The 106,782-nt window shown below is 44.9% G+C and overlaps 1 protein-coding gene across 1 annotated transcript; it reads left to right on the plus strand.

Annotated features, from left to right (window-relative positions):
• The first annotated feature begins 37,734 nt into the window (after positions 1 to 37,734).
• On the plus strand, positions 37,735 to 92,350 carry LOC147099983 (aggrecan core protein-like). Its single transcript, XM_085968536.1, has 19 exons — positions 37,735 to 37,804; positions 38,754 to 39,140; positions 40,522 to 40,696; positions 42,159 to 42,286; positions 43,613 to 43,906; positions 45,664 to 46,362; positions 47,932 to 48,106; positions 50,944 to 51,071; positions 53,414 to 53,707; positions 54,349 to 54,720; positions 56,150 to 57,380; positions 57,483 to 58,333; positions 65,594 to 65,707; positions 73,732 to 73,845; positions 78,132 to 78,290; positions 80,055 to 80,137; positions 84,196 to 84,340; positions 86,288 to 86,470; positions 88,901 to 92,350. Exons 1-19 carry the CDS (start codon positions 37,735 to 37,737, stop codon positions 88,993 to 88,995), a joined length of 5,697 nt encoding a protein of 1,898 aa, XP_085824662.1. The 3' UTR covers positions 88,996 to 92,350.
• Positions 92,351 to 106,782: the final 14,432 nt, after the last annotated feature.

Genomic DNA, 106,782 nt, shown 5'->3' on the forward strand with positions numbered 1-106,782 from the left:
TACAGCGTGTGGCTGCTTGATATACCAATGTATAATTTTAGCTCAGGATGTTGAATTTGCCTGAATGAACCTTAAACAAAAATAGAAAATTAAGTAAAGAAACATTGATTTTCTTTTAAGTACCACCAGAAAATAAATTTACATTATAAAATGTACTTACCTTTGACATCTAGTTATTATTAATAATTTATTATACTTTTTTAAAAAAAATAGTGTTTCACTATTTTATGATTAATTTGTCATTTTAATGGCATCATAGAAAGGGGGGTAAGGTGTGAATCGCTCAGTGCTTCAGCTGAATCAGGATCTCCTGGCTCTCCCTAAGACTATTACCCGTTTCCCCCCCCCCCCCCACCTCCGCAGCAGTTAGTGTGGAACAGTTCAGCCACCAGATGACGCCAGGCTTCCCTCTATAAACAGACTGGCTTCTATGTAGCTTCAACAAGTCTCAGAGCAAGTAACAAAAGCAGTTTTCATGTGAGCTTTGGAACCGCATACAGTGAAAGTCCTCTCCGCAAGGACTGAGTGCAGAAGCCAGGAAAACGAACGTCAAGAAAAAGAGGACTGTTTTAAAAAAAAAAATAGCCAACCCTGCGTCCAATGCAGAAACGGAAACCTTAAGTTTACTTTTTTTTTTAAATCAGCCGTTCCTTTTTTTACACACCCCCTTGCTACACAGTCTGTGTCTCTTTGCAAGCTAACATCGACGCACCTAAAGGAATGTTTTGTTGGGTGGATGAATAGTCAGATAGAATAGTCGTGAATTCAGCTCACACTAGAGCAATGGGCAGTCACAGTTACTGCATTTTTACATCAACTGTTGAGTGTAATGGAAGGAAAGCAAAGCATGTAAAGGATGTAGGGGTTAATCAGCCATTTTAAAAGAAGCACTTTACTGTAACAGGGCAAGTATGTTAAATGTTTTATTTCCCCCCCTTCCACTTTGTGTCCCTCTCCTTTTCAACCATTTTCTTGCTTCTCTTCCTCCCCTCGGGGTATGGGTTCCACCAGTGCCTTTTCTCCTCCAGTAGCCCACTCAAGCAGCCATCCTTCACCCGTGATCCAGGAGAGAGTGTCAGCAAGCTTTTCGAATGCATCAGAGCTGAGCTTGACCATGTCCCTCTCCCAGCATGCACTTTCAGCGAGGGTCACTGGATAGTGAGCAAGGGCACCCCTCGGCCAATTTTACCCTCAATAGCTCAGGGGTGCTGAGGATAATTTATCACCTCTACGGTACCCTGGCTGAGATCAATGGACTCAACACAGACCAAGGCTGGCTCCTGTGACCTGCTGGTCAGTATGGCTCAGGAACACAGGAACAGGAGTAGACCATTTAGCCCCTGGAGCCTGTTCCGACATTCAATGAAATCGTGGCTGATCTGTGATCTAACTCCATATACACCCGCCTTTGCCTCATATCCCTTAATACCTTATGTTAACAAAAATTAACAATTGACCTAGTATCAATTGCTGTTTGCCAAAGAGAGTTCCAAACGTCTAACACCCTTTACGTGTAGAAGTGTTTCCTAATTTCACTGCTGAAAGGTTTGGCTCTAATTTTTAGACTATGCCCCCTAGTCCTAGACGCGCCAACCAGCGGAATTAGTTTCTCAATATCTACCCTATCAGTTCCCCTTAATATCTTGAAGACTTCGATCAAGTCAACCCTCAACTTTCTAAATTCCAGTGAATACAACCCTAGTTTGTGTAATCTCGCCTCATAATTTAACCCTTGGAGTCCAGGTATCATTCTGGTAAACCTGCGCTGCACTCCCTCCAAGGCCAATATATCCTTCCTAAGGTGCGGTGCCCAGAACTGCTCACAGTGCTCCAGGTGTGGTCTAACCAGGGTTTTGTACAGCTGCAGCATAACTTCTGCCCCCTTGTATTCTAGTCCTCTTGATATAAAGGCCAGCATTCCATTAGCCTTTTTGATTATTTTCTGGACCTGTTCATGACATTTTAATGGTCTATGTGCATGGACCCCAGCTGTATCATTGAGCGAGCTGTAAGGTGATGTTTCAATTCAAAGGTGATCACGGTCTCCGAAGGAATTGTTCAGGCATAATGTGCAATGATTCGTTCAATAGTTAAACTGATGAGAACTATATTGCTTACGTTTTCCTTTCTAAGGTGCCTTTATTTCCTACCTAGCTTGGATCCTGATCGGCACCAGGTTTTAGAAGGAATCTTATAGGGCAAATTGTTTTCAAGTTACATTATTATATGATGGCAGTGATACATTTATAGATCTAGGGTTTCATTCCCTCTGGTGACCCACTGCCTAGTATATTTGCTTAAACAGGATTTAAAAAACCGACATGAAAACAGGGCCAATAAAAATGTTACTTTTACATGTTAACCAATGTGCTACCTGAGGACATTTGTGCTATCGTTTTAATTGTATTTGATTGGTGTCATTGCCAGAACTCTTTATTTGCATCAGTACATCCTTGGTGCAGCATTGGTTTAATTGTTCATAAGCTGTTCAGTGTTGATCCTATTTATTTAACCGTCTTTGCAATTAAAAAGTCAAGTTTCCCCCCAATTACTTTATTTCTTGCCAACCTTGGGGACACTGCACATGACGTCACGACACATGTCACTCCACAACTTCCCACTGAATTAGCACGAGGGCAATACGCCCAATATGGGCCAAGAAAATAAATATAGATTTAAAGGGGGGAAAATTCGGTATCGACCATTTTGGGCCGCTAACGTCGCCTGGGCGCTAACTTTAGCGGCCGGTGCTAATTAGCGCCGGCGACCACGAAATTCAGTTTCAGCGTCCCAAGAGGGAGGTGGAGCTAATTCAAGCGCTCCACTTCCTTCTTAGAGCGCTAACCCCGAATACCGGGGCGGTGCGTTCTGCAGCGCTACACACTGGGCCACGTAACGCTGCCGCACGGAAGGGCTCCTCCCCTCATTAAAGGGGAGGGCCCAAGCCCACAACTCTGCGGGGCCCTACCTGGACCACCGGGGAGCGGGGTGCCATGCCAGCAGCCCGGTACTTGAGGAGTGCCGAGCTGCCAGATCGTGGCACGGACCCCCACGTTCAAAGACGCAACAGGCCGCGACAAGTAAGTCGGCCGATTTTTTTTTTTTCCCCCTGCCTGCCACTTCCCTTTTACTTACCATCCCGTGAGAATCCTGCTGCCCTGTTCCCACCCCCTGAATCGGTCGCTGTCATCGCCCGGCGCAGATTCAGGGGGCGCGGGCCAATTTTGCAGGTGGGGCAAAAACGGGACGCTGTGCTCGGTGATGACATCATCATCGCCTGCACAGCGGAGGGGGGCGCTACTGGTTACCGCTGCCGCTAAACTCCCGCTGAATTTAGCAGGAGTCGTTAGTGGCGCAACACCCGGGCGAAAAGTCATTTGCACCACGTTAGCGCCCCCCGGAGGTGCTAAGATACCCAATTTCTAGCCCTTAAAGTCTTTTTAACCAGGTGCGTTGTGTAAATATAGTGTACATCGGGGGCTGGTGGTTTAGGCAAGATAAACCGCCATGTCACACAGCCACACAGGTAGTCTACATAAACCACCAGTGCAGAGTCAGGAAGCTGTTCTCATTGACAGATGAGAATTAGTTTGATTATTGATAAATTATAATCAATAGAAATTTACGTAATCACCTGAAGTCCAAGCCAACTGGTCTTGGAATGGTACATAACTGGTTTGGCGGTTCAGATTTTACTTCACGGATGGCTGCTGCTAGCACTGCTTTCATAACCGCACCAACGCTGACGCACATTTCTGCTCTTTGAGTCATCTGTTGGATCATTTGCGTCCACTTTGGCTGATGACTTTGATGTGAAAAATGGAGCTGGATTGTAATTAAAATTGTGCAAACACATTACCGTGGTGCAAGGTTGCCAGTCCTCCAGGATTGTTCCTCCAGGAGTCTCTGGGAATGAAAGATTAATCTCCTGGACACTTCTGTGGGCAACCCAGAGCATTAAAATAAATTGTAGGTTCTTTTCGTCATTTTTTTTTGGAGCACTTTTATTTATTAGGTATAAAAATATTGGAGGCGTGCTAAAAAGGCCACTTAACTTGACTGGTTGGGGTGGTTGCAGGCGGGAGGTCCTGTGATGAAATCTCCAAGAATACATCAAACCAGAGTTACCAACCCTACTGTGGTGGGCACTGACCTCGCACTTTAAACAAAATATCTTTACAAGAGTTTAATGTGGAGAAGATGCACCATGAGAAAGGAGCGATGCAGTATCGAAAATAGACCATCGAGTGATGCTAGGCCACAACAACAACTTGCATTTATTTGGCGCCTTTAATGTAGTAAAACGTCCCAAGGCGCTTCACAGGAGCGAAATCGAACAAAATTTGACACCGAGCCACATAAGTAGATATTAGGACAGGTGACCAAAAGCTTGGTCAAAGGGGTAGGTTTTAAGGAACGTCTTAAAGGAGGAGAGAGAACTGGAGAGGTGGAGAGGATTAGGGAGGGAATTCCAGAGCTTAGAGCCTAGGCAACTGAAGGCACGGCCGCCAATGTAATTGTGTTGCCCGCATCATTGTGGATTACTTTTTCGTGGAAATTTTGCATTCCTGCTGCTGTCCACTCCAAGGTGTCAATCCACAATTTCTTCAATGTTTGCATAATTTACTATTTTCTCTCCTCTCCTTCCCTGAAGGGTCTGACTCTTGCTGGGTTATAATTCCACAGGTATCGACCGCACTCACCCAAGTGATCATTCTTCGCGTCTGAGCCTAGCCAGAGAGAGTAGCCAGGGAAATAAACCATGGAGAGCATTACAGCTGAGCTCGCTCCTGTCCTCGTCCAACGTCCACTTCCAGCAGGGGGTCCCTAGATAGCGATCAGGTGCAGGCGTCCTGCATGATTTGTTTTCCCTCCCCATCACCCCCAGCTCATGGCACGATAGCCAACTGCAACAACAACAACAACTTGCATTTATATAGCCTTTAACGTAGTAAGATGTCTCGAGGCACTCCACAGCTCTACTGTCACCCCAGCTAAGATCAGTTCACTCAACACAAACTGTGAATCAGAACTGGGACAATCAAGTCCTTTACCGTTCAGTAGCACACCAGACAATGCAGTAACTGTCAGGGCTAATGGATTTTATGGGATTGGGTGAATAACCTAAAAATCCTATATGGTTTTTCTGAAAAACTGAAGACTTTCATAGGATTCAAATCAAATGATTTCTTTTTGCATTGCATTCTAAGAATTTAAATGGTCCTGTGAATCCAGAAATTACTGTCAAAGAACGCAAGCTCTTTCACACAAAGCCAGGGCGAATCTGGGGCCAGGGTTTAATAGTGGAGCTTCAGGGAGTGAAATGCGACTTGGGCAGGGATGCACAAACTGGCGGATTTGTATCTGCCGTCAGTTGAAGTGCCCTGCCTGATATTCAGGAATGGCCGGGGGCATATAAACCGGCAGCAGATGCGATGCACCCCCGGCCAAGTTGAATTTCACCCCTTTAGCTTTTTACAGCAGAGTAGCAGAACAAACTGGCCACAGAAATGCATTGGATGAGGCAAGAAACATAGCCCACCACCCTACCAATGGTCAACAATGGAATGGTACAGTTGATTTCTCTAGAATGTAATAGTGTAGTGTCAAGGAAGCTTGGTCAAGGATTTTGGCTATCTATTTTTTTTCCACGCAGTAGATTTTCTCTTATATTCCTAAAACTAAGAGGGAAGACCATAATTCACTGTAATTCCATAACCAATAAACTTTGGTTAGACCACACTTGGAGAACTGCGTACAATTCTGGTCGCCAAATTATTAAAAGGATATAGAGGCACTGGAGAGGGTGCAAAAAAGATTTACAAGGATGATACCAGAAATGCAAGGGTATACTTATCAGAAAAGGATGAACAGGCTGGGTCTCTTTTCTCTTGAAAAAAGGTTGAGGGGTGACCTAATAGAGGTCTATAAAATTATGAAAGGTTTTGATAAGAGTAGACACAGAGAGAGTGTTTCCATTTGTGGGGAACAGCAAAACTAGAGGCCATCAATATAAGATAGTCACCAAGAAATCAAATAGGGAATTCAGAAGAAACGTCTTTACCCAGAGAGTGGTGAGAATGTGGAACTCGCTACCACAGGGAGTGGTTGAAGCGAATAGTATAAATGCATTTAAGGAGAGGCTAGATAAGCATATGAGGGAGAAGGGAATAGAGGGTTATGCTGATAGAGGTAGATGAGGAAAGACGGGAGGAAGCTCGAGTGAAGCATAATGCCGGCATGGACTGGTTGGGCTTTTTTCTGTGCCGTATATCCTATGTAATCCTATGTAAAGACTCCCTAGACGTTTGCCATATCATCCTTCAAATCATTCCTTAGCTGTACTTCAAAACTGTGGAATTTCTTACCTCTCCCAGTCTTCCCTTCCACCTACAAACTTTTAAAACCCAATCTTGATGTTGTGGCGGAGGCCACAAAGGGACAATAACACAATGTGTACCCAATGTTGTTATATGTACCTAACACAATTCACTTTGTATAGCAATGCTGTGGTATGTACATGCTGGGTTGGGTTATTGGTGCAGGGCCCCTTTAAGAGTGTCGGGTTACGTGATGACTCATCAGCCCCTGCTTGTAACCCTGCACGGGGCTGAGGTTTTTGAGTCCATGTGGAGATGTGATAAAAGCAGGACACGTTTTGTCCTTTACCAAAAGAAAGTCTCAGCCTGTTGATTTCTGTCGATCCCAACAATGTCACCTAATCAACACTCTTTGATTTACTTTGCTTTCTCTCTTACTCTTTTCAACCTCTGTGGTGTCCTGCACTGGAGCCATTGGTTCTTCACCCAAATATGTTAATTAGATCAAAGAATTAATCCTGTGACCATTCAATGTTGTGTAAGATCAGTTATAAAATCAAGTCAATTCAATAAAAGTCACCAATGCATCAGGAAGAGGGCTGCAGAGATATCCACTGTTCCTCCTTGCCAGTGTTTGTACGTGACATTAAAAGGCTATTTTTACAGTTAATGTGTGGCATCAGGAGTGGAATATTTAGCACATTGCATTTCTGACATAAAACCAGGCAGACAACAGAGCTTTTTTTTTGTAAAATATAGGGAGGCAGAGCACTATATATAGTTTTAAATATATATAAAAAATGGTTTATCAGTGCACGCAGACATCATACTCCAAATGCCACACTAACAGATGCAAAACAATCTTCCAGTGCTCGGGCTCCTGAACTGCAGCCTGATATTACCAACACATTCCAATCTGCAAAGCTCCTTGATCAAACAACAATTGAACTCTTGAGTGACCTCAGGTTGTTTACCGATAGAAAGACTTTATGCCCTCAAAGGGACAGGTCATTTAAACGCTACTTCACCTTAGCAACAAAATAATACATTGTCGATTATAAAACAATGGATTATCCAACTTACTGTGAGTAACGTCGCAGGTCAGTTAATGTGTATATAAGTTTTGTATCACATTTCAGATGCTATACTTCAAGATGTCATAATTGTTACAGATTCAAAGCAATTTTAACTAAAGAAAGTCAGTCAATGAATGAGCTCATCTGACCTGGAGCCAAAAATGTACAATCATCTGGATTTGACCTCTTCCCCACAGAGAGCGCTGGAGCAGTGACCTTAAAGGGAAAGAGCGGGTAAAACACCAATCCATTTTAACAGTTAATCATCACATATGTGCTCCAGGCTATATAAGAAGTAATTAATGTCATGGGCAATCAGCTAATAATGTATGAATTAATGTTTAAATATATCGATACGGTCCCGCATAAGAGATTAGCGTGTAAAATTAAGACACATGGGACTGGGGGCAAGGTATTAACTTGGATAGAGAACTGGTTGGCAGACAGAAAGCAAAGAGTTGGAATAAACGGCTCTTTTTCCAAGTGGCAGGCAGTGACTAGTGGGGTACCGCAGGGATCGGTCCTTGGACCCCAGCTATTCACAATATATATTAATGATCCGGACGAGGGAATTAGATGTAATATCTCCAAGTTTGCAGACGACACAAAGCTGGGTGGGCGTGTGTGCTGTGAGGAGGATGCCGAGAAACTCCAGTACGATTTGGACAGGTTGGGTGATTGGGCAGAAGCATGGCAGATGCAATATAACGTGGATAAATGCGAGGTTATCCACTTTGGTGTCAAAAACAGGAAGGCAGATTATTATCTGAATGGCAATAGATTGGGAGAAGGGGAAGTGCAACGAGACCTGGGCGTCCTTGTGCACCAGTCACTGAAAGTAAGCATGCAGGTGCAGCAGGTGGTTAAGAAAGCAAATGGTATGTTGGCCTTCATAACGAGAGGGTTTGAGTACAGGAACAAGGATGTCTTGCTGCAGTTGTACAGGGCCTTGGTGAGACCACATCTTGAGTATTGTGTGCAGTTTTGGTCGCCTTATCTGAGGAAGGATGTTCTTGCCATGGAAGGAGTGCAGCGAAGATTCACCAGGCTGATACCTGGGATGGCAGGAATGACATATGAGGAGAGATTGGGTCAATTGGGCTTGTACTCGCTGGAGTTTAGAAGAATGAGAGGGGATCTCATTGAAACTTATAAAATTCTAACAGGACTAGACAGACTAGATGCTGGAAGGATGTTCCCGATGGTCGGGGAGTCCAGAACCAGGGGTCACAGTCTAAGGATAAGGGGTAAGCCATTTAAGACAGAGATGAGGAGGAATTTCTTCACCCAGAGAGTGGTGAACCTGTGCAATTCTCTACCACAGAAGGCAGTAGAGGCCAATTCATTAAATATATTCAAGAAGGAGTTGGATATGTTTCTTAAGGCTAAAGGGATCAAGGGATATGGAGAGAAGGCAGGAACAGGGTACTGAATTTGGATGATCAGCCATGATCTCATTGAATGGCGGAGCAGGCTCGAGGGGCCGAATGGCCTACTCCTGCTCCTATCTTCTATGTTTCTTTGTTTCTATAACACCCAGGAAGGGAAGGGTAAGATTTCCTCTAGTCAAAGTGTCTAATGACATCAGAATTCAGGTTGGGAAGATTTCTTCAGTTCAGTAAGTCTAGCAAAATGGTTACACTTTGAGGACTTGACATGATGTCATAATCCCCAAGGGAAAAGGTGAAACCCAGAGACATTTCTTGTATTAGAACACATTATAGATTGTCCTTTCCTCTTTGTAATATGTACAAGTCTAAGCATTAATCCCCAATCCTGTTTTTAATGTTAATGGGACTTTTATAGTAGACACAGTGGATGGCTGGCTCCTGTGATTGCAGGACAGTGATTTGAACGGCAGTGATTTCAGGACTCATGTAATATTAGGACGCAGGTTGATATGCCCGCAATTGCCCTGCCCAATGTGGTACTGAGCCATAGAGTGTACGGAGCCCCCAATTCAATCCTTTGTCAGTGCTGAGTTAACTGATCTTGGCTGGGGCAGCATTAAGGACAGTAGAAGTGATCTAAGCAATTCCGGGCTAGAGAGTGGAAGCACCAGCCAGAGTTCCTGCTCCTAATCTGTGCCCTGCAGGAAAGTGCCCACATGTGGATAACAGGTGAGAACAGGTTCAGTCTTGGTTGTGTGATGTGCTCCCTGTCAAAGGGGCACTTAGACAAGATACTGTACGTCAACCAATGTTCCCTCTAAAGGGGCCACACACCCCAAAAAAATTACAGGGAACATTGATCTCAAGTGGCACCTTTAAATCCAAAAAATTAGAAAAAGGTCAGATTTTTAAATATACATAGGATATACGGCACAGAAACAGGCCATTCAGCCCAACCAGTCCATGCCGGCATTTATGCTCCACTCGAGCCTCCTCCCGTCTTTCCTCATCTAACTCTATCAGCATAACCCTCTATTCCCTTCTCCCTCATGAGCTTGTCGAGCCTCCCCTTAAATGCATCTATACTATTCACTTCAAACACTCCCTGTGGTAGCGAGTTCCACATTCTCACCACTCTTTGGGTAAAAAAGTTTCTTCTGAATTCCCTATTGGATTTCTTGGTGACTATATTATATTGATGGCCTCTAGTTATGCTCTTCCCCACAAGTGGAAACATTCTCTCTGTATCCACTCTATCAAAACCTTTCATAATTTTCAAGACCTCTATTAGGTCACCCCTCAGCCTTCCTTTTTCAAGAGAAAAGCGACTCAGCCTGTTCATCCTTTCCTGATATGTTTACCCACGCATTTCTGGTATCATCCTTGTAAATCTTCTCTGCACCCTCTCATGCCTTTATATCCTTTTTTATAATACAGCGACCAGAAATGCATGCAGTATTCCAAGTGTGGTCTAACCAAAGTTCGATACAGGTTTAGCATAACTTCCCTACTTTTCAATTCTATCCCTCCAGAAATAAACCCGAGTGCCTGGTTTGCATCTTTTAATGGCCTTGCTAACCTGCATCGCAACTTTTAGTGATTTGTGTATTTTGTGCTCTGAGATCCCTTTGTTCCTCTACCCCACCCAGACTCACACCCTCCAAGTGATAAGTGACCTCCCTATTGTAATAAAAACAGAAAATGCTGGAGAAACTCAGCAGGTCAGGCAGCATCTGTGAAGAGAGAAACAGAGTTAACGTTTCAGGTCGATGACCTTTCGTCAGAACGGTAACGTGGTTGTAACGTGGTTGTGCTAAGCTGCAGTTATTGCCCTCCGAGTTGCATCATCTTGCTGAAGAATTTACAGGAAACACTTTTATTTGCATAGAAACACATGTAAAATGTATCACGGTGACACTTAACTCAATCAAGGTGATGAAAATGACACACGATAAACAGAATGAGTTTTTTTTATCAAATACTTTTTTCAGGAAGGCAGCATCCCTTTAAGAGGCAACTCCAGTGTCACCTTGGCTCCGTGCGGTAGCACTGTTGCCTTTGAAGCAAAACATACACTGATACTTCAGTGCAGTACTGCAGGAACGCTGCAGTGTCTTCTGCTCGGACTATGGAAATGTCTAGGGGGCCCAACTGGGGTATCACATGCTGGGACAGAGTCACTGATGGGGTGTGGAAGGAACAGGCTTGATGTGCCAAATGGCCTTCCTCAGTCCATGTGCTTACCACTGGCTTGCTCAAGCATCACACTTAGTCCTCAAAAGTTTTTATCCCTTAATCAACATCACTAAAACAGATTATCCGGTCATTATCACATTGCCGTTTGTGGGAGCTTGCTGCGCACAAATTGGCTGCCGCGTTTCCCACATTACAACAGTGACTCCGCTCCAAAAGTACTTTATTGGCTGTGAAGCACTTTGAGACGTCCGGTGGTCGTGAAAGGCGCTATATAAATGCAAGTCTTTCTTTCTTTGGATGAGAAGCTAAACTAAGGGCCTGTCTGCCTGTTTTTGGTGCTTCCAGTTGATGTTAAAGATTCATAGAAACATAGAAGATAGGAGCAGGAGTAGGCCATTCGGCCCTTCGAGCCTGCTCCGCCATTCAATGAGATCATGGCTGATCATCCAAATTCAGTACCCGGTCCCTGCCTTCTCCCCATATCCCTTGATCCCTTTAGCCTCAAGAAATATATCCAACTCTTTCTTGAATATATTTAATGAACTGGCCTCCACCGCCCTCTGTGGTAGAGAATTCCACAGGTTCACCACTCTCTGGGTGAAGAAATTCCTCCTCATTTCAGTCCTAAATGGCTTACCCCTTATCCTTAGACTATGACCCCTGGTTCTGGACTCCCCGGCCATCAGAAACATCCTTTCTGCATCTAGTCTGTCCAGACCTGACAGAATTTTATTGGTTTCGATGAGATCCCCTCTCAATCTTCTAAACTCCAGTGAGTATAAGCCCAATTGACACAATCTCTCCTCGTACGTCATTCCTGCCATCCCAGGTATCAGCCTGGTGAATCTTCGCTGCACTCCCTCCATGGCAAGAATGTCCTTCCTCAGGTAAGGTGACCAAAACTGCACACAATACTCAAGGTGCGGTCTCACCAAGGCCCTGTACAACTGCAGCAAGACATCCTTGTTCTTGTACTCGAACCCTCTTGCTACGAAGGCCAACATACCATTTGCCTTCTTAACCGCCTGCTGCACCTGCATGCTTACCTTCAGTGACTGGTGCACAAGAACACCCAGGTCTCTTTGCACTTCCCCTTCTCCCAATCTATTGCCATTCAAATAATAATCTGCCTTCCTGTTTTTGCCACCAAAGTGGATAACCTCGCATTTATCCACATTATAGTGCATTTGCCATGTTTCTGCCCAATCACCCAACCTGTCCAAATCGTACTGGAGTTTCATGACATCCTCCTCACAGCATACCCTCCCACCCAGCTTTGTGTCGTCTGCAAATTTGGAGATATTACATCCAATTCCCTCGTCTAGATCATTAATATATATTGTGAACAGCTGGAATCCAAGCACCGATCCTTGTGGTACCCCACTCGTCACTGCCTGCCACTCGGAAAACGACCCGTTTATTCCAACTCTCTGCTTTCTATCCGCCAACCAGTTCTCTATCCAAGTCAATACCTTGCCCCCAATCCCATGTGCCTTAATTTTGCATGCTAATCCCTTATGCGGGACCTTATCGAAAGCCTTCTGAAAGCCCAAATACACCACATCCACTGGTTCTCCCTTATCTATTTTACCAGTTACATCCTCAAAAAATTCCAGTAGATTAGTCAAGCACGATTTACCTTTTGTAAATCCATGTTGACTTTGTCCGATCCTGTCACTGCTTTCCAAGTGCTCTGCTATTACATCTTTTATAATGGCAGTCTTTAAAGAAAAGCAGGGCTTTGTGCTGGCCAGCATTCCTACCTCAACTAAAAACAGATTCACTGATCATTCATTTCTGTTTGTGGGATCGTGCTGTGTGCAAAATTGCTATCACATTTGCTTCCATAGCAAATCGTGATTGTGTGAAGTGCTGAGAGATGTGATTAAATGTGATATAAATGCTACTCTCTTTACTTTTTTCATTTAATTTGGTCAGAGTAATAACATTAGGCTTAAGTTTCATTTTGGTTTTATGTGCATGTTTCTGACAAGGTGAGAATTGTCTGGGAATAAAGGAATACTTTTTCATTTTAAAGTCAGTAATTTTATTGACTAGTCCCATTAACCTCCATAATCTTGAGGTCATCCAAAGCTCGGCTGCCCGTGTCCTAACTCGCATCACCCCCGTGCTCGCTGACCTACATTGGCTCCTGGTTAAGCAACACCTTGATGTTAAAATTCTCATCCTTGTTTTCAAATCACTCCATTGCCTCACCCCTCCCTATCTCTTTAATCTCCTCCAGCCCTACAACCCTCCAAGGTACCTGCACTCCTCTAATTCTGGCCTTTTGCGCATCCCGATTTTAATCACTCTACCATTGGTGGCCATGCATTCTGCTGCAAAGTCCCTAAGCTCTGGAATTCCCTCCCTAAACCTCTCCGCCTCTCTACCTCTCTTTCCTCCTTTAAGACGCTCCTTAAAATCTACCTCTTTGACCAAGCATCTGCCCTAATATCTCCTTATGTGGCTCAGCATCAAGTTTAGTTTGATAATCGCTCCTGTGAAGCGGTTTGGGATGTTTTACTACGTTAAAGGCGCTATATAAATACAAGTTGTTGTTGTTTTGCTGGTGTTGTTGTTGTCATCGTCGTCCCAAAAGCAACTTAACCCTAACGTAGGAACAGCGCCACCTACTGCACCAGGTGAATGTTTCCTTTTCCTGTTCTCAATCCTTTTTCTGGTCCCATTCAGACAGGCTGTCAATAGTCGATCAGCTTTCCTCGGGCTTTATTCTATGGACTGACCTATTGGCAGTTCAGTGAAGACCAACTGAACTGTTGTTATTTAAAACTCATTTTGGACAAACATTTATTTACATATTATTAGCATTTATATTTATTACATAGAATCTACAGCACAGAAACAGGCCATTTGGTCCGACTGGTTTATGCTGGTGTTTATGCTCCACTCGAGCCTCCTCCCACCCTAGTGTATCCTGCTATTCCTTTTTCCCTCACGCACTTATCTAGCTTCCCCTGAAATGCGTCTATGCTAGTCGCCTCAACTACTCCATGTGACAGCAAGTTCCATTCTCTGGGTTTCTCCTGAATTCCTTGTTAGATTTATTAGTGACTAGCTTATATTTATGAGTCCTAGTTTTGAATTCTCCCACAAGTGGAAACATTTTCTCTACGTCAAAAGTCTTAAGTTTAGTCTGAAGTCTTCTATCTTAACCTGGGTCAGATGTTTCCTTAAGTTGGAAACTCACTCATATTGGAAGAATCCTGAGAACATTCACCAATGTCCGTCTGTTAGAACAGCTCCCCTGATGGCCCAGTACACTGCCCAGTGTGGAACTGAGAAATACAGGCCAGGAACGTCCCAGGTTCAAGCCCCCTGTTTCTCCTGATCTCAACATGGATGGTGGTTAAGGATCCTACATATCATCTACTTGTACCCAGGCACTACCCCTACCCAGGGAGGGGAATTATCAGCTGGGGTTCCTGCTCCTGATCACTATCTAAAAAGGATTGTTTGTGTGGACAGTGAGTAGGGAGAGGGTTGGGCTTGTCTGTGATGGAGCTCATGGTTAAATAGCCTGCCGACGCTCACTGTTTTGGATCTTGTGTAAAGAATGGGTGAGGTACCAGAGGTTTCCAGCAAAACTGTACCCCAACATGAGTCAGCACTGTTAATAGAGGAGAGGAGTTAGTTGGCATTATCTTGACAGTTTCAGCAGCTTTTACGCTGTTAGATGATTTATTTGTTAAAAGGGGTTTTGTTGTACAAATCTTTTTGATTCAATGATGTAATTCTTGTCTCATTTGATGAGCCATTTTGAGTTGAATTTTAGCTGAATGTGAATCCACTATAGTTTCGAACTATAGCAGTATGACACGGAAGGTGACTAACACTGTGTGTGGGAAAAGGCAAGCGTGAGGTGCTGTGAGGACGAGAGACAGTTTGGTTACAAGTGTCTGTCAGTGTAATTTGGCAGTTAGTGCATATAGGTGTAATCCAGTCAGGGTAGATGGAATTACGCCAACGGGTGTATTCACATTTAGGGGATAAACTCAACTTTGTAAACATGTTGAGTAATGAATACCTAGCAGGCTGTCAAAAGCCTACCTTGAGTTATCTGAGCAGTTTAAAAGGAGAGCAGTACTCGGATGGTACTGGGTTAGAAACAAAATGTCAGCTCTTACTATGGAATAGAGGATGCTGGCACCTAAGGTGTTAACGCAAGATGTCGATAACTGAGTTCATGTCTGTCAACGGGACATTAAAATTGGGTTGCGTTTAAGAAGAAGTGTAGTGGCACCGCCAGTAAATGGGAGGACAATTCATTCCATTAAAACTGCTGACCAACCTACACTGTCCACACCTCGGAGGTGGAGCATGTTCCTCGTACGTTATAGGCCCAGATATTCGTCAGAGCTACTCCCACTCCCTAACTTCGCTGGAAGTAAATGGCGTTTCCGACGCAGCTACAGTGGCAGAGTGGGAGTATCTCTGAGGAAATTCCGGGCCAGAGTTTCCTTGGAGGTTTTTTTTAAAGAAAACCTTCATTGAGAGTTTAATATTTCACCTGAAGGATGGCACCTCTGACTATGCAGTAATCCCTCAATACTGCACTGGAGTGTCAGCCGAGGCTATGTACTCAAGTCTTGTGTTGTACTCAAATCTTTGAACTCAGAAGCAAGATTGCAACCAATTTCCTTGGGAAAATACTCCCCTTCGCAAAGTACAGCTTCCCTTTTAATACTATTCTATCCGTCTTTCGGATGAGACCTTAAACCGAGGCCTCGTCTGCCCTCTTAGGTGGATGTTCAAGATCCCATGGCACTATTTCGAAGAAGAGCAAAGGAACTCTCCAATATTTATCCCTCAACCAACATCACTAAAACAGATTATCTGCTCATTATCTCATTGCTGTTTATGGGACCTTGCTGTGCACAAATTGGCCGATGCGTTGCCTACATTACAACAGAGACCACACTACTTCAAAAGTACTTAATTGGTTGTGAAGCACTGTGGGATGTCCTGCGGTCATGAAAGGCGCTATAGAAATGCAAGTTCTTTCTCTTATTTTAGCAGCATGATTAACATGTAATATGTTAAATGCAACAATTGTAATCTTTTGTTTTTCATTTCCATTCCTTTCTTCAGTTTTCCAACCCTGTAATTGTTCGCTGTGATTTGTCTTCTAAGGCCTCTTGGTTCTAATCATTTCCAGCAGTTACCGAGACTTGCTATTCACTGCTTAAACTGCTGTTCACCTCTGGGTCTCTGGGTCTGTGCTGCAATTAATCTGTGCCGCACATGATTTGTGCTCATAAAGGAACTTAATAATGCCAAAGTTAGGTGGCTTAAAATCTTGGGATTCTCACATACTCTTATCACTGGCATCATAGAATCATACAGCATTGAAGAAAGCCATTCGGCCCATCGTGCCTGTGCGGGCTCTTTGAAAGAGCGATCCAATTAGTCCCACACCCTGCTCTTTTCCCATAGCCCTACATTTTTTTTCCTTTTCAAGTACATATCCAATTCCCTGCTGAAAGTTACTGTGTAATCTGCACTATAATGTAAACTAAAGATATAACTGTGTCACCAATGGTCTCGTGGGCAAAGGCCAGTGTTATACTGAGCTGTACAAACCAGAAAATCCCAGGTGGGAACTTTGGTCTGTTGGCAGATCTCAGCCAGAAGAGCAGTCAGGGGCAAATGATTGCTCCAGTCTGGGAGGGAAAACAAACTATCTGCCATCTGTTCCCACCTCTGGTTGCCATCCAGTGAACAGTGTGCATACGTGGTCATCAAGCGAGGGCAGCATCGGGCTTGGCTGTGATGCCCTCCGATGGGGAAAATAGCCAACTGACGCTCCGTCTAGACTCACCCCGGCAGAATGGCAACTTGGGCAAGGTGCTGGAAGGCTGTCGGTGCCAATGGACCTGCGCAGCATGAATCAGTGCCTTCAGAAGAAGATGAAGGAAAAAGGGGAGAAAAGAATATCGATAGCTGAGAAGCAGCCTTGAGAATGTGGCATTGTTTCCAGGACAGTCTGCTCCTGGTAATTGATCTTTGGATGAATTATCCAATCTTTGGATTAAGCAACGTAAATAACAAAGTGGGAATATATAAAACATAAAGTAAATTCAAATGATCAGATCATTTTAATTAAGCAACTTTTGAATTAGGAGCAGCCGACTGTACATAAAATGCACACTAGTGGATCTCCCATGATTTTCCCATGGAAAGTCAGGACAAAGCAAATTTCCCACGGAGCGCATCAGTGACACTGTAGTATCGGTGTGGGAGATCTTCAGCTTTGGACCTTCTGAAGCTCCATCTAGTGGTGGTGGTCTGCAGCTGCATATGTGATGTGTCACAGATTGGAGATGCCCAATAAGGAGTGTGCAGCATACATTGCAAATTTAATATATTATAGAGACATTTTTATGGCGATTGATAAATACTTTTATAAATGCTATTGTATGTGTGAGGAGGCGTTACTGAGGAATGTGAACTCATGTGTGAAATTTGTCTGTCTTCTAGTCTATCATAGAATCATAGATTTACGAGGATGTTGCCAGGACTGAAGAATTTTAGCTCTGAGGAAAGATTGGATAGGCTGGGGTTGTTTTCTTTGGAACAGAGGAGAGACTTAATTGAGGTGTATAACATGAGGGGTCTAGATAGAGGGGCCTAGATAGAGTGGATAGAAAGGACCTACTTCCCTTAGCAGAGAGGTCAGTAACCAGGGGGCAGAGGTTTACAGTAAATGGTAGAAGGATTAGAGAGGAGTTGAGGAGAACTTTGTTCACCCAGAGGGTGGTGGGGGTCTGGAACTCACTGCCTGAAAGGGTGGTAGAGGCAGAAACCCTCATTGCATTTAAAAAGTACTTGGATAGGCACTTGAAGTGCCGTAACCCACAGGGCTACGGACCAAGAGCTGGAAAGTGGGATTAGGCTGAATAGCTCTTTTTTGGCCAGCACAGACACGATGGGCCAAATGGCCTCTTTCTGTGCCATAAATTCCACGATTCTATCAATGACATTAAAACCATTTAAAATAAATAGGTTAATACCATCATTAAAATCATTTATAATACTATCATTAAAATAGCAGGCTGTGGAACCCTTCTACAATTGTTTATTAGTATTATATCGCACAGCCCGCTATCAAGGCAGCTGGTGATCAGTGAGCATATTGTTCTCTAATGTGCACATTATGAATAGTGATATCATTAAATGAGTATTACCACCTTTTCAGATGCCAGAAAATGTAGAATTACTCCATCGAGTGACTGTCAGAAGGTGGTTAATATTACAGTATGTGGGATTTTGTTATGTCAAGACATTTATTGCTTGTATAGAAGTGAACTCAAAATATAGGCTTCACATAGCACTAGATCGTCAAAGAGCCAGCACCATCGAAATCAAATAGGGAATTCAGAAGAAACTTCTTTACCCAGAGAGTGGTGAGAATGTGGAACTTGCTCCCACAGGGAGTGGTTGAAGCGAATAGTATAGATGCATTTAAAGGGTGGTTAGATAAGCATCTGAGGGAGAAGGGAATGGAGGGTTATGCTGATAGAGTTAGATGAGGAAAGACGGGAGGAGGCTCGAGTGGAGCATAAACACCGGCATGGACTGGTTGGACCGAATGGCCTGTTTCTGTGCTGTATATCCGATGTAATCCAATTGCAGAGGCCAGAAATGGAGTGTGGTTTTTATGAGGGATCTGTTAGAGAGAGTGTGCACCAGGTGCCATCTTTGTTAGTTTACAGTGTTATAATCAAGGAGCTGTGACTGTGCGATTCAGAGCTGCTCACCAATTCCTTTCGGCTCATTGCGGATCTAAGTTAGGAAGCAAATATATGGAAGAAAAGAGGAGGCTTCAAGGTGATTATAATAGAAATTTGAGAAGTTTTCAAGATTTCCAAGGAGATTTCCAAAGTTGAGCAGGAAAATAGTCCATGTTGGTAAAGGGTTCAGTCGCCAGGGGACCCAGGGTAGAAATGAAGAAGTCAGAAGGGAATTCTTAACCCAAAGGATAATCGCAAGATAAATTACAAGGGAAGAACATTGAAGCAGACAGTATGGGTTCAGGAGGCAATTCGGTGTGTTTCTGGAGAGAGAAAGAATTGAGGGATATAGTGAGAAGCTGGGTAGGGTGGGGTTGAGAGCTGTGTTGAGAAGCTGGGTAGGGTGGGGTTGAGAGCTGTGTTGAGAAGCTGGGTAGGGTGGGGTTGAGAGCTGTGTTGAGAAGCTGGGTAGGGTGGGGTTGAGAGCTGTGTTGAGAAGATGGGTAGGGTGGGGTTGAGAGCTGTGTTGAGAAGATGGGTAGGGTGGGGTTGAGAGCTGTGTTGAGAAGATGGGTAGGGTGGGGTTGAGAGCTGTGTTGAGAAGCTGGGTAGGGTGGGGTTGAGAGCTGTGTTGAGAAGCTGGGTAGGGTGGGGTTGAGAGCTGTGTTGAGAAGATGGATAGGCAGAGTTGATCTAATAAAAAGGAGCACGCTTGTTTGGTGTTATTGAATTTTCCCTGTTTCTAAAAATAGCATTTATTAATAATATTGTTGAAACTTGTCCTTAATGCAAAAGCAAAGTCATTATAGGCCACTGATGGCAAGCACTGGCTGGATGGTGCCATTGTGACTTTAAAAAAAAGAATATGGGATAGGATTTCTGCAACGTTTCTCCTGATGTCCCATTGGCGGAAGATTGACGGAAACTCTCCGGGGTTTCCATCGGTTATGTCAGGAAATCGGGAGAACCCTGCTGAAATTCCAGGCGAACAAGTCTTTCTTGACTTGTTTAATACACCGAGAGTGAAAGGTCAAGTATCAGATATCACAAAGTGATCCTTCTTAAGTGTTAACGCCTAGGATGAATCAGGTATGTTCTGATAAGGTTATTTACTGGTATGTAGTTTTAAAAATTGGTGTCTCAGATCATCAAATGAACAAGAGCCTTTTTGCATTGAAGCAAAGTAAACTCGTATTCCTTGCCAGCTTCCCTGACTGCAACCCTTTGTGTTTAGTTGAGAACCACCACCACGTCTGTAACCCATGGCTTCACGTCACTGCAGTCAACATAAGAACATTAGGAACAGGAGTAGGCCACACGATCCATCGAACCTGCTCCGCCATTCTCTAAGATCTTGGCTGAACTCCTACATCAACTCCACTTCCCCTCACTACCCCCAAATCACTTGATTCACTTAGTGCCCCAAAATCTATTGATCTCAGTCTTAAGGATACTCATCAACTGAGCATCCACAGCCCTGTGGGGTAGAGAATTCCAAAGATTCACAATCCCCTGAGTGAAGAAACTTCTCCTCATCTCAGTCCTAAAAGGCCGACCCCTTATCCTGAGACTGTGCCCCCTAGTTCTAGACTCTCCAGCCAGAGGAAACAATCTCTCAACATCTACCCTGTCAAGCCCTCGAAGAATTTTATATGTGTCAATGAGATCACCTCTCATTCTTCTAAACTCCATAGGCCCATTCTACTCAATCTCTCATCATAAGATAGCCCTCTCATCCCAGGAATCAATCTAGTTACACGGAGTTGTGCTACCACGGTAGAGGGTCATCTGAGATACTTTTTTAAAATTCATTCTCGGGATGTGGGCACCATTGGCAAGGACGGCACTTATTGTCCACCCCTGGTTGCCCTGGGAGGGTAGTGGTGGTGGGCCGCCGCCGCCTTTGTAGCAGCTTGGTACAACTGAATGGCTTACTGGGCCACTTCAGAGGGCAGTTATGAGTCGACCATGTTGGTGTGGGACTGGAGTCACTTACTGCTGGGTAAGGACGGCAGGTTTCCTTCTCCAAAGGACATTATTGAGCCAGTTGGATTTTTCCAAAAATTGACAGCTTTGTGCTCACTTTTACTGATACCAGCTTTTTATTTGAATTGAGTTCAAATTTTCAAACAGCCCTGGTGGGATTTAGAACTTGTATTCTCTGGATTATTAGTCCAGTAACATAACCACTACACTACCGTACCCCGCATCTGTGTAGTTCTAATGCAGAATGAGCCCAGGAGTCCAAAGGCCATTTTTTCTCCTTGTGGTTGTCTCATTCAGCACGTCAAGCCACAGCTGAGGTTTTTGGTGAATTATTATATACATCAAAGTAAGGAATGTGGCCATTATTCATGTGTGACAATGTTGGCAGGCTGTTCAACCATGGAGCACCTCAGTCAAGCACGATCATGTCTTAAACACACACGTTTTCCAGGGGGAGCCATGAGTTAATGTTCAGGATTGTAATCGGTACTGATTATTTTCCCCACCCTCCCAAACTCAGGGGTCACTGAGCACAATGGTAGCGTTTCAACTGCAGCTGCGTCCGAAATCAACTAACTCAGCACGGAGCAGATTCAATGAATCTGGAATGAGTCTCGGAACCGTCCCACGCACCATACACCAGGCAAGCAGTGTGCAGCAGTAACTGGAAAGAAGAGGCGCTGCAGACTTAACGAGGATGGTTAGGAGCAGATGGTAACTAGAGTGAATCCCGCTTAGACGCGTAGGAAAGGAGTTCTGATGGACCGATGAATAATCCTGTGTTACAAAGGTTTGCATTTATGTAGCACTTTATCTCAGAAATGTCCCAAAGCACTTAACAGACAATGAATAACTCTGAAGTACAACAGTTATTTGTTGTTTTGTAGCCAAATGGGGCGGCTGTTTGTACTTGTGAAGGGTCCAAGCAGGAGACAAAGTAAAACTGCCGATCAGCACAGACACGATGGGCCAAATGGCCTCCTTCTGTGCCGTAAATGTCTATCATTGTAAATGTCTATGAACACCTAGGGATAGAACTCCCATGAAGGATCCCCAATCTCCCACCACAACTTTGGCAGGAGATTAATGGAAATCTGAAGAAAACTCCAAGATGACAATCAGAATGACAGTTCCTTATCCACCTCGCCAGATTTCCCTAAACAAAAGCTTTATAACATAATAAACACACAAAAAATTGAATAATTTAAGGGGGAAAAAAACCACATTCACTAATAAATTTGAACATCCCACCTCTAATCACTCCAACAACTTCCAGCTATCTGCTCAAGGCCAAACACGTCCCTCCAGGCCTATTGAACATCATTGATCGCAGATCTATTTCTGGGCAGCTTACTCAGCTGTAGCTTGATGTGTTGAATCAACAACCACATTACAATTCTCACAAGCTGCAGTCCAGTGTCCATCACATCACCTAAGCAAACAGTACAACCATACTGTGAAGCGGGTGTGGCCACACCAAGAATACCAGAGTACAACCCGCAAAAGCCATTCCCATTGTCTTCCATCTGCAGCACACTCTGCACTTCACCTCTCCTCCATCTTAGCCCCTTAAACCCGACTTGCCCCCCTCCCCCTATGAAGCCCTCTCTCCCATGCTACCCTTACTTCCAACAACAACAACTACAACTTGAATTTCTATAGCGCCTTTAACATAGTAAATCATCCCAAGGCGCTTCACAGGAGTGTTATCAAACAAAATTTGACACCAAGCCACAGAAGGAGATATTAAGACAGATGACCAAAAGCTTGGTCAAGGAGGTAGGTTTTAAGGAGCAACTTGAAGGACTGCTTTCCATCTCAGTATGAGCCACTTTCCACCATTCTCCTTCATGATTCTTTTCCATATTCCACTCGGAGCCTCCCACTATCCCTTCCTCAATGCCACTCCCCATTCCTGTTCCAGACATGGATCTCGCTGGTCATTCTTTTTCCTCCACCATGGTCCCATACTTGCCACACACTTTGCTACTTCTCTTCCACCCCACTTACGATAAAATAAAAAAACGCCATGGTCTTATTGATTGCTGTAATGACAAGTTACAGAAGAATTGTAATTTTGTCCAAGTAAGCATATATATTAAAGCAAGAGAAGGAACTGAGAAAGGAGAACATCATTGAATGAAAAAGGAAACTGAGGATTGCAAGCCAAATATTGGAGCAAGAAGATTTTTTTTAAACAAATTTGTGTGGACAACAAACAAAGTAGGTTCATCGGGATGTACCGGCTGGATGAGATCATTGCAGTGGAGGCTGTCCAGACCCAAAGTTGGAAAATAACACGCACTACTGTATCTCCTCATACCCCTCGCTGCCAAATATTAAGTTTGCAGATGACACAAAGCTGGGTGGGCATGTGTGCTGTGAGGAGGATGCAGGGAAACTCCAGTATGATTTGGACAGTTGGGCAGATGCATGGCAGCTGCAGTATAATGTGGATAAATGCGAGGTTATCCACTTTGGTGGCAAAAACAGGAAGGTAGATTATTATCTGAACGGCAATAGATTGGGAGAAGGGGAAGTGCAACGAGACCTGGGTGTCCTTGTGCACCAGTCGCTGAAAGTAAGCATGCAGGTGCAGCAGGCGGCTAAGAAGGCAAATGGTATGTTGGCCTTCATAGCGAGAGGATTCGAGTACAGGAGCAAGGATGTCTTGCTGCAGTTGTACAGGGCCTTGGTGAGACCACACCTTGAGTATTGTGTGCGGTTTTGGTCACCTTATCTGAGGAAGGATGTTCTTGCCATGGAGGGAGTGCAGCAAAGATTCACCAGATTGATACCTGGGATGGCAGGAATGACGTATGAAGAGAGATTGAGTCGATTAGACTTATATTGGCAAGAGTTTAGAAGAATGAGAGGGGATCTCATTGAAACTTATAAAATTCTAACAGGACTAGACAGACTAGATGCAGGAAGGATGTTCCCGATGGCAGGGGAGTCCAGAACCAGGGGTCACAGTCTAAAGATAAGGGGTAAGCCATTTAGGACTGAGATGAGGAGGAATTTCTTCACCCAGAGAGTGGTGAACCTGTGGAATTCTCTACCACAGAAGGCAGTTGAGACCAACTTATTAAATATATTCAAGAAGGAGTTAGATGTATTTCTTAAGGCTAAAGGGATCAAGGGATATGGGGAGAAAGCAGGGACAGGTTACTGAATTTGGATGATCAGCCATGATCTCATTAAATGGTGGAACAGGCTCGAGGGGCCGAATGGCCTACTCCTGCTCCTATCTTCTATGTTTCTATCTATCTAGTTCCCTCTTGAATTTGCCAATGCTATCTACCTTCACTACATCCCCAGCAGTCTGTTTCACACATTTACCACCCTCTGTGTGAAGTAATTCAATCTAGACTGTCTGTTCGTGTCCCCGAGTTACATAGTTGTGATTGTCAAACATTTTATGAGGGTTCAGTTTATCTGTACCCCTTTGAATCTTGAATCCCTCCATAAAATCTCCCTTGAACTGCATTTTTACCTGCGTAAACACTCCCAGTTTCCTCCCCTAAGCTTCTTCTTATAATGCAAATAAAATAGTTGACGATTAATAATCTGGTTAAGATTTTTAAATTCTATTTAATATACTTGGCCTTGAACAATCCCAAGGGAGGTCAACTCGTCTTTATGTGTGTGTAATGGATAGAAACAAGGTGCTGGAGGCTGCAGGCAACATCCAGTGATGGAACCCTGTACCATGGTAAAGGACTGACAGGGCACGAAATATCCACTAGATGGCAAACTCGCAGGAGGATGTGTCACTCAGTATTGAGTGTCCTCTTGTAGCTTTTGTAAGTCTAATGGTTAAAATGGCTTACTATATGATACTGAGTTCTTTGTGTTCAGGCCTACACCAGCTTCAACTCCTCTCACTATATGCTGGGTGGCTTGTTTCCAAGGCTCGGGCTCTACTCTGAACCTCACCATAGTGACGTGGCTGAGGCAGTGGTATCCTGCATGTGGGCAGGTTGTGAATTCCATTAGAGAATAATAAAACTTGGCAGCAAACGACATTCTTAGATTTGCAGGAGGCTTTGAATAAACTGGAATATAGCAATCAGATTCATACTTTTAGGAGCAAACGCCATTCAACCTTTGAACTCTAGTTGTTTACAGTTCTAGATGACCACGCCATTACACTGCCTGAGGGAAAAAATCTAGCCCCCAGCTTGCTTTAAAATCTATTCCCTGACGAAGGGTCATCGACCTGAAAAGTTAACTCTGTTTCTCTCTCCACGGATGCTGCCAGTTTTTCCAGTGTTTTCTGTTGTTATTTCGGATTTCCCACATCCGTAGTATTTTGCTATCGTATTAATTCTTATAGAACCTGGCTTCTTGTGTGCCCCCAGTGGTTGCAGTGAGTAATTGCGCCACTGGTTGATCTTGAGCCACACAGGGGTCAGGTTCAATTCCTGGTTAATTTAAATACAAATTTTACTCATCATTCAAAGCCAATATTGTCCCCTGGGATTTAAGTGCGTGGGACAGGGGGAAGAGGAAGAGGCAAGGTTGCTTACGCCATAGCAGTGGTGCTAAATGCATCTATTTTTTAATGAAAAACGTAACTAAAATATTGTCTCGTGATGTATTGTTTTACAATACTTGTGCTCAGTTTATAATAGACTTGTGTTCTCAATAAAAATAAAACAAAACTTGTTTTTCCTTTCTTTTCTTCCTCAGTGGTGATTCTGTGATTTAGAGTTGGGGGGAGAGGATGGGAATAGAGGGCATAACCCATGCCAAAAGTTTTCAAGTGGGACGCGTGCCACCGATCTCCTCAGTGTGGTTATTTCTGTATGCCCCTCATATCTTCTTTTGTATTTGTATCTCTGTGATTGTCTACAGCTCTTGTTCTCACTCTGTTTCATTCTGCCTCTCCTTGTCTCTGTCTCATATCTGTCTCATGTCTCTTGTGGTCTCTATCCGGGTGCTCAGACATTTTGACATAGACATCGCCGCCCTAAGCGAGACCCAGCGGGCAGGGGGAGGCCAGCTCAAGGCGCAAAGGCGGTGGTACACCTTCTTCCAGAAAGGCAAACCTGAAGAAGAACGCTGCCTCCATGGGGTAGGCTTCGTCATAAAAAATTAGCTAGTTGAACGTCTCAGAGACTCCCCTTGTGGAAGCCAAGTGCAAACAGCGGAAGGAGCGCACGTCAACCCAAGCACTCCACCCGCCCGCCCCTTCAGCCACCGTCTGCCCCACCTGTGACAGAGACTGTAGGTCCCGCATTGGACTCATCAGTCACCTGAGAACTCATTTTTAGTGTGGAAGCAAGTCACCCTCAGTTCCGAGGGACTGCCTAAGATGAAGAAGAAGGTATCCCATACCCTTTCCTCTCTTTATCTATGTCAACATTTTGGAAGCCCAACCCTTGCTTGACCAGTAGGGAGAAGAGTTCACAGTCTTGCAGTGGTGACCCATGTATCAAATGCCTCAATATCTGGTGTGGAGGAGAGTAGCCAATCCTGCAGTGAGGTGTCTGTTAGATCCTTGATAATCTAGTAGGGTAGGTGACCTTGCGATATGACTGATCATGATATGCCAATCAAAATACAAGTAGTTATTAATTCTGCCCCACAGTTTGATTCTATGCTTCAGAACTATACATTAAGGAGCATTAACCTGAGCATTTTAGGACCATAAAATTTACAGGACCATTAAAGATCTTTGCGGTCTCTCTGGATAGTCCCAAAATGTAAAATAAAATACCCTGCTGTACTCCCTCGCCTAGACCTGTCGTTCACTTGCTTCACTAAAAGAACTAGCAAGGTGTAAAGCGTTTCCCCAGAGAGGGCTTTTGTCCACTAGAAATATTGCAGCTTCTTTAGTCTCTTGTATCTCAAGTGCCTAACCCCCAGCACCAGTTTGGTTGTGCTCCTCGGTACCCTTTCCAAGGTTCTTTACTTCCAAATTCTGGTCATTTTTGAAGCTGAATCTTCACAGAAAGGGTGGTAGAAATTTGGAATTCTCTCCCCCAAAAGGCTCTGGATGCCGCTGGGTCAATTGAAGCTTTCAAGACTGAGAATGATAGGTTTTTGTTAGGTAAGGGTATCAAGGGATCTGAAGCAAAGACGGGTAAATGGGGTTGAGGTGCAGACCAGCCATAATCTAATTGAATGGTGGAACAGGCTCGAGGGGCTGAACGGCCTCCCCCTGTTCCTAATGTTCCGAAGCCAAAGGTCTATATCCTTCTATTGCTTGAACCTGACCACTGCCAATGGCAGTCAGACCCTATCAGTGTAACTGTAGCCATGGTTACATTATTTCAATGATATCATATAACCCTCTCAGGAAGAATGGTAGCTAGTTGTTCCAGTACAACCAATTGGAAGGCTTCATACTGCAAAGTTTGGTCCAATGGGAAGTTACTCTGTTTGGTGCTTTTAAAGGGGTTATGTCTTCAAGAAAAAAGTGTTTGGCAAACATTTTGGGATGGACAAAGATCTTGAGCAAGTGAAGTGATGATGACTTTCATTGTGATTTACTTCATTTTATTTGCAAACAAATAAAAAAAAGCTAGATACTTTTCCTTTAATAAAAACAGTCTCCCTTTAAAAGGATTTTTTCTCTTTTACACACACACAATTAAGACTGACCCTACAGGACATGGCAAGATTGGAATCATGAACTGTCATGCAATTTACCTTTAAATAGTTTGATTTATGATGTGATTTTGGGGTTGTGGTTATCATGTGGTATGTGGGTGAAAAGTAGAGATGTTATAAATTCAGTGTCAATTTAAAGGGGTACTATCTTCAAAAGAAAGTGCTCATTAAACCTCCTTTTTGTTTAGGGAGGAACTAAGGGACCCAGAAGAGTTGCGTGTTATTTCTGCCAGCCAAGTGTAGTTGTGTGTTTAGAAGTTAATAAAGATGCCCCTTTAAGTAAGGTTCTTGCAAAATTAGGAACAGCATCTCATTAACAGAAAGGAATCCTGATACCGTCAAATTAATTTTGCTTTAAGTGTTATTGCATGGGAGGAAATACTGATTCTATCAGCGTTGATCTTAAAACCTGTATTTTTCAGCTGCACTCGGACTGTTCCATGTTTCCAGTTTACAAACATACGAACAATGACAGACAAACAAAGGCCCTCTGGTCCATCCAGACTGTCCCACACAATTGTAACACCTCGCGTATCACTGTATATACCCTCTCCACCCCACCCAAAACCATGTGATCTCCCGGGAGAGGTGAAAAAACAGGCTGATTTGGGGAAAACAATCTGGGAAATTCCTCTCCAACCCATCTCGGCGATCAAAACTAGTCCAGGAGATCACTCTGGTCCAGTAGCTACCATCTGGATGTCCGCCCCAGCCAGAAACAGGTCCAGCTCTCGCTTGAAGGAATTCAGCGAATCGCCATCCACCGCACGACTCGGCAGCCTGTTCCAGAGGTCCACTATTCTCTGGGAAAAGATCCACCTCCTGACATCATAAAGCCATCACCCAGTGTATTCCTGCGCCATACAGAGCAAAAGGACCCAGATTCAATTCCTGGTTTGCGCTGAGTTCGCTGATCCAGGCCTCAGTGCCATTCAGGCCGGGGAGGAGGGGAGAGAGAAGGGGGGGATGAAATGCTGCCAACAATCCTGCTCATGACCACTATCCAGAGACCCCACTGGAAAGTGCGGATGAGGATAGGGTTTGACGACAAAGACTGGCCTTCCTGGCTGAATAGCCTGCAGATGCTCACCCATGAAGACCAGTCCCTTAGGCAAGTTATCAATGGAACCATGCCTCAGCACGTTCCAGAGAGGTGGGGGAGGGTGGAATTTTCCAAAAGAAAAAGATAAAGGCGGCTTCACATGCAGTGTATTAGTAAGATGAGGCATCAGTGAGTCACTGTTAGATTTTACAAGGTTGAATGAACTACACTGTTTCCTCATTCCCTGTTAAATGCAAGCCATTTACCATTAAATCCTTATTTTATGCTTCTGGCAGGAGCCTTGAACAATAAACAAATTGCATAAAGGGCCAGTATTTAAAATGAGGCCAAAACTGAATAAGGAGTCAGTGGAATTTTTCACCTAAAACAGCTGGAAAAACACGAAGTACACAGAAGTATTTATTTAGATTCCTGCGATGCCAAGCCTTTGCTCCGCCAACCTGAGACTCCTGTCTTGCCTCGCTGCAGTGAGTCTCTAATTCAGGGCACAGAGGAGAGGAAACTGTGCTGACAGTAGCTCCATCAAATATTTATTTTACAATCGGGGCTGCCATGCTCGTACTGGTCGGGCTCCGTGCATAAGGCCTTCTTATGTGGATGTAAGATTCTAAAGGGAGGTGCAAGTTCACTTTCGGCACATTTTCCCCCTCAGCAGTCATAGTGCTTCTCTGATTTATTTTCCAAACCTTTAGCTACCTATTAAGACTGTAACGAACCTTACCTGTGGGCCTAGGAGAGGCTCCTCCTTTTGTGTGTCCTTGGGTGCCTCTATTCTGCAGGCAGGCATCATTCTGCTAGCGCATTTCACACTTCATCTAGAGCCATCTTTTGTTTCTTAATCTGTCCTATTACCATCTCGTCTCGCCTTGAATATCTCTTAATGTCTTGTAGGAATGTCTAGTTCCTATCAAGAGACTGAGGTCAACTCAGGCGATCAAACAAACAATGTTTAATGTGAAACTAATTGAGTTTAACAAACAGATGCAAGAAAACTACGAATACAGGTCTAGTCAGTTCGGAAGCTCCACGAGGACTGCTTGGACGGTCCCATGGCTGGCGTCATGACGTCATCACGTTTTTCCCACCGATGGGGGATCACGTGATGAACGGCGTGACGTCATCGCGTTTGTCCGCGCTCTTAAAGGGACCGCGCTCTGTACATGCAAACAGTATATACAAAGATACAGACTCAGGCTGTAGTTAACATATTGTTAAAGGGAATTATATACATTTGATCGGAGTCCCTTAGTGGCTCCGCCACAGTCTCTTTATTTCTCACACGCCTTCCCTTTTGTTCTTTCATCCCCTCCCCCATTTCCCAGCCCCCAACTTGCTTTTGCATCTGTTTCATTTCCTGCTTTTTTCTCAGTTCTGAAGAAGGGTTTCGACCTGAAACGTTAACCCTGTTTCTCTCTCCACGGATGTTGCCTGGCCTGCTGAGATTTTTCCTACTTTTTCTGTTGTTATTTCATAGTGTGAATATTTTTTCTTGAAAACTATGTTTCCAATGGCTTAGCTGGTGGATCCACTGCCCACTTCATCTTCTTCTTTTCGTGTCTTCTCACTGTTCCCTTTGAGGTAGGAATGCTACCACTGCCTCAAAGGCTCACTCCCACTGCCTACTGATATGGTATTAGCCATGGCTCAGTGGCAGCACCCTCGCCCCTGAGTCAGAAGGTTGTCCCACTCCAAAGACTTGAGCACTAAATCTAGGCCGACAAGCCAGTGCAGTACTGAGGGAGCGCTGCACTGTTGGAGGTGCTGTCCTTCAGGTGAGATGTTAATCCGAGGCTCCGTCTGCCCTGTAAGATCCCATGGCACTATTTCAAAGAAGGGCAGGGGAGTTCTCCCCAGTCGCCTGGCCAATATTTATCTCTCAACCAACACCACTAAAAAACAGATTACCTGATCATTGTCTCATTGCTGTTTGTGGGAGCTTGCTGTGCGCAAATTGGCTGCCGCCTTTCCTACAATACAACAGGGACTATACTTCAAAAGTATTTCATTGGCTGTAAAGCGCTTTGGGACGTCCGGGGGTCGTGAAAGGCGATATATAAATGCAAGTCTTTTCTTTTCAGGTGTGGAACCGAATCGCACAGAACAGCATAGTCCAAGGGTCAATCCCCACTCAGTGTTGAGTTGGCTGATCTCGGCCAAATTGGCGATGGGAATGCTACAATTGGCCCTGATGCCCCAGGGTTAGGAAACAGAAAATCAGCTTGGGATCAGCTCCTGATCACAGGCCAGTGATTCCCGGTGGGAGTATGCATGGTAGGTGAAGACGGGATTGGGCTCAGCTGTAATGCCACAAGTGGTTAAATAGCCTGCTGAGCCGCATCAGCGGGTGCTGGCAAGTTATTTTTGGAGGGCGTCATAGCTGAACCCAATCCTCCAATCAACAGCCATACATGTGGCAGTGCCAACAGGAATCACTAGACAGTGATTGCCAATGAGAACGCTGGTTGACTCTCCCTAGTCCGTGAGTGCCAGGGCAATTCTAACACCCCAACTGTCGCCCAGGCTGGAGATTCATTAATTCACGCACGCTTTCCAGCAGGAATCACTGAACAATGACCAGGAGTAAGAATGCTGGCTGGTTTTTCTTTCCCTTCCAGTGACCCTGCCAGCTGAAATCAGCTAGCCCAGCACAGACTGGGAGTTGAACCATGGAGCTTCTATGTTGCTCAGTACCAAACCAAGTGGTGCCGTCACCCATTGAATGCCAATGGTAGTTCTATGACCAGTACTTTCAGTTCCAACTGTTACAGTAGACTGAGGCGACGGCCAAAATAAACAGCAAATTCCAGAGACCTGCAAATTTTAGTTAGTCTATGATGTATTCAGTACCAGAATATGGAATTCCATTTTTTTGTACCTGTTGTTGCATACGACAGGGATTACAGTAAGGGTGACGCTGAAGGTACTGCCCAGTTCATTTAGAAGCCAGAGCTGGTACTTGCAGACATGGTTCTCTGGCCCCCAAACACTGGGTACTGGTTCAGTCACAGACTGTATAATTGCCAGAAATGCAAACTGAAGGTGGTTTATCTCCAGCAATAAAGCTCTAAGGGGCTGGGACAGTAACATTTCAAAGCTCGCCATATTGTGATATCTAAAAACCATGAAGACTTATTCCTCGTTACTTTTCTTTTGATGGACATGGAAATCACAGTAAATTAACAACAACTTGCATTTATATAGCGCCTTTATAAAGCATCCCAAGGGACTTCACAGGAGCGTTATCAAACAAAAATTTGACACCGAACCACATAAGGACAGATGAGCAAAAGCGGAGAGATTTAGGGAGTGAACGCCGGAGCTCAGGGCCTTGGCAGCAGAAGGCACGGCCGCCAATGGTGGAGCGATTAAAATCGGGGATGCACAAGAGGTCAGAATTGGAAGAGTGCAGCGATCTCAGAGGGTTGTAGCGTTGGAGGAGGTTACAGATTTCGGGAGGGGTGAGGCCGTGGAGGGATTTGAAAACAAGGATGAGAATTTTAAAATTGAGGCGTTGCCGGACCGGGAGCCAGTGTAGATCAGTGAGCAGAGGGGGTGATGGGTGAACGGGACTTGGTGCGGGTTAGGATATGATCAACAGGAAAATGTAGTCAACACAATTTTAATCTGCAAAAAAAGTAGTAAATTTCTGCAAAATGATATGAATGAAATTCCATAGTATTCTAGTTGTCTGTCCATTATCACACTTCAATAAAAAAAAGCTTATCAGATCAGCTGAGATTCCCGTCTGAGTTTCATATGGTTTTTTACATTCATTCATGGCATGTGGGCGTCGCTGGCAAGGCCAGCATTTATTGCCCATCCCTAATTGCCCTTGAGAAGATGGTGGTGAGCCCCCTTCTTGAACCGCTGCAGTCCGTGTGGTGAAGGTCCACCCACAGTGCTGTTAGGGAGGGAGTTCCAGGATTTTGACCCAGTGACGATGAAGGAACGGCGATATATTTCCAAGTCAGGATGGTGTGTGACTTGGAGGGGAACTTGGAGGTGGTGGTGTTCCCGTGCGCCTGCTGCCCTTGTCCTTCTAGGTGGAAGAGGTCGCGGGTTTGGGAGGTGCTGTCGAAGAAGCCTTGGTGAGTAGATGCAGTGCATCTTGTAGATGGTACACACTGCAGACTCACCTGATGCCAAACACGTAGGGGATCATTTCAAATTTCAGCAATCACGTAAAATGGGCAATATCGGATTGGCGGCTCATTATACACCCTGGTCGATTTTCCTCTCTATTGAAGTCACTGGAAAGGAAAAAATGGGTGGCGTGTATAATGAGCATTCGATCCGATTGTCGCCTATTTTGCATGAGTGCTAAAGTTACCCTCGTAGACTTTCTAGCAGGGTCACCGCACATGATCAGAAGCAGGAACTGCGGCAGATTGTACTTCTCCCTCCTCTCTAGCCCGGGGGTGCTGAGCCAAACTGTAGCATTCCTACTGCTAAAGCAGCACAGAATGAACCTGGGTCCTTCCTGTATGGTCCAGTGGTGTGGCGTATGTATATACACTGAGCCCCCAGGGGAGCCATAGCATGAAACTCGATTCAGTCAGCAGCTATAGCCTCCTGTCTTCAGACAGTCTGAAAATTGAAACAAACTAGTTAGCAACTAGTTTGTGAAGATGAATACATAATGAATTTTTTAAAACCTACATATGCATTACGCATATGTGAGTAGATATTTTGAATAGATTGTTATTTGTGGGATAAAAACAGAAAATGCTGGAAATACTCAGCAGGTCAGACAGCACCTGTGGAGAAAGAAACAGAGTTAACGTTTCTGGCCAATGACCTTTTGTCAGAACTGTTATTTATGGGATGTTGAGGTAAAATGGGCCTCCTCTTGACCTCTCTCTCCTCCTTTAAAACCTACCTCTCTACCTTGTCCTAATTTCTCCTTATGTGGCTCGGTGTCAAGTTTTGTTTGCTAACGCTCCTGTGAAGTACCTTGGGACGTTTTACTACGTTAAAGGCGCTATATAAATGCAAGTTGTTTGCATTGAATCTTGGTGCTTTAGTCTGGATTAAGTGAACCCACCGAAGTGGTTTGAGTTTAACTGTCGCAATTCAACTGTAGCGGTAAAAGGAAAAACTGCAAATAATGAAAATCTGAAATAAAAACAAAAGCTAGTGAAAATACCCAGTGGATCCCATTAACCTCTGAAAAGAGAAAAGACTGATTAACATTTCAGGATTAGAACTTTTGTCAGGAAGAGAAGGGAGCCAGGACCCTTTTATCGGGCTGGCTAAAACTCATTATACTCGTTGAGTATATTCAAGGCTGAGATAGGTAGATTTTTGGACTCATGGGGAATCAGGTGTTCAGTGCCATTCGCAACTCCACAGATAATGAAGCAGTCCATGCCCGCATGCAACAAGACCTGGACGACGTTCAGGCTTGGGCTGATAAATGGCAGGTAACATTCGCGCCACAGAAGTGCCAGGCAATGACTATCTCCAACAAGCGAGGGTCTAACCACCTCCCCTTGACATTCAATGGCATTACCATCGCCGAATCCCCCACCATCAACATCCTGGGGGGTCACCATTAACCAGAAACTTAACTGGACCAGCCACATAAATACTGTGGCAACAAGAGCAGGTCAGAGGCTGGGTATTCTGCGGCGAGTGTCTCACCTCCTGACTCCCCAAAGCCTTTCCACCATCTACAAGGCACAAGTAAGGAGTCTGATGGAATACTCTCCACTTGCCTGGATGAGTGCAGCTCCAGCAACACTCAAGAAGCTCCACACCATCCAGGACAAAGCAGCCCGCTTGATTGACACTCCATCCACCACCTTAAACATTCACTCCCTCCACCACCGGCGTACCATGGCTGCAGTGTGTACCATCTACAGGATGCACTGTAGCAACTCACCAAGGCTTCTTCGGCAACATCTCCCAAACCCGCGACCTCTTCCACCTAGAAGGACAAGGGCAGCAGGCGCACGGGAACACCACCACCTCCAAGTTCCCCTCCAAGTCACACACCATCCTGACTTAGAAGTATATCGCTGATCTTTCATCGTCGCTGGGTCAAAATCCTGGAAGTCCATCCCTAACAGCACTGTGGGAGTACCATCACCACACGGACTGCAGCAGTTCAAGAAGGCGGCTCACCACTACCTTCTCAAGGGCAATTAGGGATGGGCAATAAATGCTGGCATTGCCAGCGATGCCCACATCCCATAAATGAATTTAAAAAAAGGGATATGGGGATCAGGTGGGAAAGTGGAGTTGAGGTCGATGATCAGCCAGGATCTTATTGAATGGCGGAGCAGGCTCGAGGGACCGAATGGCCGACTCCTGCTCCTAATTCTTATGTTCTTATAAAACAGAAGAGAAGTGGGAGAACAGCTGGTTAAGATCACAGGTCAAATATGCTCAATACTTGCACAAAGTGGAACTGCTAATGGGGTTAATGGCTTGGAAATAGAAACCACAGAGAGGTGAAAAGTGCTGAATAATATTCAAAGGTCCTTTCAGTCAGGTTGCGAAAAGCCATAAAAGAGACATAAAAGGGAACAAAACAGCTCCGGAATGGAAATGTGAAGTGGAATCTGAGCAATGAAACCACAAGCTATCAACACATTGTTTGCGTATGTGCATGCACCTCGCACTGGTGGTGCCTATTGTTTCATGCACACACGTGTAGGCTCCTGTGCACATGGAAGTGAGGAATGTCGCCCTTCTCTCTGCGTACAGTGGGCAACAGAGCCCAAATAGGGCTGATTCAGTTGGCGGAACAAGCGTGGTGTACAGTGACCATTGGGTATAGCCTACAAACCAATCCTGGCCCTTAAGCTACCCCCTGAACACCATTCAGAGCGCCGAGTTCAGTGAATCTATTCTAGGTCAGATTTTAGGCAGAGATTGGGCCTGTTCCCACTTCAAGTTGCCAGCTTCCACCTGACCTTTTGAGGACACGTTTGAGGGATGCAGCCCTGATGAATATGTCACGCGTTCCAGCAATAACAAGGCTCCTTTTCTCCCCATTCTATGATCGGAATTGCTCCAAACGGGATATATTTTCCCGGCTGTGAAAGGCGTCATTGAAATTATTCTGGAAATTGTTGAGACTTTGCTATGTGTTTTTGGAGGGAGCCAGACATACCTCAGAGTGACAGACATCCTCGAGGATGCTGAAAGAATCTCCTGTGAAAAACTGCACAAACATACACCAGCCGTCACCCGATTTATCCGAGGATGTATCGCCCTTTAGGCTGCTTTCTGACTCTGGAAAATGTACTAATCTTTCCTTGCATCATTCAATGCCTTGGCGTTGATGGTGTAACCATGCATTCAATCTCATTGAAACATATAAAATATCTCATTGAAACATATAAAATTCTGACAGGGCTAGACAGACTGGATGCAGGGAGGATGTTTCCCCTGGCTGGGGGGTCTAGAACGAGGGGTCACAGTCTCAGGATACGGGGTAGGACATTTAGGACTGAGATGAGGAGAAATTTCTTCACTCAGAGGGTGGTGAACCTGCGGAATTCTCTACCACAGAAGGCTGTGGAGGCCAAGTCACTGAATATATTTAAGAAGGAGATAGATAGATTTCTAGACGCAAAAGGCGACAAGGGGTATGGGGAGAGAGCAGGAATATGGTATTGAGATAGAGGATCAGCCATGATCATATTGAATGGTGGAGCAGGCTCGAAGGGCTGAATGGCCGACTCCTGCTCCTATTTTTCTATGTTTCTATTCAAAATGATTGATGCGTCATCCCTGTGGAAGTGGAGCTCAGACGCAGAACCTTCAAGTCCAGAGGTGCCTGAGCCATCCAACCAAAGGACTGAACTTCCATTTTGTACTCGCGACGACTTTTTGGATAAAAATTAACATGAGGAATTTCGCCCACCAAAAAGGCCACAGTGAAATTTGAGTACGCCCCGTTAATTTGGCTTGTAACCCAAATGATCAGCACAGTGGCATAGTGGTTAGCACTGTTGCCTCACAGCGCCAGGGACCCGGGTTCGAATCTGGCCTCGGGTGACTGTCTGTGTGGAGTTTGCACATTCTCCCCATGTTTGTGTGGGTTTCCTCTGGGTGCTCCGGTTTCCTCCCACAGTCCAAAGATGTGCGGATTAGGTTGATTGGCTATGATAAATTGACCCTTAGTGTTAGGGGGATTAAATACGTGGGGTTACGGGGATAGGGTGGGATATGTGTAGGGGTTACGGGGATCGGGTGGGACATGTGTCGGTGCAGGCTCGATGGGCCGAAATGGCCTCTCTCTGCACTGTGGGGTTTTTGGGATTCTGTGATAATCGATTCCCAATATAACTGTACTGCTGTAGCACCCTGCACTCACTGCCACGTTAATCGGCTGAGCAGGAAATAGTTGGCTAATCGTTGCTCACCATACCCTCTCCTCAGCAATGTGCCGCTCAGCCTTTCCTTCTCAGTGTGTCGCTCAGAATGTTAGCTTTTCTAGTCTTCCTTCATACCACCTTTCTGGAAGCGCGTAATTCATGGCTAAAGCAGTTAATTTGTTTTTGCGGATAATGAACCGAAACTGGTAAATGGCCGTCATACTTTCCTTGCTGCCCTGAAGGTACTGGCTGGGATATAATTCCACGGGCACCCTGGCAAGCATCTGGTACCCTCGCCCAGGTGGTAACTTTTCAGCTGTGCGCTTAGTCAGTAAGCTTCTGCAGGGCATTTGAGGAAAGAGGGCATCACACAGCTGAGTCCAACTGTGTCACAACCCAATGTCCACCTACAAAGCCCTGGCCACCAGAGTCACAGTAGTGAACAAAAGCCCCTCCCTAGCCCTGAGTCTCTGAAGCCAACTGTAGCACCCCAATTCTGCCCCGCCTGAGATCAGTTAGCTCAGTGTCGATTTTGTCACTGAGCCTGGGACTTTCCGAGTCTGCGTGACTTAGTTCTACAGCGGGCAATGCTTTTAACAACTGAGGCAAATCCATAACCAGCATGAGAAATTCCGAATTCTCTTCCAAAACCACTTCACCTTGTTACTTCTCTCTGCCTTCAGAGCCCTCCTTAAAACCCATTTCTTCAAATATGCCTTTGCTTCCCTAAATCTCACTTCCCGCTCAGTGTCCACAATTTCCCCTTGTTAAACACTTAAAATGCACGATCATGGAAAAAAAAACTCTATTTAGGTGCAAATTGTTGACGAGAGAGGCTTCACAGCTCATTCATTCGCAAGTTGAGGCTCCCTCACACTGGTCAACACTGTCTATAATTCCCCAGTCCCACAGAGACCACTTCCTTTGACATTCATCAGTGTTTGTTCTGCAGGGATGGTACTAACTCAATTTTAACTTTTTCTTTTATAGATAAATTATGACCACTCTGCTTTTAGTGTTTGTATGTTTGCGAGTGATCGCAGCGGCTATTTCTGTCGAAGTTTCTGGTAAGTAATTTTTCCAGATACATTAATGATTATATATTACCTGTACTATATAAATTGTCAGCTTATCGGCTTAGTTTGTAACGCACATGCCACTGTCAACAGATTTGAATAGCCTGTCGATGCTCACTGGCCACTAGTGCGAGGTACCACGAGACTGTCAGTGCTAATTGAATTGTGGACCTCCAAAAGGATGGATCTCCTGGGGAATTTTCAAACTTCATTGTTGATCTTTTAATGTTAGCAAGGAGACTAGTGTCCCATCAACTCTGAACTACCATTCCAATTTAACTGGTGCTTAGATGCCCATGAACCATGCTGTGCATCAGATTTCCATGTTTCCTGGCTGGAGAGCCAGCAGTATAACTTGGGTCTGCAGGCTTCATGGTATTCTAATATGGACCTGTCTCAAACCAGTATCAGCAGTATAATGACACCCTGAGTAATTGGTTATTTCTGTACCCAGTCTTTGAAACATATAAGATACTGAGGGGGCTCGACAAGGTAGATGCAGAGAGGATGTTTCTCCTCGTGGGGAAATCTAGAACTCGTGGGCATAGTTTCAGAATAAAGGGTCGCCCTTTTAGAACTGAGATGAGGAGGAATTTCTTCTCTCAGAGGGTCGTAAATCTGTGGAATTCTCTGCCCCAGAGAGCCGTGGAGGCTAGGTCATTAAATACATTTAAGGTGGAGATAGACAGATTTTTGCAAGATAAGGCAGTGAAGGGTTATGGGGAGCAGGCAGGGAAGTGGCTTTGAGCCCAAGATCAGCCATGATCTTATTGAATGGCGGAGCAGGCTCGAGGGGCCAAGTGGCCTATTCCTGCTCCTATTTCTTATGTTCTTATGTTCTTAAAGTTCTGGAAAAGACAGAAATTGGGATATTCAAATATCCTACTGCATCTGGCCCATTACTGGTGTAAGGAGATGTCTTTTTATTCCTGTTTAACAGATGATGCTAAGGCACTGAGCGTGAAGATTGCCGCGCAGTCACCAGTGAAGGCTGTTCTTGCGAGCTCTGTGACTATCCCCTGCTACTTCATCAATTCCACACCACTCTCACCGGACACTCCCTTGGCATCTCTGCTGGCCCCAAGAATCAAATGGACCAAAATCACAGAAGGGGGGAAAGAGACCGTCGTCGTAGTTGCCACTTATGGAAAAGTTAAGATCAGCCAAGAGTACAAAGGTCGGGTCAAGCTTCCAAGCTACCATGAAATCCCAAGTGACGCTACCTTGGAGTTGGATAAACTACAATCAAGTGATTCAGGAATGTACCGCTGTGAGGTGATGCATGGTATTGAGGACAGCCAGGACATTGTAGAGTTGGTTGTTAAAGGTAAATATTATGCTTTATTCTATTGCTGTTTATCTTCTCTGTTTTTTGGAGAGTTATTTTTGACATTGCAGCTAGGAAGAGATTTACACTGGGTTTACTATCTGTATCTCGGAGGTCGAACTCCAAACCATCATCAACACCTTCACCGAAGCGTACGAGAGCATGGGCCTTACACTAAACATCTGTAAGACAAAGGTCCTCTACCAACCTGCCCCCGCCACACAGTGCTGTCCCCCGATTATCAAAATCCACGACAAGGCCTTGGACAACGTGGACCACTTTCCATACCTCGGGAGCCTACTGTCAACAAGGGCAGACGTCGACGACGAAGTCCAACACCGCCTTCAGTGTGTCAGTGTAGCCTTCAGTCACCTGAGGAAGAGAGTGTTTGAAGACCAGGATCTCAAACCTGGCACTAAGCTCATGGTCTACAGGGCAGCAGTGATACCCGCCCTGCTGTATGCCTCAGAGACATGGACCACATACAGCAGGCACCTCAAAGCACTGGAGAGGTACCACCAATGCTGCCTCCGCAAGATCCTGCAAATCCATTGGCAGGATAGGCGCACCAACGTCAGTGTCCTTGCTCAAGCCAACATCCCCAGCGTCGAAGCTTTGTCCACGCTTGATCAGCTCCGATGGATGGGCCACATTGTCCGCATGCCCGATACGAGACTCCCAAAACAAGCACTCTACTCAGAGCTCCGGCACGGCAAGAGAGCCCCAGGTGGGCAGAGGAAATGCTTCAAGGACACCCTCAAAGCCTCCTTGAAAAAGTGTAACATCCCCACCGACACCTGGGAATCCCTGGCCCAAGACTGCACAAAATGGAGGAGAAGCATCCGGGAAAGCGCCGAACACCTCGAGTCTCTTCGCTGGGAGCAAGCGGAAGCCAAGCGCAGGCAGCGCAAGGAGCGCATGTCAACCCAAGCACCCCACACACCCGCCCCTTCAACCACCGTCTGCCCCACCTGTGACAGAGACTGCAGGTCCCGCATTGAACTCATCAGTCACCTGAGAACTCATTTTTAATGTGGAAGGAAGTCATCCTCGGTTCTGAGGGACTGCCTAAGAAGAAGAAGATACAAGATGACCAAATGAAAGAGTTGGAAGCATTTAGTCAGCATCAACAATGAAAAGAGGAGAATGTAATGGCAAAGTCTTGTGACATCTATGGCAAGCCCTGATTATGATGAACCACTGCCTACCTACCACCTAGACCTTCACATCACTTGTAGGGTCTTTTCGATAAAAATACTTACCCAGCCGCAATAGACTGAGATATCAACACCCTTCCGACAAACAATGTATGACCTCCTATAAATACAACAATTTAAATCTAGAGTGTGTTTGTTACCTGCATTTTCTTTTCTGATTCCAGGTGTTGTTTTCCATTATCGTGCAATCTCCAGCAGATACACTCTTAACTTCTACAAAGCCCAGCAGGCTTGTATTGACAACACTGCCACCATCGCAACCCCAGAACAACTGCAGGCAGCTTATGATGATGGATATGATCAGTGTGATGCCGGATGGATGGCTGATCAAACAGTAAGGTCTGGACCAATTCTACTTTTTTGCCCCACAAATCTTTGTGGGATACCACTTTCGGAACGTCACATCAAGCCCCATGGTAGAAGGACTAACAACAATATAATGGAGCAAATTTTCCCAGACCTCACTCGATCCATAAATTTCCAATCTGCACCAGTTGCAGTGAGGCCCCACAAGTGGCAGAGGGACTTGCACAATTTACCTCAATATGTATATGAATTATATTTTAGAACTAATACCGTGCACAAATTATTTTACATTGCAGCACATAAGAGACGATCTAACATTATATCCCGGAATAAATTTCCCATTTTTTCCCTCTGCCCCCGAAAGTAATGACTAATTTTGAGGTAGGGTTTCATGGGCATGAATAACCCTAAAAGACCTCATTGAAATAGCCTTTCCGCATGTGTCAACCTGGATAGTGAATGTTGGCAGACAATTCAACCATGATGGGCCATTACAGCTGAGCCTGATTCTGTCCTCGCACAACAACAGCGCAAGTGGACCTTTCACTGGATGGTGACAGGAACAATGGCCGATCTCCTCTTACCCACCCCGCCCCCTTTCCCACCCACACATTGATTAACTTGGCACAAGCTGGGCATCAAAGGTGGAACCTTCCTGGTCTGAATGCCAGGTGGGGCAACTACCCATTGAGCTATCAGAGCTCCACAAGAGCAATGGAAAGATTGGTGAGAAAATATCATTTACATTAAAATTTGTACCGATATTTTATCCTAAAACTAAAAACTGTATTTCACAGGGCATCTCAGCAACAGCAAGTAGTTCTACTGTCAGCTGCCATCCAGTGTAAGAATATACCTACTGCACTCATGCAAATGCTACCTTAGTTTCTCCTCCAGCAGTATTGGTATACAAGATTGACACCAGCAAATAGCACTCTTATTGTGAGAGGGGAAAGATAAGGTAGAATAGAGAATTTGAACAAATGGTAGCCATCAGATTTGAAGACTTTAGTCTAATAAATTGGATCATCCAATAATCTATTCTGGTAAGAGCCACTAAAATGGGGTCTGGCTGGTGCAATGGACTTAGGACACCAACTTTTCTTTTCTGGTTCAAATCCAGCTATGACTGTTGGGATGAAAGTTCCATTTATCTGTTGACTGTAAGGTTTCTGTGCGAAATGGGATTAGACAGTCTCTGCTGTGTTAGGAATCCAGGTAATCCCCTTTTAAATGCTCCATGGAGCCAATATTTACTGTGGTAGTGGTGGTCTATCCCCACAGGTTGACTGCTACTTCCTGTCCAAGTCACGAACATTATGCAAGTCCAACATATAAAATTAGACAGAAGATTGAGGATGTTGGTCTGGGCCCAGACAGTTAGTTCCTGTTTTGTCCATTTTAAACCTTTTACAGTGGAACCCAATGTTTATAGTGAACAAAAAGACACTGCTAACATTATTCCTGACAGATCGTTCTGAAATTCTTTTCTTAGGTATCCAATTCACAAACCACGAGTGGGATGCTATGGTAATTTGGATGAATACCCAGGTGTCAGATCATATGGCGTTAGAGACACAAATGAAACCTATGATGTTTATTGTTTCGCAAAAGAATTTCAAGGTAAGAAATGTATTATTTCCTGGAGAAACCCAGGTTGAGGCCCACAGTGGAAGATGCAAGGTTGAAAAGAGTAGGAGAGAACATAAGGTGAATGTGGCCTGGTGTCGCCAAAGTTCAGCTTTTAAAAGCTTGATTGAAGAGGAAAGTAAAAGAGCAAAGGACCTTATGAGGTCCTGGGAAAGAATGAGTTAAAGTGGGAGATGATGTAATTAGTCTTGATTTCAACACAGCGCAGGATGCAAGGAGATAGTGTGCAGGATCAGAAGATCACATCCGTGAATGAATTTTTTTTAAAACTACAAGCCTGACTTTAGCTGAGATCTAGGCTCCTCTTCTAAATGCAGGCCTCTAACTCTCTTCGATCCTCCAACTGGAAACAGATAAACTTCTCTGCTACATATAGAATATCACATTCAAGATCAGCAAATCTAGAGAAAATCAAGTTTAGACACAATTCTGTAGTAAAAGAGTACTCCACACACACTGAACTACCAGTGCAGGCAGAAGAACTGAAAGTTTTAAGGGGTTTCAGAAAGGAAATGGACAAGTGTGCGTCATCTAATTCATGGTCATTACATTTTATAAATAAATCTTAATCAAAGGAGGTGGACAACAGGGTGAGCAGGCCAAATGGTCCAATCATCTTCTCCTGCCTGATTTATTACTAACTACTCCTTCATGACTAAGTAGCTACTCAACAGTAAATATCAAGGAATCATTTTAGCATAACAGTTCAGTGGAAGAGCAAATTGAAGCTGTCCTTATGTGTTGAATACACATGACTCACCATACCTGGAGAGTGTCTCATTCCCAATCCTGTTATCACAGGGGGAAGAATAGAATTATAAGCAAGATTGTGTTGTCTTTAATATACTAATGTTGGAAACTTTAAAATATCTAGTTACGTAGGTGGATTTTAATGGTCAGATTATGCCACATCGATATTACACAACAACCAAACGCAATTGGACATCAAATCTATTGATCACCTTCACAATGGATTCAGAAACCATTAGTTTAAAATTAGGAAGTTAAAAATAATAAGGGAAGTCAGGGGAACATTTTCACCCAAAGCATAACAGAAGTAGACATTACAAATGGGTTTAAGAGGCAATTAGATGCGATTCTAGAGAGAGAAAGAATTGAAGGCAGGTTGGCTGGGTTGATCAGTGTGAAAGGATCAGGCTTTTGGGCCCAATGGATTTTTCCTGTTCTGTTATGATTTTTCAGGTGTAACATTTTTCTGGAAAGAATGTGCTGGAATTTGCGATGGATTTGCGTAGCTCAACTGATAGAATTCAATTTTTTTCCCCTTTCTGTCTCTAGGTAGTGTCTTCTACATAACTACCACTGGAAGATATGCCTTTAAGGAAGCAATGGAAGCCTGCCATGACAAAGATGCCCAGTTAGCCACCACAGGACAATTATACATGGCATGGAAAGATGGCATGGATCAGTGCAATACTGGCTGGCTTGCTGATGGCAGTGTCAGATACCCGATCTCAAAAAGTAGACCCAACTGTGGTGGCAACCTAATAGGCGTAAGAACTGTGTACCGGTACCCCAACCAAACTGGTTACCCTGATCCTATCACTCGCCATGATGCCTACTGCTTCAGTGGTAAGAGATTAAGAATTTCAATTTTGCTTGGACTTATAAATGTTGGTTATTATCATTATGAAGGGGCTCAGAAGCTGATACAAGCAAATTGTTAATTCTGGCAAAGAATTCAAATACCATGGGATATAAGTTTTTTTTTAATTAGACAGGAGCAAGAAAGGTAACCAAGAGAACCTGTTGAACCCAATGAGTAATAAAGCTGCACAGAAGGTAATTGAAGCAGACCGTGTATAAGAACATAATAAATAGGAGCAGAAGTAGGCCATTCGGCTCTTCGAGCCTGCTCTGCCATTCAATAAGATCATGGCTGATCATCGACCTCAACTCCACCTTCCCACACTATCCCCATAATATTTGGATATTATGGTTCCCTTAATATCCAAAAATCTATCGATCTCTGTCTTGAATATACTCAACCACTGAGCCTCCACAGCCCTCTGGGGTAGAGAATTCCAAAGATTCACCACCTGGAGTGAAGAAATTTCTCCTCATCTCAGTCCTAAATGGCCGACCCCTTATTCTGAGACTATGCCCCCTGGTTCTAGACACCCCAGCCAGGGGAAACATCCTCCCAGCATCTACCCTGTCAAACCCCTTAAGAATTTTATATGTGTCAATGAGATCACCTCTCATTCTTCTAAACTCTGTTAAGAGAACAGACTGAGAGATATGATGGATATGACAGGTTTATAGGACTCAACAGTATTAATCAGTTACTAAACATTCTCTTTTTTTTTAATTAAAGTTTTTTCCGGTTCTGATTGTTAGCGCAGAACACAATATAGAAAAGTGTTTCCAATCACTTTCACAATACAGTAGTTTACATATGGAGATGTTAATGAGAAGCAGGTTCTTTTGGAAGAGTTTTGAAAGTTTGAGAAATATTTTTTGCTGTGAGTTAGTGCACTGCCAATTTCACTTCTTCAAGGATCTGGGTTTGAATCCCGCCTAAACTGAGAAGATGGCAGTATCCTCACTGTGTGTGTGTGTGTGTGTGTGTGTGTGTGTGTGTGTCTGTTAACCTATATAGAAAGAGTTTGTTAAAACAGGCACAGCGAGGGCCAATTGTGGGGAGCAACATTCTGACCTGCACCCGATCAGCACCGGGGGTACATATTAGCATAGGCGGCTGCCAGGCACCCGCAGCGCTCGCCTGAAACAGGCATTGGGCCCCCTTGCATAGGCCCCTCATTTACGTATGTAAGGGGCCCAAATCCCTGTTTCATGACCCATGCACTAAGTTGGTGAGCGATGAGTGGAGCTGGCTCGGGTCCTGCTCCGTCTTGGGTTCTTTAACGGTCGCTACTGCCTCAGCATCAACCACCACCAAAAAGTAATTTTTTTTTTAAACGTTCCAGTGGAGCCAGGAGGAACAGGAGTGCTCCTCCCGTCGCCACAGCACTCCTAAGGGCGAGTTTCGGGCCTCCCAGTTGGCTCCATGCACACCATCTGTTATGTACCTGAAAAAATGGGACAAACCCAATTTTTGCCCCAGTCCTCAGAGCTAACAATCCCCCTCCTGATGAGCCCGAACGGATTTGTAATACTAATACTAATGTGCCTTGCTTAGCCTAGGTCCCTTAGTCTAAACAGAGGGGCTAAGGATGCATGAGGATAAACAGTATAGGTTGAGGCCACTCTTTGATTGACATAGAATTGAATTTGATGTTACTCCATGTAAAGTGAAGTGCAGTAGGAGTCCTCCCTATAGTGCTCCCTTCATTGGTAATCTCTTCAATATGTTTATTTTCTGACAGTGAGGTCTGATATAGAAGCATTCACGGAAACTCCACTGACCTACCCAGCCACGGAGCCAGAAGAGTTATTTACTGATGAAGGAAGCGCCTTTACCATCCAAACCATAACTGAAAAGGTAGAGGTTTTCTTCACAAAAGCAATCGTAGAAGGAGAAGCACGGGGAGACATTATTACACTTAGTCCTTTTGCCCCAGTAACTCTTCCATTCACCGAGGAAGCTCCTGAGGTGACCATATCTCCAGAGGTTCTCACCCCAGAGATTGGCAGCGTTCCAGCTTCTGAGGAACCTGTTGCAACAGTTACTGAGGAAATTATTGTTCCTAAAATGACAGGCCTACCTGAAAACATAACAGTTATTGAAGAACCAACCACCCCTGGAATCATATCAGCAGTTACTGAGGAGATCTCCCCTCCAGAAGTCACGGTTTATGAGGTAACAACTGTTGAAGAACTGACAGCAACTGCAAGGCTTGAAGAAGTCACAGAGGCTCCGCGGGACACTCCAGCCACCATTGAGGAGGTTGTTGCTATAGCAACAGCAGCTCCAGATATCCTTGCAGCAGTGTCTGAGGAACTCACAACTGCTCCACAAGAGACAGGAACCCCAATCACAGAAATCATCACCATAAAATTGATCGAAGAGGAAGAGAGTTCAACATTAGAACAAGTAATTCCTATCAGCCCAATCGCTCCAACTGGTAAGTTAACATAGTTACCACAGTAAGGATACAAGAGCAAATTTGTCATCTGGTGGTGGCATTTCATCAAGACAGAAGAGGGTCCGGTAACCTAGTGGTTATGGTACAGGACTAACAACCCAGAGGTTATGAGTTCCAGCCCTGTCATGGCAAATTATGAAAATGAATTCAATAAATCTGGTAATTTGGGGCTGGTACCAGGAAAAATTATAATGAAAGCTGCCAGATTGTTGTAAAAAAAAAACAATGGATTCATTAAGGTCACTCAGGGAAAGGAACCTTCTACCTCTACCTGGTCTGGCATGCACATGACTCCAGGTCCACATTATGGGGTTCACTCTTGATGCACCCAGGGCAGCTAGGCATTGGCAATAAATATTGGCTTGCCATTGTTACCCTCATCCCAAGAACAAATAAAAAATGTTTCCTGATCATGTATAAGAGATGCTTTCTACAGCACAATCTATTTTTTTAAGAACATCATCTTTAAGAAAAAAACTATTGACCGTATTTTCAAATGTTCTGTTAGAAAATAAAGGCCAACCAGCACTATTACTAATGTAGCTACTTAATTGGGGAATAAGAGGTCATTCTGTCTGTAAACTGACTTTCAATATCATTGATTTTAAAGCCAATACCCTATTAAAAATGTGTAAGAGGAAATTATAATAGCCCAAAAACAAAAATATTGTAAGGAGGTTGTTCTAGCGTGTTGATGAGTTTTTGGTGTATCTTAGTACAGTTGTAGGGATTGGGGGGAAGGTCAATAAGGTAGAAGTGGACCTCATCCTCTCGTCGTTTGAGTGACCAAAGTCACAGATAGTCTCTAATGCTGGTTAGTGCCACAGACTGAGTGGAACACTATCCAACAAAAAGGTTTGTATGAAACTATAGGTAACTGTACAATCGCAGAATGTTCAACATTGTGGTCTTCTGTCACTGAAGCAGTTCAACAGGGATGTTCCAATGTCCTGAGGTAATTGCCAGATCTTGTTTTTACTCACTCTCTTTCCTCCTATTTACTTCCTCTGTAATTATAGTCACTCTTTTGATGGTTACAGCTCCTTTAGAACTTCCTGTCTTGTTCCTCTTAAGCTCTGACTATGACATTCTATGCACGCTTCCTCTTGCCTGTATCCTCACTATGCTGCAATCAAGACTCATTGCACTTCTACTCTCTCACTATCTTCTACTCTAGCTCATTCTTTCCCAGGGACTCAAAGGGGAACTTTCCCCTTTGATCATCTTGGTTGCTTCTCATCCACGCTCAATTGTACTGTATAATTGCCACATGACTGACAGCCCAAGTGATCACAGTGGAATGTCAAAACTATGTTATACTCTTCCGATACAAAATGCAGTAACGCTTTCTAGTAGTGTCCTTGGGAGTCAAGTATGACGGTAAGGGATGCACGGTAAGAGGAGCTGTTTCATCGGCTGTCTGTATTACTAAAAGCCCAGTACGCATTATATCAGAGGGGTAGTGGTGTAATAGTGAGGTTGCACCCACTGTATGCATCGCGTTTTACGTGACTCGGCTCAATCACCTGCATATTTGTTCCTCAACAGGGATTGTTTTCCATTACCGTGCTATTTCGAGCAGATACACCCTTAACTTCACCGAGGCCCAAATCGCCTGTTTAGAAAATAGTGCCGTCATCGCCACCCCTCAGCAGCTTCATGCAGCCTATGAGCAAGGATACAACCAGTGTGACGCAGGCTGGCTCTCCGACCAGACTGTCAGGTAAAACATACGCTGTCCAAATCCCTTTGGATCAAATGATATGTCGACAAGAAATTATAGCCTACACGGTGAACACAATCGTATGACATTCCCTTATCCACTAGTTTAACGGTGATGTTAATCCACAGGCTAGTACTGCCGCTGAACAGCATACAAATAGGATCAAACGCTTACAATTAGTTATGATGTGGAGATGCCGGTGTTGGACTGGGGTGGACAAATGTAGGAAGTCACACAACACCAGGTTATAGTCCAACAGCTTTATTTGAAATCACAAGCTTTCGGAGCGCTGCTCCTTCGTCAGGTGAAGTGAAGAGAAGCATACAGGCACAGCATATATAGTCAGAGAAAACTGCCAGATGGCAGTATGCTTCGCTTCACTTCACCTGACAAAGGAGCAGCGCTCCGAAAGCTTGTGATTTCAAATAAAGCTGTTGGGCTATAACCTGGTGTTGTGTGACTTCCTACATTTTTACAATTAGTTACACAGTATAACATTAGGGACAGGAGGAGGCCATTCAGCCCTTCGGACCTGACCTGCTCTGCCACTTAATTAGGTCATGGCTGATCTGTAACTTGGCTCCATTTCCCCACCATTGCTTCATTTCCTTTGATATCTTTATGAACAAAAATCTATCTACCTCAGTCTTGAAAGTTCCAATTGTCCTAGCATCCACAGCCTTTTGTGGGAGAGAGTTCCGAATTTCTACTCCCCTTTGTGTGAAAAAGTGCTTCCTGATTCTGCTCCTAAATTGGTGCGATAGAAAGGAAACTGTAATTTAAACCCCTCTATCGGAACCTGTCCTGTGTCATCGTCTTTCCGATGAGATGTTAAACCGCGGCTCCGTCTGCCCTCTCGGGTGGACATAAAAGTTCCCGTGGCAGTATTTTGAAAAAGAGCAAGGGAGTTATCCCCGGTGTCCTGGCCAATATTTAACCCGCAACCAACATCACTGGAAAAAAACAGATTATCAGATCATTATCTCATTGCTCTTTGTGGGAGCTTGCTGTGGGCAAATTGGCTGCCGTGTTTCCACATTAAAACAGTGATTACACTTCAAAAGTACTTCATTGGCTGTAAAGCACCTTGGGTTATCCTGAGGTTGTGAAAGGCGCTATATAAATGCAAGTTTTTTCTTTCTGGTAAATAGTATGTTGACCTTCATAGCGAGAGGATTCGAGTACAGGAGCGAGGATGTCTTGCTGCAGTTGTACAGGGCCTTGGTGAGACCACACCTTGAGTATTATGTGCAGTTTTGGCCGCCTTATCTGAGGAAGGATGTTCTTGCCATGGAGGGAGTGCAGTGAAGATTCACCAGACTGATACCTGGGATGGCAGGAATGACGTATGAGGAGAGATTGGGTCGATTGGGCTTATATTCGCTGGAGTTTAGAAGAATGAGAGGGGATCTCATTGAAACTTATAAAATTCTAAGAGGACTAGACAGACTAGATGCAGGAAGGATGTTCCCGATGGCGGGGGAGTCCAGAACCAGGGGTCAGAGTCTAAAGATAAGGGGTAAGCCATTTAGGACAAAGATGAGGAGGAATTTCTTCACCCAGAGAGTGGTGAACCTGTGGAGTTCTCTACCACAGAAGGCAGTTGAGGCCAATTCATTAAGTATATTCAAGAAGGAGTTAGATATATTTCTTAAGGCTCAAGGGATATGGGGAGAAAGCAGGGACAGGGTACTGAATTCGGATGATCAGCCATGATCTCATTAAATGGCGGAACAGACTCGAGGGACCGAATGGCCTACTCCTGCTCCTATCTTCTATGTTTCTAAGAATGCAAATCCTAAAGTAAAAATTGACGCGCTGAGTCTCTGCAATGAAAGCAGTAGCACAGCTTCTTCACTGTGAAGACTGGTTCCTTTCCTTTCTGATCAGAGCCTGCTTGTGCGGAGCACACGGCCTCAAGTGGACCCAACTACCCACCTCCCCCCAGCTCCTGCCGACAGCTCCCTCACACCGCGCCACTCAGTTGATTCCCTCAGATCAGCCCCAGGTCTAATTCTACGCACGTCACTTTGAAATATCGCTGAACGCCACTTTTGGAAGATATCCAGCTCTCACACTGAGTGGAAACTTATTGACGGCCTGATACTAATGGTAAAGAGCAGCAAAAAATTAGCATTTTTGATTTTAGAAAAGAGCAACAAACTTGGAGGAATAGACCAACTTTTTATTTTTAGCGTCTCTCCAGATATCTTCCCTCCCATCCTCCTCTCCTGAAGATGTTGACTACTTTCATGGGGTAATAGGAACATAGGAACAGGAGGAGGCTATTTAACCGCTCGCGCCTGTTCCACCATTCAATGAGATCACGGATGATCTGTGACCTAACTCCATATACCCGCCTTTGGCCCATATCCCTTAATACCTTTGGTTAACAAAAGTCTATCAATCTCAGATTTAAAATTAACAATTGACCCAGCATCAATTGCCGTTTGCGGAAGAGAGTTCCAAACTTCGACCACCCAATGTTCCAAGGGCACAAGGTGGCCCGAGGTAAGTCGCCCAAGTGGTCATTCTTAGTAAGCAGGCGGACCGCCAGTGTGCCCGCTAGGCTGCGCGGCTGTGCAGCTGTCTGGAGGTCCCGCGCAGGCTGCTTACCAGCTTTTGAACGGGAGGTTTTGCGCCTGCGTGAAATTTTGAATGGGCCGCGCAGCCCGTTAACGGGACCGTGCACGCCCCCCCAAAAAAATTTGGGTGAACATTGCTGACCGCTTTCTTATCCACGGTCGGATTGTTGCCCAGGGATTGGAGACAAAATTTGAGCAAAGGCAAAAAGTTAATTTTGTAGGTTTTTCATATCTCAAACTTTTTTTGATTAGGTACCCAATGGTGAACCCTAGAGAACGCTGTTTTGGTGACAAAGATGGCTTCCCTGGTGTAAGAAGCTATGGTATCCGCAAACCCGAGGAGACCTATGACACCTACTGCTACATCGACTGTCTCAATGGTACAGTATCCAAATATGGCCAAGACCCATAGTTACCGTCCCTAAACCGCTCTACCTCTCTTTCCTCCTTTAAGACGCTCCTTAAAACCTACCTCTTCGGTCAAGCTTTTGGTCACCTGTCCTAACATCTCCTTATGTGGCTCAGTGTTAAATTTTGTTTGATAATCGCTCCTGTGAAGCGCCTTGGGACGTTTTACTACATTGGGCTGGATTTTCATTAAGGAGGCAGGTAGGAGGTGGGACTACAACTTTCGGGGTTGTAGTCCCGCCTCCATTGAGTACTAGCCAACCCACGGGATTTTGACTTGATTGACCTTATTGAGCGCGGCCAGCGGGCTCAGCAGGCCAATTAAGGGCCACCCGGCAACAGGTGACGTCACAGATTGACATTTCATCTGTCAAGACCTTTTGACAGATGAAATATCAGCGTTTCACAACTGTTTGAAGCTGTCAAACACTGACAATCTGTACTCCAGGTTAATTCCTTCCTCTCAGGATGATTTAGAGATCTCCCCGGAACAGAAAGCTGAATGCTGGAACTTTTGACAGCTGGCAGCCATTCTGCTTTCTGTGCCGGTGAGATGAGGGACTCCCGAGACCTGAAGGAAGGAAGGCTGTAAAGGTAAGTAAAGGTTAGTAGAACTTCTTTAAACACTTTACACAGACCAAGCCAAACAGACTTACCTCTGCACTCATGCACCCATCACTCACCTGAACACCCGACATCTCGAACCCTCCAAGCCCTTCGTCCCGATGGCCCGCCTCGCTAACTTGGCATGGTTTGGAGCTGTCGGGAATCCCACATTTCAACAATGAAAATAGCGATTAGGCTAAAAACTGCCTGTTAACTACCTGTTAACAGGCAGTTAATTGGCACTAATCCCCTTCCCGCCTCGGGGAGGCGGGTCCCAGTGCGGGTCGGGTACCCGCCTCCTTTGAAACTGGCATGGAGGCGGGTTGAGGGCGGGATGGGTTCGTGCCCCCCCGATTTCAGGATTTTAACCCCCCACATGCCTCCAATCCCACCTCCATGGCCCAATGAAAATCCTGCCCCTTATATAAATGCAAGTTGTTCAAAGATTTGGAGCTAAATTGTGCAATGATGTTTGACAATCTCCAATCCATGTTTTAGGAAAGAAACACCCATTAGATCAGCTCTATCATATTCTAGTCATTGATTTGTAACAGAGGCAGTCAACTTGGAAATCAAAAAGGGAGTGAGCTAGGTGTAGTTGTTTGAGGATGATGGAGTAATGATCAGCAGTATAGTACACTGGAGTCCTTTTGAACAGGTGTGTCTCTGGTGTCCTTTATTTGCCATGTTTGGGGGAAGCCCATGGCCAAGACAATCCTCTATAGACGGTGGAGGGGAGCGGATGTGATGGGCTGAATGGTCTTTCTCCTTCCAAGCTTTATATTTTTATGCCTTTTTGTATTAAGAAATCAAACGGAGGGCCATAGTGCAGGAAACCACCAAGGTTGACCAAAGAAAAGATAAGAGGAGATATATCAAGAAATAAGGGTCAGATGACACCAAGCTTACATTTTAAAAAGACTGTAGATTGTGAGTGGTATGGAGGTCGGGGGGATAGAGTTCCACAGTTCTGAGGTCCGTGGAAGAAGAGTTAGCGTAGGAGACAGTCAACAAGTCTCGATTTCAACTCAGTGAGGATATAGAGAGGAGAAGAATAATGTAGGCTGACATATTTAGAACTTAAGAAGGTGTATAAAAGAGGAAAGTTAAAGAGGCAATGGTCATGTTTTTAATCATTAAACTGGAGACAAGAAAGGCTGTAACAGAGAGTAGGGGAGGGGCCAGTGATGAGAAGCTGGCAAGTAACATTTATCTTAAACAGAGCTGCTTTCCCTCAGCCAGCGAAGGGTTAAGTTGTGTTTCTCAGCATCGAGGGCACTGATAAATGTAACCTTGTATAGGAGGGTAGAATGGGCGGCGCTGCGCAGTGGGTGGCACACAGCTGGCACCTGGGTGACTTGAAATGTACAACAGGGGTGTTTTACGATAGACAGGCAGGCTGAGCTAAGGCGCCGTAACTTTTTATTTAACCAAGTTCCAAAATTATAAAAATTCTCTATCAAGATATAAATGAAATAAATTGTAAAGGGGTTGGTAGGAAATCCATAATTTATTACATTAAAAAAAGGGTGATTCCGTTATTTTGCACATATAATCGGCACAATTCTACATTGAAAAATTACCCTGAAATCTGTACGCGTGCTATTTGTAAATGTGTGCTTTATATAAAACACTGAGGGAAATGTCCATGCATTACGTGCATAAAATGACATTACTAAGCTGTTTATTTCTTGCACTTTTGTTATAGGGAAGGTATTCCACGCAACTGTGGCAGATGGATTTACCTATGATGAAGCGGTTGACTACTGTTTCAGCCACAATGCCAAGATAGCCACCACTGGCCAACTATACGCAGCCTGGAGTCTGGGCATGGACAAGTGCAGAGCGGGCTGGCTATCAGACGGCAGTGTCCGATACCCCATCCAAAATCCCCGACCGTATTGTGGCAGTGGTCGAGCTGGAGTGAGGACGGTGTACCTGAACGTGGATCAGACTGGATACCCTGATCCTGAGTCACGCTATGACGTCTATTGCTTTAGGGGTGAGCAATGAAAAATGGTTTTATTTATTTTTTTGTTGAGAGGTTTGCCCAAGGACAAAAACCGGCTGGATGATTTGTACATTTTGGATCCCATTCAGACTGAGCGAATGAAAGTCTCCTCTCTCTGCTGTCTCGAATGGTCCTGCACAAAATTAGTTTAGACAGTCTGAATCCATTTCCTAATGGGTATGATTCCACAAAAATAAAGCCACCCTAAAACACAAATTAGCAATCTAACTCAGAGAATCTATCAGGATTGTTACTGTGTAAAATGGGAAAATACCACTGATGTAAGAAAACTACTAGGCACTTGGTCTAAGCGTTAAAGCTTTAATCAACTGTTTTACAACATGGAGGTCTAGTTGTGTCCTTCACTAGTTCCTGTTAAAGAATGTCCTGCGCAAGCTGGGCCCGTGCCCGAGTATTTATACTCTCCCTGGACAGCGCCACCCGTAGGCCGCTCAGTATTATTTCATAAGTCTTTCTTTCATGAATGACTGATTCATGTCAACCACAATGGTATGACAGGAAATACTCTTCTGAAGTTCGAACTGAGGCACATTGTTGTGCAATGTAGAAGGAGTTTACCCTACATCTAACTTTGAATCCTTAGTCTTTATTATATTTTACTTGTTTTTTAGAAGCCATTGTTCCTGTGGTTACTGAAGAGCCAGAGGTTGAGAAGCTGACAGTACCTGTGATCCTAGTGGACAGGGTCTCACCAACCCCTGAGGTTGAGCTTGATGTCGCTAAGACAGTGAGTCCAGAGGAAGCTGAACAAGGCAGGACTGATATCTTTGTCGTGGAGACTACAGGGGAGCCCACAATCACATTGGGTTTGATTGAAGAGACCGTAGCAACCCACGTGGTACCAAAGGTGAAGATATTGCCTCCCGAATGGACTACAGCACCACTGCCTTCTGAGCCTACCACTGAAGCCATCCCAGATGCCTATCTCACAACTCAAGAGGCTGAGAAAGTCTTTGTGACAGTAGCACCCACAGCCGAGCCTGGTGAGTACTGTTATTTCTGGATGGAGAGCGGGAAACTGTTATTGATGGAATATTACAACTGAGCAACTAATACTGTATATTAGAGGAACCTAAACTTATGTCAATGAGAAGCCTGCAGTTTATATATTTCCAATTTTATCCCTTCACTCCTGAAGGTGCTGATTTCTACTACATTAAGGATGATGGCAGAGAGCCTACTGTTATCTTGTCTAAGAGGCAATCCTTCATCCATGAGCCTACACAGTGGTGGTGGGGGGAGAGTGGGGGGTGTGGGGGGGGTGTGGGGGGTTGGGTAGGGGGTGGAGTGGGGGTGTGGGGGGAGTTGGGGGAAGGAGGATTGTGGGGGGGGAGTGGGGGAGGAGCGGGGGGGTTGGGGGGTGTGGGAGGGGATGTGGGGGGTGGGAGGGGATGTGGGGGGAGTTGGGGGAAGGAGGATTGTGGGGGGGAGTGGGGAAGGAGTGGGGGAGTTGGGGGGGTGGGGGGGAGTGGGGGGGGTTGGGGGTGAGTGGGGAGGATTGGGGGGGTGGGAGGGGATGTGGGGGGTGGGGGGAGTGATGGGGTGGTGGGGGGTGGAGTGGGGGGGGTGGGTGGGGTGTTGGAGTGGGGGGGTGATTGTGGGGTGGGGGGGAGTGATGGTGGGGTTGGGGTGGGGGTGTGGTGGGGGAGTGGTGGGGTGGCGGGAGTGGGGGGGTGGTGGGGTGGGGGAGTGAGGGGGGCTGGGGGGTGGGGTTGGGGGGAGTGGGGGGGTTGGGGGGGTGGGGTTGGGGGGAGTGCGGGGGTTGGGGGGAGTGGGGGGGTTGGGGTGGGGGGTGAGGGGGGAGTGTGGGGGTGGTGGTGAAAGTGGTCTTGGGCCTTTAACATGAAACAGCCCAATAGGCTGCCCGTTTTACAGCACATCAATATTTTCTATTGACTTCAATGGAAACTAAATCGGGCGCTGAGTAAAATGGGCGGCTGATCCGTTATTGCCCATTTCTCACTAATGCCCAAGGCCAATTTTACCCCCCTGGGTGTTGACAGGCTATTCGATTGTCAGGGAAGGGAGCATCACAGTTTAGCTCAATCCTTTCAGAGGTTTCGCATTTTAAATACCCAGTCAGATAGTCATATCTTTGGATTGTTAATCTAGAGTAATTAGATATACTCTGCAATCAGCTGAATGATTGATGCATGAGACTATTCATAGAGAGTGCAAAGTAGAAGCACGTGGACAGGGAACTGGTACAATGAACAGCTTATTCAAGCAATCTTTATTTTTAAAAAAGACAACCTTGTCAAACAGGTTAAGAACAAGGGATGCATGACTTTAGAGGTGAACATTCTGGTGTTATTTCAAATATAGGAAATCCAGTGCCCTGTGTGTACAATAAGTGCTTAATGTCTTTATTTCCCGCATGATTTAAAAATGTTTTTTTGCATTTTCTCTCAGGCTCTGCTGATGTAACACCTCTCCCAGAAGTTGATGTAAGTGGAGAGCCTTCTGGAATACCAGATATAAGTGGAGAGCCTTCTGGAATACCAGATGTTAGTGGAGAACCTTCTGGAATACCAGATGTTAGTGGAGAACCTTCTGGAATACCTGACGTAAGCGGAGAACCTTCTGGAATACCAGATATAAGTGGAGAACCTTCTGGAATACCAGATATAAGCAGAGAACCTTCTGGAATACCAGATATAAGCGGAGAACCTTCTGGAATACCAGATGTTAGTGGAGAACCTTCTGGAATACCAGATTTAATCGGAGAACCTTCTGGAATACCAGATGTTAGTGGAGAACCTTCTGGAATACCTGATTTAAGTGGAGAACCTTCTGGAATACCAGATGTTAGTGGAGAACCTTCTGGAATACCAGATATAAGTGAAGAACCTTCTGGAATACCAGATATAAGCGGAGAACCTTCTGGAATACCAGATGTTAGTGGAGAACCTTCTGGAATACCAGATGTTAGTGGAGAACCTTCTGGAATACCTGATATAAGTGAAGAACCTTCTGGAATACCTGATGTAAGTGGAGAACCTACTGGAATACCAGATATAAGTGAAGAACCTTCTGGACTACCAGATATAAGTGGAGAACCTTCTGGAATACCAGATGTAAGCGGAGAACCTTCTGGAATACCAGATGTAAGTGGAGAACCTTCTGGAATACCAGATGTAAGCGAAGAACCTTCTGGACTACCTGATATAAGCGGAGAACCTTCTGGACTACCTGATGTAAGCGAAGAACCTTCTGGACTACCTGATATAAGTGGAGAACCTTCTGGAATACCAGATGTAAGCGAAGAACCTTCTGGACTACCTGATATAAGTGGAGAACCTTCTGGACTACCTGATATAAGTGGAGAACCTTCTGGACTACCTGATGTAAGCGAAGAACCTTCTGGAATGCCTGATGTAAGCGGAGAACCATCTGGAATACCAGATGTAAGCGGAGAACCTTCTGGAATACCAGATGTAAGCGAAGAACCTTCTGGACTACCTGATGTAAGCAAAGAACCTTCTGGACTACCTGATATAAGTGGAGAACCATCTGGAATACCAGAAATCAGTGGATTACCGTCTGGATTACCTGATTTAAGCGGAGAACCTTCTGGAATACCTGATATAAGTGGAGAACCTTCTGGAATACCTGATATAAGTGGAGACGCTTCTGGAATACAGGTAATCCTGGTGACCGCAGAAGATACAGAATATCCAACTATGCCTTCTGAGTTTGTAGAAGCAGGTAAAGGACCTATTGAAGAACATATTTCAGGGATTCTGGATTTAAGTGGGGAGCCATCTGGGATCCCGGATTTAAATGGGGAGCCATCTGGGATTCTGGATTTAAGTGGGGAGCCATCTGGGATTCCGGATTTAAGTGAGGAACCATCTGGGATTCCGGATTTAAGTGAGGAACCATCTGGGATTCCGGATTTAAGTGGGGAGCCATCTGGGATTCTGGATTTAAGTGAGGAACCATCTGGGATTCCGGATTTAAGTGGGGAGCCATCTGGGATTCTGGATTTAAGTGGGGAGCCATCTGGGATCCTGGATTTAAGTGGGGAGCCATCTGGGATTCCAGATATAAGCGGAGAATTGGAAGTAAACGGAAAACTATATGACATTAGTGGAGAACCTTCTGGAGTTCCTGATGTTAGCGGGGAGCCTTCTACAATTCCCCAAATTGTTATTCCATCGTCCAGAATTATTGACATAAGTAAGGAACCTTCTGGAGTTCCTGAGGTTAGTGGAGAACCTTCTGGAGTCCCAGAAGTCATTGAAGAACCTTCGGGAGTTCCTGAAGTTAGCGGAGAACCATCTGGTGCTCCTGAAGTTAGTGGCGAACCTTCTGTGACACTTTTACCTGTAATTCCTAAAATTTCTGGACAAACGGAGCTTGAAATAACCCTGGTGGAAACAAAATTACCAGAAGAAACTCAACACGAAGGTGACGAGGTTCCTTCACTATCATTGGACAGCACAACACCCAGCGGAATAGAAATGTCAATTGCTCCCGAGACTGTAGGGGTGCTAAAGGTTACTCCAGCCTCGCCAATAGCACTTACAGCTGTTCCACCTCAAATCTCGCCAGAAGTTGTGACAATTGTGGCTGAACCCGTGATAGCAGAAGGTACTAAATGTTTTGATTCAAATTATCTTCTTCAGTTGGAGTAGGTTCTGTAATAAGTGGTGTTCCAGTGGCATGATGGAAACTGTAGCCATAAAAAAAAAACCCCACTGGAATTGTGTAATTTATCACTTACTAGCGGATCACCCGTGGCGGTGCTCACGGTAAGTCAGATGAAATGCCGTTTTATAAAGACTGGAGCATTATGCCGTGTAATGTATTATTCTGTGCTAAAATGGAGACACATTTAAGATAGCCCGTGCTTTTAAGGCCACAAAATCTAAGTGCTGTGAGTAAATGCAGCTAGAGGTCAGTCAGAGTTTAATTGCTATTTACTGAGGGAAGCTGGTAGATTAGCAGGTCATAGTCATAGAGTTATGCAGCGCAGAAAGAGGCCCTTTGGCCCATCGTGTCCGCGCCGGCCATCTAGCCCTATCTATTCTAATGCCATTTTCCAGCACTTGGTCCGTAGCCTTGTATGCTATGACATTTCAAGTGCTCATCTAAATGCTTCTTGAATGTTGTGAGGGTTCCTGTCTCTACCACCCTTTCAGGCAGTGAGTTCCAGATTCCAACCATGCTCTGGGTGGGAAAGTTTTTCCTCAAATCCCCTCTAAACCTCCTGCTCCTTACCTTGAAATTTGCCCCCTGGTTATTGACCCCTCTACTAAGGGGAAAAGTTCTTTTCTATCTACCCTATCTATGCCCCTCATAATTTTGTACACCTCAATCAGGTCCCCCCTCAGCCTTCTCTGCTCTAAGGAAAACAATCCCAGCCTGTCCAGTCTCTCTTCATAGCTGGTGGTGTTCCCATGTGCCTGCTGCCCTTGTCCTTCTAGGTGGAAGAGGTTGCGGGTTTAGGAGGTGCTGCCGAAGAAGCCTTGGTGAGTTGCTGCAGTGCATCTTGTAGATGGTACACACTGCAGCCATGGTGTGCCGGTGGTGGAGGGAGTGAATGTTTAAGGTGGTGGACGGGGTGCTAATCAAACGGGCTGCTTTGTCCTGGATGGTGCCGAGCTTCTTGAGTGTTGTTGCAGCTGCACTCATCCAGACAAGTGGAGAGTATTCCATCACACTCCTTACTTGTGCCTTGTAGATGGTGGAAAGGTTTTGGGGAGTCAGGAGGTGAGACACTCGCCGCAGAATACCCAGCCTCTGACCCGCTCTTGTTGCCACAGTATTTATGTTGCTGGTCCAGTTAAGTTTCTGATCAATGGTGACACTTTAACTATTTATGATGGGTCTTTGTTCTGGAATACTTAAAGAGGTTACATGATCTTGATAAAGAATCTTGTAATATACATTTTTAGACCGGGGGCTGAATTGACGGCCAAGAACAGAGAGAAATTGCACCCCTTGCTGGTCCTTGAAACTCTCTTCATTGTTGGCTCCTTGCAACTAGGAAAAAAACAGAGAACTTCGCCCCATCAGTGTGGGTTGGAAGCAAACCCAGACCCTGCAGGTGAAAGGACAGTGTCCTAACCCATCCAGGTCTGCCCCGACATAGCGTGAAAAGTTAACTAGAGTTCTAGCACTGCTTTTCTGTGAAGTGTTTAAAAAGGAGCAAATTCTTACCAAATTTTTATTTTTCCCAGATCATTACACGATCAGGCAGTGATGAGATCTAAACCCATGTTCCTAAACATAATTCAGCGTCTGACGTCATTCATTCATGCGCCCCCTCCTCCCAAAAAATCTAATTATCTGTTTTTAAACAACTTTCTAAATGTTGTGCCAATCAAGACAAGTATAGTGGGTAATAAAAACAGAGAATGCTGGGAATGCTCAGCAGGTCAGGCAGCATCTGTGGAGAGAGATACAGAGTTCACGTTTCAGGTCGATGACCCTTCGTCAGAACTGGAAAAAGGGGGAGATGGAAGAGGTTTTTAAGCAAGTGTGGGGGCAGGGAAAGGGGGGCGGGGAGGAAAGAACAAAAGACAAGTACAGTGTAGTGGTTATGTTACTGGACTAGTAATCCAGAGCGCATGAGTTCAAAACCTACCATTTTTTGAGAATTTGAATTCAGTTTGAGAATTTGAATTCAATTTTAAATAATGTGGAAATAAAAAAGCTGGTGTCAGTGAAAGTGAAGCCGCCGGATTGTCGTAACAAAAGCCCGACTGGTTCACTAATGTCCTTTAGGGAAGAAACCCTGCCGTTCTTACCCTATATGTGAGCCCAGTCCCAAACTAATGTGGTTGACTCTTAACCGGCCTCTGAAGTGGCCCAGCAAGCCACTCATTTGTACCACCACTTTCTCAGGGCAACAAGGGATGGGCAACAAGTCTCCGCCTCGCCAGCGACACCAACATTCCGAGAATGAATTTTAAAAATTGACATCGTCGGGACATGCGCCTTTAAAAAAAAACAGGCACTAAAAACCAGGCAGAGGGACTTGATGTGAGTGTGTTAAGTGTTTTGTACAGAGGCGGGTCAGTCAGAAAATACGTCCCAGTGATGTAACAGATAATGTGCGTTTGTGAATCAACCCCCTATTCTGTCATTGGTTTAATACCTGTCGAGTGCACAAAGTTCCAAAAGGTTTAGCTTTAGATTGATGAGCATAAGAAATACGAGCAGGAGTAAGCCCTTCGAGCCTCCTCCGCCATTCAATAAGATCATGGCTGATCTTCGACCTCATCTCCACTTTGGGGATGAACAAGATTTAATGCCTTAAAACGTAGGCACTTTCCTGTGGGTTGTAAAAGTAAGACATCAGCAAACATCCAGGAGCCTCTATTTGCAGTGAACATTGGAATCTATTACTCGCTGTTCCAGTTTCTGATTCCTGGCGCTGTCTGTCATAGGCGAAATGGGGGCGGGGGTGGGCGGGAGAAAGGTAGATTGATTTTGGCTTCTTCAGCAGATTTCCAACACAATGGCGCCACTGGCTCCTCCTCCTCGACCTGTTGCTATAGAAACCACCAGTGATCAGTTTAAGATTTATTAACGAATCATTCATTCCTTAATGGCTCTTCTTTGAATATTACCGCGAGGCCTCGGTTTAACAACTCATCCAAAAGCGCCTCTGACAATGCAGCATCCCCTCACACTGCACTGAGCTGTCAGCTCAAGCTTATGTGCTCAATTTCTGGACTGGGACTATGTAGCACATTGGATCCACAGAATTTTGAAAATTAAGAAATGAGTATTTATCCACAAATATTTTTTTTCTCACAAATACATGACAACCCACCAGAAAGTGCCTACATTATATGACATTAAATCCCATTCATCAATCTAAAGTTAAACCTTTTGGACAATAGCCAAAGGTATTAAGGGATATGGGGCAAAGACAGGTATACAGGCCGAGATTTTTGCCGGCGCTGAGAGGACGGGATCGGAGGCGGGTCAGCTGTGAAATTTGAAATGATTGACGGCAGGTCGGGACCCCTCTGTCAACCCGCCTCCACGCTCGTCTCCCAGGTGTCGGGTCTGTCAGTGCTGAACAAACCCAACACCAAACGGCAGGGGAGGCAATTTAGATCATTAGCTGGATTGTTAAGAGGCAATTAAGTATTATTTTAAGCTCACTTTAAGATTTTTAGAGTTCGCCAACGGCTTCCCCGCTGCTCGGGGATCACATCAGGTAAGGAGGTCGGGTGTTGTGTCAACATGCATTAATTTCTTTACTTGACAGCGGCAAATGGTCTATTAAAGCTCCTATTTCATAGGTCTTCACTTTCCAAGGTTAGAAGCTGTTGCTTACTGCATTTGGAAGACAGGTTGAGTTTTATGCAGGGTGCAGATGATTGGAGCAAACTCTATATCCAGTGTCACCTTATTGGAACAACCTCTCTCACGATTGACAGATCGCACCTGTCATCTCAACCTCACCTGCCATCTATTACATCAGCATCGGTGCCCTTGAAAAAAATCTCACCTTGGTCCTCAGAATCCCACCACGATCAGCCCCAACACCGGCAGCACCGGGCACACCAGCAGCACTAACATCAACACCAACCCTCTCCACAATCAACTGATGTTGCACAGGACACAGGGCATCAGCACCTGACCACATTGCTGCCTGGGAGGCCAGGCATGGCCTCACCATGGCCACATTTACTTTACTTAACGCTGTACACACTGGCTGCCACATGATGCGCCAAGTTGGCACCACCCCACACCAGCACCATAAAGCATTCCTACAATGCCCAAGCCATTCCTTTCACATTCACCACCATTGCAGGGGGTTCCGTTCTGTCTCACCATTCACTGCAACTCACTAAGACACTTCCAAAGGTGCACACAAATCTGTCCAAGAACACAAGTGTTGAAAATAAAGGTTTCAATGTTTGACAGCACATTAACAGAAACTTTACATGAACATTAGCTAAAACACCCAAGTGCCTACCCTTGTGTGTTGGTATGCTTGCACTAGGATGAGGGTGAGTGTGAGGGGTGGCTAGTGAGATGGGGAAGTGATAATGTAGATAGAGAGTGAGGGATGGGTGGAGGTGCAAGGTAAATTGGTGTGAGTAAGGATGTGCAGGAGTAGCGTAGGGAAGGCAGAGTGATGGGGATGTGATGAATGGCACAGCAGGGTGAGTTTGAGTGTGACTTGGCAGTAACACTTCGTGATCTATTGAGATCATTGAAAGGTTCTCGCCACTGCAGCCTGGTCCTCCTGACGACACCCCTGCTTGTGCCCTCCAGGCTGCATTGTTCTCCTGGGGAAGTCTCTTCCACCCATTGGAAGGAAAGAGAACCTCCCTGCGTGGGTGAGCCTGGGTGTAGCCCTACACCTCTGTGCAGTGCTTGTCAGTATTTGCAGTACCTCCGTGCTGCAGAATACTGACAACAGAACTGTCAAAAACAATTTGGACATGACCCCTTTAAAGAAACCATCAAATCCGCTTCCTTTTAATTGGCCGGGAACCTCGCTGGGCGGGCTTAACAAGCCCAATCATCATAAAATCACTTCAACAGAACGGGCTGGGACGGCGCTACCGACCCCGGCCGCCCCGGTAGACCAAACCGCAGCCATAGAGTTAGGTCACAGATCAGCCATGATCTCATTGAATGGCAGAACAGGCTCGAGGGGCTAAATGGCCTACTCCTTGTTCCTATGTTCACCAGCATGTGTATTTCAGGGTGGTTAGTGAGTTTTTTTTATTTGTTCACGGGATGTGGGTGTCACTGGCAAGACCAGCATTTATTGCCCATCCCTAATTGCCCTTGAGAAGTTGGTGGTGAGCCACCTTCTTGAATACAACTGAGAGTCAACCACATTGCTGTGGGTCTGGAGTCACATATCGGCCAGACCGGGTAAAGACAGCAGATTTCCTTCCCTAAAGGAAATTACTGAAACCAGATGGGTTTTTATGACAATCCGGTAGTTTCAGGGTCACCATTACTGATATTAGCTTTTTAATGATTTTATTTTCAGGATTATTTAATTGAATGCCATGGTGGGATTTGAACTCATGTCATTAGTTCAGGCCTCAAGATTAGTAGTCCAATAGTAGAACCACTATGCTACTGTACCCCATAGGCCAAGCAGGGATTGGCATGGATCTCTAGAAATTGTGTGATTCTCTGTGGGCTTTCTAATTGCTTAACCCCCTCCATGTTGTCCGACTGTGTGTCCGGCGTCCAGTACTGGATGAGCAGAAATTTCCTCCAATTAAATATTGGGAAGACTGAAGCCGTTGTCATCAGCCCCTGCCACAAACTCCATTCCTTAGTTACTCCTGTGAAACGCCTTGGGAAGTTTTACTATGTTAAAGGCGCGATACAAATGCAATTTGTTGTTGCCAAGAAAGGCTGAATGAACAGCTTTTTATGCAGAAATGTTACTTTTGATATAAATACCCGATTATAAACTTTAAGCTTCAACCCTAGGTGTTGGTTTTAATTGTGCCACGCAATTCTAGTGAGAACCACATTAATGGGTTAACATCATACCTGACAAAGGAATTTCATACAAAGCATTAGCGAGTTTGCTACTAATTTTGCACAGTACAATTTCAACCTTAACGAGAACACTTGTGATTATGTGATGGATTAACAAGGTCAAGGCTGAGATTGTGGCCGACATCTCATATCACACTGCAGGAGATAGAAATTTGAATGTGACGCTTGGTCAGTTTCTTCAATAATGCAACAGCTGTCAAGGGGTTCTTATGAAAATTGTTTATTAAAGAATTGCCTGGTTTGGATATGCAGGATATTCCTCCTGTTCTAAAGAAGGTGCCTCAGTCCTCCACTGAAACTGGCGGTCAGTCGGTCTTCTAAACTAGGCTGTCCATCGGTACTAGAAGACCTTTGACATTGGCTTCTACCCTCTGCCACCTCCCACAGCTGTCTGCCCATTGTCAATCTTTCATTCAGGCCTTCCCATTCAGAGACCCACCATCTTATCCTTAGCATACCACATGGTCTTTTCCCAACTGGGGTCTTTCCATCTACTTCCAAAAGTACCCATGTTCACTCATACAGCATATATGCCGTACCCATGGCAGTATTCTCGCCAAACCAGTTCTAGTTTCTGGATATAGGCTGTTCCTTCTACGATAGCAAAATACTGCGGATGCTGGAAATCTGAAATAACAACAGAAAATGCTGGAAAAACTCAGCAGGCCTGGCAACATCCGTGGAGAGAGAAATAGAGTCAACGTTTCAGGTCGAAACTCTTTGTCAGGACTCGAGGTCTAGCTCACACAATTGCCTAAAGCTTTTAGAGCTGTCTTTGAGTCCAGTAATGGCCTACCAGCGCAAGCCTTGTATGCTCTTTTCACATCCCATAATATCTCTCTCTGCTTCCAGGGTGGTCTCCTCGACTAGCACCTTAATCTGAGAAGGATAAGCCAACTAATGTTGATTTTCTTTCCCCTAAGGTATTCCACCTCATTTTTCCTCCAGTGGCCTAAGAACTTTCCAAGTTCCGTGTTCCAGAGGGAACGAGCTGTCGTAAAATCCAGCCCTGCGACTTGAACTTGCGAAGCTGATTTGGAGCGCAGTGCTCGAATGCTTTGTACTGACTGCAAAGGATGAGCATTCAAATGAAGAATGTTCCAAATTTTGAGCATGAATTTAAAATATGATTTTTTTAATTTTTCATAATTCATTGATCTTTCCAATTTGGGCCAAGAGGTTGATTAAGTTATCTTCAATTACTTGCTGTGGATGAGCAGTTTAATTCATACACAATAAAGGGACTGGCCACAGATGTGTTTTAACTGGACTATTGCCGAGTTATTTAAGCCTGTGTCAAATGTTGAGTAACCGCATCACTCTGTGATTTTACTGGTTTTTCCGTAGTTGTCCCTGACCCATGTCAAGACATCACCTGTGGTAGAGGAACGTGCGTGCAGAGAGATGGCAGCTTTGTTTGTGAATGCCCAGCTGGATTAACAGGCGAACAATGCGAAATAGGTACGTGAGTCAATCATTACGTTATGCAGCCAAGCTAGCAGCCTGTCCGATCACATGGAAGATGGCTCTTCAATGATTGGGTCATCAGTAGCTTTGGATTTAACTTGCATTCTTCCCAAATGCAATACCATGTTCAGTATTGGTTCTGTGCAAGTTGCAGCAAACTTCAATTATAGTGGTTGGTTCAGCTTGGGTATAGCGTGCAGTTAATGCAGTGCACGATCAATACACCAACAACATGTGTAGACTACACTGTGTATCCAGTTCCAGTCACCAAGACACAGGGAGATATTCCAACCCCGGAGATAGTTCAGAGAAGACTGATTTCTAGTGTCAGAGGACCGAGTTTTGAAGAAACACCTAGAGAAACATAGGCTTTTGAAATGACAACAGAAAATGCTGGAAAAACTCAGCAGGCCAGGCAACATCCGTGGAGAGAGAAATAGAGTCAACGTTTTGGGTCAAACCCTTGGTCAAGACTGGAAAAGCACAGGAAGTGAAATAGATTAAGAGGCCAGGCTGGGAGAGAAAAAAAGAGAAGTGAAGAGACATTAAGAGGTATTCAAAACGAGACGAGATGGTGATATGACTAGTGGAGACAAAAGACGGCTCTAGATTAGGTGTGAAATGCGCTGGCAGAATGGGAGACAGCTGCCATGTGGGAGAGAAAAAAAGAGGGGGGGAAAGGCCAAAACAAATGTGTGGATAAAAAATAAGTAAAAATACAATAGGGGCCGAGGTTATGATTTGAAATTGTTGAACTCGATATTGAGTCCGGAAGGCTGTAAAGTGCCTAATCGGAAGATGAGGTGCTGTTCCTCGAGCTTACGCTGAGCTTCCGTGGAACAATGCAAGAGCCCGAGTACGGTGAGATCTGAGTGGGAATGGGGCGGTGAATTAAAATGACAGGCGACCGGAAGCTCGGGGTCATCCTTACGGACTGAACTAGGCTTTTGAGCCTTGAAAGAAGCAATTTGGAGGTGATCTTACAGAGGGATTACAATAGCAAACAGTGTATTAAAGGTAAATCCAGAATACAACTTTTAACTAAACCATGACAGTACAGCAGGGAGAAATGGGTTCAAACGAATAAATAACAAACTTAGTACTGATGTCAGGAAATCCTTCTTCACACAGTGAGCCACACAAGGAATGGACTTCCGAGTAGAGTAATGGGGGGAAAAACCTAGAGATTATTTTAAGAAACAGTTGGATGTTGTGTTCTTTCAGGAGCTGGGAGGGGCTGAATGGCCTCCCCATCTGTATTTACCTTGTGAATAGATTGACATTAAAATGTTCAACTTGAATTTCTGCCAAGAATTACTGTCAGTTCCTCTCTTGACCACACGATGGTGCTGCAGTACTATCAACTTTCATTCACCACTGAGGCACTCTAGTCTGTTGCTATGACCTCCAACACTTGGCAGCTACTCCGGATTCTCTGTAGTTTCTCCCAGATAGAATGGGGTCCTCTTGAAAGTACTGACGTATTCCTGGGGAATCCCAGGATTCAAATACTAACACACTCCTAGGGATCCCCTGCAACTACTGACATACTCCTGGGCATCCTTAGCAAGCACGAAAACACTGTAACGACCCCCTGCAAATATTGACACACTCCTGTCTTAATTTTTTTTTTTAAACAGCTTCCGCTACCCAAAGAAAAACTGTGCTGTCCTTGAAGAGCATTTTTTTTAAGTATACAGTAACAAAATTTATGGGCTAGTAAGCCAACTAACACAGAAAATATAGATAAAATAGAGAATTGCTGAGGCATTGTCCCTGCATCATGCATTATGCCAAGCCCCAAATGGCCAAAAGTGAGATGTCCCTGACCCCAATTGGTAATTGATTTAGTTCTCAACATTTCCTTGTGTAACAAATTGAGGGGGGGGTGGGTGGCGGTGCAAGACAGGAAGAAGTAAAACAATCGTTAGTAAATAAAAATGAAAATAAAATACATTTGCCAATCATTTTTTGTGTTTGTGTATTTCTGTTTATCTCGGTCCAAAGGGGGAACCACATTTTGACTGATGTATCTAAGAATACATCACGCTTGGTTCCACCGGTTCCTCGCCGGATGGATTCAAAGGGACAACGTCTTCATCAGTAAATATTTACCAAAGTTTTAGCATTGTGTTCTTCTCTGCATTGGCTTAAAGTGTAAGTGAGGGATGGGTTAATTGTGCGGTTCAATGCAAATTTGTGTCGTGTTCATATCATCAATCCAGCTTCAAGCGGTGTCACTGCCCCAGGGTCCTATTGCTGAAGAACAAGCGCCAGGGACCCGGGTTCGAATCCGGCCTCCGGTGACTGTCTGTGTGGAGTTTGCATATTCTCCCCGTGTTTGCGTGGGTTTTCTCCGGGTGCTCCGGTTTCCTCCCACAGTCCAAAGATGTGCGGGTTAGGTTGATTGGCTATGATAAAAATTGACCCTTAGTGTTAGGGGGATTAAATACGTGGGGTTACAGGGATAGGGTGGGATATGTGTTGGTGTAGGGGTTACAGGGATCGGGTGGGATATGTGTTGGTTGATTGGCTATGATAAAAATTGACCCTTAGTGTTAGGGGGATTAAATACATGGGGTTACAGGGATCGGGTGGGATATGTGTCGGTGCAGGCTCGATGGGCCGAAATGGCCTCTATCTGTACTGTGAGGTTTCTGTGATTCTGTGAAAGGCCCCTGTTCACATTCCAAGGTTAACTCTGCAGCATTGGTGAGTATTTTGTTGCTGCTGTTGCCCTGCCCTGCCCTATACCCCCCAATTGGCTGCGGATGATACAAAGAGGCCAGCAGGTGACAATAACACGGCTGGCCTCCAGTGACGGGAAGAAAACTGTTCAGTTTGCCAATAAACACAAAACATGGCAACTTCTGTTTCTGTTTTGTCAGTCACAGTGCCGTCTCCAGCAACACGCTCAAAATCCACTTATTTGGGCGGTTGGAATTTGTCACCCTTGGTGCTCGTAGAGCCAGCTCGTTTACTCTACGGCTTTGCTGCTGCCCAAGGTGGGGCAGGTGTAGGGAGTCAAATTTAGAACAAATTTACCGGAACAAATTGCAGCCGATCAGGAGTGAGCTAACTGATGGTCATTGTCGTATTGCTACGGCAAGAGCATTCGGTCACACCAGAAGCCAGTGGCTTCCAAGCTAAGTATGTGGGACAGGCTGGATGGATGGATGGACCAGAGGGTCTTTTCCTGTCTGTCGTGGTTTGTAAGTATCTCAGCATGGGCACGAGGGCCGATCAAGGGCACCACAAGTGTGAGACCAAGGCACGATTTGTGCCAGTGGCTTTCTCAGAAGCATTTTACCCAAGAATTTTGGGCCCAATACTGTCGCTAAATGTGGAAGAATTATCTTACAAGCTATTCTAGTTAATGGCAATTGCAGATGGTAAGTCCTGCTTATTTCCATGTAGAATTGGAAGACCCATTATAACATTTCTATGCTACTCTACAACTGATGAGTATGGCCATCTGGAACTGGATGGCTCAAGTGACAAAGCATCAAAGATGTGATCTGACGTTCCAAGGGTTTAAGTCCCACTTTGGATTTTACAAATTGTTACGCATGTGTGCAAGGAGCAGATATGATCGGCAGATACATCATTCTTGCCAATGCCATTAAAGATACAGCAGCATTCAGGTACATACAACAGGTCCAAAATGATGGAAGCACATCTCACGGTGAGGTTGGAATGTAGTAGAATGGCTATCCCCGCACTGGCTGAACAACAGATTGGTTGGAAGAATCTGCTTACATCGGCAATTTCTTCCCATTGCCTTTGCAAGTTGCCGTGGGCGCAAAACATAACATGGAAATCAATCAAACTGGAAATGGGTGCAAGATCCTATTCCGGCAGTAACATTTTAAATAGACTGAACTAATCCAGCATTTGTGGTATCGCATGCTCACTGGTCGCGCTTGTTTCAGCCGGATTGCTCTGGATAGATTCACGTAAAGCTCAGCGAAGATGGATGAAATTTGAACTTGAATCTTGCACAGCCTTTAAAAACTTTATTTTGTACAAAAAGAATGCTGTAAATTGATATACCAGCGCGCCTGTCAATAGATGCATTGATGTAATGATTTGCGTCAAAGACTTTAATGTCAGCTGACCTCTACCATGGCATGGATTCCAGGAATTTAAGTGTCATCGGGTCATCTGACTGGGGCCAATGAGCAACTAGAATGATTTCAATGAGTTGTTGCCTTCATGATGAATGCTTGGCAATTTTCTGTTTGATTTAGTGAGGAAGAGGAACCATGGAGGGGGGATAAAAGGCTGTCCATCATTTCCGTCTTGATGGTGTTGCACACAAGCAATGCAATGATGTCTTTTGCCAAACCCTTTGTTTCATGAAGATGAAGGCCCTTTAACGCATGCCAACTTGGAGAAGCTGCTGAAGCACGATCAAACGCATTTGTTAGTGATCTGGGTTGGTGATTGGAGCTGTAACCTCTCTCCCTGGTTGTTTTCAGATAAAATTGGGGTCTCTTGACTTTGCAATTCGTTTCTTTGCTTTCAGTTACGAAAATGTCTAATCGTTTGCACCTGAAGAGTTGGTTTACAGGATGAGACACAAAGGTTTTGTGTAAGATGGAAATACAGGTTCAGACTGCGATTGTCCACAATACCCTTTGCTGTAAATATAGGGTTCAATGATGTCGTCACCATAACGCAACGAGGCGAAGAGAACCCCACTGTTTCACAACCAAAAGAGTGTTGCAGATAGAAGAATTTGACTCTTCACCTAGTTCCATTTGTGAAGAAGAATGTACTGTTGTGACGTTTATGGAGACTAAAACTCAAATTACTGTACATTGCCTAACAGGCTGCCTTGGTTTCATTGCATCTTTACAAAACCTTTGTATCCAATCTTGAAAGTTGACTTTAGTATATGTTAATAAAGTGATAATGGTTTCAAACAATGTTGCTATGCTACAGGCTAAAGTCAGCTGCTGCGTTTCACCCCCAGTGCAATCAGCCTTAAAGTCTGAGGACTGTAGTCGCCATTTTGAATGCTCTTGGCCCAATTCTTCTTTATTTCCAAACTCTCTTGCAAAACAGTAACAGTCTGCTTTTAGTTGGTACTAATGAAAGGGGAACACTCATGGGCTTTTCTGTAGGCCTCCATCTTGAACCATGTGTTATGATGCTGCTGAAGAGATGCATGCTGGGTGTAGCTTTAAAGCATATAAGCAAGGCAAGAAGTAAGTTATTTAGATCCCAGGTGACATGTTGCAGTGGGAACCTATTCATAGGCACATGTTTACAAATGAAAATGTCTCAGATTTTGACTAAGCCCAATTATTTTCAACAATTTCCCTCTTTTGCCTTCACCCCTGTCAGTCTGATTTGTGCAGTAGAGGGGGAAGGGGGTCAAGTCTATCAATGCCAGCAGTGCCTAACACCTTTCCTCAGTGAATGAACTTGGGCAGTTACTGTCAGAAGGTAAGGTCATTACAGCCAAGCTGATTGTACCCTTACCTGAGTCCAAACAGACACACTTTCCAGCGATAGGTCACTGGATTGCAATCAGTAGTAGGAACCTTAGGTGATTTTTCCTTCTCCCTAGCCCAGAAATACTCAGACCAAATGTGGAACCCCCTACCACTATGACTCCATACAATGGCCTCTATTTTTGTTTCGGCCCATAGAGTGGCATTGGCCGTGAGTTTATTGCCACCAGAATAAATACCCCCTGCCCCCCTGATTGTCATTTAGGCAGACAATCCCCTACAGTCCCCACCAGTTGTGGAATTCCTATGCTGACTAGGAAGTTGAAAGACTTCATGAATTAGACTTTTGCTTCATTAAAAATAAAAATGGTGAGTTTTGTACTCATTGAGGTGAGCGATTAACACTTTTCCAGTGTCAACATCAAGCAATCCCAGGTCAGGCACACCACAGTTTAGATGCAGAGTAAAGCTCCTTCTACTCTGTCCCAACAATGTTCTTCAGCCCCAGTTTCAGAAGAGTGCCATCTACTGCACCAGTGTGGCATTTTCTGATTTTCACACCAGACATCTTTGGCTCTAACTGGCACAGATTTGACAATCTCACTTGGAAAAGCCACAAAGTAGGGATAATTTTGTGTTGTGGGTCATCCCGCCTAGGAACTTATTGCATTTAGGACACTAAAAAAAAGATTCAAACCCAGATCCCAGGGATGAATGGACAATGCACCATACAGTCCCCACAGATGTCGGATGTGAGATTGTGTGATACCCTGCACTCTCATTTCAGCCTGTCATTGGGAGGAGGCAAAGCATTTCCACCCACCCCCCATCACCTCCTAGTATTATCAGAGCACCATTCAGCTTAGAGTTGTCTGAAGAGATTGAATCTTATCAGGCCTCTTCCTAAAGATCAGACCACTCAAAAGGACTTAAAAAAATTCTGACCATTTTGCATTAGTTGTAAAAATTGCTTTTCCATTAAACTGTGAAGGGTGAAACCCTCAGTGAGGAACAAGCCCCCACTAGTCATAAAGAGCTGAATTAACACACGCATTGAAACCATGAGGAATAATAATTGCTCTAATTATTCATGGAAATTTCCTCTGGTCAGTATAGTTAGTGAAATTGTAAACATGTTCTTATTTACAATGTCACTACCCAAAGTGGTCAGAACAGGTTTTCTCCCACGGTTAGTCAGGTACCTGCACTATGAGCAGAAATTGAGCACAGCTCCTTCAAATGCTGTTAAGCTCAGTAACTAGTTTCTAACAGTTTATCCAATTCACTGTTTATATAAAAATAGTCAAAAACATTAACAGATAGAGAACAAAACATTTCAAAAGGCTTTCATGCTGAGGCTCCCTCGTTAGCCTTATGTTATACAAGATCCATCAGAAAACACTGGACTTTAACTTCTGGGACTGGGTTCAGACTGATGGGATGAAAGTTTCCTTTCTGTAATGGCCCTGAGTACTAATTGACTAAAAACTGACAATCTCATTCAGAGAGGCCACTGGCTAGCTTGGTTGGAAAGTGCAAATTGCCACACTGGTGCAGCAGAGGGTACTCTTCTATGATTGGTGGTGAGGCACATTTTTGAGGCACTATAGAGGGAGCTTTACTCTGCATCTACCAATGCTACACCCGATCAAGGAGTGCTTGATGCTGACACTGACTGCCCAAAACATAGAATCATACAGCACAGAAGGAGGCGATCCGTCCCTTTGTGCCTGTACCCGCTCTCTGTAAGAGCTACCAATGAGTCCCACTCCCCACATATTCCATTCCCCATCATATCCTTCATCTTGATAAGTGCAAAAAAGCTGTAGTGTATTTTTAAAAATCTGAGAAATTTGAATGCTTTGGAGTTTAAAGATTCTAACACTCAAATCTACCAGGCTATTCCAGTAAAATCCAATTGGAAATGAGTTTGAACAGATTGATCTAAATTGGTCCCTGGCCAGAATTAGTGAGCTCAGTTAGTTGTCTTATTGAGCAGGTAGTCACTTCACCTGCCAATTTCAGAAGACTAGTCCAAGCCAGCTGAATGGCTAGATAGGGAAAATTTCAGTGAGATAGACAGGAGTCCTGTTTGCTGTAGGTTGGGTTTATAGGCAAGATTTTCCATATGGACCACTGGCACCAGAAAACACGGAAGAGTCCGTGCCTAGTTCAGGTACCCATTTCCCAAGAAAAGAGTAAGCATGGTGAAAACAAGTAGGCATGGCAAGGAGACAAGAGATAACTGAAGGTGAGGTGAGAAAGATTTTGAGGAACCAATAGATATAGTAAGGGAAGACCTATAGAGGAAACCAATTCTAGCTGAAAGTGATAGCTGACCTGATCAGGGGATCCCTCAAGCAACTAGTGGGTGTCAGCTTTTAAATTGCTCAGCATGTTTCTCTAAGGTAGTTGCAGCTATAAAATCAAACACAACACCAAATGGATGTTTTCAGAATAAGTGCAGAGAGCGACCCCCCCTTTCTCTTCCTCCCCATCCTGTCGTCAAAGAATTCCCTGCTTGAAATCCTAATGGCAGAACTTGATTTCTTGCAGACATTGACGAGTGCCACTCGAGCCCCTGTCTGAATGGAGCTACCTGTATCGATGGCATCGACTCTTTCAAATGCTTGTGCCTGCCCAGCTATGGAGGGAACCTCTGTGAAATTGGTACGAGAAAGTGGCTTCAGCTAATTTTACTAACAGCTTACAAACACTAGCCCAATTTAGGGTGGGCAACTTGTTCTGGGTTTGACTTTCATTGTATTTTTTTTTCTAACTAATCTTCTCCTTTTATTCTTAGGGAATCAAAGGTGATTTTCTTTTTCTGATAGTTTGTGCACAACAGTGGTAATATTTACCACACTTGGAGGAGATCCAGCCCAGGCAGAAATATAGCCCAATAATTGACTTGGTTAACTCGCGTTGAAACCCTATTCTATCCAACTGAAAAGTTTCACTCTAAGTGTCGTCAAAGGTCACTGGTAAAATCTGAACTTGTAAAATGCAAGAGTTCACGTAGTGATAAATATGGGCAACTCCAGGATTGCCAAGTTCTTCAGTGAGTCACCCGAGGTTCAAGCTTTGATCCACTGAGATAATGAAGAGGTTTTGTTTGACCCCCTGATTCATGTATAAGCTAAGTTGTGGCGATCTTATCAGTAAATTTATCCAACAGGGAAACTTTAAAAAATTTTTTAACAGGGCTGCAATGGACCACTGAGGAGATCAGTTACGGTACTTTTTGTCCTGTATCTCTGCTCTGCTCAGTTCTGCACTTCATTTGCCCCTTTCTCTCCTGAAGATGCTAATTCATGCTGGGATAGAGCCCCATTGGTCTTTACAACCCTCTGTTGTATCAAGTGACCATTCTTCATGCTTCAGTTTTTTTTAGTCCCTATTCTGGCCAGGGGCACTGGGGCTAATTGTAACACCCACCCTCCCCAGCGGTGCCCTAGCTGAGATCAACGTAGTCGGCATAGAGCAGTGGATCAGACCTGGGACCTTCCTATTCTTTGTGGCTCCGTATCACACTACATGTAGATTGACCCACCAAGTCATAGGGAAGCTGCTGTGCATTTCTGATCTGCCTGAAACAAAAGTTTCTTTGCTCCTCTTACAGAGCAAAGCTGTAGATGGTCCAATATATATCCTAAAGAATATTGGGTTATATATTAGAAACCCATAAAATCATCTTTTCGTAAATCTATAAACTCTAACAATCTACCTCTCTGGCTAGGATTGCTTATAGGCTACTAATGACACATGACATATTGCCCAATGTTCCATGGGTCTTTGTTCAATTCAGCCCAGATTATTGTCTCACATCACTTCAGTTTCTGAGTCAGACTCCTCTTCTTAAAAAACAACCAATTAGAAGTCTACAATGGTCATTATGATCAGTGACTTCTGACTTGTTACCCAGATATTCCTGCAGTAAAACTGGTTGGATTACAGAGAGAGTGGGTATGAGGTAATCACTGTTTGAAAGGTATGATCCTATTGTTGTTTGTTTTATTTATTTGACGGGGGTGGTTTCTACCACCTTTTCCTCTTTCTAACCCACCAGTGCTGCCTCTGATCACGAAAGGACAATCACTAGATCTCGTGACAGCCACATTGAGTGGTGCTTCAGGATTGATAGGTAGAAGCTGTGCTTTTCTGCTAACCTGTCATTGCCTGTCAGTTCTCCTCTAAGATGACGCTCTCAGTTTATGGGCACTAGCGCATTGAGCATCTCAACTAGAAATCATGAAAAATTAGGGAAGCTTGAACACTGGTTCAAGATAGGGTCAAAGTTTATGAAGGCCTTGCTGGGACTTAGTGGCTCCAGCAATGGAACGTTTATTAGATTACCACATAGACAAGTTGGGCCTCATCTAGGGCAGCAATTGGGTGCGGCATTGGGCCTCTTGGGCTAGAAAGGGAGAATGTTTTCTATGAATGTTGGGTGAAGACAGATTGGGCTCAGCACTCAGTCAATTAACCTGATAATGCTCACACATGAAGAATAGGCACCAGAGTATCATGGATCAGTGGCTTCGGAAGGGAAGGGGAAAGAAAAGAAAGATAAGACAGTAGAAACAATCCAATAAACTTCAGTATAAAAATTGTACCCAACCACATGTCCATTGTCATCTTTGATATTCCAAAGCACCCACGCTTTCTACATAGGAATTTATGGCTTGTAAGATGGAATTGCTTGCTGACACTAGCCCCTTATTCAACTCTTGAGTTGATGTATCCACGATCCAAGATAGAATCCTTAATTTGGCCCCGAATTCAACAACCTGAACCCATAATGAATGCTATAGTGACCAAGAATCCCACTGGCCAGAGCGTCCCGAGGTCTGGTTAGAAACATGGATAATTTAGAGGAAAGGTTAAGGTCTTTTTTGCAGTCAACAACCAGGAAACCTACACTGAATGATGCTGACATGAGGCACAAGCTTAAACTCTCATTCCTCATAAAACCTCAACAGTTCAAATTGGTCCCTTCTTCCACTTCATAAAAACTGTGTTGTGAGCAAACTATTGTAGATCACCTAGATCTTTGTAGAGCTATTCAAAAGTCAAACCTTTACAACAGTTTTCTCTTTTTTTCCTTCTCCTATTCTTTGTAGACATTTTGGCAAAATTTTCACCATGATCCGATGGTATTACAACGGTTTCTCACCATTGTTAATGCCATTTTGAGCCTGGTACTGGTGCTTTCTCCTCAGCCCAAGATAATACTTTTATTTTCTCAGAAAAGGCAGTGCTGAGATTCTGTGCACTCTTGCAATGCAGGTAGGAGTGAGGTTGACTGATTTGTGAGTTTGTACTGCCTCCCTCATTTTTATACCAACAAACAAGCTTTTTGTGAATAATCCCAGCTGTGAATTGATGCTAGACTATAGTAAAGCTGGAAAGTTATCATTTGTTTCTGAATAAGTTAATAGGCACCTATCCCTGATATGACAAGAATCATGATGAGCAGGGATTTACTTCCAATGTCCATTTTGTCACCAACAGTAATGTTTATAAAGCATTTGGGCTCCAACAGCTCCCAAACCCACGATTTCTACCACCTAGAAGGACAAGGGCAGCAGGCGCATGGGAACACCACCACCTCCAAGTTCCCCTCCAAGTCACACACCATCCTGACTTGGAAATATATCGTCCGTTCCTTCATCATCGCTGGGTCAAAGTCCTGGAACTCCCTCCCTAACAGCACTGTGGGAGTACCTTCCCTTCACAGACTGCAGCAGTTCAAGAAGGCTGCTCACCACCACCTTCTCGAGGGCAATTAGGGATGGGCAATAAATGTTGTTCTTGCCAGTGACGCCCACATCCCATGAATTAATTTTAAAAAGTTTGTTCTGTGTCCAACAATCTATTTCCTATTGGCAGCAACTCCAAGATACCTAGTCAGTCATAACCAGATTCATAATTGGCACCACAAGATCTTGGCATCACCCATTTCCCTCTGCCAGGTCCTAAAGCTGTCGGCCTATTGTCACTTTTCCATTCAGGTCATCCAACGCACCGTCCCACCAGCTCACTATTGGTCTCCCACATGGTCTAAATAGCAAGTACAACAGGGCAAAAGAATGTTTTAGTACAACCATTACATTAAAATATATCAGGTAATGGCAACTAGTGCTGGAGGAGCAAAGATCAATCTCTCTCTTTGCCCATTTTAACGTTTGAACCGAGGCCATGTCAAGGTGAAAATTCTGCCTTTAATCTTAACAATCTTTGCAAATTTGCCTGAAGTTTGTAATTGTCAGTTTGCAGTAAGTTAATATTTATAAACCTTCTGTAGATTTGATTTTTTTTCATAGTTTTAAAATTGGTTCCGTCACTGGCCTGATCTTTTTTCAGTACTTTGCTGGTTACGTTCTGGGTTAATTGGGTGTTGGCTTGTATCCTGTTGTATACTGACTATAACACTTATGCATAATTGTCTGGGCAATATAAGAGCAGCATTGGAGTACACTAAAAGCCGGCAATGCTTCTGCGTGTTTTTCCAGTATGAGTTGCGATTGCAATGGCGAGAAATAACTAATTTTTATACGGTTCAAGGGAGTGAATGAAAATTCACCAAACCTCAAATTAACATGACCTAAATCATGGCCTCCAATTAGGAGATGGGATTGCCCAGTGTCTAATCTCAACAGTCATGCATTCACATACAATGCAATTAAGCTAGTGGATGCTCCTGTAAGCGAGATATAGTAGCAAAGGATGTCCATTAAATATTATTGTTCAGGGCCTGTTTTAAAAAATGTTAATGTTTATGGGGCGATATTTTTCGGAGATCGTATGTGTCTTATTAAATGAGTTGCAATCATTTGTTTACGACTGTGTGGTATGAAACCACATTTTTTGTATGGTGAGTTCCAGAGAGGTGCTGAGCTCCAGTAATAAACTATTGTAATACAATCTGTAATGGTCCAATTTTCTTTCTGTAGACGTGGAGGTGTGCAAAATTGGTTGGGCTAAGTTTCAGGGTCACTGCTACAAGCACTTCATTGACAGACAGACATGGGAAGCTGCAGAACACCAGTGCAGGGAGCACAAAGCTCACCTGGTCAGCATCGTCACTCCAGAGGAACAAGAGTTTGTCAACAGTGAGTATTTGATGCAGTAGTCAGGACCATTTGATATGTCGTAATCCATTTACGTCGCTTCACCTTCGTCCATCTTCATCAATTGACATTCTTGGCCTCACTGTCACCTCTGACCTCAACTGGAACACCCACCTCGCCTTCATCACTAAACATGCTTCCAAGAAGCACAGGTTCCTCTTTTCATACCAAACACTTAATTCCATCAACAGCTCGCAATTCCCTCTATAAGGCCAAGTCCGTAAAAGATTTGAAAACTGTTCCTGTATGTGTACAGGCTGTTCTAATACCTCATGCACATCCCTGGACAGGATACAAGGGAAAAAAATCTCTCACCTCCTAGCCTTCAATCTCCTTCCATGTCTCTGTCATCTTTTTGTCTCCTATTTTATCAATATTATTACTATGGTCAGTGCTCCTCCTGGTAAGTGTAGCATGCTTACGAGGAACCAGTGACTTGGATCTATACCCCAACAAAGCTTTCCACCACTGAGTTTCCCTCACCTCATGCCTGGGACTGTTGTACACTAATCGATAGAGATTGATTGCTATGACTTGTTAACAAATCCATTATCGTTGCATCCTGTGACTACCAGGATGGTAGAAGGTGAACTAGGTGGATCTTGGTCTTTTTTCATCTAACTATTCCTATGTTCTTATGTTCCTCCTCTCCTATTATGATTTCCTGTTCCTAATCTCCAAATACTCCATCCTACACACACTGCAGTGTCAGCTGTGGCTCAGTCACCTCTGAGTCAGAAGGTTGTGGGTTCAAGTCCCACTCCAAGATACTTGAGCACATAAATTTAGGCTGACACTGCAGTGCTGAGGGAGTGCTGTCTTTCGGATGAGACCTTAAACTGAGGCCCCGTCTGCCCTCTCAGGTGGATGTAAAAGATCCCACGGCACTATTTTGAAGAAGAGCAGGGGAGTTATCCCCAGTGTCCTGGTCAATATTTATCCCTCAATCAATATCACAAAACATTATCTGGTCATTATCACATTGCTGTTTGTGGGAGCTTGCTGTGCGCAAATTGGCTGCCGCATTTCCTACATTACAACAGTGACTACAAAAGTACTTCATTGGCTGTAAAGCACTTTGAGACATCCGGTGGTCATGAAAGGCGCTATATAAATGCAAGTCTTTCTTTTCTTTCTTTCTGCCTCCCTGCATTCTCACTGTGTTGAATTCAAGACTCATTGCACTATTTCCACCTCTAACTGATTTTTCTCAGGCCCTCAGATGGTGGAACTCCATGTCTCCCTCAATCTACTCTTTAGTGCTACATTCTACAAGCCTTTAAAACCCAAATTTAGCATCATCTAACAACTGCTTCTTGATATATTTCTTCTTCTCTCCTACTCTTTTGAACTTTAGAAACATAGAAAAATAGGAGCAGGAGTAGGCCATTCGGCCCTTCGAGCCTGCTCTGCCATTCAATATGATCATGGCTGATCCTCTGTCTCAATACCATATTCCCGCTCTCTCCCCATACCGCTTGATGCCTTTTGTGTCGAGATGATGCTGTCCTGCTCAGGTCAAGTGAAGACCTGACCCTTCACCCACGTTTCTCAACACACAAAAATCTAGAGCTATTGGACTCTCCAGCTGTGGCTGTTTAAGAGTTAAAATCCTGGCTCTAAAACTGTCGTGAAATATCAGTGCACAAACTATTTCGTTAGGCAATAAAAGTAAATCCATCCTCCCTCTTCTGTCAAACTCTGCCCACTGTGAAGTTGATATTGTTGCTATCTTTGTGTGCCTAGATCATGCCCAGGATTATCAATGGATTGGATTGAATGACAAGACAATAGAGGGTGATTTCCATTGGTCTGATGCCAGCCCGCTGGTGAGTTTTGGCCCCAGATTTCCTGCCCTTCCCTCTCTCTTTGTAGTGGTTACCATTCTTTTTAAAAGCAAATGTAATTTATCTGAAAACAGTGAGCCCAGGAGAAATGAGAATACAAAGCCCTGTCAGTAAAATCAGTGGAGAATAAATAACAAGACTTTGCATTGGATAATTAATCAAATCAGTTATTCTTTAACTGACCAAACTCCATGGATGATCAGAGAGGAGGCCAGCTACAAGGAAAGGAGGTTCAACCATTGTATGATTTGGACAGGTTGGGTGATTGGGCAGAAGCATGGCAGATGCAATATAACGTGGATAAATGCGAGGTTATCCACTTTGGTGTCAAAAACAGGAAGGCAGATTATTATCTGAATGGCAATAGATTGGGAGAAGGGGAAGTGCAACGAGACCTGGGTGTCCTTGTGCACCAGTCGCTGAAGGTAAGCATGCAGGTGCAGCAGGCGGTTAAGAAGGCAAATGGTATGTTGGCCTTCGTAGCAAGAGGGTTCGAGTACAGGAACAAGGATGTCTTGCTGCAGTTGTACAGGGCCTTGGTGAGACCACATCTTGAGTATTGTGTGCAGTTTTGGTCGCCTTATCTGAGGAAGGATGTTCTTGCCATGGAGGGAGTGCAGCGAAGATTCACCAAGCTGATACCTGGGATGGCAGGAATGACATATGAAGAGAGATTGAGTCGATTAGGCTTATATTCGCTAGAGCTTAGAAGAATGAGAGGGGATCTCATTGAAACTTAGAAAATTCTAACAGGACTAGACAGACTAGATGCAGGAAGGATGTTCCCGATGGTGGGGGAATCCAGAACCAGGGATCACAATCTAAGGATAAGGGGTAAGCCATTTAGGACTGAGATGAGGAGGAATTTCTTCATCCAGAGAGTGGTGAACCTGTGGAATTCTCTACCGCAGAAGGCAGTTGAGGCCAACTTGTTAAATATATTCAAGAGGGAGTTAGATGTATTTCTTAAGGCTAAAGGGATCAAGGGATATGGGGAGAAAGCAGGGACAGGGTACTGAATTTGGATGATCAGCCATGATCTCATTGAATGGCGGAGCAGGCTCGAGGGGCTGAATGGCCTACTCCTGCTCCTATCTGCTCCTACCTTCTATGTTTCTATGGGGGAGAAATTGGGTGAGTAGCGCCACCTGTTAGCGCCTAAAGAGGCAGTCAGTGGCTGTAGCGCCACTGGCTGCGCCTCCCGCGATATTCAGCAGGGGCGCTAATGGTGGCATTAGCCTTCTGCGCTGTGCCGCCCCGATGACATCATCGGTGTGCGCAGCACCCCATTCGCGCCCCGATCGCGATATTTGGTAGCAAACGCCGCTGTAGCGCCGTTCGCTACCCGCGCCCGGTTCACGGGGCCTTGCTACGCCGGCAGAGGCGCAAGTTAAGGTGGAGGTGCGGGGCAGCCACTTTTTGGCGGCAGCCTGCCAGCACCTCCGTCCCCGGCCTCCTGGTCCCCCCCCCCCGCGGCATTGCCGGCTGTTTCCCGAGAGCCCGGCACTTCTCCTTGGTGCCGGGCTCTTTTGCCGGCACTCGTGATCGGGGCTCGCGCTGCTGCAGGCCCCTCCCCCTTAACAGTGGGAGGAAGGCCTGCAGTACCGCAGCGTGCCGTGCCGCAGCGTGTGGCGCTGCGGCACATAGCGCTGCGAAATTCACTTTCAGCGCCCTAAGAGGGACGCGGAGCGCCTCGAGCCGCGCCCCGTCTCCCTCTAGGGGCACTTCAACTGAATTTGCGGCGATTGCTAATGCGGCGATGGCTGCGCAAATTCCAGCGCCCAGGCGAACTTTGCGCCGCTTGGGCGCCTCAGGCTAATTTCTAGGCCTATATGTTTCTTTTCCCCATTCTATAGCACTCAGTTTCAGAATAACATTGGAACAGTGGCTGCACAGCAGGTTGCCAGCCAACCTTCACGTTTCTATTTTGAGTGTACAATTAAAAAGGCAGGAATATTTAAGGGAGGACTTTTTGTTCCCAGTACTGTACTTTTTATATATGAGAAAATATTCATGTTATCTGAAATTTCTATGTAATATTGCTGTCATGGAGACCATTGAATAGAGTCTTGACCATGGTATTCCTCTCCAATTGTGTAAATGATGAGTAGTGTTCTAGGGAAGCTCCACAGAAGGTGGCGCTACTTCAAACCAGCTGGAGACCAGCCTCGTTTCCCAGCCTGTAGCTTGATTATTTGAGGCCAGCTGGCTCTGGAGTTGTTCCTATGGAGTGGCCCTCAAATCAGTTTGAAATCGCACTTCCCCCATTTGTAAAGGCGATGTGCCAGGATGCCAAGGGTTGCTCCCCAGAGCAGCCTAAGAGAGAGAGACAGACAGACAGACAGATGGACAGACAGACAGACAAAGACCCTACTCGAGGGTCTCTGAGCTGACGATCCAAAAAAAAACATGAAACGTTAATTCATCTTTTCAGATGCTGAGACACCATCACTATTTCCAGCAGGTTGCGTTTTTATTTCAGGTTTCCAACATTTGCAGTTTGTTTTTCTTTTTCTCTCTACATCGCAGTACAGACATGGTGTTGTTGGGTTAGGCTAAAAGTGTTGGGACTCCACACTTTAGAGAAGCGTAGATTTGGGGGTGATCTGATTGATGGAGGGTTATAAGATAATGAAGGGAATAGACTGTGTTCTGATTGACAGTTTGTTCCAATTAAATAGGTTAGGGATGATTAGGGAGTCACAAATTTAAGTTGCCTAAGGTCAGATCGAGGTTAGATGTCTGGAGGTGTTTCATTTCCCAGAGATTGGTGGACCTCTGGAACAGGCTGCCGTCTCGTGCGGTGGACGGCGATTCGCTGAATTCCTTCCAGCGACTCTCTGGCTGGGGCTGAGATCACCTTTTACAGAACGTGGGTACTGCCAGGAATTCCGGGCCAGAGTGAGCTCCTGGACTAGTTTCGATCACCTAGATGGGTCGGAGAGGAATTTCCCAGATTTTGTTCCCCAAATTGGCCTGGGTTTTTTAAATCTTTTTTTTTGCCTATCCCAGCAGACCGCATGATTTCGGGTGGGGTGGCGAGTATATGTTGTGACACACGAGGTATCTCAACTGTGTGGGACAGGCTGGATGGACCAGAGGGTCTTTACCAATGTTCCCTCGAAGTTGTGCGACCACGCGGATGCGCAGTGTCTGTGAGGTCCCGCGCAATTTTCTTAATTGTAAAAACCGCGCATGCGCAACATTTGAATGGGCCGCGCAGCAATTTAAAGGAACCGTGCACAAAAAAAATTAGAGGGAACATTGGCCTAGAAATTCAGTCGCGTTTGCGCCCACTTATTGGCTATAGAGTGGTTTGCGCCGGAAGTTTTTTAGCGCCCGAAATTCAGTTGGTCCCTAACATCGGCGTTAGCCGGTAGCGCTGCGCCGGCACCGATGACGTCATCGGTGTGCGCAGCGCCCCGGTTCCAATGCAATTCCGTGCCGACCGCCAAATTCAGTTGCGGCCGCCTCGCCCGCGCCGGCCGCAAACAGCGTTTGAAAAACGGTGCCTTGCAGCTCCGAGAGGCCGGCGCATAAAGGTGGAGGGGCGGCCGGCCGCTTTCCCGGCGGCCGCCTGGCCGCACCTCCCTCCCCGGACTCCTGCACCACCCCCCCGCGGCATTGGTGTCTGACTCCCGCGAGCCCGGCACTTCTCCATGGTGCTGGGCTCATTTGCCGGGGGAATCCAACGGCGATCTCACGGCTGCAGGCAGCTCCTCCTTAAGAGAAGGAGGAGGCCTGCAGTACCCCAGCCTGCCGCACCGCATCGGGTGCCGCAGCGGCAGCTGGACGCCTGAAACTGACTTTCATCGCCCCAAGCGAGGCGGCCAAACCCTGCAATAGCGCCCGCCTCCGTCTTGGGCCGCCGCAACTGAATTTCAGGCGGGCGCTACGGGAATCCGGGCGAGCGCTAAATTTCGGGCGCTAAAGACCTGGCGCGGCGATACCGAATTTTTAGCCCATTGGCCTTTACCTGTCCGTTATTGTTTGTATGTTCGTATTCAAGATGGGGTATATCTTTTTTCCCCCTCAAATAGTTGTACGAGAACTGGCGGCCCAATCAACCTGACAGTTTCTTCGACACTGGCGAAGATTGTGTTGTCATGATATGGCATGAAAATGGCCAATGGAATGATGTTCCATGCAATTACCACCTGCCTTACACCTGCAAGAAGGGGACAGGTAAGCTGGGATGCTCCTGTGCAGTGACATCTGTATTCCAGGACACTCTAATTAAATAAACGGTTCCCCACACCCCATCAACGGACATAAAGCAGAAACTGTGTACAGCAAGCTGTATCTAAATCTAAAGCTAAATCTAAATCTAAATCATCAATACAAATGAGGGAAGCCAATTGGCCATCTCGCTCATCTTGCCATAGAAATGATCCCTCTTCACAGTGTCTATCTGCCTCCTTGTCAACAGACCCATTTCAGGTTGATGCTGTACCATAAAGATCTTGACTCCCAGTGCTGCGGAAGTGGACCTAATAAGTTGTGGAGAGGATTCCACTGTACCAAGTGTAGCAGACAGACAAAGAGCCATGGCAAATCTGTACAGTCGTTTGAAAGTTGGGCACCGCAACGTTTGTTTCTGGCTGCCAAACTTTTACCACTGACTGGGGGGATACCCATACAGACCTACAAGGGATAAAACAATATTGGGTTATCATGAATGTTATCCAACCCAAGGTCCTAGGGTAAAATGAGCCAGAGGTTCACTAGGATTTCAAAGGGTTAAGAATTGTGACAGAGACTGTTAATTTAGGAGTAGGAGGAGAACATTGCATTATTAACTGTGGCCATTTCATACACTTTGGATTCCAGTGCAGTAAATAGGTAGGCCTGATCCCTCTTTCTCATTCCTCGTGTTCTGTTATTTTTGAGATCATAGGGAAGAAGTAAAGTTTGACAAAAATTGAGTCAATTTTCCAAGACTCTACTCTTGGCACAGAGTCTCACTCAACAGGGACATGGATCTGATTCACAGCACTCTGACTTTTCCAGTCACTTTTTGGTCCAGAGGGTGAGTGGCAGCCATAGTAGCATACCCCATCATGAAGACAATGCCTTGGGAGGGGAGGGATACTTTCAAGAGAAAAATAATTAAATAAATATAGATCTATATTAATAAAGTACATCAGGCATAATTTCTTGTTCGAAGATGCCCAGATTCTACAGTATTTATATAGCACTTTATCCCTACTCAAGAGCACTTCACGTACACTGAATTACTTTTTATTTAATTTGTTTATGGGATGTGGGCGTCACTGGCAAGGCCAGCATTTATTGCCCATCCCTAATTGCCCTTGAGAAGGTGGTGGTGAGCTGTCTTCTTGAACCGCTGCAGTTCGTGCGGTGAAGGTGCTCCCACAGGGCTGTTAGGGAGGGAGTTCCAGGATTTTGACCCAGCGACGATGAAGGAACGGCGATATACATCCAAGTCAGGATGGTGTGTGACTTGGAGGGGAACTTGGAGGTGGTGGTGTTTCCATGTGCCTGCTGCCCTTGTCCTTCTAGGTGGAATAGGTCGCGGGTTTGGGAGGTGCTACCGAAGAAGCCTTGGCAAGTTGCTGCAGTGCATCTTGTAGATGGTACACACTGCAGCCATGGTACACCGGTGGTGGAGGGAGTGAATGTTTAAGGTGGTAGATGGGGTGCCAATCAAGCGGGCTGCTTTATCCTGGATGGTGTCGAGCTTCTTGATGCAATCACTGTTGTCATCTAGGCTGACACAGCATGACAGCAGCCATTTTGCACACAGCAAGTTGCTGCAATCAGTAGTGAGTTGATTGACCAATTGATCTGGGTTTTTTTCATGCTGTTTATTGAGGGAGGAATGTTTGCCAAGACACCAGGAGAACTCCATGCTCTTCATTTAGTAGAGGGCTGGGATCTTTAACATCCACCTGAACCAAAAGACAGGTTGGTTTAATATCTCTACTGAAGGATGGATGACACCTTTGACAAAGCAGCACATCTTCAATACTGCACAAGAGCGTTAGCAGAGGCAAGAGTGATAACAACTAAGCCAAGTTGGAATAAGATGACCCCAAATTACAGTAAAGTATCAACCAATTGTGGCGTTTTAAAATGATAGTTTACTTTTCTTTCCCCCTCTTTCTTCAGTTGCTTGTGGCCAGCCTCCAGTGGTAGAACATGCCAACACTTTTGGAAAAAAGAAAGAACGTTTTGAAATTAACTCCTTAGTACGGTATCAGTGTAAAAATGGCTTCTTACAGCGCCATTTTCCCAATATCAAATGTCAGCCAAATGGGCAGTGGGAGCAGCCAAGGATAATGTGTATAGACAGTAAGTAAAAATTCATGCAGGTCTTTGTTTATCAAATGTAATTTTTATTCTTCTTCTCTTCCCACACCAATCAATTATTTCTTGTTGCACCATCACAAGCAATCTGGCAACTCAACATGAAACCGCTAGATGCTATAATGAGAAGATAGTAGGGTTGGTGCTGTGGAAGGATGGGATCAAGTGGGTTGAAGGACCTTCTTCATCTGACCTGATCTAGTGATCTTGTGAACCTCCTTAACTAGGAAGGTGGGTGATCCTGGCTGCAGAGTGGTGAACCTGTGGAATTCTCTACCACAGAAGGCAGTTGAGGCCAATTCATTAAATATATTCAAGAAGGAGTTAGATATATTTCTTAAGGCTAAACGGATCAAGGGATATGTGGAGAAGGCAGGGACAGGGTACTGAGTTTGGATGATCAGCCATGATCTCATTGAATGGCGGAGCAGGCTTGAGGAGCCGAATGGCCTACTCCTGCTCCTATCTTCTATGTTTCTATGCATTCTACTTCATTGTATAATTAGGTGATGCAGATGTGCATGGTTCAGGGGTCACATATGATCACTGAAGAACATAAATCTGGCCTGTCCCAGCCATTCCTTCCAATAGATTGTATACACTTGTAGTGTTGTAGACTCTCAAAGTTACTTAATTTCCTGAATGAAGTGGGTAATCACAGGAAAACGTCCAGAAAATCTCTCCTTTCCAAAAACAAGCAGGCAAGAAACTCCAGCACTACAATCACTAGCATGATTCCATCATGGCCACTTGGGTGAAATGGGAAGGGCAGCCAGCACCGGTGGAACTGCACTGTAGCATGGATCAACGCCCTCAAGAGAGGCAGAGAGAAAATGAGGAATGTTATCCTAAAAACAATTAGAATTATAAACCACCTATTTATTACAGACAGTTCTCCTTTTGAAAATACTTGCCATTTCCTGGTATTAAGGTAACATCTGTAACATAAATAGAGCATTTTTGTTTTAAGATTTAGCTCAAATTTGGTTTCTTTAATTCTGTCACAGTGTGTAAGAGGTTAAAACCAAGCTTCAATCTCAGAAGTCATGTTTCAGTTTAACCCAATATATTGTTATGACGGTTGTTCATAACAGTTGGTTATGGTCAGTTTCCTTGAGAAAGGAGCCATGTGAATCAATTCAAATACAAACATGCTGTCTGATTTGTAGCCTTTTGAATTTAACAGATAGCTAAGCCCTGGAACAGTTTCAGAATTAAAGAACCGCTATGTAAAAAAAGTTATTACAACATTGTTTCAGCACACAGTTGGAAACATTTATTTCCTATTATATGAGGAGTTAACAATTACTGTAAAAAAAATGTTCTGTTATTAATTGGTTGTTTTACCTAAAATAATATTTTGTGTAATGTTATTCTGCCAGTTTCAAAGACGAGGAGATTCTTGTGGCTGCGTAGGATAAAATCAATAGATGTAAGAGCCTAAAAACAAGATTTCATTATTCCTAGATATCAGGGCAAATGGAAATAATTCCAAGGATGTAGGGAGCTAAGGCCTGAAACACAGAGGCCAAAAATATTTATAGAAAAAAGGGTAAATGACCCAAAACATAATGGCCAAGAGTTTCCGCTTTGGGTGCAATCGGCAATCTGTGCACAAATTACGCTCAAAATTGTGCTAGTTTTGAGAAGTGGTTTTCTTCCTCAAGTTTCCACTCAAACTCATTTACATATCACCGACGTAAAATCTGCCATGAACCAGTACAATCGGGCAGTGTTTCAGAACTTAATTCAAAAAAATATTTGCTTTCAAAAATATTTCTTGATATACTAAAGAGTGGTACCCAGGTGCTTCTTTATTAATACAGCTGAAAATGGGTTTATCACAAAAAAACAAGAATTTTTAATCAGTGTCTGGTCCATCACCAGTGAGTAACCTGATTTTAAATAACTAAAAAGGACTTTAGAAAGCAATACGGCAGTAGTTACATTGCTGTACAGTAGTCAGTTTCTATGAAATGAAAAAAATATATATGTGTAAAAGCTTTTAAAATGTGACTATTAGTGTCCTTGCACCTAAAAAGAAAAACAGCTTAATTTTAAAAGCCTCCTCAAAGGCCCACAAATGGGTGCAATTATCGGAAACTCAAAATGGCGATTAATTAGATCTGGGGGCATTGGCCAGTTTTGTGAGTGGGGCCAGCGTCTAGCGTGATGTTTTTTAAACCACACAAAAGATCGCAGAAATTGCTTGAAATTTCTTGATCTTCTGCGCTGGTTAAGCCGATTTCAGGCTGAATAAACAGCGCAACCAAGTGGAAACTCCTGTGCAACATCTATTCTGAAATTCCAGATATAAAGCTCACAAGCAAATCGCATATGGATACTGCACTTGTGTGGAATAAATGAAGTCCATACAAAAAAAAATCTATACTGACTTTCTGTTTCTCTTTACAGCCGCCACATATAACCGCAGGCCTCAGAAGAGGGTTGATACAAGTAGGCCGCATCCTCAATCTGAATTGAGTGCTTCATACAGCTCTGACCCTTAAGTGAAAAATTAAAGGATATAATTCTATTCCAGAACATTTATATTAAGAAAAGAATAATTTTGTCAGATAAGAGAGTTGTTTTCCTAGCCAATATATAAAACACCAAAGCAGCCCTAGATCCAATGCCTTTTTTCCCCCCTCGATTTCAAGTCAAGTGTTATCATTTAGGTTGAACTCTTCAGCCTGTCACTGTGCCTTTGGGATGAGATGCCGAAGATTTTATTTTCAGACAACTACACGTCGTAAGAAATATTGGATCAACTTAACAGCTAGACAGTACCTGCAAAGATACATCAACATAGTTTAAAACAATGTTGGAATGTATAATGCAAGCAGAATCATTCACAAATGCAACACATTCACAGATTTTTTTTTTAATTGGGAAAATATATAGTTTCTTTTCTGTGAACACAAAAGCAACAGAACAACAGTCCTGATGCTATTCAACCAAGACCGTGCAGTGCATGGTGTCTTTTAGTTATTGAGGTGCATAGTAGAAATTGGAGTGCTAACCCATTATCACATGCAGCAGCCACCTCCAAACAGGGAGGGCCTGTTGCACGACAATCTTGCGTTGCATAACCTTTGAACTGGAAAACGAGCAAATAAAAAATAATGGATTTGTTTTTTTTTAGAGAAATGTGTGGGGAAAAAATTGCTTTGACAAAATGTGTCCTTGAACATGTAAAATAAAATATGAACCGTTATATTTTATCCTGAGGAAACAGTAACAGCTTTAAAAAATATTTCAGACAATTGAGTGTGTGTGTGTGTGAGTGTGTGCTCGTTATAATGAAACTGTGAATGTTTGAGAGATGAATTGTGTACATGCAGCAGAAAGAAGTACAAGAAAGGAAGCTTTGCTTTTGTTAAATTTTAGTTAATTATAAAGAGAGGACTGGAAAATGTAAACATATTTTAAAGTTTGTGGAAACCAATTATATAATTGACATTCTTTTCCTGCGTAAAACAATATAATTTGCTATTGAATCTTAAACTCACAGAGAATTTCTTTTGTTTTAAAGGGAAATATCCTCTATTAGCATCTGTGAAACTGTGGGTTTCCCCTGTCTTTTTCCCTTTTAAAAAGAGTAATCTTTCCCTTAAGCTACAGAACACTTATTGTGTTCAATGTTTGGCCATTTTATTTTTGCCCATCTGGTTTTGTGAGGGAGAATTGAGGTTAGATGCTGCCTTTCCATTGCTTGCATCTGTTTTTGAATCCCAACCCAATGGGATGAATGTCTCAACTTTCTGCTGCCCTCCGATGCCTTGAACAAAGGGAGATTGGGTAGTCTCAGCCCAGTATCCTGTCATCATGGGCCCCATAATATCAAAACTGCCCCATATTTGACAATCTCAGAGAGGTCATGAGATGGCTGGTGTGAGAAACAGAAACATCACACTGATGCAGTCAGGGGCACAGCTCTGAGCTAAGGTGACAATGTTGGGGCAGTGTAGAAGCAACAGGCTGTGCTATACCTGATGTGCGAGTGCTTGACACTGGCACTGAGTGCCTGAAATAGGAAAGACATGATTCCATATCCCAGCACTGACATCCTCCCGACCTAATAAACACACACAAATACAAAATAAAAGAGCATAATGTGTATGTGTGGCTCACAGTGAAGATGTAGCTTCTTTCTGACACATGTTAGCCTTGAATGTGACCCCTGAATATCAGTTTAGTCCAATCTAACAGATTGCATACAAGGCTTCATTTATGCTACGACTGCAGCATTAGTGCAAAGTGGTTTAGCTTCAAACCAGTGCTAAATGCGGAGTCGGCGCCTGTGATTCCCCAGCGGAGGGCGTTTCACTCCATTTTGCTGCAGAGCGGCGTTGGACCCTGACTCCAGATTTATGCTACAACATGTTAGTGTTAGTGTGGAATCCAAGCCCTTTGTGCTGACACCCCACTTGTACTGTAAATGCAGCCTGAGAAATCAGTGGCGAAAGTTAACCCCCTTTCATATTATAGTCAGACCCCCAAGATGATTTCTTACCTGGGAGCCCTGGAATGCTGTGATCGGTTGCTGGATCAACTTGGCACACAGCAGAAAAAAAAGGCTCTCCTCACTGGCACAGACGAGCCCAGATTCAAATTAGACGGAAAGTGAGGAGCAGTTAAGGTAGCATAGGGTAGTCAGTACCAGTTCCTCAGAGAGTCAACACCTTCAGGAGAGCAGTGCAAGAAAAAAGGGGAGGAAGATTTATTTTTAATCGATTACCACAATCACAGGATGATGGTCATTTATTGCCCTGCAGTTTTGCTTTCTGGGTTATTTTGCAAACTAAAAGGTTGGCCCTTCATTCTGTAAAACATTACATTCTCCAACTCCCCCTCCCCGGTTTTACATACATGTTTTTTTAACTAGACTTTTTTTCCAATACTGAATGCAGCGCTCCCCTTCAATCTCAGCCCAGCCCCACCTTGTGAAGTCTCTGACATCAGCTCGAACGCTGCAGAAACCCCATGTGAACGCCATGTAGATGTAATAGAGTCTATTCTGGTGATTATGGAGGCTGAAGCCACATTGCCAAAGCCTCACCGGCAATGCTAACCTGCAGCACATCTGGCCCATTGTTTTAAGCTGCCACCAGGTGCCGTAAAGTGTACAGCTGGATGGCACTCTGCACCGAGAGAAGCTTCCTATTGGCGGTTATTTGATCCTGATAAGGACAACCCATTCCATGTCAATCATAGTTCTATCATGTAAACTTGCATGCTTTTTTAAATAGAAATCATTCAGGTTACCCAAGCCCCTGCTCAACTATTTTGAACCCAATAGTCTGGGTTTGATAGATGTATTAAATTTATTTTTATATCATAAGACCCAAATCTAATATTGTGTTATGGGTCCCACCAGTCCATTTAGCACTTCCAATTTTGTGGTAAGGAGGGAGCAGTATTTGAACAATTGTATGAATATTAATTAAAGGTATTTTACACCAGTTACAAATTCGTTAAAAAAATGCTTTCAAAATGAATTAGATCCTTTCTCCAACAAATGCTGTGAGAGAAATGGGTACGTGCAGATTATTATAAGTTGTTTTTTTTTTTGTTAACACTAAGCAAGCCAGGAATGAGCGCTTCTAAATCTTTGTAGTTGGAGCATTGTATTTGCTGGTAAGAGGAACTGAATGTACACCCTGCATGATAGGATTGTACCAAACCCTGTATGTGTTTTGCCATTTTGTAATGTTTGTTGGTTTTTTTTAAAACATAAGCCCACAAATGTAGGTGTTAATTCAAAGCACGGCTATGTATTAAGATGAGGAACCCAATCTATTTCTGCATAAATTGAATTGTATACAATAAACTGTATCCCATGTTACACCTGCTCTCAACTAACCCGCTGACTTCACAAAATTCTTAGAGCTTGGCCGGAGAGAGAGCGAGAGAGAGATTGTGTGTATTGTGAGCAACTGTGTTGCGTCTGCGTGTCTTCTCAGCGCAATGGCTTCAGCAGCTATTAATTTTGTCGTTTGAATCGCAAAAACAGTGAAAAATTGTTTCTATTGAGTCGCACGCGCGTGTGTGTGTTTAAATAAATTCACTCGGTCAGAGAGCTGAAAGTTCTGAGAGCGTAGCCATGCAAGTTTTGATGGAGATCAGGCTTCATCTGTCCCAAAACAAAAGCTCTGATATTACAACATTGCTTTGTACTACTGCTCTCTTTGCTGCCTCTGATCCCTTATAGAACATTCGGGGAACTGCAGAAAATCATAGCTTGGGTTATGTCCTAAGGTGTGTCAGAAGTGACCGTGTTAACAGCATAGGTTACCTGAACCTCTTGATATAGAACCTTCGCTGATCCTTAGCATTGCCATTGGGTGCCTCGCCATCACAATATTTACCTGGACCAAAATGGTGGGAAGTAATTGGTTCCAAAAGGTGTTCCAAAACAATTTCCCACTCTTTATTTTTATTTTTAAGGTTGACTTGAGCAAGACAACACAACTTTGACTTCAGTGTCTGGGTAATAATCCAGAAACTTTCCTTCAATTAGAGAAATGACTTGCATTGTACAATAAAGTTCGACTTCAATAACCCTGGGGCAATACATTACTTCCTCGCTATCTACTGCAGTCACTGTATGAATACTGTGCTTTGTTGATCAATCTCGTGCTCAGATTTGTTTTTCCTTTTGTCCTTTGTACCTATAATTATTATCAGTCTCAGACACCTTATAAGTTTTTCAGCCTATTTTGTAGATTTACTTAATCGATATTTATGCCCTCTTTTATCTGGGAGAGTGGCGTGTTCAAGTTATGCTCATGACCAATGTACCCTCTAATTTTTATTTTAGGTTCACGGTCCCTTAAACTGGCTGTGCTTTATTTCCTATTTGCTGGTTTGTCCTGTTTGATTGCTATGGGCCTAGGGTTTTGGAAAAGACTGTTATTAGTGCTGTTGCCTCATTAGTAGGTAAATTGTAAATCAGAATACCAAAGCTCCATTGTGCACACCTATGCAGCCCACAGAGAAAAGAAAAAGTTTGGATAATCCTGGTTTCTACTTCATTCTTTAACCTATTCAAATAAGTTACCGGGAAGTAGACACTATAAATGGGGTCAAGGGACAATTGGATGTGTTTCTGGAGAGAGAAGGAATTGGGAGATTTAGTGAGAAAGTGGGTAGGTTGGGCTGATCTGTGAAAAATGGAAAAGCACTTGTTAGTCTGGTTACCTTTTCCTATTCCTAAAAATATTTCTTATATAATATATGCACATAAAAAAGCATGCTTCCCTCCAGTCTGTCTGCAAATCAATTATTCCAGTCAAATCATGGTAATCAATAATGTCTTGGGAATCATTCCTGACCTCACAGGGTTCACAGAGATGTCAGACAATGGCCTTGTCAAATGGAGGCAAAACCTTGGCGAATACTGACACTCACTATAAGCACAATGAGACAATTCTAGATCATATTTATATCAATTCATTGCATGATGTATTAACGTTCTCAGATCACACAGTCACCTCTTTGATGGCAAGTTATTTTTTGTTTGCACTGGAGTAAGATGAGACAGGGCTCCCGCGCCAAGTTTGGTACTTGCCATGTTGACACTATTAGTTGCTCGCCTGGCACCCTATGGGTCATATTGCTGATGCATCCTGGACATTGGTACCTTTTCGATGCAGTGGAGCCTGCTCAACCAAAGGCACATTTCTATTTACTTTATTCAGTTCTGGGAGAGCAGTGTCTGTACACCCACCTCCCACTTTTGCATTCAGGCTTGGAGAGCCAACCTGTCGGCAGGCTGGGCTCCACAGAAATAAGCACTTGGGACTGGCTCATCACATTTATGCTGCCAAAACTGGCTCTCTTATCCTTACAACATCATAAGCCCATGGGTGTATCTACGATGCTGGTAGGTTAAGGGAACTGGGTACAGCAAATGAAGGAAAACCTGGTCTCTCACTGTCAGCTAGCATCAAAAAAACACCTTGGTTGATAGCTGTTTGGAGTCTATCAGTAGATAATCAATGATAGTGGTCATGGATGTTCTTCGTTACTCTTATAGTCTTCCGAGGCCAGGTAAATTCCTATACACAGCATGTATCGGTGCACACTGTTACTCAGTGTGGGTGGATGTTAGCACTCCAGTTTTTATTATGGACCTCATCTCCACTGTATCACATTTAAATAAAACCATTTTACTCTTCATGGTTATCAATAAGTCCAGCATCTCTTGAACCATCCAATTGAAATCTTCCTATGAATGCAGGTAAGCCTTCCTTGCTTCTGAATGATGGAATTTCAGATCTGAGGTGACACCCCTGGGATCATACAGAAGATTATTTTGTGTGTCTAACTTTCCCTAGTCTATTTTTTTTCTCCCTCCTTCGGTCTCACGCCACCCTTTATTTGAGAAAGTGTATGGCCTGCTCCACAGCCTCTACAAGTACTTTCGCTGAACCAGACACCAGGGTGGTCCATTGGCAACTCTCTCCTTCAAGGAGATGCTTACATGGTTTTCCTACAGACATATGGGTGAAATTAGGAACTCTGCAATGTGAAGCAATCAAAACCACATCCCCACCACTTCAGTAAACAGCACTATGTCAATTCTACCATGACACCCAGTATAATGGGTTTGGGCCATTTATCACCAAGGTATTAAATGAGATCTCTATACGTGGGCCATGACTTCTAGTCACAAAGGCAGTTATTGAGCACATGCCCTTACGGCACATTGACAATTCCTACACTGTATGTTTGTGGATTTAGTCTGCAGTATAATTCTATCAAAATGGTTTAAAATGAAACTCTTCGGGAATTCAGAGCAGCTCAATTAAGCTTTATCTTCTCCCAGGGAATCATAACTCTAGCCAGGAATCAACAGACAGTGGGGGAAATAATCCTCAAGAAAGGTGAACCCACAAGTAGGTCTAAAATGTTGTTGCATTATCCAGTGGCTCTTCCTCATTCTTGGCAAGTAAAATGGCTGCTCAGTTAACTCCAACTTTCTTTGTGACTTTCCTTGCTTGGACTCTAGGTGCCAGCGCACCCACACTTAGTCCATTTCAAAGACTTAATTTGGACCCCAAAGCATAAATGTAACTAATGTCTCCACTAGCCACTGATGGAATCATTTTATTGTCCTCAAGGAGCCAGTCCACTGTGGGGGGAATAGGATTCTGTTGCACAGTGGTGTTGGAAGGAAATAGAAATGTGAGCCATGTAGAATGAGAACAAAATGGCTGCATCCAAACAGATCGGACTTCAGAGTGCACGAAGTCTCACTTCAAAAAAATGTTTGGGGCACGTGTGACCTGTGTACTTTGACAGTGATATTACAATTTATAGATCCAAATTAAGAAGCACATACAAGTGGCTCTAAGACATTCTTTCCTCCTGAACAGTAAAATTGGTTCTGACTAATAAAAAACAGGCGTAATCCTCTGTAGGAACATGAGAAAGCATGGAACAAAGGAACACTATTCATTCAGTCAAGCACACTTCTTCCACAGCCAATGTACAATCTACCTTATTGTGGACTCCACCCACCCACTTTATGTCCCACGGGAATGTTCTGTATAAATTCTCCCAGATCCCCAAAGATAATCAAGCAAAACTCCAGAATATTCATCCATCCATCCATCCTCACATCTCCACTATTCAGCAGTGGTTTGCAAACCTCCGCAGACAATGTTCAACCATCCAACCCAACCCAACCCCCAGCAGCACGTCTTGTCGAGTTTTCAATCTCAATCTATTCCTAGAAGCTCCGATCCTCTTCCCAAATATTTATCAGCTCTTTTTTTGAAAGTTTTTTTTTTAGCAACGAAACCGCCCCAGCTGTTTTTGCTGGGAGTCTGATCCACTTCCACACGCATTAGGAAAGAAAGATTTCTCCCAATCTCTCACCTCTTTTGGAGCATTTTTAACATTTAGCCTGTGCCCTCCAGTTTTTCTGTTCACAGTGCAAGTTCAATAAGTTGGTTCCATCTGCATCATCTGTACCTCCCCATGGATCACGTCCCCCATCAGTCCTCTTTTCTCTATTGAAAATAAATTAATCTCTCAACATACTGAGTTGGGCTTGTCTATAAAGTTCTTTGGAGCAACGTGAAAAGCTTGGCGTAGTTAGTTGTGCTTTTATAGCGATGGTGTTTTATATGGATTATATATTAATAAAAGGGGACTAAACTACAGTGGTGAACTAATTCTTCTCTCCATCCCAGTAATGTAAAAGTCTCCAAGCTAGTTTTTTGTACCTCTGATTAGAAATATTGCCACACTGACATCAATTCTCAGCAGGGTCACCGATCGGATGAGTAAGGACCACCTGAGAAACCTTCACAGTAGTGCTTTTCCTGCGATACACTTCTCCTCCCAAAGACATATGACTCATGCTGTGGTATGCCTTCAGAAACCCTCCGCTACTTCTCTCAAGTGGTCGTTCTTCAAGGGCAAACAGTAGTGTCATCAGACTATTCAATCATGACCCAATCCTGGCCCCATCCAACATCCACACACAACACTTGCCACCAAGGATCATTGGACAGTGCTCAGGAGTGAGAACCTGAGGTGATTATTTTCCCCTTCTCTAGCCCAAGGTGGTTGAGGTCAATAGACACACCTCAACTACCACCCTGCCTGAGATTGTCCAACTGAACACAGATGAGGGACCGAATTGGGAACGTCATGGTCTATGTGGTTCATTACCACAGCACCTTAGAATCTTTATCCATTCAGCCATCAGGTTAGCCCACGTTCACTGCATTTAAATGGAGAGCGGGATGAACAAAGTACTACTGGGGTTTAGGGCCTCTTTACTTGCTGATCCCCAATATATGATAAATCACAAGGTATATTTTATGAGAGAATGCTATCGGAGGAGATTACTGTACCACTGTGATAAAAACGATTGTAACTGAATTAACACATTTACATTTAGATTCTTTGTAAAGAATTGTATGGGTGGATTCTGAAATCTACACTGCATTCTATTATTATCATAAGCCAATCGAATTTTAGTGAAATAATGGGTTTCATTGTGTTAAATATGTAGATAAAATGCTCAAATTTTTAAAAAAAATATATAAAAATTTATTTTCAAATTCATCCTTTTGTTTGTAAAATTCAGTGATCCAATATTTTGTGTGGTTAAAGTAGAGTTACAAAATCTGCTGCATTGTATTCAGTGCAGGCCAGATTTAGCAAATATATATGTTTGAATATAACATGTGTTGGTAGTGTTGTAACATCTTTCTTGTGAGTCTTGCTTTATCACGCTGTATATGTATTGCACACTGTAGTTTGCTTGTATGATGTATGCCTTAGAAGTAATCTGTAATCACCTTCATACGCTGAATCCTGGGACCTACTTGTAAATGCTGCAGTTGACATTTTGTACTGTATGTTTTGCCAAAGACTCTTTATCGACCCAGAGGTTACTGTTGGCAGAAATATGGTGTTACTTTGTGTTTCTTTCAGCCTGCCTCTTCAAAACAATAGATATTTTGCAATGTACCTTTTTCCATTATAACAGAACCAATAATCAGTAAAAAAAAAAATTAGTGGGAGTCAGGTCCAGAAATAAACTAACAGATGACCTGTTGTACTGACTGGCATCAAAAGAGCTTTCACACGATCATCAAAGTACAGATGCATTAAGTTTCAAGAGACAGTATCCCTCTCTGATGGTCTTCATGAATTGGCGATAACTAATTGCCAATCCATCTATAATCTAAATGTAATTCCTCCCTAGTGTAGCCCAGTGGCATGAATGGAGGCATATTGACCATCAAGCACAATGCCTGCCTTTGCACCTCATCTTCAACATAGCATGACTGCCCTTAATGGTTGAGATATATCAGGTCTCACTAGTTGGTCAAGCATTTCACTGTAATAAAGTACTGCACCTAAGGGGAGTGGGGAGTAGAAGTGAGGAGCCGTGTTGCTGCCTGACCATTGGTCACAGCTGGAACTCTTACCTTCCTAGGCTAAGGACCGTCGCAGTGACCAACCAACCTCTAGAAACCATGGGGTAGATTTTGACTCTGGGTGAGTCGGCAGCCCGTTTTACATCTCTACCGATTTTCAGTTCCATTGAAGTCTTCAGGAGAGATGTAAAACGGGCTGCCAACTCGCTTTCGCCTGTTTTACTCTATCACACAAAGTCAAACCTACCCCACGTGTCAATTAAACAGGAACAACCGACAAAGACTTTTTTTTAATCACCAAGGAAGAAGCACAAAATAAGTTTCACAATTATTGGTAGAGCATTGGTCTTGAGGACCAAGGCTGCCCATTACTCAAACCTTAGGAGTGTACATCATGGGTTCTGCTGACCAGCAGATAAGGTGTGGTTCAATGGGATGGGGCTGGTAGGGTGGGATGACATTGTCAACTTACCCTATGCCAAGAACATCTGTCAGACAATAATTGAGTGCCAATGAGTACAGCAAGGGACGTGTCTACATGTTCAACATTTACACTGTGAAGCGGTGAATGGCTGCTACGGGAAGACAAAGTGGGTCACAAGTTCACTTAAAGTAGAACTTTACTCCAGGAATGAGTGAAGCCACCTGCTGTCCAAAATGAGCCAAATCTGAGCCACTGGAATAGCCAATTGTTTGTCTCTTGACCTCAGTAGCAAAGAGAAAACCAAATTCAGCTCCAAGTTCACATTTCACTCGACAAAGCAATTAGTTCAAGTATGGTGAATGGAAAAAGGGAACTCCAGAGAATCAGCCATTGTACTTCTCATGTCCGACAGAAAAAATCAGCTCCAATTAAGTCAATACCGGCAAGTGCAGACTTGTGTTTTGTGAAAACCATTTTCCATTGTATTCACTCCTGTTAAATAAATCACTCTAGACATCAATTCCTGGTTAGTAAAATTGTTTAAAAAATATTAACAATCCAAATTGAATTGTTGCTTTTTACACACATTGCATGGCATCTGCTATCTAAAGAATTACAGCTAAAGTTAAAACCGGCACTACTTTATAATTTAGGAAACGTTGCATCATGGTCAAAGATGAGCAAGAAGGATTGGTTCATTGGAGTTTACACACTGTTGATTGATCTCTGGGACCTGGGTTTCACTGCAGTCAAAACCAATGGAATGAAAGTTCCCTCTTTCTCTGTTGGCTATAAGGTCCTAAGGGGGTGAAATGCACCTCCTTTGTGCCCACCGTTAGTGCCCCCGTGGGGCGCTAACAGGGCTCAAAGGGCTTATCTCCCGGGCGGGGGCACTAATAGCGCCTGCCCAGAAATTGGGCAGGGCACTACTGAGGCGCTAGCCGGTAGCACCCCGGGTCGCTGTGCCGCCAGCGATGATGTCATCACCAAGCAACGTGATCCCTTAGTGCCCCGCGGCAGAAATTCGGCTGTGCCCCGTGAGGCTGCCGTGGGCAATGTCAGCAACTGCCTCGTGGGTCGCGAACCAGGCCGCACACTGCTGGCGGGGTGGTAATTAAAGGGGTGGCCTGGCTGCGCACCGTGCCGCCATTTTATTATTTTGCCCAACTCCAGGTCAGCCCCTCTCGGCGGCCCTTGGCGTGGTCCGTGGCCGCCATCACGCCATCCGGCATCTCGGTGCCGGGCTGTAGCCATGGCACCATGCCACCCTGGTGGGCCAGTGGAGGCCGTCAAACAGCCTGCAGAGTGCGCAGCATCCCTCCCCTTTAATGGAAGAGGAGGGACGCTGAAACGCGTCAGCGACGTGGAGCGGCCACGTAGAGCTCTGGCGCTACCGCGCTTTGCATCCCAGACACCGCCCAGAGAGAAAGTGGAGCGCTCAAGATAGCGTTCCGCTTCCTCGCCGGGGCAGTAAGCCCAATTTAGCGGCTGGTGCGGTACTCCTGTGCCAGGCGCTAAATGTCTGGCGCTAATTCGGTTACCGCCCCCAAACGGGAACGTTGTCTACCTAGTTCCTAGTGAGCACAGGCCCATTAGTGTAAAACTGTTCCTAGTTCAGCGTTAATTGACAATCTAACTCTGAGGGACCAAAAATGCAGGAAATAAAAATAAATCCATCAGCAAGTGCTTTTCGAGGATAGAAGCTAAGGTATGCTGTTGATGCAGGTGACTGTGATGTACCTCTCGTACAACAGAAAAGCGTTCCATTCCCCGGCACTGCCAACTTGATCAACATTAAAACAAACCACCCAGATAAATAAATGGCAAGAAACTGTGCAACACAAAGACATTTGATGAGTAAATACTGAAATCCTCATTGGTGAATCAAATGAAACGTTGAACAGAGATATTTTGCTTCCTTTGTTTACACCAGGGTGTACTGTTAGCGTCCACGGTTTCTCATTCAGAACAGCAGCACGTGGGAGGCACAACTCCCCACTAATACCGTCAGAAATAAGCAACAGTGCAAAATAGATGGGGCAAAATGGCCTCTTCTCATTGAATTGTTCTTGTATTTGTGGACGCTGGAAGCCATAGTCTGTGAGAAAAGTCAAGCGGCCTTTGTGCTTTACCTTTTCTAATAAAATGGATCACCTCAATACCACACAGCACTGCATCAAAGCCGAACAAATTAAACTATTCGTAGAGAGCTCAAAGGCTGGCGGACTCCAAACCTGCAACACTGTGGCCGACAACCAGGTGTACTTTTGACATACAGTTTAGTGCTGCATCTTCATTAAGGAAAGCGAAAGGGTAGTGTCCCTCTATATTGATTATATCTAGAGTATATGTCCTAGTACATAATTAATTACTCTTGTCTGCTTACAAGTCAGATTGCATTAGGTGTCCCAGTCATAAACTGGTCTTTCTTTTTGTCCGAAAGACTTTGGGCTAGATTTTCAGTTTAGGCAGTTTTGGGGCGCTAGCTTTAGCGCCCGCCCGAAGTTAGCGCCCGCCCCAAAGTAGCGCCCCGTTGCCGGGAATTCAGTGGCTTCGCCCTAAGAGGTTGGTGGAGCGCTAAAAGAGGCGTTCCACTACTCTCTTTAGGCGCTAAGCCGGCGGTCCAGAGGGATAGCGCCCAGGCGGGGCGCAGCACGGGTGCGGTCATTTTTGCACTGACAGCAGACCCCGTGGTGCCGACCAGCTCTTAAAGGGGGAAGGGACGAATTAGTCTGCTGCCACGCCCTGCACACTGCAGCCTTGCAAAGAGGCCTCAACACTACTGCTCAGCCCCAGGGAGTCATGGCAACGCCAGAGAAGGCCCGTCAGCGTGCCCTGCGCTTCTCAGAGGGTGATCTGGACATCATGCTCACAGCTCTGGAGGTGAGGCGCAAGATCTTGTTTCCAGACAGTGGGAGGAATCCAACCCACCACGACTACACCAAAGCCTGGAAGCAGATCGCCCAGAGGGTGACATTCACCGGCGAGGCCCCCAGGACCCACACACAATGCCGTAAGAAGTACAACGATCTGACCAGGATTGTGAGGGTGAGTAGCCTTTCCAGTCTCCTCCTCATTCTTGCATGTACACCTGACATGATGGGCAAAGGGACCTGAAAGTCCTTTTGGCCAGCCCTCAGCCAGCAGCATTGGGACAGTCATGAGCATCAAATGGCCATTCGGCACTCTACACTTTGGCCAAGCTATTCCACCATGGGAGGCAGTGCACACTACATCAGGGCTTCACTCTGTCCAAGCTATTCCACCATGGGAGGCAGTGCACACTACATCAGGGCTTCACTCTGTCCAAGCTATTCCACCATGGGAGGCAGTGCACACTACATCAGGGCTTCACTCTGTCCAAGCTATTCCACCATGGGAGGCAGTGCACACTACATCAGGGCTTCACTGCGCCCTTACAGCCCGTCCTTTCTCTTGCAGGCTAAAGTAGCGTTTAATCGCCAGGCCCGTGCCAGGGGTGGCCGCGCCAAGCTGCAGGAGCTCACTCGGCTGGAGGAGCGCGTGTGTGTGCTCATGGGAGCACGTGTGATTGTCCCCACAGCGTGCGGTGTATCCGACCCTCCACTGCCCGGCAATGGTAAGGACCTCGCCTTTTGGCCCTCTCGCGTCGCACTGGCCCATCCGAGCTATCTCCTTTGCCACTGTCCCACCAATGCGCTGAATCCCACCAGTCCTAACTCCCTCGCTGACGCCGTCTCCTCACTCTGAAGCTACTCTTGTGCATTCCTGCTTTCAGCTGGTGACGACCAGGACCCTGAGGCTGCCAGTGACAGCACCTCCAACCAGGAGGAGGAGGAGGAGCAAGCCGGACCTTCGGGGGAACAGTCACGTCCCGCAGGAGAGGAGGAAATGCTCGACACCTCCTCACTGGACGAGTGCCTGGAGGAACTGTCGCAGGGCAATGCAGCTTCTGGGACCAGTGGCGTCCAGCCACCCAGCAGCCGTGCGCGTGGCCCGCGGCCTTCCCCCCAAAGGGGGGAAGGATCAGAGGGGAGTGCTGCTGCTCGGCAAACTCGCCGTCACCAACGCGGCAAGGGTCCCCTAGTTCGGCCCCCTCCTCCCCAGCGGGAGAGTCGCGACTCCAGTCCGGACACCTTCACTTCGGAGGAGGTGCGGAAGCTCGATCAGATGGCCGACGACTCGGACCGGCGCCACACGGAGCTCATGAGCGTGGTGGGGCGCATGCCTGAGGCCATCGAGTCGCTGGCGACCAGTGTGCGCGAGTTCGGGGCAGCAACTGCCGCGACTGGCCGCATGCTAACTGATGCCGTCAAGACCCTGGCGGATGTGATGCGCGCGCACACCAGGACCAGAGGGCCACTCACTGCTGCCACACGCGCTGTCTCAGGCAGGCATCGCCAGGGCAGGCGCCGCGCTGGACCATCCCAGCAAGCCGGCCGTCGGCTGATTGCTGCGGATCCTGCAGTGCGGGCCCGGCCGAGTGCCACCGCGCCACAGCACCAGCCAGCGCATCCCAGACGCCAGCTGGCCCACATTGCACCATCCGTCGCCGCCATTCCCCCTCTGGGGCGTCAAGGGCAAGCGGCTGCAGCTGATGGTGGCCAGGCTCAGGCGCGCCACTCAGGAGACGGCCCCTCGAGGCCCAAACGCCGTGTAGGCCGCCCCCCAGTGGCATCTGGCGGAAGGGCATCTGAGCCTCAGGCGCCTTCCCCCAGCCTCGCAGCAGCCACTGGGCAGAGCTTGCGAAGGAGCAGCAGGCAGGGCAGGGGAGGCAAAATGCTGGGCAAGGTCTCGCCCTCGCGGGCCACTCAGTAGAGGGTGTGGCCAGCTTTCCTTTAATATGGCGGTGGCCATCTTTATTTTGCCCATGGTTGTGCTTTTGGAGGGCTTTTTTTTTGCGTTAGGCCGACGTTGAGGCCCGGTTTCAATAAAGGTGGAGTGGCTCCTCCCCAGTTTGTGGGAGTGAGTCGTTTGTTGGGCTTTTTGTGGGGCCCGTTTATTGTTTTTGGGGATTCATGTGGGAAGGGCTTTTCATTTTTGTTTAATAAAAAATTATCTTTATTCATGCAGTCTCCATGGTTGTTCTTCTTAGTGTTTGTTGGCTTCGCCGGCTGAGGGCTTGCGGAGCGGCTGCATTCATCTTCCCTCATGGCCCCTGGCCATTCCCTGACAGGGGGCTTAGAAGTACCGTGTAATAAGGTGGCGTCGTGCGGCCCTTGGCCCTGGTCGCTCCCTCCTGGGAACGTACTCCTGCTCCTCCTCCTCCTCCTCCTCCTCCTCCTCATGCTCCTCCTGCTCCTCCTCCTGAGGTGCTGGTCCAACGTCAGGTGGCAGTGCCTGAGTCCTGCGGATAGCCAGGTTGTGTAGCATGCAGCAAACCACCACAAATTGGGAGACCCGGTCCGGCGAATACTGGAGAGCTCCTCCGGAGCGATCAAGGCAGCGGAACCGCTGCTTGAGGACCCCAATAGTTAGCTCGATGATGTTGCGGGTGGTTTGATGGCTCTCGTTGTAGGCCTCTTCAGCAGCGGTCCTGGGCGCGCGGAGCGGGGTCATGAGCCAGGTGCACAAAGGATAGCCTTTGTCCCCGAGTAGCCATCCTCTTGGGGGAGGCTGTGCCTGGAACATGTCATGCACAGTACTCTGCCGCAGGATAAAGGCATCGTGGCTGCTGCCTGGGAAGCTGGCATTGACTGCCATGATGCGCTGCTTGTGGTCACAGACCAGCTGCACATTCAGAGAATGGTAGCCCTTCCTGTTGCGATACTGCTCGCCATGCTCCAGAGGGGCCCGCAAAGCCACATGCGTACAGTCAATGGCGCCCTGCACCAAGGGGAATTCCCCGAGTCTGGAAAATCCCAATGCGCGCTGATGCTGGCTCTCCAGGGCCATGGGGAAGGAGATGAATTGGCTTCTCCTTCTGAACAGTGCTTCGGTCACCTGGCGGATGCAGCGATGCACGCCGTACTGGGAGATGTTTGCTATGTCCCCAGCAGCGTATTGGAAGGAGCCGGTGGCATAGAAGTTCAATGCCACTGTCACCTTCACTTCCACCGACAGAGACGTCCTGCACCTGAGCTTTGGCCGCAGATCTCGGCGAAGCAGGTGGCAGATCTCTGCAATCACCCCCTTCCGGAATCGGAGCCTTTTAACACATCGCGCGGCACTCATGTTTAGGTAGGAGCGCTGCTGGCGGTATAGCCTGACTGGGTAAGGCCTACGTGGCCGACGCCTGTAGCCCCCTCTGCCTCTAGCCAGGGCTGCCCCTCTCACAATACGTCTGCGAGCCCTACGGACATGGAGCTGCAGCTCCGCGTTGGCACCCCATGCAACCCCCATCAAATCCTGGCAAACACTCTAATTTCCAAATGGCCACTTGCAGCGCTGTTGCCTGAGTCCAAAAATACCTGGCTCTTGCTGCTTGAAACCAGTTAGCTATCCTCCTTGTTGTGTCTCCAGAAATGCGTTGCACAAGACTGTTTTCTGAAATAATGGATGGCCTTTATACTGGAGAGGACGTTCCCTTTAATTAGCGCCCCCCGGGGCCCGCGCTGGTTGTGTTGCGTTCCTTTTTCCAAACGCTCCGGCCGCCCGCCGCACAATGGGGCGGTCCGACTGAAGTTTGCAATCGGGGCGGCCAAAGGGCGTTGCACGAGGATGTGACGTCATTTTCTGCGCGCGCATCCGGGCGGGCGCTAAACTTTGCGCCGGCGCTAACGGGCAACTTAATTTGGGGCGGGGCGCAAACTGCGCTGCGCCCGGGCGCTACACGCATAGCGCCCGGAAATCACTTCTCTTAAGGCGCTAACTGCTGGCGCAAGCAACTGAAAATCTAGCCCTAAGTTTTACAAATAAAAGATACAACAAGGGGGACATGACCTAACCCAAAGTCTGTAATCCTTCTCTGTAACAGACAGAATCTTAATCTAATAAATCTGTCAAGAGCTCAATATGTAACTTTGTAACAGACATTACCAAAATCTGTAGACCCAGGCAAAGGGGTTGGAATGTGCAATATTAAATATTTTTGCAACTGTTTTTGTGATAGATTTCAGCTCTAGACTGAGCATTTTTTTTAAAACATAAAGGTGGTGCAATAAGTTAGATGTTGCCCTTTCAATTTAAGAATCAAATTGAGCCCACGCTGATAAGATGACATTTTCTGCTGTTTTAAATGACTTAGTTTGGAGAGAAAGCACCGAACTCAAAGACACACTTATAAGTATCAGTTAAGATACTTCTCCCCACACTACCGAACTTGCACATGTCATAATCCCTTGGTACGGTGCAACCAGCTTGTACATGTTCTGAACTTTGGGTTTAAAATGTAAAACTGTAATGATATGTGTTCCGAGATGGGCATAAACCAGGCACACATTTTAATGAGTAAAACACACATATATGTGTTAGTGTTGTAGGTAACGCTCCATTTAACTAAATTAGCTGCAATCACTAGCAACCAAACTTATTCACTTTAAACACCTACAGCCAACAGAGACTTTCTCCCCATTGGCCAAGTTCTCTTTGTGTTAATATACATCTACTTATTGCATCGCTTCAGCACTTCGGAAAAAGGTTACATTTTTAATGTAATGACATGAATAATTTGGACTAAGCAGAGATTAAACGGATTTTAAATTGACTGGAAGTTGCAATTGGACAAAGGTGAAATAAATGTTTGAAGATGAAAACCTCAGTCACTTGGACAGATAAGTCCATGTTTATTTGTGGTAGATGAATGTAATACTCCCTATATCCATTAGTTTATAGAAGCTTTATTAAGAGAGATTAGCAAGCTGATGGATTAGCCCTTTAATCACTGCCGTGCCTTAATAACATAAGTGTAGAGATGTTTGGCCCATATAGCCTCTGCTATTGGGATTCATTGTCATAAACAAATTATTCTACCCAATGTCTCATTTTCATTCCATTCTCTTCCACCTGTTCATAGCTCTCATTTCGAAATAATCATTTCCATATCA

The sequence above is a fragment of the Somniosus microcephalus genome, chromosome 27 (assembly GCF_052327205.1).
Source record: "Somniosus microcephalus isolate GS21.2 chromosome 27, FLI_Smic_1.0, whole genome shotgun sequence".
In the NCBI taxonomy this organism is placed as follows: domain Eukaryota; kingdom Metazoa; phylum Chordata; class Chondrichthyes; order Squaliformes; family Somniosidae; genus Somniosus; species Somniosus microcephalus.

Excerpts from the sequence above, each read along its gene's own strand:
- LOC147099983 (XM_085968536.1), top strand. The coding sequence starts at position 37,735 with ATGACCACTCTGCTTTTAGTGTTTGTATGTTTGCGAGTGATCGCAGCG. Across the intron at positions 43,907-45,663 it reads TGATGCCTACTGCTTCAGTG|TGAGGTCTGATATAGAAGCA; the intron begins GTAAGAGATTAA and ends ATTTTCTGACAG. Across the intron at positions 48,107-50,943 it reads CTCTCCGACCAGACTGTCAG|GTACCCAATGGTGAACCCTA; the intron begins GTAAAACATACG and ends TTTTTTGATTAG.